The following is a 144,179-nucleotide window of genomic DNA, read 5'->3' as shown; positions in this document are numbered from 1 at the left end:
ACAAGTCAAATTAGTTATGGATCTGGTCTGATTAACTCCAACCTATCAATCTCGATTTGAATCTGGGTTAGCTGATCTAAGCCAATCCTGCTGGATCCCAATTAATTAACTAGGATTGAGCCTTGATCGAGATCAGTTGATCCTTCTGACTATGATCTTAATCCACTAATTAGGTTATGGTTATCCTTTATAAGCGTAATTTCCTTTTATTCTTTTTTAATTCCTAGTAAAATAAATTCTCAAATTACAGATTTATCCCTGAACTGATGTGTATTTGACTTTTTACAAATTTAATAATAATATTTTAGTCCATTTACATGACATCCTTAATTTTCCTCCAAAAATATTCTTTATGCTTTTTTTATGTCACATCAAAGATAATTAATCTCTCACATCCTTAGTTTACTCCAAATGAAAGGTTTTTTTTTCTACATTTTTATGTCATATCAAAGGTAATAATGACACTCTTACTCTAATTTACTAAAAACGAAAGCTTAGTATCGGCCCTGAGGACTTAAATGTTACTAAGTCCGCAAAAAAAAGCTTAGCAGATACACGGACTTCTTTCCAAGAAGAAAAGAATCTTAGTAAAGCTATTGTGGACCTAACTGGGCTTGTACATTTAATTGGGTTTGCGGGTTAAATGTTTCTAAGCCCGCAAATGAAAGCTTAGTAGCATGGATCGCAATATGGGGATCGGCGATAACCGATTCAGATCCTGACCCAAGATGTAGTATGATAGAGAAAGCTTCTCTCTCTTTCTCTCTCAAGCCATCCAAGGCAGATCAGGCCTCGGTCGATATTCGACAAGCTCCTCTAACGAAGATCCGGCTACCACAACCTTCGACGAGTTTGAGTATGTTTTTCTTTCCTTTTATTTTCTGTTTTTTTTTTCTTCTATGTTCTCTCTTTTCATCTGAGTCCTCCACTCCCTCTCTCTCGCTACCATCTCCTCTCTCTGACTCTGTTACTGTAGCAGTCCTTTTGCTACAGTAACAGAGAGCAAGAGGGGGAGAAAGAGAGGGACTGCGTTAAGTGATTGAGAAAGAAAGATGAGAGGAGAGGCTAGAGAAAGAACAAAGAGGGAGCGATTGAAAGAATAAAAAAGATGGGAGGGAGGCGTAGCAATAGGGATAGTCTGATAGTGGGAGAGAATTGTTTCATTAATGATAGAGAGTGAGTGGGAAAGAGTAGTACTTTTTTAATTTTTAAATTTATATGAAAGTTATTATATATATATATATCTATTATTAATTTCTAAAATTTTGAGTATTTTCTGTATTTCAAAATAATTTTGAGAATTTAATATAATTAATAAATAGTCTGATACCGAAATTAGATACTGATTGGCGAAATAACCGGTATGATCAATACGGCCATTACATATCTTTTTTTTGGGCGGTCGATAGTTACGTGCAATTAGGTGCTAGGTGATCCCTGGCTGCTTGCCTACTGCCTACCACCTACCACCTACAGTTTCTTAAAATATTGACCAGCCTTAACTGAAACTGCCTTTTGTTTTTACGAATGTTTCTTTATCCTTGGTCACCTCTTGACATCTATTTTAACTCATTCTGTTTTGGGGAAGTTTCTGAATTGGTTACCAGAACAGCACGTAAAAAGTAAAGGTTCTTCCTTTTCTTGGATCTTGGCACACATGAGTTGTCTGACTATATAACTGTATGCTATGTGTTCTGTTGTTTTCTTTGTAAGAAATGTTTGACAAGATTGGTACAAATAGTCTGCTATTTTAGCTTCAGTATTTAGTCGCGCTGTCATGCTAGTCACAAGTGGGTGCAGCTTTATTCTATAACCACTTAATGATAAGGTGGCTTAATTTTATGATATAGATTCATGAGCTTAAAGTCGCTTCTTGGGAACTAAGTAGCTAATTGTGTTGTTTTAGGACTTGACAGCTATCTGCGATTCTGGGATGCAAAGACTCGGCAACTTCTTTCGGCAGTATGTCAGATTTCCTTTTACTGCTTAGATCAATGAAAATTATTGTATTTCTAAACCAAACAGATATCAGATTTTTCATGTCTATGATTTGTACTTTAGTAGTTTGATGTCTAAAAAATCTTCCTTTTCCATAGATACTGATTACTGAGTCATTGACAACATGAGTAGTTCAACGGACCTTCTTATTTCTTTGGATGTTTTAACAGTGATAGCAAAATCTTTCTTTATCTGTAGACTTCCATGTTCCCCCCCACTTCTGGGCTAGGATTTGCAGGTAGGATTACACTTTGGAAAAATTGCCAGATAGAGAAATTGAGTACTCAATTTCTTTTTAACTTTCTCTTGACTCATATGAAGAGCAACAACATAGCCTCATACTTTGGATCTTCTTAATGAAAATCTTTTCTTTCCCTCCCATAAAATTCTATGTAAATATCTATATTTATGACTCAGATTGCTGCCTGTGTTGATTTGACACAGAGATGCCATTTGTTGATGGAACTCTCTGTCTGTCTGTCATTTCAGTGAGCTTTATCCGTCACTTCTTTTGTAGTATTGTTATTTACTGTTGATGAATGCAGTAAATGCTGCTTGTTGCAGTAATAACCTGATAGATGATTAATATCTTTTCTATCAGAAATTATTCTGTCTTTCCAATTCAAAGAAATCAAGGTTTTTGAGAGGTGTTTATGACAAGTTTTTTTTGCAATACTATATTAAGTATCATCTATTTATTTGGGTATGGAGCTAAAATATAATCTATAATGTTATAAGCTATCTATGAAAATCAAGTAATGGACTGTCATGATTTGAAAGGTTGCATACATCTTGCTCTCCGGTTACCATGAATTAGTGGGACTGTGAGAGTGTCCTGCCCTGGGACGACTGATCTTTCTGGTCTTAATTTCTCTTCTGCATGCTGATCATATATCATGTTCTCGAAGTTAGATTTCTAGTTCATATATCTTGTCTTTGTAGTTAGATTTCTACTTTTCTAGGGCATTCTGAACTTAACTTGCTGGAGTCATGTATAATTGATTCATGATGAAGAATGATAGTTCGTCATGTTTGCAGATTATTCACTTTTAGTTTTCTTTTGTTAATATGTTTCTTCTCCTATACATTAATTTCATTTATGGTTGAGAGCAGGTCTTCCTCAAGCAGAACCTGACAAATGTAGTGATTGATTCACATTTCTCTGGTGAAGGTAAACATTTTCTTTCTTCTTTTTTCGTCCATTCTAGTTTAAGCATTCACAGCCTGATTTTGCTATTTACTCTCAACTGTAACTCGTGCAAGCCAAACTCACATTTCAGTTTAGCTGTCCTTTTTTGAAGCTTTTACTTAGAATTTTAAGAAAGAAGCATGAATAAGTTGATTAACTAGTTCTAATATTCATTGACAATGGAAAAACCCAAGATTATTCTGTGATATTATATCCCAACATTCCGTGCATCTTTTGGTTAAGTAGATTATCCTGGGTGGGTTTTGCTCATTTTGGATCCTGAAATGGCTGAGACAAGCCTGAAACAATATTGGCCGACCACCACAAAGAACAGAAACAAAAACCAGATGATAAGGGGAAATCAAACCTATCAAAAAAACCAATTAAAGTTTATGAGCTACCTATCCTAAGCATATCGTATATTTTTTAAGATTTGTTGTATCAACATATTTGTGTCGTATTATATCTATATTTGTGTACATGCTTTATAGGCTATCAAAATAAATGAGCAGCTCGAGCTCGGCTCGGGCTCAACTCAGACTTAGGCTTGGCTTGGATATAAATGAGTTGAGCCTGAGCCATAGCATATCGTATACTTATTTTTCCTTTTATTTTACATTCATCATGTTAGTTTCACTTTAAGTTATCTCAAACACTTGTGTGGAGGTATCCATTATTCTAAGGTAATGCCTCCTCTAGGAGTATCACTTATGGTGAATCATTGAAAAAGCAGCAGTATTTTTCTTAGGAAGGTTATCAGTAAGGTTCCATGACTTAATATATGATGGGTAGAGACCAATGAAACAAGCTTGTGTAGTATCAATCTAAAATTTCCAACGTCAATTGGAGATGACAAGTTTGAAAGCAGTTGTAAAGGAGCACCACATTTTCATGTTGACTTTCTTTTGTTGTCTCTGTGTTTGAGAGCCTTATATCATCATTTCCAAAGATCTACATTGTACGAGTTGGATTTTTCAGGTTGTTTCTCCTATTTTGTATGTGATCTGCCATTAGAAGAATAGGGTTTCACATGAAGAAAAAGAAAAAAGAGAAGGAAAGAAAGATTTAAAAAAAATAAAAATGAAAAGGTAACTCTTTTCACCACTTAACAGGTCTATTGTTGGTAGTACTCATACCTCAAGGTTGACCACACTTGGTCCTAAGATTTATCACAAACTTTTCTCTTTAATGGAGTTTGATCCTATCAAATATTTTTTCTCCAATAGCTTGTATTAATAGGATGGTTGGGCAGCCCCATCTCACCATGCAATATTCACATAAGCACAATATGAGAGTCTGGAGACCATCATCTGATCATTTGCTATCTTTTCATTTTCTTCAGAATCTGGAGCGATTGATGCTAAGAAGCCAAGTCAGGAAGCAATTGCCCATGATGGTGAAATTGTCAATGAACTAGAACATGAGAAAATCAAGTCCATGAATAAGAGACTAAACCAGGACAGTGCAAAGAAAAAGAAAACCAAGGTCAATGATGATGATCAAGTAAGTGAAGTTGTAGAACCTGAAGATAGCAATGAAATGCCAGCTTCGAAAAAAAGAAAACCAGCAGGAGACCGGAGCAAAAAGAGTAAGCAGAAGAGCAAAAAACAGTCTCTCAGAAAGAGTGGCGCATGATAACTTGTTGATATCTCACTGCTAAAAAGACTAGGTTGACACCAAAATTGAGCAGGAAGCTGTGGATTGTATTATCAGAAGCTGGTATACATGAATATCCAGAAGCATTGGTTGGAAATCTAGACAACTGGGCAGCAATCCTGGAAGTGATTTGAGAGAGCATTTTAATTTTATGTTCTTTTTTTGTTTGAAAATGATAAATGAGTGTATAACCAGAAATGTTTATTCCTTTAAGGGAAGTTTTGATATTTATAGCTTTTCTCTCACAATGTTTACTGAGCATTTGCATTTATAAAGACCCAGATATTTCCCACAATCAGGATCACCTGTTGCAATTGTATCATTATTCTTCCATCCGCAGATACTTTGTATGTGGTAGCGTCGCTGGGCCTCTTCATTATTATCGGACATTTTTTAAATAATGCCCTATTATATTACAAATAAAGTTCTCTTTTAATTATTTATTAATCGAGCCCCTCTTTGTTGCAAAAACAAATCATGAGAAAGTTTTAACTTTGATAAAATAGGAAGTAGAATATTCTGTCTACTATAAATGATGTTCTTATATTTCATAAATTAAACATAATCTTTCCTCCCATAGCTGTAGGTTTCGATTGCTGGACTGAGTTGTCTCTTGGAGTTTTGGTTTGTTTCTCCAGTTGAAAAATTGCGGTTCCGGTTTTGTTTTCAAGCTGCTTTGACTCGGAGGGCCGTTCCAGATATTTTTTTGATTATTGGGTCATTAATTGATTGGCAAGTCAGGTCATAAACAGATTAAATCAAATTATAATGAGCAATTCCACACTAGAACTACCAGTTCTCTCTCTCTGATATTTCTTTCTTATGATCCCCTTTCCATACTTCTGTTTGCATTTGCTAATCAATCAACTCATGGGCCACACTTTTATCCAAAAATAAGGAAAAAGAAAGAAGGAAGATAGTAGAAACTATAAACACTTCTAGAAATCTGGAGTTCTGAGCATTTAGGTTTCATTCTGACGAGGTGATTGATCATGAGTGGATTATTTTGTTTCCATTTACAAGGGAGCACTTAACCTTTGCATAGCAGTAACTATTTTGGTAGCTGGATTCAAACAATCATCAATAAATCGTATACAGTTTCCACAAGAATGCTTACCTTCCTGCATGAGACTCAACTGCTGTAGTCCATGCCTAATCTAGGAAAGAACATATTAGAATCATGAGATTTAGCTTAATGATCCCATGAGCTCAAAACACAACATTCATTTACTGTAGATAAACTACAGAGTCCTGAGAAAATTCTCCTCGAATAACAATTTTGAGTTGAGTACATGTAAAATGGCTATAAGTAGTAAATCTGCATGCATAATGCCAAATTCATCCAATATTAGAATGGTTTAAAGTCGAGCAAAAAGAATGTCAAGCTCTTGATTCCAACACAATGTATGTTTGTACTGCTCTCGACTCACCTGCGTTCAATATTTTTCGTTGATTGCACTGGAAATTCATCGATTACAGCTTAGCAATGGTAACCAGTTAAAAACCACAGGAGATGTTATGTCATTATAAGATAAAGCATGTTTACAAATAACGACCAGCCTTTAGGCAATTCTGACAACAGATTGCTCATAAGATTTATATAGATACTAACAATAATTCTCATGATTAATTGTTGAAAGAACTCGAAACTCAGTTTAGGTGTTTGTTACAAGTACAAAACATGTACTTGTACTTACATTTGTATCTATCTGATATCAGCTGCATATTAAAGCTCAACCAACATACGGAATTAGGCGTACGGCTACCGTCGGTATGTTACGAAATTCATAGCAACTTGTTAGCTAGCAACATATTCACACTGTCCACCTGCTCCATCTCAGCTCTATGTGCTTTCCAGCCTCTCAGCTTCTTCATCTGCAAGAGTGAGATACATGAACAAGTTGATCTAACCCAATAATTTTTTGTTCCTGATATACAAAGTGCTTGACGTTATGTTGCCCTGTGCAGGAAAGAGTACCTTGGGATGGATTCTTCCTGCGAAAACACCGGCTGAAACATTCCAGATAAGGAATATTGGGGACTGGAATATGCTTTCCCGCAAGATCAAGAGGCCAACTGAAATAAGAGAAAATCATTTTGGCTCGTTCCAAATGTGAAGAAGCAGGTTAAAAATGAGAATTTATTTGAGTGGAACTTAAGATTGTTGCTAAATAACCTAAACTTGTGAGGATAATTTCCAGTCAAGAGCTAACATTGCTCCTATGGATGGGCTTCGATACTAACATCGTGGTTCATTTTTTTAATTCCCACTGCTAACAGTTTCAGGTCACAACTGACACAGCTGAAGGTGCAATACATAACCATGAAACTGAGGGAGAATAATAGAACTCCTCCAGGAATGATTATGGTGTTCAACAAATGTTAAACTTCATAGTTTTATTTCAAGACACATAAGGAACAAGATTACTAGTGGCTGAAAGAGAACAATTAAGGTCATACACTCATACCTTACAAGGCCAATGACAATTGAAACCAGCCACAGCTTCCAGTTAAGCCTCACAGTTGAAGTAAATTTCCCAAGAAATTCGATAATCAAGACCTACCAAAAGAGCAGCTTTGTTACTGGAATGACAGATAACAAAGAAACTTTTAGCACCTGTGCAAGATCTACTTACCTGAAATATAAAGGTTATCCCTATTATGCCCATGAAGAACTTGTTGTTTGTGACTCCTCTGAAGACATTCTTTTCATCTGGTTTTCGAGCATTGAACTCATTGAAGATCTAATAATACAAAGAAGTCATGAAAGAATAAAAATCTCATTTTAAGCTTACAAATCTAACTTAAAAAGCACTGCATCCCATGAGAAACAAAAGGATCTTAAAAGTAGAATGAAAAGCTAATACAAAACAATGACTCCCATCAGAACCAACACAAATGGTCAGACATCTCATGGGGTGACATAGCAATGCAACTAAATCCAAGGAACAATTTCGCAAATAAGCAATCTTTTCTAGGTGTTTTCCCTAATTGGATTGAGGGATCGAATCAATTATAAAAAAATGAGTTTATTCTAAAGGGACTTTAAGTGGTATCCGCATGAATACCATTTTTAGGGTACACAATTTCGGGAAGAGGGATATAAACGCAGATAAGGGATTTTTGAAGGGTGTACATAGGCAAAATCGAAATAAATATATTGGGGAAGGGAAAATCTTTCATAACGTGAGTGTCCCAGAAATGCCTCATATAGACTCTCATGGTGGATATGAGGACGAAAGGATCTTCCAGCTAAATTAAGATTCTTTTTGCTCTAAGAAGCTTTTGATCTCAAAGCCAGATGACTTTTTAAATGAAGAATGAATATGCCAAGAAAAGATGTAAATGAATTCTTTGGTGGTGAGATGTTGGTTTAACATTAAGACATGAAGTGCAAATTATTTTACATACTTGGCATAGAACGAATGTATTAAAAATGAAGGTATTCTTCACTTTCTCAGCATGATCTCGACTTTCATGGTTCAAGTGTAGTATGGTCCTGCCTCTGAAGTTAAAAACTTGGAGGATGGTCACCTGATAAACAGCCTGCAGTTACATTCATAAAATCAGATGAGGAAACTGGTTTTAAAAAATGCAGTCTGCAAATATGAAGACTGCATGCATGCTTGTCTTCTACATATAAATTTATATTCACCTGTATGAATAAATTTCGCCACATTATATTTGTTATGAGAGGTTCCCTTCAGAGTAAGTGAATCATTATCAGTATTCAGAAGAAATTGTGCAGGTTAAGCAAAAAGAATCTGCAATAATATAAGAAGAATAACATCTCCTAAGTGCCATGTTTGGACAGGGAAAATGAAAGCTCAACCAAATGTCAACCAACATGTCTGAATCAACATGTAGCTGCTTCCTTCTAGCCTGCTGGGTATAGAAAGATGATTGGAAGGACCAAGCAAGAAGGTAGACATGCTTTTCAAATATTTAAAGTAGGAGAAATCTTGATAGCTGGGGTATGGTTTACAGGATACACAACTACATAGGCTTTTATATTTACACTAAGGCATCGCCGACAAACTGATAGAGTTTCTTTGCTCCATATGACCTAACAGGCTATGTAAAGAGAAATAATTCCTGAAACAAATATCAATGGGATAAGAAGAACCAGAAATTTAATTTAGCAAGAAAATGCACCCATATGCCTGACAAGAATTCTCATAGATCAGCAGAGGAAAAAGGTTTCCCAACCTTCGACCAACAGGGTTTCTTTTCATAAGCTTGTCTGTTGGTGGTTCAGTCGCCAATGCAAGAGCTCCAAGTGTGTCCATAATGAGGTTGATCCAGAGTAGCTGTTACAGGGAATAAATGCTAAATTCATTACACAAAAATAAATGGAAAAAATAGTGAACAGAGAAAAGGAATATAAAGAATGTTCTAACAAATTTTCATGTAGTCAAATTCAGAAATATAAGTAAATCATAAAATTATTTTTTGTACTTTCAAAAGAAAGCAAATGTACTATTCCAATCACAAAATTATGTCATTTAACAGCTGCATTATGTAAAACTCAAAGGACAATTGCATATGTGAAACTATATCTGAGAAACTTATTCTGGGGCATGAAACTTTGCCTCCAGATCCATGAAAAGATTGTATCCAACCTGAACAGCATTTAGAGGTACATCACCAGATGACATAGAAGCAATCACATTAATTACAAGTGCTGCAACATTCACAGTGAGCTGGAACTGGATAAACTTTTGAATATTTGCATACACGGATCGTCCCCAGCGGACAACCTACAATAGGTGAGGAAATCCTAAGTATCTTCATGCTTTTTACCAGTCAGAATGGATCATTAAAATGTAAAACAAACCTTAACAACTGTGGCAAAATTGTCATCCAGTATAATAATATCTGAACTTTCTTTTGCAACTTCTGTCCCTTGAATACCCATGGCAAGGCCTATATCTGCCTAAAGAACAACAAAGAGTTTGAATACATAAGAATATGAAAGACAAAAGTTCACACTAGTACTCAGCATTTCAACAAAACAAACAGGCATGAAACCTCGTGCAGTGCAGGAGCATCATTAGTGCCATCTCCAGTAACAGCAACCACATGACCCTTCCTCCTTAAAGCTTGGACAAGCAGAAGTTTGTCATTAGGAGAGGAGCGTCCCATTACCTGGACATTGAGTAATTGCATCTTATCCAATTGCTACCTAGAATGAGATATGACTGAAGGTAGAACAAAAAGACACTTCTATTCTGATTTTCTTTTGGAAAAGATGAGGCAATTGATTCTTAAAAGTAAGAGGACACCATAAAGTTAGTACCTAGTAGAAACAAGATGTTTAGTAGTTAATAACAAGAAACATTAATTCATTTGAAATTTGGCAGGTCAATACTTGCATAAGGGTGCAATTATTAATCATTTTCTGCAGGGAGGGACGTAAGGGGTGAGGGATAGTTAAAACTTATTAGAAGTTACTTTAAGTTAGTTAAATACTTGATTTGTTCTTAAGATGGATATTCAATAATTTAATTTACTATGCACTAATTTGTTGTCATCTTATTCATTAAGAGTATTATACTGTCAAATTCACATAAGAGACATTATTTAAGTAATATATAGATTGTGAAATTCCTCTTGGCATGGAGAAAGTAAAGATATTCTGTAAATTAAGTACAGATAGACTATATACAACTAGATCTCACCCTTCATTTGAAGAATAGTTTTAGTGCATCAAACTGAACTTATTTTAGTTAAGATTAAAAAGGTTATAAGAAAATGGCCATGATCATGATTGTTAAGTTCTCTTTACATTATAACTTCAAATTTTCTCAAATCAAAATCTCTAAGATCATTTTCAAAGTTTCCCTTGACTTTTCTTCAAATTTTCCATGAGCGACCAATTTGAAAATTGCTCATTAAAGAGGATTCCACAGTTTATCTATTATAGTGCTATTTATTGTCAGTTCATTGAGATGTGCTCTTTGTCTAATTTTAACGTTCCAGTAATTTAATGTGAACCATTACTTCCTCAACTTTCATGTTAGTTGTCTTCAATCTCTGGTTTGAGAAAACTTGTATTGTAACAGTAAAATAGCTAGAGCAATTACAGTACATTACCATTAAACTATTCCTAGTTGTCTTTTAATTTTTAAGTTAAGACTTATTTTAGTCGAAAGAAAGGGAGCTTATTGAATACAAAACAAGGCACAATAAAGAATGTTAGAATATAGATTAAGACTACCAATTTTTAATAGCTTAATCTTTTAGATTAATTGGCAAGAATTTGCATGTAGCTATTTGTCTTTGTTGTTCAATTTTTTCTCTCCTTTCTTTTGAGAAGGTCGGCACTCCCAGGCCTTGATGAAGAGCAGCCCGCAAAAGGGAAAGCGGTGGAGATGACACACTCGCTAGTTGGGCACATCGAGAGGATGACTACAACAGACTGAGCAGTGTCAATCACTGTTCGCTAGTTATTTTAATCTAGTACAGCAAAATTTTGAGTTAATATGTTATCAAAGCAGGAGGTACTTGGTTCAATTCTCCAATAGTTTAGTTTAAATTGACTTCTTGGACTCATTAAAATACCTTAAGATTCTAGAGTAATAGGTGAGCTAACAAGAAAAATAAAAAATTAAAACGATGTATTAAGTGGGGTGAATATCACCTATCCACCATATGCACATTTGGATTGGAGGGTGGGAGAAGCTAGTATGATGATATCTTAGAGAAAGTTCAAAAAGATGACTTTATTACAAATGTCAAAGATGCCCTTAAAATTGTGCGGTGAGTATTAACTCATCAACTGTTCTAAAAACTTAAGCTAATAGAGAATAATAGTTTTATTTTATCATACTTTAACACTCTCCTTCACTTCTGGGTTCAAGAGTCGAGACACTTTTAAGAGGCCCAAGAAGTATACAACATAAATGAATAAATTTTTTATATTTTAAACAATAGATGAGCCTAATAAGATTTAAACTCAGAACCTCTGCTCTAATAACATATTAACTCGTCAGCTACTCTAAAAACTAAAGTTGATAAAGAATGATAGTTTCATTATGTTGTACATTATTAACCGTATGAAAGGTTAAAAAAAATGAATTTACCAATTTACCTTATCAATTTTCCAACCTCTTTATCCTTTATTAGGTTAACTGATTGAAAAGGAATTCCTAATAAGTCAGTGATAATTACACTTTGACCTAGAATAATTGGGGTTTGTTATTGTTAAAAGTATGACATTGTTGGTCCATTATATGATAGCTTATAAATTTTTTTAAGCTAATTGATTATCTAACATGGTATCAAAGCTTAGTTTTCCTGAGGTCTAGAGTTTAAACCTTATTTAATGTCATTTAATCTCTCTTTTCTATTATTTATTCTTGTGCAGTGTGCAAAGCTGCACCTTTTATTTGTCTGCACACAGTATATAGGGACGCATGTGAGGAAGCTTGTTATATTGTTGGTATGTTACTTAACAGTTATCAAAACATTTCAAAAGGTTTTTGGTCTTAATAAGGGTGCTTATGTTCATAAATAAGGCCTCCATATTAGAGAATCAAGACCCAAATTCACATGACCAACGACAATGTCCGATACTTTGTCATTGTTCTAGAGAGACTTTATGAAGAAGTCATTTGGTGACCTAATGTGATGTGAACCGAGTTAGATCGGATCACATTAAAAGGAGATTAAGTTAATGGATTGAGTCTAATTATCTTATTTGGTTATTTGGTTTAGTTAGAGTCTTAGCAGATTACGATTTTATTTAATTAACTAAATTCATCTCTGGGCAGTTTCGGGAAAATATTCGTAGAATATTCTACACATATCCAAATAATATCAAACCAGTTAGATAAGGTCGCCAACCTCGAGATCTACAACTTTGATATTTATAAATTCGGAATCGATCTGCGACGAAACGAAGGGTTAATCTGAGAAGATAAAGAAGATTAGTTTTGTTGGTTTGTTAGGGTTTTAACTTAATTACTGATTTGTTAGAATTTGCTTGGAGTTGTTTAACTTAGTGAGGAGTCCCTAGGCCTCTATATATATGTGGAGGAAATCCTAATTAGAGTTGTATGAAGATGATGATCTTGTTATTAGAATTGGCTTTACCCTTATCTTCTTCTCTCTTGACTCTAGCCATTGGCGTCCTCTCCCACCTCCTTTCTTCCACCGCCCAAGTCTTTGGTCGGCCTCTTCCAGCCTCTAACCTCCCTCTTCCAGCCTCTAACCTCCCTCTTCCACAACAACTTCTCCCTCTTCATACCACGAACTAACCCTAGCATCCATATAGCAATTGGAGAGCTATCAAGCTAGGATCTAAGTTTCGGAACCGTTGCGGATCGCATTAGACCAGTTCGTAACATAATGCAATATTAAGACATAAAAAATACTAAAGTGGTAAGTACTAGAAAAAGGATAAAATTACAAATCAATGTAGAAGATTATCCAGATTCTATGCACTTCATTATATGACCAATAAAAGAAAATGCAAATAACCAATATTGAGAATTTATAAAGTATAGAACCTTTTTGTGGTCTTTTAAAATGAAATGAATCTAGTATTCCCACAAATCCGATGGACAAACCAGACTTTTAGTCTATCTATTAGCCGGTAAACAAAAGGTTCAACTGAAAACAAGAGCAGGTAGCCAGCAATTTTAGAAGTTGCAGAAAAAGAGAATATATGGGCAAGGATGAAAATTTCACAACTTTATATAAATCCATGTATAAAACTCTAACCAAAAATTTTCTGCAAGTAGTATTTTCAGGCAGGTAAAACAAGGATTTCATAGTTTATTGGTAAATAATGTTGTCAGATGTTATAGGGACTCAGTGCTTGAAAGAAATCAATGCATCTAAAGTCTAAACAACTTGTGGTAAGTTTAACATACAGTTATCTTCTCAGCCATTGCAACTCTGGCTTCTTCTGGCATGGCACGGAATGCTTTTCCCTCTATCACGGTTGGTTCTGTGGCAGCAATTCCAGAGTCAAGTATCCCACACTCCAAGGCTATGGCTTTAGCTGTCTGGATATTATCCCCAGTGACCATACGAACCTAAAAGGTAATGGACAATAAGTCTAGCATCAAGGTTGACAGTTTATTCATTATACAGCTGAAATTCTAAATATGAAGAAAGTAAGAAACAAACAGACAAGCATTTCTTCCTGAAACATAATGTGGTAACAATCTCTAAAAACATATCGTGATGCTTCATAAAAGTAGCTATATTCATTCTTATTTGCCTATCATTGTCTTAGTGAGTACCTAAACATCTCTATTTTCTATGATTTACCAAAATGTTGTTTGATCATTAAAAATTGAAATATTTCAAAATTTTCACTTGTGGATATTGTATACCTTCTAAAGGGAATTGATAAGTTAGATTTAATTGTAACCTAGTCAGCTTATATTAGTTTGCGATCAAGAAGAAACAAGATAGAGCAAAGGAGTAGACATTAAAATTGTAATGCTGGGTTGCAATTTCAAGCAGAAGAATGTGAAAAACAAAAGCAAAAGGGAAGGGGAAAAAAATGGAAAGAAATCCAATACATGGTATTAGACAAGAAGTCCTGAATTTGGATCGGGCTTGGATTGGGATAAGAAAAACAATGGCTATATGGTACGGAGAGAAAAAAGAAAGAAAGAGTGAGAGAGAGAGAAAGAGAGAAAGAGAAAGAGAGTTTGGATTGGGCTTGGATTGGGCTTGGATCGGGATTGGGTTTGGCCGATCCGGATCAGGATTAGCCGATCCTGCAAATTATGATAAAAATCACATTTCTCTAACAACTTAAACTTTTAGAGTAATTGGACAAAATAGACTATTACAAAGTCTAAAACAAACATTTTGTAATCCAAATTTTTGGAGATCTAAATTATAAACTGCATGATAGGAAAAAATTCAACCATTTGGTGCTCAAATCTTCATATAGATTCTTTTTACCTCTATTGGAGAAAGTTAACATAAGACATAAGACCTAGTGTCCTAAATTTCTTTTTCAATGACAAAAGAGAAAAGAAAAAGAATAAAGAACAACGAAGATTAACTTCTTTTTTTCAAAAGAAGAAAATACTTTACAAGCTTGAAAACATCACACAACATTCTGTTGATTACTACTGGCAAAAGAGTAACTGCATAGAATATAAACAGACTATTATGATAAAGGCTGAGTACTTAGTGGATGGATATAACATTCAAGCATACAATTTCTATGAGATTAATAGTTTTATGAAAGCAAACTGTGAAAAACTACAGATCTCTGTGAAATGCACTTCCGATCAAAACCATGCACAAAGAGTACATAAGCCTTAAGCAATAAAACAGGAGAAGAAAATCAGGAAGTCATACCACTGAACATGAACAAAAGAATTCAGTGCAGCATGACAGCGGTCAGATTATTAGCAGACTCCTCTTTACAAGCATGTAATGCATTATAGGATATAAAACAAGTCAATGGAGATGATACCTTGACACCTGCAGTAGAGCATAATTTTACAGCATCCTTTACTCCTGGACGACAAGGATCCTACAAGATGACAAAGAAATTTGAGCAAAATAGCTATAGTGAAAAGATTTATTAGGGAATTGTAATTATGACCGTGCCTTCCGGCATGCCCTGTGTTGATGATGTCATGACACTTGAACGGGCTATGCCAATGGCATAGCCTTGTGCTGAACTGTGCTGGTCCGCACGGGTTTCGTACTTTTTATTATTTCACACTACAAAAACAAATTTGGCATCTACAAATGATAGATCTATCTCAATTTGTTCGATTTATTATTCGTAAGGATCTTTCTAAACAGATCAAGCATTTTAGTGCTAGATCTACAAAACTACTCTTTAAAATGTAGGAATGAAAAGGAAAAATGTGATTTCTCCCAAAATTTCACTAAATTTCAAAAACATAAAAAAATTAATACACCAAATTATTCAAATTGAGTCAAAATTAGTATAGGAAGTTATGAACATATTAGATTATCCATATGAGTGGATTTGAAACTAAATTTTATAATTTTTAGCTAAAATTTCAGCATAATTAGGTTTTCCCCAATTTTGTCCCAAATTTCATAAAAATCTGAAATTAATATATCAAATTCATATCAAATTGAGTCAAATTTGATATATGAACGTGTTAGATTAACTATATTCAACAAGGTTTTGATTTAATTATTGTCAATTAATGAATGTATTCAATTATGTTTCTAGTTGACTATTGTTATATTTATAAAATAGGTCACTTACAATATTATCTATGGAGAAAAGATTCTAATGTAGGCTTTGATACATATATTCAAAATAAAAACTAATGATTGTTGTGTCGAAGATACCAAAACATCTTAAATACTCTCAAAAATTCATTAGGGATGTGCCAAAGACGTGCAAGAGGTACACAAGGGTGTGCCGAAGGCATGCCAACCGGAGATTGATGTGTCCCTTCAGCACAACCAACCTTGGAAAAACACAGACAAATAAGCATGCACGCGCACAAATACACCAAGTTTGATTAGAACTTTAAAAAAGTTTTAACTTCTTTTTGTGCATTGAGTCAACCTTGGTGTCTGCAAATGGCAGTATGAAGCAGGACAAATTCCTTACTTCTTACCTCAGGATGTGCATTTGCAAACCCTTGTGTGCATTCAATGGTTAGAAAGGTACTAAACTTTCTTCAAAAGTGCAACAGAGAAAATATATCTTTCCTAAGAGTGGTTATTTGTATCAGTTCACTAGAAAAGAACAATTCTCCGATGGTACAAGTTCTATTGCCAAGTCCTTGAACAATAAAACTAGCTGCTAATTTATTTTTTCTTGTCCCTTAAGAAAGTAATTGGGTCATACATTACACTACTGAACGATGGAAATGCTAATCAACTTTTAGCAACCTCCAAAGAGTTAAAATGAGCAACAATCACTGAAAGGGAAGTATAATGGCAAGTAGATACCAGAATTCAGAAAACATTACCATTTCACAAAGAACTTAATTTTTTTTAGTATTCTCCCTGTGCATTTTATCTTGCTCACATTCATATTTACACAACCCTATAATTTGAAGGACTTTATCATGTCATGTTTCTTCTGTCACATCTTTTTCACAAGTTTCAGTTAAGTGTGAGATGCTCACAAAAATGAAACAAAGATCAAAACCAAGAAATACATATCTAAGCAGGCACCTTTATTCCAACAACCCCAAGCAGAATAAGTTCGTCCTCAGGCAACTCCCACTTTTCTATTTCTTCCTCGTTTGGAACATTTTCCAGATTATAGGGAAGATATGCAAATGCAACACAGCGTAGGCTAGATACTGCCATATCTTCGATTGCTTGCTTATATTCATTCACCTGCAACGTTTAGGAGCTTAGAAACAAAATTACGACTATAGATTTGCAAAACAAAACTAGATAGCCTGTACCTTGTCAGAACTCATTGGTTGAACCAAACCATCCAGAGAAAGCCAGCTATTACAGGAAGCTAGGACAAGTTCAGCAGCACCTTTCCAATGGATATGAACATTCCTGTCTGGCTGCGAGCACAAAATGTCACACCCATAATCTTAAATTTTAATACCGCCAAGATATTCACACAATAGAATGCCAATTGCATTGGGAAGACTAAGTAAAAATGGAGAAAAGTAAGATATTGAACATCAGAGTCCACGAAAGTAAGACATTGAACATCCACAGTGGCTACTAAATTATAGTTTAAAATATGCTATATGGAAGATATTCCTAGAAGCAAGGTTCCCAGTTTCGGCCGATCCCGATCCCAGTTGACTAGTTTCGGCTGCGGTTTCGGCCGTTTCGGCCGAAACCCGACTCGGGGGACATCAATAATTGATGTCCCCACCCCCCCACCTGCCTCTCTCCCTTTTCTCTCTCTCTTTCTCTCTTTTCCTCTCTTTCCTCTCTTTCTCTCTTTTCTTTCTTTCTCTCTTTTCTTTCTTTCTCTCTTTCTCACGGATCTCTTACTCTCTTTCTCACCGGTGACTGAATAGTGAGTAGATCTCCATCTCTCCGGTGATCTCGACCTCCGGCGACGTTATCCGACGACCTCAATCTCCGGCGACCTTCGGTAAGTTTTTTTTTCAGTTTTTTTTTTTTTTCCATTGTGCTGCACCTGCAGCAGGTGCTGCTGCAGCAGCTGCAGCAAGTGCAGCATGCTGCTGCTGTGAGCTGCAGCAGAGACTTCTCTGCTGCTGCTGCTGCAGTAGAGAGTAGAGACTATATTTTATTTTAATTTTTATTTATGTTTTTTAGTTACAGAGCTAAAATATCAATGGCTCCGAAAGAGAAGTCATATGATACCGACATTGGGTGGCAACATTGCAGCACTATTGGGCAAGATAAAAGACGCGTTAAATGCAACTGGTGTGGAAAGGAAATGAGTGGTGGTGTCAGCCGTTTGAAAGAACATTTAGCTGGAAGACAAGGAAATGTAGCAGCTTGCACTCAAGTGTCTTTGGAAGTTAGAAAGCAGATGTTGGCTCATTTAATTGGCAAAAAGAAGGATAAACAATCTGCACAACAAAGAGAGTCAATGATTCGTGAAGAATTGATGCATAATCCTGTACACATTGATGATGATAGCAGTGAGCAAAGTGAGGAGAATGAGGACAGACAGATGAGGAGGACAATGAAAGAGAGCAGAAATATGCATAGAGAAGAGGAAGAGATGAGAAGAAGCACTGGTGGTAATTTTCAGAGATCTAGATCAGTTAATATACGAGGAGAGAGAGAATATGGGGGCAGTAGTTCTACCCATAGGACTCCTGGTGTTACAGCAGAGTCTGAAAATATTGGACCAATGGATACATATCTTCAAAAAAAAAAGGGGTCGTACACAGACTTCAATCAAGACAGCTCTCAAAGGAATTAAAAATGCAAAGAAACACATTGGTAAAGCTATCTCTAAATTTTTCTTCTACAACCATATTCCTTTCAATGTAGCTGATAGCCCTTACTATCACACTATGGTGGATGCTATACAATCAGTAGGGCCTGGTGTTCCCCCTCCTAATTTAAATGATATTGCTACTAAATATCTTGACTCAGAGGTAGATAAACTTCATACTTATATTGAGACATTTAAACGGTATTGGGATGAATTTGGTTGTACACTGATGTGTGATGGGTGGAGTACACAAAACAGAAGAAATATAATTAATTTCTTAGTGTATTCTGGCATGGGGACAATATTTTTGAAGTCTCTGGATGCTACTGCTTATTTCAAAAATGCAGATTATATTTGTCAGTTGATGGATGAGGTGGTACAAGAAATTGGTGAAAAAAGAGTAGTCCAAGTGGTTACTGATAATGGGGCAAATTATAAAGCTGCTGGAAATTTACTGATGATTAAAAGACCTCATTTATATTGGACGCCATGTGCTGCACATTGTATTGATCTGATGTTAGAGGATATTGCAAAAGAGCCTGAAATTGACATGGTCATATGTGAAAGTCAGAGGTTAACAAATTTTATATATAACCATGAGTGGGTTCTTAATTTACTCAGGCAGATAACTGGTGGTAGGGAGATCATCAGACCCGGCGTCACTAGATTTGCCACTCACTTTTTAGCCTTGGAGAGCATCATGCGCTACAAGGATGATATTATGCGGATGTTTACATCACAGGAGTGGTCTATGAAAATTAAGAATATGAAACCTAAAGATAAATCTTTAGGTGAAACTTTGAAAAATATGGCTCTTGAAAATACATTTTGGGATAATATTACAATTGCCACCGCAGTATTTGAGCCTATTGTCAAAGTATTAAGACTTGTAGACAGTGATGACAAGTCTGAGATGGGTTTCTTATATGAGGCAATGGACATAGCTAAAGAATCAATAAAAAAAATGTGGGCCAAAGTTATAGGAAATGGTGGAAGATGATTGATTCTAGATGGAACAAACAACTACATAGAGATATACACGCTGCTGGTAAGCATGCTTTTAAGTTCTAAGTTTTAATTTACTTTTATTTATGAATATTTAAAATTTGAATGCTTACAATTTACAAATTTTAAATTTCTACAGGGTATTTTCTTAATCCAAGATTTCAATTCTCTAAAAATGTCAATAATGATAGTGAAGTCTTGTTGGGGGTTAGAAAGGTGATCAGCAAGCTTGAGCCCGATATTCATAAACAAATCCTGTGCGATCAAGAAGTGAGTTATGATTCAATTAAATAATTTTATTATTATTTGTTTCAAGTTTTAATTTTCAATATAATCAATAAGCTAATAATATATTTCTGATTTCAGATGGAGAGATATAGATTGAGAGCTGGGCAATTCAGTACAGCTAAAGTTGCTGCAGCTATATCTCATAACACTCCAGCTGAATGGTGATCTATTTATGGATGGGAGGAGGCACCAAATTTGACGCCAATAGCAAAGAAGATTTTAAGTCAAACTGTGTCTTCATCACAGTGTGAAAGAAATTGGACTACTTTTTCCTTAATCCACACAAAAACACGCAACCGACTGACGATGGAAAGATTGGATAAGTTAGTTTTTTGTCATTATAATATGAGATTGAGGGAGAGAAATTTAAGAAGAAAGGCAGAAAATGAACAATTGATTGATTTAAATCATGTTTTTGATGAAGAAGACCCCTTGACTCCATGGATCAGAGAAATGGAGGACAGGTTATTAGATGACAGAGATAACCCATGGTTAGATGAAATATTGGGAGAGATCACGACGAGGGCAGAGGCTGGTACGAGTCATAGTCCTGATGATACATATGGTGGTGAGATCGTTCTATCTAAATTTGTTGAGGAAAGTCAAGGAGGCATAAGGAGTGAAGACAAAGAAACTGAGGATATATATACATATCAGCGACGTCGTCATGAGATGCATTTTGGTTCCTATGATTATGGTACATCGAGTATTTATTGTTTGGAGCCATCACAAGATCCATATACTAGTTATTGTCCTCAGTATCCTCAGTATTCTCAGGCACAAGATCCAAATGCTGGTTATTATCCTCCTCAAACGCAAGTCACACAACAAGATCCAAATGCTGGTTTTTATCCTCCTCAAACGCAAGTCACACAACAAGATCCATACAATATGATTAGTATGATGGAATCACTTTTTGGAGCATCAGGTCCCAGACATCAATATTTACAAACTTATGGTGATTATGATGATGAAGACCAAGGTTCCAAAAATCGGTATCGGGATCGGGATCGGCTGTCCGAAAAAACGATACGTATCGGCTGTATCGACCGTATCGGCCGTATCGGCTGCCTGTATCAGATCAGATTATTTTAATTAAATAAAATTTTAAATATTATTAAAAATGTTAGAGAAATTTCTAAAAATTTAGAAAAAATTATAAAAAAATAAGAAATAATAATTACTCACATATAAAGCCTAAAAAGTAAAAATATCTTTTTCTCCTTCTCTTTTTTTCTATTCATTCTCTCCCACATTCTTTTTTTTATCTTTTTCTCTTTCTTTCTCACCTTTTTTTTTTAATCTTTCCCTCTCCCACACTCTCTCTTTCATTTTCTCTCTCTCATGCCCCATTTTTTTTAATCTTTCCTCTCTCTCTCACTCTCTCTCTTGCTCTTTCCCTCTCTCTCTCCTTTTCTCTCCCTTCCTCTCTCTCCCTCACTCTCTCTCTCCCTCTCTCTCTACTGCTGCTGACAGCAGCAGTTGTCAACTGCTGCTGTCAGCAGACAGTTGTCAGCAGACAGCTGTCTGCTGCCTGCTGCAGCCACCTGCAGCAGGCCAGGCCGAATGGTTTCGGCCTGGATCGGGATCGGCTATAGCCGATCCCGATCCGTTTCGGCCGATCCCACTCGGGATCGGCCGAAACTCAAATCCTTGATGAAGACTATAGAAATTTACGAGAACCAGCTCGGTATTCAACAAAGTTTTAAATTTTGAGTAAGTTAATACATTTTTTTAAGTTTTTAGACTTCATATGTGAGTAATTTTTGTTTTCTTATTTTTTGTCATTTTTCTAAATTTTTCTGCATTTTTAAATAATATTTAGAATTTTATATAATTAAAAAATAGTCCGATCCGATACGAACGGCCGATACGGCTGATACGGCCGATACGTATCATTTTTTTGGACAGCCGATACCGATCCCGATCCCGATACTGGGAACCTTGCCTAGAAGGATGATTAGATATTGTCAATTGATAAAGAAGAAAAGTAAATCATGGATGGCCGTGCCGAGCTGTGCCGGCCCGCTTGCCGGTCAATGTGCTATGTGGAGCCCTTTTTTTTATTTTTTTATTTTCATCAATCATTATTAAATCAACTGATTAGTTGATCATTTAGAAGGCCTAGATAAAATTGCTAATAATGAGACTAGAGATAATAATGATGATGGTGATGGTGATAATATTGAGACTTAGTTTGATGGCGGTGATGATAGAGATGAAACATACGGTTATGTTTATGTTACACAATCTTTTTAGAGAAGTATTATTTTTACAAAGAACTTGAGTTTGTAAGTTGCAGAACATTAGGATAGGTGTACCCATAGGATAATATATTCATCAGAATTACCATCATATTAATCACACTCACTAGAGTCAGAACACTCTCATTATATTCTATATCGACAATATGCATATGCGCTTATGGTGTGTCTGTGCCTGTGCAATGCTGATCATTCTCATGCATATTTAATATTTATATCATATCATAGGAGAATTATAAAATTTCTATTTGTATGAAGATTATGTAAGACATTATTACGAGCAATACTATTAGGAATAGGTTTTGAAAAATATCAACATTATTTAATATAACATTCTCGTATTATTCTTATGCCGGCAAATGAAATATTTAATCCTCCTCATCATATTACGTTCAACTAGATAATAATTTTAATTATTAAATTATTATTAATTAATATTATGTTTTCAATTATATTATGGAGTATTCAATTATATTATGAAGTGTTCAATCATTAATATTAGTTCTAATAAATATCCTTAATCATAGTATGTGTTGAATAATATTTATATATAGCTGTTGCTTTATCTTTAATAAAATAAGTCATTTACAAAAATAATCTAAAGATAAAGCATTGTAATGTAGGTTTTAAACTTTTAATACATATATTTAAACCAAAAACTAAATATTGACATATCAAAGACCCAATAACATCTTTAAATATCTTAAAAAGTTTATTAAAAATATTATAAATACATGCTAGTGGCAAGGCAGGGCGTGCTACTCGGCACGTCCCATGCTGACCAGCATGCCCATCCTTGGAATTAATTACATGGACTCCTAAGAACATATATGGATTTTGGGCTGTTAGAATATAAAAAGATAAAACGTCGATTTTGGGTCCCTAACATGATTCAAACACATTATAGCAATGTATCCAAATCATGAATTGAAGTATCAGCTGATTCTAATACATATTGCTGAAATGGATCAGCCAACATGGATGGTCGATATAGCTAATAAGGCTGATATGTATCGTGCTTTTTAACACCCGAACCCCATCCTAAAATTAGTACTTCAAAAATTTATTTAAATAGTTTAATTCTTAGAGTAGTTGGTCATTTAACATGGTATTAGAACAAAAGGTCTTGAGTTCGAATCCCATTGGGCCTATGTCATTTGAAATATAAAATAAAGGTTCTGAAACTCAGTATTGACAACGAGGGAAAAGGCATAACTTCCATGGGAGAGAGGTTTCTGTTCATAATACTTTCTCGATGTGCAAATCAATCTAGTAAATAAACTATCATAATAATGGGTAAGAACTACATTAATGCGTTAAATCTCGAAGCAACATTACAAAGGAATTTTTTTTGTTAAACAAGAAATTATCTCAAGAAATATTTTTGTTGACAAAGGTAAAGGATGATCTGTCAACAATGACATATGTCATTTTGTGAGGTATCCATCAAAAAGTTGAACTAATTTGGTCAGCTGATTTAATTTCAAAAATGCATACCAGCTGAACTGCAACACCACCACGTTTCTTCTCAGAGTTGAAAGGAATGGCATGAAGGATAGAAGATTTTGACCTCACGTCATGGAAATCAATCCCCATCTACAAAAGGAAATGCCAATAATGTTCAATATCTCTAACAAAATGACAAGGAAATGAACAAGAAATACTAATGTGTACCTTGACGCCCCAAGAAAGGATCGCTTTCTCAGTAGGTGGGCCTGTGATCTCAACAGCAGCACCATCCTACCAAAGAGGTGGTTCAATATAAATCAAATATGTACTTTTTGTCAATTTTACTAAATTTTTAAATGATAGATATTCACTAAAAATGTATTCTAGCATTTGTATACAAAAAAAAAAAGTTACTTTACCATCAGTTACATGTCAAGACAATTATTATTGCTAAAAGTTTGACACATTAACTCATATTTCCACATTTGGCTGTTATCCTAAATATTGACTCTTCCAAATTAACAAAGTTTCAGAAGAACTTTATGTAATTTAAGAGTTGAAAGAATATAGTGCAATCTGCAATCACTAGCAAGTCAAAACTGTTCTAAAAAATGTAGCATCCCAAGCTTCTAAGTTTATATGTTTGAGCTCTATCATGCTCAATACTGCATGCTACTCCGTGTATATCCGCACAAGTTCCATGCCTTTGGCGACCAAATCTTCTACATCCTCCTTTCCTTTCTTCCCTATTACCTACCTAAAAATGTTTTTCTTTAAGGTCGATGGTTATTAGTAAAGCTCTAAGAGGTCACTTATGGTGGCGACCTAGGGATAGAGGATGATTATTGTGGCATTCCTTTCTTCCTCCTTACATTATCCTCTGTCACACTCTTTATTTGTTCTCTGTCTCCCAATCTCTCCAATCAGAGCTGTAGTTTCATTTGGCATACTCCCTTCCAAATTGGAAAGAAAATGGAAAACTATAATAAATGAAGTTCCCTAATTCCGCTATCTATGGAATTCCATAATATAAGCTAAGATTTATGATACAAATGTCTTTCCTACTCCCACGATCGTTGCAAGTCCAAATCCATAATTGGAATTGGGTTTTGACTTTCATGGAGAAAGTTCGGGTAAACGCAAATTGTTAGGGTTAAGATGTAACTCTAGATCCAACAGTTAGACGGACACGTGGTTGTGCTTTGATAGATTCGAGATGGAGGAACAAATCTATCAGAGTAGATCATGGAAAGGTGGCTGAAGTAGGGGTGGTGGTGATCGGCCTAGGATTTGCGGTATGAAAGTGGGCAATGGTGAAGGTGGAAAGATGATAGTCGGTAGAGAAAGTGATAGAGAAGAAGTAGGGTCATTCCTTATGGTCAAATGAGTGCTGCTGGACGAGGAGGTAGACAAGGGTAGTCAACCTAGGTGGTGGTAGGGCGACCACGGTTTAGAGCTAGTCGAACAAGGAAGAAAGCCAATGTTGCAAAATTAAACAATAATCCAAGATAGATCTCATTAGGGGCGCACCACATGTTATATAGTGGCTTCCTGATCAACTCGGTCAGCCTAGCTAGGCTAGCTAAGGTCTAATCGACTCAAACAAAATCCCTAACCCATCAAATCCGAGACATATCTACCGTCCGACCTATCCTGGCCAACCATGGGTGGTTCCGATTAGCTAGGGTCAATCGAAGCATCCTCCACTCTTCCTCTGATTATTTCCTAGTTTGCGGCAATCGGATTGCCCTCCATGCATGCTGTTTCTTCTACAGTCCTCCAAGATCTTGTGTAAGAACTGAAAAAAAAAATTTGAGAGAGCAGAGGGCGCACGTGCACTGCACGTGCCGCAAGAGAGGGAAAGAAAAGGTGGAGGGAGACTAGCGACGCTTCACTCTTCGATCTTATCGTTGTCGCTTGCTGCCATCATTCGTTGTCGGAGATGAATGCATTGTTGCATGCCACACAAGGATGCCTTAGCCCTGACCCGCCCAAGGTCTTCTTCCTCCTCAAGTTGGACTGGGGCTAGGGCATCCCCGCATGGGACGCTACGACGCCTTCATCGACGAAGCTCTCCAGCACGATAGGCGATGACAGCAGCAAGGTTGGTAGCGACGGAAGCTCGGCGGCAAGCGGATCACCACTAGGAGGGGTGCGTGCGACACCCCTCGTGCCACGTGCCGGTACAGTAAGTGCCGACTGGCATAGCCATCGTTGACTAAAAGCTAATACAAGGATAAAATAAATAGATAAATAGCCAAGGGCGGAATGTAAAAGCTCCTAACCCTCATGCGTCGAATCCAAGTGATTGGGTTAACCAATCTGGGTCGGTTCATAAGAATTTCATGTGGTCCTAAATTGTTCTCTCTTATAATGCAAGTACAACACCTCCCTCCAATATCGGTCATATAGGTTAAATCTAATTCTAGTTAGAGATTCTGATTTATTTATTAGGGTTGAAATTGGTATATATTCAAATTGACAAATCTTCTTCACAAGAGATAGATTGTGACCAAGTTAATAGCTACCGACAAACAGTTAGGCAAGGCAGAAAGAAATAAACACATTAAATTAACCCATTAAAAGCTTAATCAAAAGAACAGCAACCTACCTCCGGCAAAAATACACTGCCTGTTGTATTTTGTGCAATACCTTCAATTAGTAAAGTTGATGCAGTAGCTGACATCATTTTAACATTGTCTGGAGGATCCAACTTCATTCCGCCTAGATATGCCTCCACAACTGTCATCTGCATCATTTATATAATCATTCTATTCTTTGACAATTGTAAAAGACTACTTTTACATGCTTCAAAAATTCTTAGTCAAATAGTTTTACAGATAAGCAACGTAATCGTTTGAACATAAAAGATATACGCCATTAGAAAGCTGAGTGATGCAAACCTGATTCATGGTCAGAGTTCCAGTCTTGTCACTGCAAATAGTTGTTGCTGACCCCATTGTTTCACAAGATGAAAGCCTCCGGACCTGTGGGGACACCCCTTAAAATTTAGGAGTTGCTTTGTAGTTTAAGAATGTTGTGCAAAATCAGGAATTATATTTACCAAAGCCTTGTCATTCATCATCTTTCGCATTGAATACGCTAGTCTGGGGGTAAAAACAAAGTATCACATAGAGGCCAGAAGTACAGAGGAAGATTCAAGAATATAATTCATAATCAGATAGCAGATGCATACGTCAAGGTCACGGCCAAAGGAAGACCTTCAGGCACCGCAACAACCACGATAGTGACCTAGTGAGAGAGCAGAAAAATTTTAGCACTATAAGCATAATAATATTCTATACTCTAATATGAATATGAAAAAACATACTGCAACAGTCAATAATCTAAGTGCTCCACTGAATGCTTCTTTAAATCCCGTCTGATGGTTTACAAACTGAGGAGTTCCATCATCATTCTTGGTATTTCCAGTAAAGTATCTTTGTAGAATGAGAACGAAAATAGTTAGAATAAATCAAAACTATGACTTCCTTCACCAACAAACCACATACCTAATCCAAAGGACGAGAAGGACCACACCAGCAACTGTAGATCCTAGTATACCAATGAAATTAGTAACACCACTCAAGCGCACCTATTTCAGAGGGAAAAGAGGATGTGTAACAAGCAACAAAGTTTAATCTCTTTTTCTTTACTTAATAAGTATTCAAAGAGTATCATATAACAACACAAACCTGCAAAGGAGTTTCTTCACCATTATCCGTAGATATATTGGCCATTAATAGACCCCATTCAGTATTGATTCCAACAGCAGTTACCTTGATTTAATTCAAGAAAAAAAAAGGAGACTTAACTTTAATAACTTGTAGAAGAAGCACAAAAAAAAATGCGCAATCAACAAGATAATGACTGATCAAAAAGATATGGAATGCAACTGAAATGAATATTGAAGTTAAGAGTAATTTAGGACATGAACAGAAATCCTCAAAGATTGATCATAGAGATGTAATTAAAAGAGAATTATGTTTCATCAAACTTTGGCTTGAAAGTACAGTTCTCTCATGGATTAGTAGCCAGAGATATAGGTGAACCTTTTGAGGGAGATGACTATTTATCTGGAAGAAACTTCTATCAATGAGTATGAGCTGGGTCATGTACCCTAAACATAGTGATTGCCTAATGTGCAAGCAATTTAGAAGCCTATTCATAGATACATGTAAACTGCCAATTAGGAAAAGAGATCTTTTGTAGAATAGGAATTATGTTCAGTTTTAAAGGGCATAAAAGCAAAGAGCAAAATTAAATGAAATATAAATATATCAACATGCATTCCATGATTCAAGTCAAATACTTCAACAAAATACAGATAAGCTGACCATTTGTATAATAGTGGATTTGGTAGTGAAGATAATTAGGAGAGATATCTTACTGGATGTAGTTTTATATCACAGTATTTGCTTGATACTCTCCTAACATGGGATGGAATGACTAAACATCAAGAAATGTCGTGACAGTGGCAGAGGGCATGCCTACCTTGGCTTGGCACAGTACATATCATTGGCACAAGCCACATTGAGCCATTGTGTCATTGGCTAGCACATTGAACAGTCTTGACATGGCACAAAAAACAATCTTTAAATATTTCTAGGGCATTAAAATAGATATTTGGGGCTAAATTAAAATACTTGCAAAAAACAGTTGTAATTAATGTCACAGTTGTAATTAAATTCTAATCTCCTGATTTTTCTCAAATTTTTCTCAAACTCTCTTTGTTGAGGCAGATAACTTGCAAAAAAACAGAAATTTCCCTTGGATTTCTAACAATTTGAAGTATAATTTTATATAGATCACGTATCATAAGGCAAAGAAATATCAGAAGTGATGAAAGAGACCCCAAAATAGATTTGCTTATAAATAAACTCAATTCCTAGTAACACACAATGACATGAGTGGCCATTAAGATGTATCGAGATAATCCTCCTATATCGATGCCGACCGGCACAAGCTTAACAGCATAGAGAATGATAACATTTAAGAATAGGGACTATGTTCATTTTCAAGGAACATATAAGCCAAATGCTGAAAATAAGTGAAATCTAATTACATTTGTAAAAACTGAAAAAAAAAAACTCTGGGAGCACACGTGCGCACCCATCACTCTCTCCTTCACTGTTAAGCAACAATATGGCCGCGAGTTTTTTGACCTAATCCAAACTGAAATAAAAATTCGGTTTCTTCCTATAAAAAACCCTAATTTCACCTTCTCTAACTACAGCCTCTCTCTCCTCCTCCCTCCCCTGTTCTTCTTCTACTTACTATCGAAATCACGTTGTGGGATCGGACCACTAGAGAAATCGAAGACCACCACTCTTCTCACCAGTCGTAATTTGCTGTAATGGGTGGATTAGAGATTTCAGTCATTTGACTTAAACTCAAGTGAGTGGGTTCACTCACATTTTTATCCGTCTTGTACTTTATGATCACATATTTTTTTGTATGCAAATTAAATATCATATTTCTGTGTGCAATTTAATTATTTTATCTCTGTGTGCAAAATATAAAACTCGATGCACGCTATATGCCGTGTAAATAGCAGTTTTTAATCATGAATATTAATGGAAAAATGTTACAGACCCAATTTAGGATTGGTTAGCTAGGAGTCGATTCATGTTAGTTTCTTGGGTCAAGTTCATTGATTGGTTCATGTTAGTTGAGGGTTTATATGTTTAGGGTAATTGGGTTAGTTGGAGTTAGACCAAGTGAGACCATGTGGCCACCTAAGTCATTTGTCAGCCGGGTAGCCTCTAATTAGTGTGGAGGCACCTGAGTTTGGGATTAGCAATTAATTGAGTTTCTTTCCCCTTCCCCTCTTCTTCTTCCTCTCTCCCTCGTGCCCTAACTCCTCCTTCGACCCTAGTCGATGTCGGCTAGTCCTCCCTCTTCGTCCGTCGCCGCCCAACCTCTCTTAGGAGCTACTCCTCTCCCTTCATCCCTCTATCCATCGCCTATTACCACAGCTTCCATCTCCACTGCAGCCCATACCTCCATTACTCCTCATTCCGAGCTTCCTTCAATCCAAAAACAACCCACCCCAAATCTTGCCCTAATCGAAGAACCTAAGATTGGTATCAGAGCTAGCGACCCTCGGACTCATGGCAAACACGAGGTCGATGGCTCAAAGGCATGCGGCGGTGGATGTTGCTAAAGAAACAGAGCCCCGCACCCCTTCCACTACGGCGAGCGCGTTGGAGGCCAGCTCTAGTGTCCCTCCACCAACGCAGGGAGAGCCTTCCATGACTGCCCTCTTCCAACAGGTCATGTCACAACATTGCATGAACGAGGCTCTACTACAAGAGATCCGTGGAATAGTGCATGCGGGATCGGCTCAGGAGTAGCCAGCTGCACCGACATCACCGACAGCGATGGCAAGCCCACTGCTGTGACCAATTCGGTACAGGTCGAAGCCCTTTTGCCCAATCCCGTTAGGGCTTCAGGCACCCTATCAGCTGCACCAAAATTTGAACCATGGAGGAGAGGATCATCGAGCTGAGCAGGGGTTGAACCGGGCGAACGCATGGGTGGCTTGGCCAAATTAGGATCGTGACCACCATGAGCCCTACCGCGAAGAAGATGACCGACGACACCAAGAGCAAGAAGTACACCTGGTGCACCCACCAATAGTCCCCCTAGAGCATCTCTTCGACAATGGTGGACGTGAGCACAGCATGAGAGGGCGACCCACTCGGTTGGAATTTCCAAAGTTTAACGGTGATAATCCTATTGATTTGATTTTTTGTGCCGAACAGTGCTTTGCATGTCATGGCACGATGGAAGAGGCTAAGGTGCCTATTGTGAGCTTTCATATGGAGGATGCAACCTCACATTGGTACCAATTGGTACACGCCCACTAATCGTTCGACAATTGGCCGGCATTCACTTTTACATTAACTCGATGGTTTGGGACTGTTAGATATGAAGATTATGGTGCTACACTCTCCAAATTGACACAAAACACTATGGTGGCAACATATCAAGAAGATTTTGAGCACCTTAGTAGTCATTGCATTCGAAGGTGGCTGCAAGAGGCGTTGAAGAGCACATTTTTGATGGGGCTATGCGAGAGATCAAGGTCGACGTCTATTCCATGCAGCCGCGGACCTTAATGGAGGCTTTTGAGATTGCCATGAGGATGGAGTAGAAGTATACTGCCTTAAAAAGTGCTATGAGGGCTAGTTGGATATCTAAGGACAGCCGGAATACGTCGCGAACGGCTATTCAAGCTCTACACTGAGACCACCGACATCCACCTTTGGGCGATGGGTTACACTGAGACCGACCACCTTTCTCAAAGGTGGGGGCACACAACCCAAGGGCTGAGCCTTGTCACAAGCATAGGCGGATGAAAAATAGGCCAAATGGTTGTTCTTTTGGTGTGACGAGTGCTACACTCCGGAGCATCGATGCGCCAAAGCTACGGGCAGCGTTATCTTGAGGAGTGTCTTATTTTAGATCATTGTAGTGACTTTCTTAGATGACCCTAGTGGGATTAGGGAGCAATTCTAGATTAGATGAAAGACTTTCAGAGATAACTCTAATATCTCTCAATGGTTAGTGGAAGAGACAGGGTGCAATAATCATATAGTAACAATTCTTAGTGGTCCTAACTAGATCAGGTATAAGAAAAAAAGACCTAAGCGCCATCTTGAGGAGACTTCTAGTTGATGTGAATTCATAGGGCATTAACCCAATTGAGACATATGGCATTATTAAATCAAAAAAAATTTAGTATATTGACACAAAGCATATTATAAGATATGATTTACATTATTATTACCTGTGTAGTTATTACTGCTGTTATGAGCATGCTTAGTAAAATTATCATTTTATATTGCTGGACTCGGGTTTAATTAAAATTATGTCTATAGATTTCAAATTTATTTAGCTTTTGAGTGAATTCCACTCACTAAGCTCTAACTATTAGCTCATGGGATCCCTTTTCTAGTATTTCAAGTACTAGTTAGCACGTGACGACTGAGCAAGATGAACTGGGATCCTTATCTCCACTTAGAATTTTACTATTTTATCCCTCTATTATATTAGGCATTATATTCTAAATCATCTATTATTTCAGTTTGATTGGAAACACATTAGTGAGGATATTTGGTTATTATTTTTATTGTTGGATCATAGCTATTGGTGTTAAATATTCATATTAAATTTATGTTATGTTGGACCTAGAAAAATATTAGTTAGAAATTAGAACTTATCTCAAGTATATTGAGGTACATGATCAATCATGATTCTGTAATTAGATTGTGACATATCGGTATTCAATCCAATTAAATAATTAAACAAATTAGCAAACCATTTATATATTACATATGCTTTTGAACTATACAATGCGATAACTAAATTCAACTTTCAGTTAATTAATCATATCTAGTTCTTATTGAAGCAGACCACAACCGCAAGTAGTGAGAAATAAGCAACTAGTGCAGTAAGGTGAGGCACAGCAGTCTACTAATATTCATGCTACAAAAGGGTCAGATAACTATATTAAGCAGTTCCATGATGTATGACTATATACCTCTGGTTCCAATTAGATTTAGGAGAATTACAATGTATATGCTACCTAATGGTACATCAATCAGAGAACAAATTTTGCATGGTAAACAAGGCCATAGTGGACACAGTATTCAAAATATATTCTCAGCTTTTCTACATGCATCTACTAATGACTAACAATAGCATATCTGTAAAAAGAATTGAAAATTTATATACTCACCAACATGGTGCCATAGCCATCGGCAACTTTGCAACCGGACATCAGAAAAGGTGTCCTCTTATCCTTAGGGACCTGAAACATAATATTGACTTAAATATAACACTTCAACTAATTTACAAAATTATGATACAGAAAACAGAAAGTACTAATACAACTCACAATCTTGGTCTCCCCTGTCATACTTGATTCATCAAAAGCAAGAGAATGACCAAAAATCATTAGACCATCAGCAGGGACCTAGAAAAATATAAAACAAGCCAATTCTTTTGAGTATACAAAATGCAAGAGTAGAACTTGGTTCTTAAAATTGTAACATGCCTACTTACTTGATCACCAATTTTAAGGGGAACAATGTCACCAACCACAAGATCAAATATTGAAGCTTTGACTCTTCTACCACCTCTGATTACCTAATTATTACTTCACTAGATCATTAAGCAGTATCACCTACTGAACTCAGCATTTGAAACTTGAAGAGGAATCAAATTTTAGCAAAGCATCTTCATGTGAACATTACATACCTCCAGGTGTATATTTTGCTTCTCCTCATTGAGATGTTGGAATTGAAGAGATTGCCGATAGTCGCTTGTTGCTAAAGAGGGAAAAAAAAGGAAGAAGAACATTGGAGTCCAATGATGTGTATAAATAACATACATCTAACAGACAACAACTTCAGCTCGGGATTCAACCCTAGCACTTCCACCTAGGTCAGTTCTTGCAGAGTCGGATGTGCGACAGCGTGTTAAAAATGAATGTAGATGGCTGGACTACATGCTTGATTATGAATAGAAGGCCTCTTGTTTTCCAGTCTACCCCATTTGTGCAACTCGCTTGATGTGCTATAACACATCTAAGGGCCCACAAGGACTGACCAGGATGGACATGCCTGGACAGAATCCAAGCCTAATAACTCAAAGCAAATCTTACAAGCCTAACATGATTCAAACCCATGATAGCAATTCACTCTAAATGCACATGAAAGGAGACCTTTGACTCATAACAATCACATTGTTGGAAACTTGCAATCTTCAATTTCATACTCATGTAAAATAAACTATTCTACATAATAAATAAAATAATAATGTAGTAGTATTTCTACAAAGGAAGAAATTAGCATTACTATTATAAATCATAAGATAACAGATTCTCATGTACCACTATATGTTAAAACCTACTTCCTAAATTTATTGTGCAGAGCTACTAATTGCAACCTTTCTTCTATCATAGCAATATCTCTTTGTTTGTATTTTCTGAATTATCTTTTCAATTCAATTTGTCTTTCTCATCCTATACCCTTGTAGAATTTTTTGTTTTGTCAAAAATGACATTAAATTTCATAACTCTGTTTTCTTTCTAGGAAGTTCTTAAGACTATTTTGTATTCTATTTATAATATTTTTATAATGGCAAATTCATGAATTCAAGTGTACAGTCAAGTCACATAACTTATGAAAGATTAGATCGTGTAATGAAATCAAGCAAAGAAAACCAAGTTCAGCAATTGTTTCAAATTTGGATTTTCCTTCGATGATATTCCTAGTATGACTTGCAGAGGTTCCGCCACATTTATTTAAGGGATCTAGAGGCAGAACGAAAGATCCATTCATCTAAGGATCCCTCATCTAAAAGAGCTTCACTTTCTATCATTGTATGAGAAATTACTTGTCTAAGTGCTTGTCCTTTTCAGAATATGTCTTAAAGCATTTGGAGAAGCCGAATTGAATCATCAGCAATTATTTACAAGTTGGAGGATCCAACCCAAGAAGAACTTAAGGAAGATCGAGCTTCATACTTTGAAAAGTTCTCGATTTTCCTCAGGGAGCAAATTTCACATTGAGTGTGAGGAAAGCCACCTAAATATCTCTGATTATTGTTGCTACATCAAAGATTGCTCATCGAGCATCGAAAGAGCTAGAAAAAATTGTCTACATCAACATCTACCAAACAGCGATACTTGTGCGAGAGGTTGATCCATAATGCAAGAGCTTACCAAAGAGAGATCTTTGGTAAGCTCTTGCATTACCAAAATATAGTAATTCAAGACCACAAGAACTATTTTGGTAATTCACCAAACTAGTTCATGTTGTCGTGTTCAAGAGGTTACTAAAAAACACGTAAGTATTGGAGCGTCAGGAGGGGTTGTAACTTGTAAGTCTTCTTTCTATCACTTGGTGAAATAGATCGATAGGCTTTGCGCGGATTCGTGGTTTTTGACTTTTCTTCTCACTATGTGAGAGAAGTTTTTCGCACGTGTCATAGTGTTTGTCGTGTTTTACTTTTCCTATTCATTATGGGTTTTTTAGTTATACTTTTATTTAGTTTTTTGCTTGCTGGCTTGAGTTTGATTTTCATAGTTTGAATAGTATTCAGATTTATATCTCCTTCTAGATTTTGGTTTTTAAATTTTGATTCTTGATTGTTTTTCTAAACCTAGTAGGGTTCAATTTTCCTATACCAAATCATTTATTTGGTTTTTGACTAACTTGACTTGAACTTTTATTTTCCATATCTCTAAACCTAGTCAAATTAAGAATCTCTATCTGCCCCAGAATTTTACTATTATTCCAAACTTTAAATTCTAGTACTGAATTGATAGTTCAAGTTGTTATTATTTGACCATTTACTACTATTATGGTATTGTAACAAACAATTAATGACAAGGACAAATCTAATTATGTGTGCAATGTAAGTAGCTATACTTTGTTATTGGCAAAGGTTAACCAAGGATGGCCATACCGGTGGTGGCACAACACCTGACACGGGGTGTGCCAAAGGCACAACCCAATTTCGAGCCGTACCGTTCCAACACGACTAAGTGCCGATGTGGAGCTTTTTTTTAAAAAAAATTCTATTTCCATTAATCATCATAAAATGAAGTCTTTAATCCTCTCCGTTATTCTACGTTCAACTAGATATTAGTTTTAATTATTAAACTATTATCAATTAATATTATGTGTTAAATATTATTATGTGTTCAATTATACTATGGAGTATTCAATCATATTATGGAGTGTTCAATCAATAGTATTAGTTTTAACAAATGTCATATTATGTGTTGAATAAAATTTATTTGACTCTTATTTAATCTTTAATGAAAACAGGCCATCTACAAAAACTAATCTAAAGATAAACACTATAATGTACGTTTTTAATAAATATATTTAAACCAACAATCAAATATTGGCATGCCGAAGACCTAAAAACGTCTCTAAATATCTTAAATTTTTTATTAAAAATGTGTTAAATGTGTGCCAGTCAGCACGCCCCATGCCGACTAGCACGGCCATCATCGGTTACAACAAATAAGTTGGTAGGATAAAAGAAAATATATAATATTAAAATAACCTATTTTTGTTAAAGAAATAGAAATAATCAACTAGAAATATGATTCAATAAATAATATGATTAAGGTGTTCGTTAATTGACAACAGTTCAATAATTTGCAAAAAACAATAATATCAAATAATTTCTAACTGTGCTGAAATTTTAGCTCAAAATCATAAAATCTAGGTTCAAATCAAACTCATGTAGAGATAATCTGACATTTCTACACCAATTTTGACCCAATTTAAATAAATTTGACATAATAATTTTGTTTTTTTTTAAATATGAGCCAGAATTTGGGAGAAATCAAATTACCTCTTAATCCCTATATTTTGAAGAGTCTTTTTATAAATATAGCACCAAAATATTAAATTTATATAGAATGACTCACAATGATAGATCTAGCAAAATTAAGCTAGATCTATTATTTTGAGCCTCTTTGACATAGCACAATAGGTTTTGGGTAGCACATAATGGGTGTTGCCTTATATTGGACTTGTATCAGTACTATGAGTTTGGCATGGACTAGCATGAAGGCATTCTTGTTAGCATGGCACGACACACTAACACAGCAAGTGTCGCTTGACAAAGGGCACATAGACTGGCATGATAATCTTTGCATCCAGTGAAGGTTCCAAGTATCAGGAATGAGATTGTGATCGAAATCGGAATCAAAATTGGCCATCTGAAAAAACGATTCACATCGGCCGTATTGGCTTGTCTTTTAAAATAATTGTAAAATACAAAAAAAAATAAAAGTTTAATAAATAATAATAATATGATATAAATACAATTGATTTATATCTGAATTCTAAAAACTAAAAATACTATTTTCTTAATCTCAATCTTTCTCTCCCCGCATATAAATATTATTTCTTTCTAATTCTCTCCCACTAACTCTCTCCGCCACTAACTCTCTCTCCCACTATCTCTCTCTCATCTCTTCCTTATCTCTATTCTCACTCTCCTCTTTAAAAAAACCTCTAATCTCAACCTCTCCCTCTCCCTCTCCCTCACTCTCCCTCCCCCTCCCCCTCCCCCTTTCTCTCCCTCTCCTTCCCTCCCCCTCTCTCTTTCCCACGCACTCTCATCTTCCTCTCCTACTCCCTCTCTCACCTAAGCGATGCTTTTTTGACGTTGTTCTGACCTCCATCAACTTCCAACGAACTTCTCCAACATAGATCTGGCTCTGTTGACCTCCAACAAACTCTTTTGGCATAGATTTGGCTCTGTCAACCTCTCTCCGATGAGTTCTTCACTCTCTTCTCTTTTTCTTCCTTTCTTTCTTGATATTCTCCCTCTATTTCTCCCTTTCTTTCTCTCGATTCGGTTTGCTTCGATTGAAACGACCGAAACTTGGTTGATACCCCACCAAAACTAGTCAATAGACGTAGATATGGCTCCATTGACCTCTGGCGAACTCTTACGACATAGATTCGGCTCCATCAACCTCTCCCCGATGAGTTCTTCACTCTCTTTTATCTCTCTCTCTCTCTTTCTTGCTATCCTCCCTCTCTTTCTCCCTTTCTCTCTCTTGATTCAGTTTGTTTCAGCCGAAACTAGCCAATCCAATTGATACCCCACCAAAACTAGTCAATAAGAGTAGTTTCGAGGTGGGATCCGGATCAGCCGAAACTGAAAACCATGCATCCAGCAGACCAATTAAAACTACTTAAATAGACATAAATTAAGATTATGAAGGTAACAACACGTCTGACTTTTTTGCCTTCATCTATACTGATCGTCCAATGATAACTCCAGATAATGTAGAATTAATTCAATAAAAATATTAGTCATCACTACTTAAATGAATAATACTTGCAAATGATACTTTTTTTCTAATTCCAGTTATTTCAAAAGAGATTGAGGCCTACATAATCCAAATTAGCAGTCCGCTTCTCCTAGAATTAAAATCCCAGTAATCGCAAAGATAAATCATCACCAGATCTTTAAAATCCAATCAACATAAGAAGAATATAGGGGAAAAAAAAAGTAATTTTAAGGATACATGTTTATTTCAGACAAACTGGGGACACCAAAGGCAGCTAGGTTGTCTTGCTTCCAGGGGAGCCCAATAGCAGTAAGACAGTCCACTATTCTAGATTCTATGCCAAGCGCTTTTTTATAGCAATAGCAAACATCAAACATTTAGTGCTAACTATTTGGGTTGGGAAAGCTAAACTTTTCCTACAAGAAACAAAACTGCAGTCTTTTTATAGGCAATTAGAAAGGTCCTTCCTGTTCTATGAGGAAACTCTGGAATAGATCGAGCATCTTGCTGGTTAGAAAGGTCCTTCCTACTCCAAGATGATCTGGACCTCCCTCATACCATCATACACTCTCAAGTCTCCACCTGAGAACATTGTTGCTCTTGCAGGGGGTGGAGGACTAGCAAAATTCCTAAAGACTGGAGTTTTTGATGGGAAAAATTGGTTTGCATGTTATGGTGGCTTCTCTGAAAGGAACAGCAAAATATTCAAGAAAGAAGCACACATCCAGGTGGGATTAAAGAGGGTTCTCAAGTAGTTTGCAAAATCTTCCATCCACTCACCTACTCTTTTGTAAACTTCATGATTCTCAACAAATTTAATGGCATTAGCACCATTTTTCTCAACGAAAAGAAAATAATGAATACAGAGATATAAATTGAATGATTGGAATTTGAGTATTGGGTCTGAAAAATTACCTGTCACCAATATAACAAGAATAATAGCAAAGGAAATGCTTCCACCATCATACCATCCTTGACTTACACCCTAAATTACAGAAAACACAGGAAAATAAACAAGATATAGACAGGCCATTTTATAATGCACTGATATTCTTAGAAGTTGGTAATAGCAAGAAGAATATAAACATCAGATTACATTGAACAGAGGATGTCAGCCAAACATTTTTTCATCATTTCTAGACCATCTTGGGTCAACAGATTGCCAGTGTAGTTTAGGGACTTTGGTATTGATATGTTATATTCTTAAAGCATTCTTTACTTTGTGAACTTGAAATTGTAAAGGGTCTTAGACAAGACTATGTTATATTATGCCAGTTTTCTTCACTAAGTTTATAACAGAAATACACATGATTCGATCGCGATAGGACACATGTCACTGGCACAGAAACGAAACAGTACAGGAGTTTTATGCACAAGCACCATCAATAAATTTGACATAGTAGGATAGAGGCCTCAATCCCTGAGAAGATAATTCAATTCTACACACAGACCAAAATATTCTGGGGCAGTGTCAATTAATTAATGAAAGTTATGTTACTTGTTTGGAGGTACAAAATTTACAAATCTTGAGAGGTCAAAAGGGTGATTTCTAGAATAAACAAATCATGCTTGCATAAGCACAAGTTTGACTATTTGGATTTGGATAGAAAGGTAAAGAGAAAAAGAAGAGAATAGTTTACCAACCAAATTAAAGAAAACCATGGATAACAAAACAGAAGAGGTATGAAAATATAGCACAAAAGAAGTTTTTAGCAGGATGAAGTAACAGGAAACAGGAGGTTGTCCAGTAAAGCTTACCTCTGTAATCATGCCCAATGTCAATGATAGAACTGCCGCTACCATCAGAATGTTAAGAGTTAGATCGTGTGAAGCTTCCCATAATAAACGCTACATATGACAAAGGGAGAGGACATTATATGTGGGCATAATGAGATCTCAACAACAATATTTATACAACACATGATATAGCATTATAAGACAGAAGCAGAAAAATATACCAAGAAACTTCTTCCTTTCTTTCGAGGATATGTGTTAGCACCAAATACAGCTCTCCGATGCGATAGTTCTGCATCATCCCCACTCACCCCTCTATCTACATCAGTCTTTAGCATAATTGACAGACCTTTAACCTGATCATAATTGTATTTGTGCTGAAACATATTCATATATGTTGGATATCAAATACTAACCATAGGAAGATTTAAATTTTAATAGTACTTGCCCCTCCATATTCCTGAAGAGCAGATATATCATGCTCCCTGGTCAGCGTATTAAGTTGTTCCACTCCAATTAGAAAACCAGCAGCAGGATCCACTGGTCTTACTGCAACAATATCTATTTGAGTGACGCAAAAGACATATTAACACAAGTATTAGGCACAATGTTATGAGCAGAATTATGTCCCCAAAGAATGATAGCAACTCTATACAAGCAATTAAGTAACAGTAGGAGCCAAAGTTGACAATATCAAGAAAAAGGTGTGTAAAAGCAGCTGCAAAAACAAATATATGGGGGAAACTATAATTGCAGGTAATTTTGATTTTAATGAAGAGATTTTAAAGAGCAAACACGTCATACTGATTTTCTAAGATTTCCTACTTGTGTGTTTGGGCACATAGCAAGTTGAAGAGCTTTAAGTTAGCAAGGAATAAGCAGAAGTACTTGACGGTGAACTACCTGGTGCCTCTCTTTTCCCAGCCTCCTTGAAAAGAAATGCTGCCTGGAGAATCCACATTTTAGAATATAAAAAAGCATTCCAATCTCAGTATAAATCGCGCAACTTATCTTAAAACTGATACCCGTATAACTTGGGCATGAGCCCGGATCTTTCTTCTTGTTTTCTCTTTCTCCTCCCCCTTTCTTAAGTCTAGAGTGTATCTAAATCGACGGGACGCATTCAACACAAGAGAAGCTTGCTGAAATGAACAGAAAGGAATCATATTTGCAAGATCTTTTAGTCATTCTGGTATTAAACTTTCATTTTTCTTTAAAAAAACAGAAATAAATGTCGCACTAGAGTGCATCCACATATAAAAACATTTGGTGACCATGTTACTAGGAAAATATGTAGAATGCTAGGTAACATAACAAGAACTAAAAGTGAGTAATAAATTTACAGAGAAAAAGATTTGACAGTCAAAATGTTAATATTTAAAGAAAGCTACATTTTGAGTAAATTCATTGGTATAATAAGAAGAGAAAACTTAGATCATTAAATTTATAAAAATAAAATTGAGGGTAATGCACAAGATAGGAGATCATGTCAGAATAGAGGTTTTTATCTTTTATAATAGCACCCCCAAGTCTCCTGAGACTCGTATTTATGGCTCCTACTTTGATACCATATTAACTTTCCAACTACTTTAAAAACTTAAGTTGTTAAAAAACGGTGATCTCTATCTATTATAATGTAAATTCTAAATATAAAGAATTAAAACTATTGTTCTTTAACTGCTTAAACTTTTATAGTAATTGGTGAGTTAACATAATATCAAAGCAAGAGATCTTAATTTCAAAATTCAATAGGTCAACTTTGCCAATTAGAAATAAGACAAACATCCTCACATTTAAGTCAATTTTACTTCTTAGGTGTATCAAAAATGTCTCAAACTTAGTAGTAAGAAAATGTTAAAACACAAAAGATAAGGAGAATGTTAAAACATAAAGGGCAGCAAGCATGCAACAGAACCATTTCCATATTTATTATAGGATGTAACCATATACTAAATTTTTCTTAAAACAACTCTACATTCCTAGAAAATATTTAAAGTGATTTCAAATTTTGGAGAACCCTAGATATTGGAACAATCCTACTCCTAAACTTTGTCATATTTTGCGGGTGAATAGTGTTAAGGTGTTATTATTATGCTTCAAGTTGATTTATCTAGTAAATCTTAGTTGTTTTTTTTCTTTAATGTTGTGCTATAAATTTATTGTTAAAATTATATTATATATCTTATATCTCCTTTTTATAAATATATTTTTCCATATTTTATGCATTATTATGTGCTTCTTTGTATTCTTGTTATATTTTTAATATATTTTTATTTTTTTAGATTTTAATAATGATATAATGTGATAAATTAAAAATTAAAATAATATTTCAGGCCCCCTTAGAGTATCTCCAACTGGGCTCCAAAACTCCAAATTTGGAGCTCGGTGGAGCTCCAGGGTTTAGGGTTTAGGGTTTAGGGTATTACACGACCAATTAGTGTTTGGACAAAAATTTTTTCCGTCATCCCATTTTGAGGACTCACGGAAATACCTCGGATAGTACCACAATCTCTTCTACGTACAATAATGTGTTGGGCTCCAAATTGGAGCCAACTACAGTGGAGCTCCAAATTTGGAGCCCTATCTAAAAAGTTGGAGCCCAGCTCCAATACTATTTAACTTTTAGAAATGTCAATTTTACCCTACAAAAGCTTAATCTAAAAATTAAAATTCCGTCTGTATCCTTTATTAAATAATCTAATTAATTAAACTGAATATATAGTTAGTTTTGCTAATCAATTTATAATAAAAGTAATACCTTTAGAATGCTCTCATCGAGATCTTTAAAATGAGTCTAATATTAAATTATTTAAATTATTTTATTTTTATTTCGTGTAATATAATTTTAATTTTTTTAATTAGAAAAATAGTAATTTAAAATTATTTTTGAAACTATTGAATGTTAGTCTTATTATAAACATATCAATGAGAGTTTTCTAACCATATATTTTTTATTAAAAAATAATAACATTAAGAGTACTTATTAAATGATTTAAAATATAATATATAAATATATATTATATTAATTAAATAATAAATATAGAGCCCAGTGCATTGGAGTGCACCGGGCTCTTGGCTCTATATTTGGAGCCTTTAGATGCTCGTAACTTGACCCCTTATATTTTTCCTATATTTTCCATCTAAAACCCCACTATTAGTTTGAGTAAGTATCAATTCTATAATTTATACAACTCTAAAGATTAAATTACTAAAATTCCCTTGGAAAAAAAAGGTTGACTACTCTTTCTAAACCATATCCCACCCTAGCCCACCCCACTAAATCATAAACTTTTTATTATATATAATCACCCTATTGATCCTACTCGACCAAATCAAAATTCTCTCCATTATGCTCCAAACAATATCTAGTCTCTTTCCCTAAACAAACTCATACCCACTAAAATGGGAAAGAGGCTATTGATTGTTATATGTTGGATATAAGCCCTTAAAAAAATGGAGAAGAAAGGAATGGATAAGTTAAAGTATTTTAGAAATAATCCTTAGTATTCTAGTAGAATATTCCTTGATTGATTACGTCATGTTCTGTTTGAAAATGGCTAGGTTACGTAGACCTAAAATATACAGAAATATAAGTAGCGGTTGCGTTGGAAAATCCTAAAGACGGGTGTTAATAAAAGAATTATGAAAAATGTAGGATGTTATGTGGAAATTTCCAGAGAAAGAGAGAGTGTGCGTGACTTCCGGACTTCCAGTAAATAGCGGCATGCTTTCCAAAAAAAAAACCAAGTTAAATAATAATAAATGCACGCATGTTTCAATAAGAAATTAGAACTTCGAAATAGAGATCGATCGACAGTTGTTAAACGACAACTTTGCATGTTTGTACAAATAGTGACACAAGGAATCACTTGTCCTAAGAAAAGATTCACGCATTGCATTTTGTCTCGAGTAAATTCAGATTCTAATCAAGAAAGGTCGAAGGCGGAGGAGGAGGAGGAGGAGGGACGTACTCTCCACCGCCGTAGGCGGTCGAGGGAGGCGTTCTTGGCCGGGATGTCGAAGGTGTCGCTGGACGAGCAGATCTCCACGTCCCCGCCGCCGTACTCCTCGTCGTACAACCGCTGGTGACTCTCCATCTCCTTCCCTCCCACCCCGAGCAAATCTGGACCGCCCAATCAGCATCAGACGCTCGGCAACCCACTACAAGAACGGGAAGAGAGAGAGAGAGAGAGAGAGAGAGAGAAGAGAAGCTCTAATTAGTCACCTTTGGTTTTGAGCGGCGAATGAGTTAGAGATGGAGATAGAGCTTGAGAGAGAGAAGCTGATCTCTGGTTTCGTCTGTCTACCTCTCCCTCTCTCCTCTCCTCCTCTTCTCTTCTCTTCTCTTCTCTCGATGGGAGAGGCCGAGCGGGATTAACGAGGAGTAAAAAGTGGGAAATTTCGCGGTACCTTCGCTTCTCGCCTCACCTTTAAATAGCAACGAATCGTTTCCTACGAGCGTACAGAAATATTACTATTCGGGAATAAGTTAGTGGTTTGATTACCCGTAGACAAGACAGTGGTGGCGACGGTCGTACAGGTTCCGCCAATGAGTGCGCCTTCGGTTTCAAATATAGAGTTTTTTACCAAACTACCACCGTCCTAAACTTTTTTTTACCTAAATAGACTGCCCACCAAATAAGACGGTCATTGGGTGAAATATATAAAAATAAGTAGAAGAAGAGTGAGATAAAAGAATTTATAAATTAACTAATAAAAAAAAATAGAGTGATGAGAAGTAAAAAGGGATACTATCCTATTCAAACTCTTGAAGGCATTTTATAATCGATAATATACTTTTAGTAGTTATCAGTACTGGTTTTAATCTGGCATAAATTCTTAAGTGTATATGAGATTTTTTTTCTCAATTAAAAGAGTTAAAATAATCAAATGCTATAATCAACTTTTCAAAAATAGAGAATATTAGTGTTATGAGTATCTAAGAGAAAGGGTGAAACATTTATTTATTGTATGATTTCATATTAGATACATATTTAATTTATAAATTTTGGACTTAATTTACTGATTTTATAGTTAATCTACGAATTTTGTTATTAATTTATAAATTTCGCAATTAATCTACAAATAGTGTTGTTATATTCATTAACTTTGTTTGTTCTTTTTATCCACTTGAAATAATTATATACGAACCTATAATACAACAATTTGCAAATATACGAGCCTATATTACAGATATTTTGAACAATCTTTTCACAGCTATTAATTCCTTGAAAGAAAGAAAACAATTTGCAAATATGCCAATTTGAAGCTAACTCTATGAGAAATTTATAATAAACAAATAAATAAACAAACAAAGACATCTCATTTTGATATGCTATGATATACGAGGGACAATACCTAGAGTGAGGAAGTGGTTTAGAACTTTCCCTAGCATCGACCCTAACTTTGCTAGGTAGCCATCTTTCCCTCTCGAGAGAGGGGCTTTCTCACTGTTGCCAACACTTATTTCCTCTCACATGGCTTTCCCTCTTCCCTTTTCTTTTTCCTCTCTTCTTTCCATGTTGTTTTCCTTTGTCTTCCCTTTTTCTACCATTTCTTCTTCGTTGGCAGTTGAGTTTGTCTGGTCCCTATCATGGGGTTTTTGCGAGGAGTGATAAAGCTTGATCTAACAAGGTCAAGCCCCGTCACCACTTCGATGGGTGGTGGAGCTCAATCCAACATGATCAGACTCCGTCACCATTTTAGACCTAAAGCATCTCTTCCCTCATCCTTCTTTTCCCTTTGTCTGATCTCAACTCTCCTCCTACCTCTACCTATATCTTCCCTTCGCCCACTCGATAATGTTGCCACCACATCAACCATCCTTCCCAATTATCGTGATTGATTGCATATCACCCCAACATGGTCAATCGATTAGCTAATTCTTCACCGCTACCGTCCCTCTATCGCTATGGCTGTCAACTCGTCCGATCTACTCAGACATGAAGTCTACGACCTAGCTTTCTGCCAACAGCTCCACCACCTACCTTGCTCTACCACATCCTTGGGTTTCCCTTACATCCCTACCTCCCCTATTGTGGGGCAGCTATCATGGCAAGGGACATCCGCCACCTCTTAGAGGTCATCCCCTCTAGGGTTCTTAAAGTGGCTTATTCTAAATGGCCTATTGTGATTAGGTTGGTTACTTAGTTAGGTTGATTAGTCATTGTGTTTGGTCTAGTGTGGACAAGAAGAGCCAAATGACCCTTAATTTATTGCTCTTCGAGTTCAAGTCTCTTGCAACTATGTGTTGGCTAAGATGGAGGCTTGTTCTAAGGCTAATACCGTATCCCCTCCATTTTCTATTTTTGCTTGAGTACTTGTATATTTGTTATGTGCTTGATACTCTAGTTTCATTGTTGTTCAATTTACAATTAGTCAAGTATAGTACTTGTTTTAGGATTGCCATCCTATTTCTCCACCTACTATTTTTGTGTATTAAAATATAACCATTATTTTAACTTGATGAATTATCTATCAACGGACTAGGCAAAAGAACAACAAGTTTCCAATTTATATTTATTCACTTAGCTAGCTGGCCAGAGGCACGAACACAATATATTCATATTTTAGCATTTATTTTATTGCAATGGCCATGCATGCAAAGATAGATTTTGTCTAAACATGAAAATTGGCGTTGTTATGCAATCCTCATCTCCATGATTACAGCTATTAACTTCAGTTAAGATCACTACTAAGTAGTAAGTGATCCTCCTCTATTTGTATGCCATTGCTAAGAAGCAAGAAGAGACCCTTGGTTTGGTTTATGTAATGATCCAAGAGAGAGAGAGGAACTAAATGTTAAGACTTCTATCTCTTAGTAGTCTAAATTTAATCATAATCATTAGATTGATTTATCCTATAAAAATAAGATTAAATAAAAATCTAATCCAATGTGATAGATTATGATATCTATTACCTATCCTATAAATATGTGACAGGTCTCTAGTCTTAAATATCTATCTATATCTTAACTCTTTAATCAAACAAGATACTAAGGGGACTAAAATATTGTCTTTATAACTTTCATGCCAGGGGATATCAACCGAGGTCGACGCGAATATCAACGATAGTGACACCAATTAAAAGATTAACCCATGTAAAACCTCTCACGAATGAGATAAAGCTTTTAAGGTACAAGTGCATGAATTCTTTTTCTTTCTTTTTTTGACTAAAACGTAGCTGGAGAAAGAAAAAGAATGCATGCATCATGCATGCATGACTCACGAGGAGAATAATATATTAATGCATTAGACCTCTATGATACAAACTCTTCTTTCTATGGAAGTGCAAGTCACGTAGACATATATATTCTCTGAGTCATTCGACTCTGTCAAGAATGGTACGTATCAGCGATAACGTGTAGTTAGGACAAACATTTGAAAGATATATAACGAGGTAGTAAACTTTTCTGATACATTTCTCGTTAAAGAGCCAAAGTTGTTGGACGATGAATCTTCTGGCTTTTGTATTATATGCTTATTCTCGCAGACTATGACTAGCTCAACACCAAGGCAACGACGGCGCCCGCCTAGGCCCCACTGAGAAAGAGGCCCTTGTTTTTGAAAAGTTACATTTATATTAGTGTAAATGTAGGTCAAGTTCAAACATAGACGCATAGAAATAAGGACCTATTTTTCATATATATATATATGATAGCCATACGTAGATGACTTGTTTTCATAATTCAAAAACAAATATGTTATTGCAATTTGGTGTTATTCTTAGAAAGTTCCTACTCAGAATTGTGTGCCCAGGGTATCAATAAATATTATTTCTAAGGAAACTTTATAAATTACACTTTATATTTTACCTAATTTGTGGTTCACATTCGTCTATGAGAATTTTGTAACCTATAGGGTGTACACTAGCCGAGCCTGAGCGAGCCGGCTCTAGCTTAGGCTCGGCTCGAAATTACTTTCGAGCCTTATAATTCTGCTCAGGCTCAAAGCTTGGGTTTGATTAAAGGATGAGGCGGTGGCGGCATGGACGGACTGCTTGTCAAAGGAGTCAAAGACGGTGGGGGGAGGAGGTGACGATGAGGAGATGATGAATGAAGGAGGAGGAGGAAACCGACGGAGTGGATGAGGAGGAGGCCGATGGAGGAGGAGGAGGAGGAGGACGTGGCACCATGGTGATGGCTTGCCGATGGAGGCTGATAGAGAGAGGTGAGGGACTTGAGCATGATGGCCTGATGGGTGATAGGGGAGGGTGACGTGATTGGTGAGGGTGGGGTAGGTGAGGATGGGTGAGGGTGATAGATGGGTTAGTGAGGGACACGTCGCAATATTTCTTAATGCCACGTCTTTAGTTATAGCTAGTCAAGCAATCGAGCCGAGCTTAAGCGAGTCGGCTCTATTTCAGGCTCGACTCGATATTAATTTTGAGCTTGTTACAACAGCTCTGGCTCGACTCAGCTTTGACCGAGTCGAGCCGGACTCGAGTTTCAGCAAAGCCTCTGTATTATGGAAGAAACATGAAGCTCTCTGCATGAAGAAATCACTCACAAATCGCTTGTACTTGAAGCAGCTATTGTAGACCTTGATGATGTGGAAAGAAATGCCCATTCAAGAGCATTTGGAGGAGTTCAATAAAATCATCATAGACTTGAAGAACATTGACATCAAGCTTAACGATGAAGACCAAGCTCTTAGTGTGTTGTACTCACTACTAGAATCTTTGGAGAACTTCAATAAGTATATGCTTAATGGCATGGAGTTTTTGTCCTTAATAAATGTCAAGTTAGCTTTGTTATTAAAAGAGAATGTTGGTGAAGATGGAGGTTCATATGAAGGATTGCACATTAAAGACTATTTAGAGAACATTTTCAACTCTAAAGGTTGGCCTGGTGAGAGGGATTCGAATAATAGTAAAGGTATATCAAAGGACAATCATAGTGAAGATCGGAAAAGAACATTTAAGAGCTATTATTGCCAATGCTTGTGAAAGAACACCTAGACACACGTATGTATCTAAACCGTAGATAATAATATCACTCATTTGCTTAGGTAAAAAGCGAAAGAAATATTAAAAAACAAAAGCAAAGATGGACGCTAAGATTTTAATGTGGAAAAACATAAACGGAAAAAACTATGGATCTAAACTTGGATCAAAACCAATCACTAGAATAATAGCAATTATAAGACTGACTCACAAAACAACCCGTCGATTCCCTCGACTTTGTTCCTCTTAGTCTTGCTCGCTAGAACCTGCGATTCACCGAACGTCAGTACTCGTGTTTGAACGCGCTATGAACGCGGTGTGAACACGATGTGAACTCGAAAATTTTTCTCGTTTGATTTTGTAATTTTTCAATCCAAATACTTCTTAGACTTGTATAAGTGCTCATGTACATGTATAAAAATACTTAGAATATTTTGTACATAAGTGCCAACACTAAAAACCTAACAGCTTGAACACTATAAGAAATGAATGCCCTAAATTGAAGGATAAGGGAGGGAAAGGTAAGGAAGCTACTTTTTCAACAATTACAGGAGTTGTGGATGGAAGCTTAGATGAAACAGAGATCGATTGATTAAGCGATCAGTTGATCTAAGAGTCATTTGATGAAAGATGGATCAAATTCAGTACAACAGTACATAGGACCAAGACCATACTTGAATACTTCCATTCAGATGTGTGGGGTCCCTCTCTAGTTCCTTGGAAAGGCTGTGTGAGATATTATATCATGATTATTTGAAGAGACTATGGGTACATCCAATGAAATATAAAAGTGATGTCTTCACAGTTTTCAACAGTGAAAAACCTTGACTAAGAAGTAGATAGGAAAGAAGATCAAGCGTCTATAAATAGATAATGACGTAGAAATTTGTAGTGTTGAATTTGATAAATAATACAAAAAATGAAGACGTTGCACATCATCAGACAATTCAACATACTCCATATCAAAAAATGGTCATTGAACAGATGAATCAGACTCTTATAAAAAAGAGGTCAATTTGGGTCAAGTAGTCATGTGTGGCAATTAGCAAACTAAGGGGACAAATTAGAGCATCGTAGTGATACTAATATACAGAATTGGTAGCGTTTCCTCTCACTTTAGCAGAGCAGATTGAGATATAGGAGTCAAACAGGACTAGAGTCTACATAGTGGAATTTTGCTATGAACGAGGAGATTGGGTCTTTATGCAGGAATCAGATATGGCAAGTAGTAAAATTGCCTAAGGTATTGAAGGCAGTTGGCTGCAAATAGGTTTTTAAGTGAAAAAAAGAGGTATCCCTAGAATTGAGGATGCAAAATACAAGGAATGGTTGGTCATAGAGGGCTACAGCCAGAGAGTGGGCATTAAATTTAATGATGTTTTCTTTCCACTCGTGAATCGTAGATCTATAAGTGTCTTCCTCTCCATTATTGCTCGTTTTGATCTGGAGCTGGAGCAACTTGATGTGAACATTACTTTATATAACATGCTAAGTATATCTATATGCAGCAACCAAAAGATTACAAAGTCGAAGGAAAACAGAAGATCATGTCTGTCAGTTGAAGAGGTCGTTATACAGTTTAAGAAGTCACCAAGATAATGGTATGAGAGATTTGACAACTTTATAATTGGATATGACTACTCTTGGAGTAGTTATGATAGTTGTATGTACTATAGGAGATTGCTAGATGATTTGTATATCTACTTGCTTCTTTATCTTGATGACATGATCATAGCCACAGTGGATAAATTAGAGATTGAAAATTAAAGGCCAAGTTGAATGCAAAATTTGAGATAAAAAACTTGGTCACAATGAAAAAGATTTTGGGTATGGAGATTTGCTACGGATCAGATTTGGAACGATTTATTTGTAGGATGATTATAAAATTTTAGGTGGAGATAGCCTCGTTAGTTAGAGTTCTAATGTCTCTAGTTTCACCTAAATCGGAGGTCGGGATGAAAAGATAAAAATAAAATAGTGGAGATAGATCAGGGAGAGCAGAACGGTAATTTTCGATGTTGTGGCAGTCGTCGGAGGGTGGTGGACTGCCAATGGTGGTGGTGGACGGCCGTGTAGTAGGGTGGCTGCTGGAGGTAGGAGGTGGCTAGGGTTTGGATGCTTGAAAGGGATCTACGGTTATGATCTACTCCTATGAAAATAAAGACAATCCAACGGTTAATGTAAAAAGATAAGGACGAAAATAATAACGGGCTAAAAATTCATAGCGGATCGAATCCACATGCGGATTATCCGATTTATTTGAAATTCAAACAATAAGATAAAGCTAGCTAACTAACTAGATCAGCATTCTTTATCTTTCTTGGATTAATCCTTCGTTTCGCCATATATAGATTCCGAATCTAGAGAAGTTATGAATACCAAAGTGGACTCCACCTCCACTTAGGACCTACCTATTTACCTTTTTGCTATTTTGGATTTTATGCTTTAGATTAAATGTTAACTTATTTCGTTTAGAGACTCAAACAATAATATTGTTTTATGTTCATTGCAATTAGTTTAAATCTAATAAAGCAGATCTTCTTCGTTTATTTATTCTTGCCATTGTACACTGAAGAAGTGTTAGTAAGGCTTCGTGTATCTCAAGTATATTGAGGTGCATGGCCGATCATGACTTCGATCTGGATCGTGACATCCCCAACACACACACATTCTCCTCCTCTTTTTCTTCTTCTTATTCTTTGGGGAAAAAAATAGGATAAAGAAAACATGGGTAATTTACATACTTATAAGTTATTTTGTATATTATAATATAATATTTCTTTTCTAGTACCATTTAAGGTAACTCAGGATGTTAAATGAGAATTATAAGGGAAAATGAAGAGTTGGGTTACAAAATCCTTAAAGACAAGGGTGTGAATCATAAAATAGATAAAATGTAAAGTGTGATTTATAAAAAATCTCATATTTTTTATTTTGAATAGCTTCACAAATGAAGTTTAGGACGTGACATTGTAATGCATAAAGAACTTAGAAGCATAGTTATCAGAACTGGACCTGACCCGGTGGTTGAACTAGTAAACCGGTTAACCGATCAGCAAACTGGTTCAGTTTTATTTTTAGACCGGATAAGCAATCAACTCGGTTAAAAACCGGCTGACCCGGTGGTTGAATTAGTGAACCGTGCAACCAAGCTGGTTTTCAACGAACTGATCGTGTCAATTATTTTTACAAAATTACACAATTATCTTTAATATTTACTTATTCTATTCTATATATTAATAGTATTTTAGTTCTAAAATTTCAAAAATATTTAGTTTATGGTATATCTATTATTTTTTAATTAGATTTTTTGCACATAAATCCTTGAAAAATCTTTTATTTGCTTGTATGTATATCTAAATTTCATATTTATATGTATATCTCTCAAAATATAAATTTTTTGTACGTATATCTTTTAAAATCCTTATATTTACGTTTTCAAGTATTTCTCTTTGTCAATAGTATTTTTATCCTTTTATATTAAATAACTTAACTTGAAAGTAACCACAAGGGTATCTATATAAATAACATTTGTTTTGAGGAATATACATACAATTATACTACTTTTATATACAGAGAGAGTTATTTAGATATATTTATAAATTATTTAAATATTTTAAAAAACTAGCAACCTTACTAGTGAACCAATAACCCAGTGATCGGACCCCTAATCGTTCAATGTCCGGGTCAGTTCTGATAACTATGCTTAGAATATGTTGAAACTGACAATTAAGGGGGTGTAAGTGTCACTAATCTTTGAAAGGATATTCCAATGGGGTTATACTTAAAAGTGGCTCTTGTGACTATCTATGATTTCAAATCCGGACGGCCTAATTAACCTTAGGAAGACTGCCAATGAGGTATGCTAAAATGGTTAAAAAGGACTCGAGTACTCATGATTTCAAATTCGAACGCTAATTAGAACACTATTAAATTCTGACTTCTTTAAAACAAAAAATAATAGGAAGAATACGGAATTAAGTGAATTCCTTTCTAACAGCCATACTTCAATTATCTCAAGTGTATAACAGCATCTTCAATTTCATCTAAGTTCTGAAACGCATGCTAGACTGAACTCTTATCTGTTAGATAACACTCACATTGAAGATTGCCTTTTCCATCTTAAAACACAAAAGAAAAAGAAAAGAAAAACGTTTCAACAAAATGTATAAGGTATCAATCAATACAAGACAAGAATTAGGGGATCTTTCATGCATGAATCATGAATAGATTTTTTACCTATGTAAGAATTCTTCTGAAGGAAACAAAGAGAATCGTGCAGATGAACCTAAATTCGAGTAGAGAGATCAACAGCAAGATTCAAGCTGTCATCGAAATAGAAAGATGGCAGGTTTCTTGCAGCAAAATACTCGAACTGACTCTCCTAAAAAGGGTCTCAATACAGCCAGCTTAGAATTGAAGACTAGTGTAAGAAAGATCCTCTAAGTAAGATAGCAGAAGGAGATTTATTATAGTAGCATAATAGCATCATAAGTAAAGAAAAAAAGAACTATGACTGTAAAATGCTTCCAGCCCTGTCAGACTTTCAATAAGATATGAACTCTCAGAAAATTAGACTTGTAAATTGCCCTCTTGACTAAAAGAGAACTTCTAGCCTCGGTAACCAAATAGAGCAGTATCCTCATTTCCAAATAGCTCTTCCGCTGACTAGTATGATGAGAGAAACAACAAGCACTTTGATTTTATCATAAAAGTACAACCAAGATGAAACATATTAATAAGGGGTCTGATTCTGAGAATCAAATGGAACTCATATTGGAGGAAGATAAGGCATCCAAAAGAAATTCAGCATTAAGAGGGCAATCAATGCGGTCCTGGTGGGCGCTGCTGCACTGCAGCTTGCTGGGGCGGATGCGGAGGTGGAGGGGGTGGAGCCACCGCCGACTGATATGGAGGATATTGCTGTCCGTACGTCATAGGAGGAGGGGCCCTGTACCCATACGGGGGATAGTAATGTGGATACTGGGATTGAAAATGTGGTGGTGGTACAGGAGGGTAGCCATGACCGGAACTGCTTGGTGCTTGCAGCTGAACCTGAGGTTGCGGCTGCTTCTCCAATGCCCCTTTGTTACCATCCTCATGAGAGGGTACTAAAGCACCCATTCTCCGAGGATCCGTTGATGGATAGACAGTCCGCTCTGCAGGAGGAAATGTCGGAATGTTGAAATAGTGCAGTGCTGGTTGATGTTGACCCTCTGTGCCTGGTGGCTGTGGCTCCTGGTTAGTCTGCTGCTGCGATATAACAGCTCTAGGAAGCAATCCTCCATGGGACACAAGCCCTTCCCTTGCAGCTGCCCCATCTTCCTCCAGTTTCGGGACTTGTGGCCTACCCCACATCAGTTTCAGACGCAGACCCTTGATGACTAGCTTGTTAGCAAGCTGTTCTGCAGCCTTTTCCGCAGCTTCTCTAGTAGTGTATGTTACAAATGCACAAGCTCGTTGAGGCACCATTCTGATGGACTCAATCTCACCATGAGCATAGAATTGGTCCCTCAGATCCTGCTCAATAATACGGGCATCAAGACCACCAACATATAGGGTCCTAATACTCTCATCATCCGGAGGAGTCAGAGAAGGCATCTCACCTGCCTTACCTAGGAGCTTTAGAGCAACTGGGTCATTCACTCTGCAAGGGGGATATGCTATTACATTGGAAAGAAATCTTTACAAACAGCAAAAGTAACTCATAAAAAAGAAAAACAAACAGAACCCCAATACACTCGAGTTCATGACAAGAATATAATTAAATCAATTGTATGTGCAGAGGTTTGCAGAGACCTTATTTCAGATGCTGATATAGCTCAAAGGTTTAGTTTGGCTTATCAGACTATTAAATTTGCATTAAAGTCACTATATCACAAACGTTTATGAACATTGTTACAGCAAAAAATTGGCTACAGAAGATTTCAAAATAGGCAACCTGATGCTCCACAGGCTTACATTTCCTAACAGAACAAATATGGATAGGTTGCACTAGGTGATTGGCACTTGACTAAACCCAACTGAGTAGATATAGTTTACTATTCATTTGACTCTTAAATTCATAGATTGTATTAACTAAAATGAGAATGATAATTGATATCCAGACTAAATCTGTAATAAAATGTTAATTCTAGCTCTAGCCTCTAAGCTATCATGACATCAATCACTTTTTGCAACTATTTACAGAGCCTAGATATAATGAATAAAAAAGTCAGCAGCATATTATTTTTTTCTATTTCATTTCTAAAAAGAATATCTTTGCGGATGAAAGTTCCATCCATAAAGAATCTGGCTCTCTATGTAGTACTTTCTCCCTACAGGGTTGACGCATCAATGACTGAATATTCACCCATCATTATATGAATGATGGTTCATTCAACTTTCGACATCTTTTGCTATTTTTTCTCGTGTAACATTACCCAATTGCCCATTGATGTGATTCAGATCAAATCGGATCACCTCGAAAGACATTAGGCTCGATGGATAATCTTAATTTTTATATTTATATAATTTAGTCAAGTCTTAGTAGGTTATGGTTTCTAATTTTCTTGAAGAATAAGAATTCTGGATGTCGCGTTCGAATGAGCAGTTCAAATGCTTGCATACATTCGCGTATACAGAGAACGTAAATTGTATGTTCGAACATGCTTGACCCTATTCGAATGCACCCAACGAGAAAGCTTGTATTAGGTTACCCATTCGAATGCTTGCATACATTCACACATACTTAGAATGTAAATTGCCCGTTCGAACGTGCTTGACTCTATTTGAACGCATCCGACGAGAAAGCTTGTATTAGGCCTAGTTTCTCTAATTACTTGGTAGATAGGCAAGCATCTAAATATATGGAAGGCAACCTCATTATGAAATTATGGAATGAATTATTGAGTTAACCTATCTTATCCCCTCTAATCTGGAACTTCTGCCTCCTCGCTCAAACCCTAGCTGCGTGCCACCTCAACGCCGGTTATCCCTAGCCTCCATCACTGTCAAACCTTCCCTCCTTAGGATACCGACCACCTTCTCCCCACTCTTCCCTCATCTAATAGCACCTCCTGCAAACCCTACCTATAACCTATGTCCACCTTCATCATGACCTTGATCACCACTACCCATCATCTTCATCTCCACCATAACTCTACCTATTTTTGTCTAGTTACAGTTCGAATCTGCAAAGGGCGTAAATACAAAAACATAGGTCAGGAAGATACAAAACAAAATCATTTGCTTTTGTAATTTTCTAGCTATGAGAGAATATTTAATGAATATTTTCCTCCGACTGTGCGGACTGCTTCCTCGCATTCGAGCTTGATCGGGTAGCTGAGGTCAATTCATAACACCTATGATATCATTTAAGATGCTAATTAACTTCCCTTGGACAAGGATGTTCAAAGAACATAACATAAAGATGCTACCACGAACACCTATGGGCAAGTTTGGGCTTTGAGAAATGAGAGAACTAAATAATTATTTTCTTTGGATATGCCCCCACTTTTTACTCTTTTGCTGCAGGAAGAGAATTAGAAAGTAACATTTTCAACTTCCCCAGATTATCAAACTTATTTTTGCCCCATCCACTCTCTCCCGAGGTGAGCCACTTCCCAACCCTACTTATTAATCACATGTTTTGCATGTGACCGTTAAGTTTCTAAAAGCCATCTCAACCCATCTCTTCTCTAATAGCAATCATGCAATCCCTTCTCCTTCCTCCTTTGTGCATAAGTAGCACAACGGCATCAAAGAGATTATCAGAGTCTTTGTAAATTCTTTCCAACACTTTATTCTATTGAATATATCATTTTATTGTTGGCATTTGAAGTTGTGATGCTCTATATTTCTCATCATCCTCAACCAAACAAGAAAAACTGCAAAAATATTAGTTCTAATATCACACTCTCTATTCTCACCAAATACTAGGAAGTAACTTCCCTAGAACTTTCACTTCCCAAATCACTTTCTCTACTTTACCTTCCCAACAACCAAACATGCCCTATAATCAAGTCATCAATGTATCTAGCCATATTTTCAACAATTCCTAATTATGCAAGAGCCAATCCTATAGAATTCAGGTCCGTGATTCTTATGTCCTATTGATCAAGGATCCTAGTTTTATTTGCATAAAATGGATAGTTACAACAGCATAATAGAAGAATGCATGCTAATTAACTTGTCTTGGACATGGATGTCCAAAGAAAGTTATATAAAGATGCTACCAAGAACACCTATGGGCCGGTTTGGGCTTTGAGAAATGAGGGAACTAAATAATTATTTTCTGGAATTGCCCCACTTTTTATTATTTGGTTGCAGGAAGTGAATTGGAATAACATCTAACTTCCCCAAATTATCAGACTTATTTTTGGCCAATCCACTCTCTCCGGAGGAGAGACACTTCATAACACTACTTATCACATATAGGGGTGAAAATTAAGTCCGACCCCCGACCCGCTACCCGATCTAGAATTGGATGGGCTTTTAGTTAAATATCCAGATATGTACAGTCTTTTTAGAAAAAAGTCGGATCTAGATAACGGATATCCGTTTAATTGCTTACATAAATACCCCTACCAATAATCAAACCCTGCAACCCACTGCTAACCCTAACCCTAACTTTATCAATCTCTTTCCCAATCGGTAGCTGCCTCCACCAAAATCTCTCAACCTGATCAATGTCTTCAACTCCTCTATCGCCATCACCTCTCTGACCTCTCCGCCTGTATGGTTGCTTTCAATTTAACGTAGTGTTCGTTTTGTAGCTTGATTCTTTCACAATTTCTCTTTCACTATTTCTCTCTTTTTCTCTCTTTCACTATTTCTCTCTTTCTCTCCCTACTATGGTTATTGCTTCTCCAACGCACAAATTCAGCTTTGGTAAACTCCACCGACGCAAATCCAACTCCGATGATCTCAAGTGTGATTTTTTTTTAAAATTTCTTTCTCTCCTCTTATTCTTCGCTGTAGTTTTTTTTTTCCTCTCTCCTCTTCACTCAGAATTTTTCTTTTTGTTTCTTCCACTCTCTCTCTCCTTCGTTGCAGTAGTTTTAAGTATTTCTTTTAGGCTTTTAGACTTCATATGTGAGTAATTATTATTTTCTAATTTTTCTCTTTTTTTATTTTAAATTCTTTGAATTTTTAAAATAATATTTAGAATTTTATGTAATTAAAAATAGCCTGATTCAATCCGAGTGGTCGATACGGCCGATACGTATCGTTTTTTCCCAATTTTTTGAACCTTGGGCCTAGCTTTCATCACAATAGTGAATCCTTTGGTTCAAGATGTTGGTCTAATATTATTTTACTTGTTCATCATCATTTCTCTAGCCTGAAAGATGGTTTTTTCTTACTATTTGTCCTAATGTTTGTCAAAAAATTTGCCTCTTTACTCAATCAAAATAGTTTTCTACTCATAGATCTTGGTCATAAATCTGTATCTCGCTCACTACAGCTCATAATCTCTCTTTCTCAAACTCAATATCTTTCTTTTTGTTTGTTGCCTATAACTTGCTTGGAAAAATGCCAGCTTGATATTTTGACGAGTACATTGCCAAGTTCTCAAAAGCTACAGTGCAGTGGTGTCGATTACTACTCCGTCGACATCTCTTAGAGCGTTGTCATTTACAATGCAAGGAAACCCTCTTGAAAGATGCCCAAGGAGAATAAAAACAATAATAATTTGCAGTAGTCAGTGCATATAAAATTGCTTGTTTTTATGTTAGAAGAACAAATTGCTTGTTTTCTTTTCTATTCTCAGTTTATCCCATTTTATCATATATTTTCCTAATTAACCTTCTAGCTCCTAAATCATAATATTTTCCCGACACTTCTCTCATTAGTGCAACATTCTTTGTTGGATCCAGTATCTATTGTCTCATTTGTTATTATTCCTCAGATGCTGGATCTTTTATTCCTAGTTGTTTCATTATCTTACCTATTAATTTATCTTCCATATGTGATGGATATTATCCTCTAATGAATACATCCTCTTTTGTTCATTCACAGGTTACTAGCTATCTTATTCTACTTTTTAAAGAATTAATATATGTTGTTTCTATCATAGCCATATGCATTTTTATTGTTCCTATCAATGTGTCAAGTCCAGTAAATATTACACCCTTTTCTATGGTTTAGAAAAGGAATGTATCTTTAGGTTCGAAATCGAGTCTAATTGGAACTAAAGTGCGTATTGAAAGACGGCTGTGGTTGGCACTTCACCGCCTAGCACCTAGGAGAAAGGCGGGCGCCAAGACGGACACCAAGGTAGTCTACCAATTTTAATATATAAAAAAATTCTATATGATATAATATATATATATATATACATGCTAATATATCATTTATAAAATTTTAATAGAGCAATTCATAACCATAAAAATAATCAATTACAAATTTATAATTCAGTATGTATAAATAATACTAATAGTTGGTGGTTTGAAATGCATTAATAGTTGATAGTTCCAATGCTCGTGGTACTAGTGGTTTCCAATGTTAGCACGTGGCCTCTTTCCCATTGATTAAAGTTCTTTCCCTCTTTTCCATCGGTTAAAGCACAAAGAAAGAAGAGCTTGGTGGTTTCCAATGTAAAAGAGAAAGAAAAGAAGAAAAAGAAGAGGAGAAGATGAGGCAATCCACAGTTTGGTGGTTTCCCACCGGTTGACATTGCCGCTTACCGTCGCCACTCAACGCATTTGCTTGCCACTGCCATTGGCGCCTTCTAGCCTCTGCTTACCACCTTCGCTTGCCACCGCCGCTCGACACCTTCACTGCCTTCGCTAGCCACCACATGAGAGAGGAGCGATTGAGAGAGTGAGAGTGCTGCGAAAGGGTTTGGTTTTCTTTTATATATAGTAGGCTAGTGGTTAGTTATTAAACCCGATCCACATCTAACTGGCTTCGTTAGCTAGCGGGCCAAAGCGTCAGCCTGCCTTATTAGGCTGCCCTGCCCACCTAGCTCTTTCTAGTGCCTAGGCAGCCTGCATATGAGATGAGCACTATCCGGTCCGTATCTAATCCGTTTTCACTCCTATCACATGCTTTGCATGTGACCACTAAGTTTCTAAAACCCATCTCAACCCATCCCTTCTCTAATAACAATTGTGCAATTCCTTCTCTTTCCTCCTTTATGCACAAGCAGCACAACAACATAACAGAGATTATCAAAGTCTGTAAATTCTTTCCAACACTCTACTCTATTGGATATATAATCTTATTGTTGGCTTTTGAAGTTGTGATGCGCTACATGTCTCACTATCCTCAACCAAACAAGAAAAAGTGTTAAGATATTCGTTCCAATATCACACTCTCTATTCTCACCAAACACTAGGAAATAACTTCCTAGAACTTTCACTCCCCAGATCACTTTCTCTAGTTTTCACTTCCCAGCAACCAAACACGCTTGTAGTCAAGTTATCAATGTATCTAGTCATACTTTCAACCAGTCCTAATTATGCAAGAGCCAATCCTACAGAATTCAGGCCTGTGATTCTTATGTCCTATTGATCAAGGATCCTAGTTGTTATTTGCATATAATGGATAGTTACAACAGCATAAAGGAGATACATGCAGAAGAAACTTGCATGATTTGGTCAATAAGACACCAATGCTCTTATGACATTTATGTATTCAGTACTGATAACATGGATCCCAAATACCAAAAAGATTTAAAGAACAGGGAAAGAACCAGTAGACTGTTCTAATGTTCAATCACCGAAGAATAAAAGTAATAACAGATATAGAGTTCCATAAAAAAATGAGACAAATAACTGATACAAGTAAAGACAGGAACCAACTTATCAAAATGTTGCATACATACCCATAGTAACGATCTTTGATATTCTGCTTGGACAATTCTCCAGTTTCAGGCATCTCATGCCTATAGGGACATTCAGCACCACGTGTGCATTCACCACGCGCATAGAAACTACAAACATGTGCACGGTTCCTCTTGTAATATGGTGTTGTCCGCTGAAGCTTCAAGATGGTATCACTGGGCCGCACCTTTCCATATGAAGACTCATAATCTATTCCAGCTCTGGCCTGTGAAAGAAAGTAATATTTGTCAAAGGTAGTGAGTCAACAATGACCATTCCTTCATAAACACTGGATAAAATAAGAGAAGACAGTGCCACTAGAAATAGATGAACAGTAAGCACCAAGATTGTGATTTGACTATGACAACAGTATTGCAATACTAGATAGATGTGAACAAGAAGAAAAGCCACTAAGAAAATAATAGCAATAGCTCCATCAGATATGTAATCAGGAAATCTCTCTTGGACATTACAGTCGAAAAAGAAATTCTTTTTGAAGGAAAAGAACACCTAAAATCTCCCGGTTCAGAGTGTCCTTTAATCATGATACTTATTAAGGACAATTGCAAGTATAGCTTGTGCTTTGCATACATCTAGCCCTCCCCAAGACCTCATACAAGCAGGAGCCTCTACTGGCACGGCAAGTGCTGGTCGGCACGCCCGTGCCGATCGGTACGGGGGCGTGCCAACCAGCACGCGTGCTGTGCCGATCTGTGCCGGTCTGGCACAGCCACGTGCCGTTCGACACAGCTTTGTATCGGTCATGTGCCAATGTGGAGACTTTTTTTAAAAAAATTTATATTTTCATCAATTTTTATCAAATCAACTTTACTTATTTTCTTAACAAACATGATATAACATGTAAAACCCATCTTTTTAACTTTTTCTTATTTCCATCAATTAAATTTTATCATTTGTCATTTTTAAAATGATAACTTATTTGTCATTTTTAAAATGACAATTTATTTATCATTTTTTAAAATTGGAATGACAATTCATTTGCTAGACCTAGACAACCACAAAGCTAAATTTATCAGAGACAGAAGAAAGGAAAGGGACCATCTCAAGTTCAATATGATTATAGTCAGATGAAGGAAGGACTTGAGTCTATATGTAGTAGGACATTAGAAGAGGTACGCCTACAGAATGATATGAGTTCATCATCATTATCATCATATCAATTACACCCACCAGAGCCACAACACCCTTATTATACTCCATATCTACAATCTGCATATGCTTATGGTGTGTCTGTGCCTGTGCCGGTCGTTCCCGTGTATATTTAATATCCATATCATATCATCGAAGAATTATGAAATTCTCATTTCTATGAGAACTATGTGAGATGTTATAACGAGCAATATTATCAATGGATAAGTTTTAAAGAATATCGACAGTATTTAACGCAACATTCCCATGTTATTCTTGTGCTAGCAAATAAAGTCTTTGATCCTCCTCGTCATTCTACGTTCAACTATATATTAGTTTTAATTATTGAATTATTATCAATTATGTATTGAATGTTATTATGTGTTCAATTATATTATGGAGTGTTTAATCATTAATATTAATTTAATGAATGTATTCAATCATATTATGTGTTGAATAATATTTATACTCAACTGTTGTTTTATCTTTAATAAAATAAGTTATTTACAAAAATAATCTAAAGATAAAACATTGTAATGTAGATTTTAAATTTTAATACATATATTTAGACAAAAAAAAATCAAAAATTGACATATCAACTCAGTGGTAGTCTTATTTAATCACATTAAAAGTGCTAAAATCTTCTAAGCCTATCAAGTGAACTCAAATCAAAAGAACCTAATAGAAACTCTAAAGAAATATCAGGCAACATCTCTTGTACAGACTACAAAAACACAATTAACATTGCAACATGAGACAACTTATCTAGCAAAAGTCATGACAGGAAATAACCATTATATCCACAAGGCCCAAGAGAACTGCAAATATACGACAAAGACAGACACACTTGAAGTTGCTTAGTAATGCATTTCTCTAATGTATATGATGAAAAAAATCCATTCTAATCATACAGGATAGAACAAAAAAAATACATTCTAATCATGATACACACTTCAAGTATTTAGTAATGCATTTCTCTACTGTTGTGAATTATGTGCTCGCCCTCCGATTACGGTGGATGATGTCATCAAAAGGATGGTTGTGCCAATCAACACATGGCACGAGAGGTGCCATAACACCCTTCTCTCGCCTTGTAGCAGTGTTCCGCTCGCTGTTATCTTGCCATCGCCCTTTGCATCCTCTAGCCCAAGAAGGAAGAAGACTACATGGAAGTGGGTTGAATTAAAACGATCCGCTTTGTGAATCAAACTTAAGTTGTGGATCATCCGCTACTTAGGTTATATCCGCAAAGCGGATCTTTTTTATTTTGACCCATTTGGGTCATCTTCTTCATTCGTCTTTTCCTCCCAATGCTAGGGCACGACGAAACGAAAACGAGCGAGGGCAGGGGATAGGGGGACAACAGCATTGTAAGTAGTCTCCATCTCTCCTTTCTCTTTATTCTCCTCTCTTCTTTCTCTTTTTTCTCCTCTATCCTTTCCTTTTCTTCTCTTTCTTTTTAGCCGTGCCAACTGGCATGGCATGTACTAGCGGCAAGGCAATCTTAGTTGTCAACTTTATTTTCTTATTTTTGACCCATAAATAGACTAACACAAAAGTCTCTTTTGCTTTAACAACAAGCCAGCCATCACTAGTAGCAGCTGAAAAGACTCATTGGTCTTTCTTTCTCCATCTTTTCTGCTTTTATAATTTGACTATCATGTGATTGCATGTGCACCGCTATGTGAAGGTGACAGCAAAGCTAGGAGCAAAATTGTCTATAGCAGAAACTAATAGAATAGAATGAGATGTATAACAACAATGTGTAGAGTACATGAGTAAAAGATAAAGGTAAGTAATGCCAACATACCCTCCGATCATGCTCTTCAGCAAAGAATTCCCTGTTCACATCACTCTTTGGGATAGCATCATTGGAATTGATAGCTAGAGCAGTGTCTCGAACCTGAACTGGCAACCCATATTCAAGATCCAAGAGACAGACCTGGCACACATTCTTCAGCTTACTGCATGTCTGGCAGACCTCTGACTTTTTGTACCTTGCATCACGACCAGGTCTCCAGCGGAAGACTGTAAATGGACGGGTGCAGATTTTACACTCCTTGTCATAATCTGCCCTGGTCTGAGAAATCAAGGAAAAGATCGAAATTTAAAAACCATTCCCAAATCACATACTTAATGATCAAATCAACTTACTAAAAACTATAAGATCACTACACAAGTGTTAGACTCCCAATTACAGATCATGCTAGGACAAATCCCCAAAACTTCAAGCTTTAGAAAAGACAATGAAATGCAGGAGCATTATAATTATGACCACTTAGAAATTATGACCAGTGGTCCAAACCATGTGCAGAACATGAGACAACATACTAAAGCAGTAGAAATTATAATTGTGACCATTTACAACAAATTGGAATAATCTCAACTAGAGAAGGAAACACAAAAGAAGTATTAACTATCAACTGGATAAAAAGGCACCTTTCAGCTAGGTATTATGGGGCAAGTGTGCAATCTATGCCGTTGGGGAAACTACTAATGTTGTCAACTGGTTCTAGATTTCATCAGAACGAATGCAACCAGTTCTTGCAGACAAATGTTTCCGTACTTGAGGACAAATTATTATTTGCCCCTAAAAAGCAAGGATATATGGGTTTACTAAAACAAAGAATGCATGAATCTCCTAGATTATCTTCTGCCTGAACAATAACCTGCTTGAAGAGGCAAAGTCTCTCGAATAAGGATGTCATGTCATCTAGACTGCAGAACCAATGTCACTGATAGAAGTTTTCAAATCACCACGTTAACACTAACATGTCTCTAATGGTCAAAAGTAACATTGAGTGACGCAATTGTAATAACTTACTAGAAGCCATTCAAGCATTTTCAGTAAATAGCTGCTAAGTCATAAGGCTGGCTTAATCACTGCAGAATAATTTTAAGTACATGGAAACTCAAATCTCATCTTAGTTTGGCTATCCATGCGAAGACTCTTTTCTTCAACATCTTCAGAGAAAGGAAGTTAATATGTGATCCATTTGAAGCTGTCAGGTAATGGCATAATACAAATTATCTCCGCACTGGAGTAGCTTCTGACCACTTTTGATGCTTGATTTGTGGATTCTTAAATGATAGAATTTGGGAAAACCACCAGAATAACAGTTGGACATTCTCCCATATTCTTTTCAACAAGTCCAAGATCATTTGGGTCAGAATTATGGTTAAAATGCTATACGAATTTGAAAAAGTATGTACATTTGGCTATCCAGCTTCCCCAAAAAATCCTTAGTATAGGTTTAACCATTCAGCCATGGATGCTTAACAAGCTATACAAACCAAGGGCAGCTCTCCTTTTCCATGTTTTCAAAACAAACCTTTTAATATATGAACAATATTTATGATTGAAGAGTGTCCCAAGCTATCTTAAGTAAGTGTGGATTGATCACATAAATGAATCTTAAGTTTTATCTAAATAATTCAAGTTCTATCATCTTAGTTCAGGGGTTTTCTCTTATCTATTGTCTTCACTTCCGTTAGGTTTGTTGATCATTCTTAGCGGCATCATAAGTAATCAAGCAATGCTCCCTTAGCACGGAGAATAGCACGGAGAAAAGCACGAAATCCCCCTATTTTGATTCGCAAAGAACAAATTACTCAGAAACAAAGCTTGAAATCCCAGTGACGCAGAAACCAATCAAAAAGTCTCCTTTCGCCTCATAAAGGACATATCAAAGCAAATTAAGGGTAGGGTTTGATTCCCCTGAGGAAGTGAGTAAGATTTCGACTCTTAGACTTCGATTCGCTAATCGAGAGAGAGATACTAGAAAGGGGAAAGAGAGATAACGTACCATCCGGACGTAGGGGTTGTCGCCGAGGCAGGACTCGCAGATTAGGGGAAAATCCGACCGTTCCCAACCTTCCGCTTGCGCATCTCTCAGCAGCCGATGAGCCATCGAACGAGAGAGAAACACGAGAGGGTTAAAACTCTGAAACTTGGAGTCTTCTCTATTTGAACCAAGGGCGTGGTCAGGTACCCGCGTGATCACTGCTCAGCCGGCTACGCGAACGATCCTATCCATCTTTTGTTGAGTTTTTGACCTAGACCTATTTTTATTTTTAGTTTTTTCAAAAATAGACTATCTCTTAAATTTATTAAGAAATAGAATTTAATTCACTATAGCTGCTAAACTAATCAGCACTTTTATCATTTGTTAATTTTTTTTATTAACTACTAAAAAATTAAGTTAAAAAAATTTATATAGATAAAACGCTGATCAGCTGAACTGATCAGTATTTCAGGACCAAACACAAATGTTAAACTGATTAGCATTTTAGTTAGAGATAAAATGCTGATTAGTTCAGCATTTTTATTAGGGCTATAGTAAATTAAACCCCAGTCGATAATAAGTTTGAGAAATTATTTATTTTGATAAAAATAAATTAGAATAAGTCTAGTTTGGTCAAAACTCTCTTTTATTCTTTTATGTTTTATAAAAGTTTCGGGGGTAGGAAGGATAGGGGGTGTAGCAGGGTGGGGGGATCCATACATAATTGTCCCTTAAAAAAATTTAAATATCATAATTGCCACTGTATTTCTTTCAAAAATATCTTCCAATTACTTAAATCTAATTAATCATAATTAAATATATATTTAAATAAAAAGCATATTTTGCTTTTGCATAAATTTCTTAAAGGTAGGGTAGCCACAAATAGCATAAGCGAGAAAGGATGAGGAAAGGAATGGTCGATCTCTTCTCTGTCATAACGAAAAAGAGGAGAAGTAGCAACAATGACAACAGCATAATAGTGGTGGCAAGGTGCTATAAGACACATGGAAGAAAGTCGACAATGAGGACGAATGGTGGAGTCAAAGGACCCGCTCTTCATTGTAGCACGCGAACAAGCCAAAGAAAGAGAAGAAAAGAGAAAGACTCTCTCATCTCTTTAGCGAAAGTGGGGCTCTAGGGGAGGGAAGGGTAAAGTCCCTGGACAAAATGGTTAGAGAGTGAGGAGAGAGAAAGTCGGCATGCGGCAACGGGCGATGATGTAGAGAAATAAAAAGGAAGAATATCTAATAAAAAGCTTACTTGAAATGCTCGTAACTGCTCTCCACGTAATTCTTATGCTGACATGTTAGTCAACTTTTCCACACAGCATCTAAAATAAAAAGATAAATCTCCATGGTTGGCTATCATGTAGAGATCAAACAAAGGGTATCAAAAGCTTTGCTTCATGGAATGAAATGTGCTTGGATTGTAACGATGTGGGAACGATACGATGATGGCCGGTAATGAAGCTGGGAATGACGGTAAAAAGATCACCAACAAAACTAAATGAGAGGCCTAGGGAGTTAGTGAAAAGTATCGATATGACGCAGATGATAAGATAAAGCTATTTCAATAAGCGCGAGATTGCATGAAGGTCCTCAGCGGCTAATTCACCCGACGAAGATGAATATAAAAAGTAATGGTGAAACACACGACAATAAAATTAAATTGAAGTAGCAAGGATGAAGAGCTTATATCAACGAGTCTAATGGTGGCGTCATCTAATAATGATCTGAGGATAAGTAACTATCATCAAAAACTATGGATAAGAGAGAGTAAACAGAAGATTGACAGATAAGAGATAATATAAAATAAAAAATGAGTGGAAGTCAGTCACTAAGATAATAACTTTTGTATCTATACAGGAGGTTAGCATTTGTTTGGCTTAAGACGACGTTAGAAGAGTGAGGAAAAAAAAAAGACTGCAGAGCACCAGATTGGCTTGTGCTTTTTATTTTTATTTATTTATATGTGTTACGCTGCTGGGGCAAAAAAAAAAAGAGCTTACAAAGTACCGTATGTGACTAATTATATGTATCAAAGCATCTCAAAATAGGCTCAGAGTTCAGCTCGAATTAAATTTAATCAATTCAAGGCTCGAAACTAATTCCAAGCAGCTTGAATAGAGCTCGGGTCGATCCTGTTCGGTTCGATAACACTAACAAGTAAACACCCCCCTAGCTTTTAACACGTCCGTGAGGCAATCCCAATTGTCAGGCACGTGTCTTATGGCGAGTAAAGCTATCCTAGAAAGAATCCAACCATGGTTACGTACGTATACCAACTTTCCTTTCTTTTTCTTTTTTGTTTGGTTATAGAGGGGATGAAATAGAACAGTGGATCTATCATGGAGCAAGAGAAGCAATTGAAGCAGAGGCCAACAGTAAGAGGTACGAGAACGGTGGCCACGGCTGTGATGCTTGTTGCTCCATGAGGCCATCTCAAAAGGAGGAGGAGGCCAGAGGCCAGAGCCCAGAGGAGGAGTCTCTTGCCGATGTTCTTTGTACTCCTCCTTTCTTCTCTTTCTTTTGGGCTTTCAAGAACAAATTAAGTGATGAGTTGATCCTTGAAGCAAATTATTTCACGCCCATGCCCAATCAAACAGAAACAAAGGAGGGGATCCAAAATTAAAGAAAAGCAAGAAGAGAACATATATAACAAGAGCTATTTAATTAAGATTGATCAAGGATAAGTGACCAAACGGCGAGAACAGAGGGTGCAGTGGAACCTCCTCTTCGCCTTGAAACAGAGCGGCACGAAGCAGAGCCGGCAGGAGCTCTCCACGTCGGTGGCCACCACCGTCCCCCCGCAGTATGGGCACCGCCCCGGTGCTTCTTGCCTCCCCAGCACCCTCTCCTCCTCGTCGCACAACACCACCAAGCACATGTTTCCAGTATTATTCCCTTCTTCTCTCGCGCCTCTCGCTCGCTCGGTGATCTCACCTCGGCGGAAGTTTATATAGGAAAGGAAAGTTCTGGGATCCTATGCATGGCTCCTTCTACTATATTCGATAACTAATTAATTAAGAAAAATTAAACAGAGCTAATTAATTTAAAAAGTTAAAACTGAAATTTTGCAGTTCTTAACGCATAGATTTATATATATTTTTTCAATTTAAATCATGATAGTCTTATCTAACTCGTCGCCGTATTACTATTTTTACAGATTTTTTTTTCCTTTTCATGCCAAGTGGCCAACGTTGACCCATGAGCAAATCGTGTTTGATGGGCAAACCCCCGGTTTGGGTAGTTATTGGGATAGTCGATTGTCTGTAGAGTATAGGATCCCTTTCTATCCCACGAGTTTCTAGAACTAGATATTTTCGCCGTTAAGTCAAGCCGTCTAGTGCATTCTAGAAAGCGACTTCTCCGACTCGGACTATCGACTTTGCTAAATCCTCAAAAAGAGATAACAAAATCGTCTTGGTGCAAAAATAGTCGCAATCAAGACTGTTAACTGCTTGATAGCTTCTGGAAAGATCTCTTTGGATGAGTGAAAACGGGTCGAATAATATCCGACTCGATCCGATATATATCTGAGCTTCGTACGACATAAATCTTATTTCTCTATCGGTCCTTAGTATATATGTATATGGATTAGCAGCAGAATTCGAGTTTTTAGTCAAAATAGATCTTCTCAAAAATTTATTTATCAATATAATTCACCTACCAAACTCAAAACCTTAATCTTTTTTTTTAAGCCATAAGCTGCTAAGATAAACGCTAAACTAGTTAGCGGAAAATTAAAGGTAGTAAGCGCTGAACGTTTCCACTACACTTTCTTATATTTAAACTAGGTGAAGCTCAACCTGGCCAAAATCCTCATGGTCCAGATGCAAGCCAATGGCCGCCTCCTTTAGTGATGGCATGGCGGTGGCATAGATTATTTGGGGGACTGTCATTTTTTTTAATCCTTTGAGAACTCTTTCTTTGCTGCATTCTTTGAAAAGATAGTGAGAATTTCTTCATGATCATATATGGTGAACCGACAAAGGAACTAAATAAAGGATGTTGGAATAGAGAGGAGAGCTTTGGATCCGCCATTTATAAGTTGCAAGTTGCAGATGGCACAAGAGCCTTTCAAGGCCTTCCTATTACTGAGTATATTGTTACAAATATTCCTTTGAAGGACATTGTGATCAAAATGCTTGAACTAGCTCCCAGCTTTGGCACGCATATGCCAGTGGAATGGTTGTGAACTTCTACTTTCCTTGGGGCCAGTAAAGTTAGGGATTGCCAACTTCGTCAACTTCGCCAAGATCTTGGTATGGTGGCTGCTGTAAAGTTCATGGTCGATCTGAGGACTGATGAAGTCTTCGCCAAGATCTGGTTAGTGTCTGACGAAGCAAACATGGCAGGGATGACGAGTAGATCCCAGTTGTAATGGGGTTGATGTACATGCAAAGGTTAATTGCTTGTTTCTGCAAAGAGTGTGACGCAACCTGATGCTGAACGGTTCAAAATTTACCAAAAAGAGCAAATCAATGACTATTTCAAAATTTCACTTCTATCTAAAAATGATGAACAGTTCAAACAATTTTCTAGACAGCTTATGACATGTTATATAAAGTGGTTAAAAAGAGACCCTTCTAGGTTATTAAGTTTCGTTGATAAATGAGATCAGTAGATAAGTTTTTAAGGAGGCCCAATATAGTAAAAACTTGATGACATGGTCTTATTTAGACATATGTTGAAATATAACACAAGTCCATCAGCCGCATGCACCTGCCAGCTTATGATAGGATAGAGAGGTTGGTCGTATAAAAATAAATCTATACCCAAAATAATTTGTTCTATAAGTAAATCATTCTAAAATCCTAATAGACCTTTTTGCACAAGAGTCAATTTATATATATATATATATATATCAATGATACTAATTATTATAAAATCTGACATGACACACATTTTAGCTATTTTTAGAATTTTTTTACTATTAGCTTTTTAAAAAAAAATATTTATGTTCCTCCATTTAAAAAATAACAATAATAAATCAAAAAAATTTAAAGGTGTGCTTAAAAAAAATGTAAAACGGTACAGTACTAAAATTTCTGTTGGTTTTTACTATAGCAGAACGGGCAAATTACTGTAACAGAATGGGCGAGCCTAGTTGCGGGCCAAATAGGTGGGCTTCTAGGCCAGGTCGGGCGGGCAAAGGGTTGGCCTGTGTCGCCCATGGGTAGTTCGGGCTTGGGCCGGGCCGCCCATGGGTAGTTCGGGCTTGAGACGGGCTGAGCCAAAACCTGGTCCAGGCCGGGCTTAGCCCGGTCCAAACCGGGACAGGCATGGGCGTGTTGGGCCGTTTGATCAAGTCTAGTGAGATATAATGATGTAGCAGCAATACACCTCAATTCCTATGTAACTATTACCTACATCACTAACTTTTAGCTCACTTCATTTTGTTATACAATGTTTATTCATGATTTCTCAATTTGCCATCAAGTATCACTTTTCTGAGGTTTAAAAAAATAAAAAAAGTTATAAGCTTAGATTTAGTGAATAGACATTACTCTAAATCAGGATAAATATGAAATAAATTATATACTTAATAATATAATATAAGTAAGAAAGAAACATATGTTATGAATGAGTATGTAAATGTATCATCAATAATGTATAAATATATAAGAAACATCATGCTATGATGAGCATGTAAATATCTCATCAATAGTACATATTTCATGTGATACAATTATATTATAACATTCTCAAATAAAATAATATATGATGCATGATAACAATGACCATATTATAATAGTACTAGATGCAAACACATATGATGTATGATAACTACTCGATAATTATATATTTTTTTATCAACAGGTCGCAGCCCTTGTTTCAATCGATAATCATATATGATATAGTATGATAGGTTCAATGCATTTCTCTACACTTTAATTATCAATGTCAATTCTAAATATCACAATCTTACTAGACCACTATGCATGATCTATACATAGTATTTGGTCTCACACTCCTACCAAAGGCTCAAACCATATGCTACAATATGCTAAGGGTATCTCAGTTATAATTTTACTTTACCATGTACTAAGGGTATATCAACATCCATTCAAACTGAATATCCTTCTAGCTGATGGAAATTATATGATAATAATTCACTACATATGTCCTAGTGAATAGCGTATTGTTAGGACCGTTTTGTTCACAATGTCGGTCCTATTGTATTTTTCGCTTTTTGAGTATGTAAATGGGATGCCAACCCCATGTCTTTTGCATGTTTTTGAGTGTCTTTTGGTTTCCTTCAAGAGCTCCTTGCGAAGCAACCTTGGGATCGCAATATTAGTGTCGTCGCAACACTAGTTTGGGTTTTTCCCCGCACGTGCCTATAAAACTCATAAGTCAAAACCCAAAAGGGGCTTACTTTCAAAACGTAACGCCCCACAAGACCTTTGAACCCCCCAGGTTGCAGAATAGGGGATGCTCATACTTAGTAGTATAGGAGAACTATCGAGAAGAATTAAGTGAGCCAGCTTCGCAACCGAAGTGCCACTGGTTCAATGGTGTTCATTTTGCCCTCGATGGCTATCCTGCCCCTTTAAATTTCTTGTCGTTGGCATGTCTTGTAACTTCTTTTCCAATTAATAGAGAATCGCAAACTTGTTTGCCAAACATTGTATTTTGCTTGTCTTTGCTTTGTCGCAATCCAAAAACAGGTGCATCGCTTGTGAAGTGAACGGCTGACCTAACTTTGCTACTTGAAAGTTGAGTATCGCGCGGTCTTTGTCTATCTCAAAGAGTTAGTCCGTGACAAGTGGTATCAGAGCGGGTCGACAAGAGCAACATCCTTGCGAAATGGGGCACCACAAGCAAGGCGGAGAGACAAGTCAAGCGGCAAATACAACAGATTTGGGCAAAGGACCAGCAATGCCAGTGCTGATTACAGAACCACATCTGAGCGATTCTGAAAGGCATCAAAGTAACAGGTAGCGGATTGACGACATGGAGGGACACATCTCGCAACTGAGTGCTAGTGTTGCTCAAATATACACTCTCGGCGATAGGGTGGATCGCTTGTAGGCGTATCAGCAACACATCGACGACGAGGTCGAGATGTTGCGAGACAACACCAAAGAAGCTGTCCAACATCTCAAAGAGCAGCTAGTGGACCTCTCCGCAAGGGTGACGGTACTCACGAGAGCCATGAGCACCGTGCAACCCGCCGGACACGCAGAGGGACATTCTGGAAGGGTCAGAGTGTCGGAACTGTGCTGCTACAAGGGCGTAAGGGATGCCAAAGAGTTGGAGAACTTTCTTTTCGATGTTGAGCAATACTTTCGGGTGGTGCGACCGGACTCGAAAGAAACCAAAGTCACATTTGCAACGATGTACCTTGACGGGGATGCCAAGCTATGGTGGCGGACTCATTATGAGGACATCCAAGGAGGCCGCTGCAACATCAATACTTGGGAGGATTTGAAAAGGGAGCTGAAGGTGCAGTTCCTTCCTGAAAATGTGGAGTTCATCGCAAGACGGAGTTTACGACATCTCACACAGACGGGGTCGATTCGAGAATACGTCAAACAATTCTCAACACTCATGTTAGACATTCGGGATATGTCGGAGAAGGACAAGCCTTTTCACTTCTTGGAAGGCTTGAAGCCTTGGGCACAAACAGAGTTGCGACGTCGAGACATTCCTGACTTAGCGGCGGCCCAAGCTGTGGCGGAGCTCTTGACGGATTATTCAGCCCCTGAAAACCTAAAGAAGAAGCCTTCGATGAGTAATGCAAAGCCCCAGAGGCCGAAAGGCAAAGGGGTGATGCAAAGCGAGAAGAATGGGTCTTGGCAAAAGGGTGTGAAACCGAGCAAGAGTCCCAAGGAGGGGTGTTTCCTATGCGGAGGGCCACATTTTGTGAAGAATTGCCCGCAAAGGAAGTCGCTCAATGCAGTGCAAGTCCAAAAGCAAAGTTCGGAGAGCGACGATGAGAAGTCGACGGAGGGCCCTCACATGGGGGTATTGCGGCTTCTAAATGTACTAAAGGCTCAAGTGGGGGAGAAGCGGAAGTCTTTGCCTTCAAAGAATCGAAAGCCAAATGAGCTAATGTTCGTCGACATTGAGCTCAATGGAAAGTCGACGAAGGCGTTGGTTAACGCTGGCGCCACTCACAACTTCATAGCGGACCATGAAGCACAACGACTTGGGTTGCTCCTTTCAAAGGACTCAAGTCGAATGAAGGCGGTGAATTCGAAGTCTCAACCAATCGCCGGACAAGCGAAGGACATACATGTTGCGGTTGGGTCTTGGAGGGGCAAGGCCAACTTCATGGCGGTTCCTTTGGATGACTTCCAAGTCATTCTTGGGATGGAATTTCTACAAACGGCGAGAGGAGTGCCTATGCCGTTTCTTAATGCTCTTTGCATGATGGGGGATGAGTCCCCTTGTGTCGTCCCGGTGGCGAAGACGACGACAAAGGAGACAAAGCAACTTTCAGCACTTCAGCTGAAGAAGGGTGTCAAGAAGGGTGAGCAAACATTCTTGGCGGCCTTGAAGCTAGAGGCAGATCCTTTGGAGAATGGCCCAATTCCTCTTGGGGTCGCAAGGGTTTTGAAGGAGTTTGGGGATGTCATGCCGCCCGAATTGCCAAAGACCTTGTCTCCTCGGCAAGCAGTGGATCACAAGATCGAGTTGGAGCCAGGGAAAAAGCCTCCAGCCCGTGCACCATATCGCATGTCTCTTCCGAAGTTGGCGGAACTTCGGAAGCAACTTGATGAGTTGCTTAAAGGCGGGTTGATCCGTAGCTCAAAGACACCGTTTGGGGTGCCGGTGCTATTTCAAAAGAAGCATGATGGGAGAGTCTACGACTATGTGTAGACTATCGCGCCTTGAACAAAGTGACGATAAAAAACAAGTACCCAATCCCTCTCATTGCGGACTTGTTTGATCAACTTGGAGGAGCGCGGTACTTCTCCAAATTGGACTTGCGGTCGGGGTATTGGCAAGTCAGAGTTGCGGAAGGCGATGAAGCAAAGACAACGTGTGTGACACGTTATGGCGCATTCGAATTCTTGGTGATGCCATTCGGTTTGACGAATGCCCCTGCAACCTTCTGTACACTCATGAACCAGCTGTTCCATGAGTATCTTGACAAGTTCATGGTGGTCTACCTCGACGACATCGTGGTGTACAGCAAGACGTTGGAAGAGCACATCCAACATCTCAAAGCCATCTTCAAAGTGCTAAGGGAACACTCCCTCTTTGTGAAGAAGGAGAAGTGCTATTTTGCACAAGAGGAAATCATGTTCCTTGGACACCAAGTTGGCGGAGGACACATTCGCATGGACAAGGAGAAAGTTCGTGCCATTCATGATTGGCAAGCCCCTTCGAAGGTGACAGAACTTCGTTTATTCTTGGGGCTTGTCAACTATTATCGGCGGTTCATTGCAAGCTACTCGCGGAGGGCTGTGCCGCTGACTGATTTGCTGAAGAAGGACCGCTCATGGGAGTGGTCTAGCAAATGTCAAGAGGCCTTTGCTGATTTGAAGAGAGCGGTGATGGAGGAACCTGTATTGCAGTTGCCAAACTACTCCTTTCCGTTTGAAGTTCACATGGATGCTTTAGATTATGCCATCAGAGGAGTTCTTATGCAAGAAGGACATCCGGTTGCCTATGAAAGCCGCAAGTTGAATAATACGAAGCGGAGGTATATGGTGCATGAAAAGGAGATGACGGCAGTCATACATTGCCTTCGTGTTTGGAGGCATTATCTCCTTAGGTCTCGCTTTGTTGTGAAGACCGACAATGTGGCATTGAGTTACTTTCAGACTCAAAAGAAGCTCTCTCCAAAGCAAGCAAGATGGCAAGACTTCTTGGCGGAATTCGACATGGTTTTGGAATACAAACCAGGTCAAACAAATCAAGTTGCGGATGCCTTAAGCCGCAAGGCGGAATTGGCTACTCTCAAAGCGGTGGTAAACGAGAGTATAAGTCAAGTGCAAGCATCGCTTTTGAAGAAGATTCGTGAGGGGATGCAAAGTGATTCGATGGCAGAGACTCTCAAGAAGCTTATAGATGAAGGCAAGACGCGACGGTTTTGGGTCCAGGAGGGACTCATCATGACAAAAGGAAACCGCGTGTACATGCCACGGGCAAACAACTTGCGAAGAGAACTGCTCAAAGAGTGTCAGTGGGTCCTATTGTTAGGACCGTTTTGTTCGCAATGTCGGTCCTATTGTATTTTTCGCTTTTTGAGTATGTAAATGGGATGCCAACCCCATGTCTTTTGCATGTTTTTGAGTGTCTTTTGGTTTCCTTCAAGAGCTCCTTGCGAAGCAACCTTGGGATCGCAATATTAGTGTCGTCGCAACACTAGTTTGGGTTTTTCCCCGCACGTGCCTATAAAACTCATGGGCCAAAACCCAAATGGAGCTTACTTTCAAAATGTAATGCCCGACAAGACCTTTGAACCCCCCAGGTTTAGGGCTGTCAGGCTTGACGAGCAGCTCGGGCTCGGCTGGGGCTCGGCTCGGGTGAAGCTCGAGTCCGGCTCGGCTCGATCAGAGCTGAGCCGAGCCCGAGCCATCATAATAGGCTCGAAATTAATATCGAGCCGAGCCTGAGCTGGAGGCGGCTCGCTCAGGCTCGACTCGATAGGCTCGATAGCCTGACTCCCTATAACTAAGGACACGTGGCATAAAGAAATATTGCCATGTGTCCCTCACTAACCCATCCTCACCCGTAACATATTCAACATTCATCACCCTCACCTACCCCATCCTCACACCTACCCTCACCTACCCCACCCTCATTAATCACTTCACCTTGCCCATCACATCACCTTCCCCATCCTCAATTCCCCCACCCACCCCACCCTCGCCTTCACCCTCACTCTCACCCTCACCCTCACCCTCACCCTCACCCACCCGATCACCACTCCTAACCTCACCCTACGCGCCGCCACCTCCTCCCTCCCCGTCAGCCTCCATCGGCAACGACGGCAAGCCACCACCACGGCGCCACGCCTTCCTCTCCGTCGGCCTCCTCCTCCTCCGCCGTTGGCCTCCTCCTCGTCCACTCCATCGGCTTCCTCCTCCTCCTTTATTCACCATCTCCTCGTCATCGCCTCCTCCTCCATCCATCTCCGACTCCTTCAGCAAGCCGCTGTCCATGTCGCCACCGCCTCATCCTCTAATCGAGCCCGAGCTTTGCTCGAGTTAGGCTCAGCTCGAGCTTTGCTCGAGTTGAGCTAAGCCGAGCCTGAGCAACATTATGAGGCTCGAAAGTAATTTCGAGCCGAGCCTGAGCCAGAGCCGGCTCACTCAGGCTCGGCTCATTTACACCCCTACCCGGGTTGCAGAATTGGGGATGCTCATACTTAGTAGTATAGGAGAACTATCGAGAAGTATTAAGTGAGCTAGCTTCGCAACCGAAGTGCCATTGGTTCAATGATGTTCATTTTGCCCTCGATGGCTATCCTGCCCCTTTAAATTTCTTGTCGTTGGCATGTCTTGTAACTTCTTTTCTAATTAATAGAGAATCGCAAACTTGTTTGCCAAACATTGTATTTTGCTTGTCTTTGCTTTGTCGCAATCCAAAAACAGGTGCATCGCTTATGAAGTGAACGACTGACCTAACTTTGCTACTTGAAAGTTGAGTATCGCGCGGTCTTTGTCTATCTCAAAGACTTAATCCGTGACAGTATGCTCGAAAGTCTATTGCGCACGCAGACTATTTTGGCCTTGGATGTAGGCTATAAGATTGCATCTCTAGCGATCAACACCCCTAACTCTAGCGCCCACTTGAATATCTTAATGCTTTCTATCAACTACATACTAATATGACTTTATGAACTTCTTCTAAATAATAGATTATATGCATTTATCTAGCATTATAATAAATTATGTGTATCAAGAATTTATGTAGTAAAGAAGTCCAAAAAAAAATGATACAATGCATTATCTAATCATATGTTTATCACATGCACACTTCTGCTAGAAATCAACTTTATAATTATATATAATAATATATTTATATTTAATCAAATCTATATACGATTATATAATCATACTGAAAGCAGAAGAATGATGCATACATATATTATATAATAATATATTCTAATTTGGAAATGGTATATAGAGGGTAAGAGTACTCACTGTATGATCATAGAATACTCAAAAGACGTATTCCTTATATTCGTTAATCAAAAATCAACTTATCGCCATTAGAATTCATAAGATCTCAAATAAGGGGTGAAAATATTTAGATAGTAAGAAGCTAGTCGTTTATCCAATTAAAATATATTTATATAAAATATGGTAACTTATTATGTTTCTAGTTACTCCTTTTATTTTTCTTAAGTAATTAGATTTATAGTATACATTTAATCCCGATAACATTAATATACTACTACTATAAACTATGCTTATTTATTAGTAAAGCTAGTTTTGCTAAATACAGATTAAGTAGATAATGGTTATTCTTTTCTTCTTCTTTTTTGTACAAAACATACAATAGCTAAATATGTATATTTATAAATAAGAACATAAGTATATATAAAACCTAATTATAATTATGTTGTGATTCTTACTTTTGCTTGACTAATAAAGAATTACACATAAACAAGTCTTTATTTAATCATATAAAATAATAAATATATAATTCTACTATTTCATTCTATACATAATAGTATATATTAAATTGCTAATAATAAAATATAAATACATATAACACTAAATATGAATATGAGTATATATGAATTTGATTATAATTAATAAAGCAATGTGTATTAATCTAATAAAAGTATATAGGCCATAGATATATTTATTGTAAATTATACCTATTATAATTATATAAGCCATAATATAAATGCTTATAATAAATAATTGTACCTATTGCATTTAGCTAATGATCGTATTACTTGATATATTATATGTATAATCATCTACATATGTATAACACATTATGTTACGATCTAACCATATGGGTTAAGTTAAGTCAAGTCGAGTCGAGTCAAGTTAGTTACTTAACTTTATCTTATTGTTTTAAATTTTAAATAAATCAAATAATTCGCATGTGGATCTAATTCGCTAGAAATTTTTACTTCTATAAATAGGAGTAGACATGTGTTTGATAAAATTATGGGATGAATCTAGGTTTAGCCAAATATTCCTTATCGTCTTTATCTTTTACTTTAGTCGTTAGATTGCCTTTAACTTTCTAGTAGTAGATCCTAGCCATAGAAGCATCCTAACTTTCCAAACCCTAGTCACCTTCCTCCACCAGCAACCACCCTACCTTACGGTCGTCCACAACCCTCCGACGACCGCCGCAACAATGGTTAATTACTATTCTGCCCTACTTCGACCTTATTCTACTATTTCAATCATAACTTTTCATCCAAATCTTCGATTGACTTCATTTCAAAGCCAATATATCCGAAACTTTTGAGATTATTACCTTCAAAATCTCAGGATCATCCTATTAACGGATCATTCCAAATCTGGTTCATAACACATTACTGAATAATACTGTTAAAAATTCTAATTTAAATTATGTAAGGAAAGTAAAAGGAATAATTAATAGAGAAGACTAGAAAGAAAAAGAAAAAAAAGGAAAAAAAACTATTGCTATAATGCTGGATTCAAACTAGCACTATTGCACTAGAAGGGACGAAAAATCAAAGAAGTAGAAGAAAAAGAAGAAGGATGAATGGTCGATACGGAGAGATCTGGTTGCTACTAGCGAGCTAGCGACTAGCCTCTTGCTAATGGCTTAGTTCCTAGCAAGCTTGAACCCTAGAGAGAAATAAAGAGAGAAGCTACAAGAGAAAAGAATATGGGGGAAGAGCTCATCAGTAGGACTGCTTGATGGCGGCGTACCAACGGTCGTCGAAGGTGGTTGAAGTCGGCAGAGGGCAAAGAAAGAGAGTTTGAGAGTGAGGTGGAGGAGGACACTTTATATATATAGAGAGAGAGAGTTTGTGTTGGTAGTCCCACTACGACCAACGGTTGGTCGAGTCGGTTGCTGGGGGCACGTGGCACCTCCACATGCCTTGCTTCACTATTGAAACAATTAAATTATTCAATAATTCACTTTAGAAATAGTGAAAGCTCTAACTATTCAATAGTTTATGAAAAAAATTCAACATTTTCTCTAGAGTATGTAAATTTATGTTAAACACTTAAGGCTAAAGAGCTTTGAGTTTTTCTAAAAGCATTAAATTGTCTAGTGTTTTTTTCTTGATATAAAACACTAACTAATTCAATATTTTTTATGTTAAATTATGACATGGTAACTTAGCTAGCCAAATAGTCCTTTTTAGCGACAAATTTGCTCGGTGATTGTCTACAATATTTGATTAAAAAATATTAAAATGATAAATAATATTTTCAGGAATCCATATTGGTAAAGGAAAGTTCCGATTACACCCCACGAGATTTTAACACGGGAGGCAATCTCAATTGTCCGATTCCTCGACACGTGTCCCTGGTGAGTACACGTGCCTTGTTTGGAAGAGGCTAACCATGGTTACATATACGAACTCTCCTTCTTCGTTTGGCGAGAGAGAGAGAGAGAGAGAGCAGCGAATCGATCATGGAACAAGAGAAGCAAATGAAGCAGGCCAACGGTAGTATGCACGAGAACGGTGGCGATACTCCTTCTTCTCTTAATCCGACGGCTGTGATGTTGATCCATGAGGCCATCTCAAAGGCAGGGCCAGTATTAACACCAAGAGAGGAGGAGGAGGAGGAGGAGGAGGAGGAGGAGGAGGAGAAGGCGAGGTCTCTTCCCGACGTTCTTGCCTTCACCCGCTCTACTGATCAAGTCGACTCCTTCTTGGAATAATAATTCTCTTTCTTTTCTCTTTTCTTTTCTTTTTTCTTCTTCTGGGGTTACAGAAAAATTAAGTTGGTGTATGATGTGTTGATCCTTGAAGTAAATTTATTAAAGAAAAAGTAAGAAGAGCAACATATATAAGAAGAGTTATTGAGAAGCACAAATTAAGATTGATCAAGGATAAGTGATTTGATCCTTGAATGGGCCGCTTATGTTTACATTCCAATTGCTATGGGTGACATGAAAAGTACCCCCAATTCATTTGTTGATCTTTTATCGTTGCAATTGCATATATTTGGAAATTTAATAGGTTACACTATGCATCGGCGATTTGGCACCTTATCATAATGGGAATTTACCATTTAACTTTTATTGTTTTAAAATAAAGAAAATTTATATAGAATATTTTATCTTGTAGTTTATATTGTAAATTGAGTCTTATAAGAGGTACGAACTAATAAAATATTTCGGTTTATATTTATGGGTATTTTTTTGTACATTTTTTTAAATTGTTGGATTTTATTTATAAATAGTGAAAACATAGAGCATAAATTATAATTTAATTAAAAACAAATTTTTTTAATTTTATTATACTTAAATATTTTTAGATCTAGTTTGTAATACTAGTATTTTTCAGCTGTGCCTATTTATATTATACACACATTATTATTTTATATAGAGTAAGAGCTTATAATTTTGTATTATCTTATAGTGTTTATTTATATTCTCTAGCTATTTTATATAGAATATGAGTTTATAATCCTATATTATTTTATAGTGTTTTTTTTATATCTTTTAGTGTTTTTTTTATATCTTTTAGTACATAATTATTTTATATAAAATGTAAGTAATTCTATATTACCTATAATATTTTCTTATATTTTTTAGTGCATTGTTATTTCATATAATGTATGCTTATAATTTCGTATTATTTTATAATGTCTTTTTTTTTTTGCATGATTATTTTATATAGAATGGTGGCTAATAATTAATCTTGTATTATCTCGCGGTGTCTATTTATAATTTTTAGTATATAATTATTTTATATAACTGCACACTTATAATTATATATTTTTATATTTTCTAATATATAATTATTTTATATAAACAGTTTAAGTTTTTTCCGCTGTAACAACGTAGTAGATGATTATTTTTTATAGTGCAAGTATATAGAGATTTTAGATTTGCAATTTTAATAAAAATTAATATAATTTTAAAAAAAATACTATTCGCTATTATTACTTTAAATATACTTAAGGATATTTTCGTTATATGTTTTAAACATCATTAATTTCTAATATAATTTCATTATTATTTAATACTTTAATATTAATTTTATATTACATTAAATATACTAATTATTATTTATATTAGTATTAAACTAAATACTAGACTAGTTTGACTTATGCCAATTTCACGGGGCTTAAGTTGTAAACGAATTCTTAATAAAATTAGCTTCAGTAATGGTACTATATTAGATGACTAATTAAATTAGAAATTTAAACTTAACAATAAAATATATTATACCTTAAACTGAGCAATAAAAGATAGTGAAATAAAAAAATAATAATAATAAAATAATAAATATTTTATTATATTTTTTTGGTAATACTTTGGGACTTTTTTGTGTCCACCAAAATGCATTTGAATCCTTTCCTACAACTATGAGCACTCAGTGATATAAAATGTGTCAATTTTGCATTTTGCCCCCTTCTAGTATCTAAAATGTATCAATTTGGCTTCCGAGAGATTTTTGACATTATATCACATTACACGATTGGAGTAGGATATTACATTATTTTAGAAACTTAATGAAAAACCTAAATTAATTAAATTAATTATAGATGAAAAATAAGTTTAATAAAATTCAGTAAAATTATTAAGATTAAAATAAATAAGAGAGAGAAAAATCTTTTTGTCAAATGTGGAGTGTTCGGAGCATTGTGATATAATGTTATTCTTCAGGGGTGTAAATGTAATTTAGGTTTTCTTCAAAAATGAGCTCGGAAAATCCAGTTATCTTTCGGTTGTTAGGGAGGAAAAGAAAGGGCGGGAAGCGGAAGTCGGCGAAGCTGGAAAGGGAAATCTTCTGATTTGAATCCAATGAGACCGTTGAGATACCCAACTATAAACTCTTCCCTCCTCCTCATCTTCTCCAACCTCAAGAAAACCAAATCCCTCCCAAAAATCCCCTGTTCTTCTTTCCCAAGATCCGAGCTGCACCAAGATTGTGATCTTAGCAATTCTCTGCTTCGACTACCGATCGATTCCCCTCGATCGGATTCGTATGGGGTACGAGATGAACTCGCCTTTGATGAGGCTTCGAGAGCGCGAGTGGTACTCCCCGACCTCGACGAAATTCCACTGCCCGGTAAGCCAAATCGGATCTACCTCCTCCCTCGTCCTCCTCTAGTTCCGCTCTTGAAACCCTTTTCCTGAATGGGTTCGTGGCTTCGCAGGGTGATCGGTTCATACCCACGAGGAGTCTCATGGATCTCGATTTCGCCGGCGCTGCTCTGTGTGAGAGGGGACTCAAGAAACAACCAGACAATTCTGTGGTATCAACACCTAAGGTGTTTGATCTTATTCGTCTTTGGTAATTTGCGTTATCTTTACGTGGCTGTTCTTTTTCTTAATTGGGTTTCGTTCTCCCCCCTTGTTCAGGGGGAGTATAAGAGGCAGATAGAGGAGAACTTGACACTGGATTCGGAAGGGAAGCCAAAAAAGATGTTGCCTTTCAAGAGCCCAAGCGGTTGCAGGAGGAGTCTGCTGCTTGTGGATGAGATGATGGAAGATCGAGAGAAAACTAGAACCATCAAACCAATTCGTCATCTTCCAACTGTGAGTAAAACACATTCCTTTTTGCTAATTCAGTAACTGGAAGCAACAAACATTCATTTTTGCCAATTCAGAAAAGATCAAAAATTTGATTCTCTGGGTGAATTCTGGTTAATCTAGTTTGGATATGTAATATTAATGAGGTCTTTTTGCATATTAGAAACCTACATTTTAACTTTGCTACTAAAGAACTCATCCTTTTTGACATATTTGCAAATAGACTCCCTTTTTTTTCCAGATACATTTGCAAAGAGCACCTCTTAAGAGATAATGTCCTTCTCTCTCATTTTCCCATCTTTGCATGGAAAACCATATGAAGGGCAGTAATAACAATAATGAAATATATCTAGGATATTCCATTTGACTGAATAGTTCTTTTGGAAATAGACCAGAAAATGAGGAGTCATTTTGTGCATTTAGCAAAAGAGAAAAATGTAGCTAGTGATATGAGTAAATAAAAAATGAGTGGGAAGCCTTTCTAGATGGATATTATTCAATATAATGAAGGATTGAAAACTATATATTTGGTACATTCAAATAGGCAGAGTAGTTCCTTTTTGTGGTTCAATAAATGGTTTTTGCTTATGCTAGCTGTGGAGTGTAAACAACTCTTCAGAAGTCAAATACAGAATGTCCGTCATGAATTAATTTGCTTCTAAACCTTTAGGTTCTCATATGCTAGTGGCTGAGGCAGTGACTTGATGAGTCTGAATATCATAAATACTACAGGAGTTTGTAATGAGGAATTCTTTATGTAGAAGAACTATCTGAATGAGAATGTTTTTATATGCATTTCGCAATGAATACTACAAGAGTTTGAATTCTTTATGTAGAAGAACTATCTAAATGAGAATGTTCTTATATGCATTCCTCAATGAATACTGCAAGAGTTTGTAATGAGGAATTCTTTATGTAGAGGAACTATCTGAATGAGAATGTTTCTGTATGCATTCCTCAATGATTATAGACATAATATTTTTGAATGAATCTAAATTCAATTATTTTATAATCTAGTTCATTGTTTATTTATTTTCTTTTCTGAACATTAAAACAGTCTGCAGATCAGATACTGCATGGGCCAAAACTGATCGATGACTACTATCTGAACCTAATTGACTGGGGAAAGGAGAATATTCTGGCTATTGCACTAGGCCGTTCATTGTACTTATGGAAAGCTGAGACTCGTGAGGTGCAATTGCTGCTAATGTCGGAGAATGATAATGACTACCCAACTAGTGTTGCCTGGACTGGTGATGGGAGGACACTGGCTGTCGGATTTGCAACATCTCAAATTGAGCTCTGGGATGCAATGTCGTTGCAGTTGGTATGACACTTTTCCCTGAGGGTTCATTCTTATCTTTGTAAGCTTTCTTTGTAGTATTAAGGAACTAACATCGTTGCAGTTGGTATGGTACACTTTTCCCTGAGGATTCATTCTTATCCTTATAAGTTTTCTTTCTAGTATTAGAACTAACTTTATAAAAGTTGTACCTAGCTGTTTGCAGTTGCAGTTTGGATTTATTGTAATCTAAGTGTAAATAGTAATATCTTCAGCTCTTAGATTTCTTGGCCTTTGCAACAGGTGAGAACTATTGAAGGGCATTCATTGAGGGTCGGAAGCCTTTCTTGGAACCATCACATTTTGACATCTGGGAGCCGTGATGCCTCGATCATTAATCATGATGGTGTGTTGATTCATTCTATTTCATACAGTTTATCTTCTAAGATTTTTAAGGGGAAAATATCATGTCAGATGTTTTCTTTTTCTTACTATAATCGCTTCTCTAGTGAGATCGGCAGGTGGATCTACATCACATCTTCGTGCGCATTCTGATGAAGTTTGTGGCCTGAAATGGTCTGAAGGAGGAGAGAAACTTGCCAGTGGTGGCAATGACAACCTTGTACATGTGTGGGATTCCTCTGCCATGAGATCCTCAAGGTACCTTCACAGGTTTAATGACCACTCTGCAGCAGTAAGGGCCCTAGCTTGGTGTCCATTTAAATCAAATACTCTGGCCTCTGGTGGTGGAACTACTGATCGTTGTATTAAGATATGGAATGTCCAGAACGGCAAGTGTACCAAAAGTATAGACACTGGTTCTCAGGTAAATCTCATATCTTTTAATGGATAACATTATCCTTTATGGAATCATTCTAACAGTAATCTAATATAAGATTGATGTTATTAAACAGGTCTGTGCACTAGAATGGAACAGGTACCAGAAGGAAATTTTGAGTGCCCATGGTTACAACCAGAATCAGCTAAGTTTATGGTCATACCCTTTGATGTCGAAAATTGGTGATCTAACAGGCCACACAGCCAGAGTTCTACACCTTTGCCAGGTTCGGAAGCAATATGAACACTCTTCTACAAAAAAAGTTGCATTAGAAAATCCCCTGTTGCTTTTGTTACAATGTTCTAGGTATTCTCTTCAACATTGATAGTTATAGTCATCATCCCTTAATGCAGAGCCCAGATGGTTCAACCGTAGTGTCAGCTGCAGCTGATGAAATGATTTGTTTCTGGAAGGCATTTGAACCACCTCCTTCTTCCTCGAAGATGGTTGATCATGATAGAGATAGCATCTTTTCATTGAAGAGAATGCACATTAGGTGATACAGACCATTACTATTGGAGCACACAATTTTGTAAGTTCTAGTATAGTGTATATATGAAGGCTTAGCATAGCAAGGGTTGATGTTCTGTTCTCCAATTTATATTTATTCCCTTGTATATTAGAAGCTAGAAGAAGGGTCTTTCTGCTAGTTCCTATTTTCTTTTTGCGGAATTGTAAAAAGTGTACTGCCGCCTCCTTGGAAATAAAAACTTTTAATTTTCTTCTTACCTTGCCAAGAGTCTTCTGTGTCTGATTTTTCATTAGAAGAAACTTTGAGGAAATAAAGTTATACATAAGCTATTTGAGTACTTTCCTGTGAGCCAATTGCATTTGATTCTATATGTTCATATGATCATGATGATGCTAACTTACAGTTGTATCTTTAAAACTAATTTCATCTTGTAGAATAACTATTTACTCTTGATTCCACATTAATGTTGATCATATTTCTAGATAACCCACTGTTATGAATGAGATATTAAAATTGCCATATATACTACATAGAATCAATCCTCTTCACAATTTGTTTATTAAATAAACTTTAATAAACCTTTCAGAAATGCATCTTGCTGATATGGTTTATTTCTGTGGCACCTCAGTTTTTGGACTCTGATGCAGTATAGTGAACCCCTTGCAGAGTAAAAATCTGATTATGGAATACATTTTCAGTAGTATCATTTGTATTTGGCTTCTCTCACTAGCTTCTGTTCTAGAAATTTTCTCTCATATGCAGCTATCTGCCCTTGAGTTCATCAGACACCATGTCTATATAATTTTTGCTTTTACCGTAAGTTGCAGAGGCACATCGAACTATTTCAGTGCTGTGAACATTAGTCCAATTGAACCTTGAATCTGTAGGAAACTAAGAACAATAGAACAATAGCCAGCTCCTAGTAGCGTCTGATCTCCAGCATTATAATGGTAGATGGATAGAGAGAAAAACTGAAGGGTTTCATCCAATAGATATGCTTCTCCTACTAGCCAGGGGTGCAGAACGTTTACAGTTCATCTTAAACATGTAGTGCTGAACACACAGCCTAATTCTTGAAATAAAGCTCACTCCACTTACCGTTCTGATGTTGATACGAGCAGTTGGTCATTAAATCACTATGAAATAGCTCTACGAAGGGAGATATTATCAATTCATTTCACTTTCACTTTGAAAGAGCATTAAATTGAGTTGAGTTCATTATCATATGCTCCAAGTAACAGTTCAAATATTAATAATCTCAATGATTAGTTTCATAGACCTTTGAACACGTCAAAATATATATGAATATAAAAGGAATCTCTTCCTTGTTACTTCTAGCATTCAATTCTGTGGAACTCTGGAAATTGGAAGAGAATAAAAGGAATCTCTCAGAACTTCTAGTATTAAATTCCTTGGGACTTTCTTGATGAACAATAAGAACATCTTCTGTAGCAAATCTCTCTTTCTCTCTCTGCTCCAAGGTTCCCTAAAGGGCCTAAACAACAAACGGTGGACTCTTCATCTTTTATTACTGATTCTTCTATTTAAAATTTAAACTACACTTAAAGTGAATTATAACACTACAACTTGAAAACACTGATGTACATAATACTGAGACTTGTAATATAACCATACATGAAAGATCAAGATAGCATTATCAAACCGATATAATGTCGACGTACAAATTGGAACATCATTACGACAAATACAGCATTCCGATAGAAATCTTATTGCAGAATATTAAATTTCAGATTTAAACAAATATCATGATCTAGCTTTTTCGACAGGTATGCAGGCAACCTCCAATTAATGTCAATGGACAACAAAACATAAAGTCATGAATTTTTCCATAAGATCTAAATTGAATTTTCCAACTTGAGTTTTTCGGAATTTTCATATATATAATCTTGATTTCTCTTTCTCTCTCTCGATTTCATCTTCTCTGTCGGGCTAGGGCACCCGACGCGCTTGGGCGACGACGACGGCAGGTGAGTGGCTAGCGGTGGTCGGCGACGACGAAAGTGAGTATCTTATTTTTTTTTTCTTCTCCTCTTACCGCACTGTCGACAAGGGCCGGCATGGTCCGTGCCCATGGCACGGCCATTGTTGGTTGTAAGTACATTAATATAAAGCAAAAAAAAGCATATCCAACACAAGTAGAGCAGAGTATCTAGTAAGGCAAAGTGTCAAACACCTTGCATGCAGACTTTGATCCAAGAGTTGTGTCAAGAGAGCCTGTCTATATAAGCAAACCATTTATTAGAGTTATTGTGATAAAGGAGAAACACCGACGACTCTCTACAAGCCTTAAAACAAAGGAAACACTGATCAGACCGGCTAATGATATTCTATCTACACTACGCGAAATTAGACATTAGAAAAGGTTAAAAAAAATTAAACAGGAACGCTAGGCTTAAAACAATTTCTTTTTAAAAAAATCGAGCCGAATATGCAATTGTTCACGAACAAGAACGAGCTAGATTGACGTCCTAACTCGAGGCGACCTGACGTAATTTGAGACGGTGGCATTCGATGAGGAATGACGCGATCACAACCACGAGCAAGATATGTGGTTGGTTGTCAGATTCGATCTTACGACCTGACCTGTCTGACGACGTGCTCGGAGAAAAATAAAAATACGACGACGTGCTTTGGATGGAAGACGTGGCCTCAAAAAAGAAAATAAAAAAAAGGACACAACCTTTTGCGCACCTGGATTTTTCGAGGAAATTTAATTCTCTTTGGGTGAGCGATCGATTGCATATATTTATTGGAGGAATTTGAGGTATCTATACAAATTAACGAGGAAAGGAAGAACACCAGGTCATTGGGATTTGGATTCTTGTTTGTTTCTAGCTTCTAACATTGTGAAAGTACATGTAAAGTTTCGTCTTTATAATTTTCTCCCAGCATGCATATTAACTCTAAGATCTGCTCACTGTTTTGATTATGACCAGAAAATACATGGACTCTTCGAGATTCTTTGGAGCTGGCCGGAGTTCCAGTGTGGACGACGACAGTACTACTTCCAACTCGCTGAACTCTCCAATGGAGCGGCTGGCTCTTGGGGCTTCCAACGAGATATCTACCTTAATGAATGTGTTGAACTCTCTAATGGAGCAGCTGCCTCCCGAGGCTTTCAACGACAGTGGGGCTTCCACCGATATATCTGGCCTTATTCACGTCTTGGAACCTTGGATGGAACGATCAACAGCAGGCACTACGAGGAGCGCCGCTCGCCCCAGTAGCAGTGGAGCTGGACTGAGAAGCACGTCACCTCCCACGCTAATGATCGAGTACAGCAACAATAGGCAGAGGAGGAGCGTCATCAGCCATGGTGATGATGAGCAGCCTCTTCAATTTGAGGGTGGGCCCATCCAAATGATCGGACCAGAGGGAACCTTCGATCAAACAACGGTGCAAAACTTCATCGAAGAATCCGAGACGCTGACCGCCCCCGGCGCTCCTTACGCTGTGGTCTCCATTATAGGAGCTCAGAGCAGCTGTCAAAACCAGAATAAAAATATATATATATATATATATATAATAATAATAATAATAATAATAATAATAATAATAATGATAATAATAATAATAATAATAATAGGGGTTGAGAGAGGAGGGTGCACGTGCTCTGCACGTGCAGCCCCTCCCCTCTCCCTCTCCGGTCTAATCCAAATCGGATTAGATGAAATCCTCATCTAATCTATAAATTAAACCCTAATCCTCTCTCTCTCAAAATCCCCCAGCCCTCTTCTCTCTCTCCTTCCTCCCTTCTTTCGCTTCTTCCTCACCGTCGGAGTCGTCGCCGTGGAATCGGCCAGTCGGAGCGTCGTCGGAGGAAATTGGAACCACCACACTCCTCCCCGGTGAGCCCTCTCTCATCCCTCTAGTTTAATTTAAAATTAAATAAGTAAATCTGAAATACCTAATTTGCGGAATTCGGCCTCGTCGGCAAATCTGGCCGACTGGCGGCTTCGAGTCGCAACTGCATCATCACCGGAGGCTTCGTGCTCCGAGCCTGGTGTCGGAGATGTCTTCTACGAGGCCCTTGTGGCTCTGATCGGCGTTGGATTCCGCGTCGGCCGTCGGTGATGAGTCCTCCTCCACCTCGTGAGGACGACAGAGGAAGGGTGAGAGGGAGAGGAGAGGTTGAAGGTGGTCGTGAAGGGATCGCCGGCGAGAGGTCGCCGGCGGTCACCCTCTCCCTCAGTCATCTTCTCGCGTCGGTCGCGAGGGGGGGAAGAAAAGGGTTGGCTGGGCTCGGGTGAAACCCGAGCCAACCACCTTTTCCTTTTTAAGTCGGGTTCGGTTCGGGTTTGGATTTCGGATCCACAAACCCGAACCGAACCACTTAAGCTGGTGGGCTGAAGGTTAGCCCGAGCCCAATTCGATTAATTCGGCTGGGCCTCGACCCAATCCGATTTAGTTGATTTCTTTTGGATTGGGCCGGACCAGCAGCCCAGCCCAATCCAATGGGTATTTTTTAAACCCATTTTAGTATTTTTTTGGTTTTTTTTAAATTTTAAAAATATTGTTATTATTCAAATTAAAAATTTGAATATTATTTATTATTTAAGATGGTGAATTCTAGTATGTGAGCTAGAGATTTGAGGTTTCGGTTGTCTTGTCTAGACTCAGGTGAGTGGGTTCACTCACATGTTTATTTTATTGTATTTCGTATTTTTGTCAGAACATGTAAATTTTCTCTGTGCAAATCTATTTATTTCATCAGTACGTGCGAAAATTTAATTATTTTATTTTCTGTGTGTATTTAATTATTATATTCAGTACATCACTATACTTCGTGCAAATATTGAAATTTGTGAAAACAAAAATAAGACTAGTATTGATACGACCTAGAGAACAGTCCCGGTATAAATCGTTTGCGATTTTCCGTGGTGACTCAAGTCTATTTGGAAGTCCAGGGGAAAATCCTAAATTAGATCACTGCGGTGACTTTCTTAGGTGACTCTGGCGGGGTTAGAGAACAGTCCTAGGAAGTATGAGAAAATTTCCTAGGTGACTCTAACTTCTCTCAACGGTTAGAGGAAAAGACAGAGTGTGTTGATCACAGGGTGATACCCTCTGATGATCCTAACCGGATCAGCTATGAAGAAAAGTCCCGAGCGTCATCTCGAGGTGACTTCTAGTTGATGTGGATCCACAGGGTTTAGACCCGTTGAGACATATGACAGTATAAATATCAAAAAGATGTTAATATGTTGAAAACGTGCAAGGTTACAAGTTGTGACATTTCTCTATTGTTATCATTATTATTATGTAGAGAGCATGCATATTGCATATTATGATGGATATTATTGCTTTTAGTATAATTTATTCAGCATTTATATGAATTAAAATTTATTTGGTTAGTGAGTGGATTCCACTCACTGAGCTATAGTTGTTGCCTTACGGGTTTTTTTTTTTGTATTTGTTTATTTATTTCAGGTAATAGTCAGCGGGGCGACTGAGCGTGATGTACTCGGATTCCACCTCCACTTAGGATTCACCTATTTACCTTTCCGCTCTTTTAGATTTTGTGCTTTAGATTAGAAGATTTTATTTTATTTATTTTATTTTAGAGACTCAAAAACATTAACATTGTTTTTATTTTAATTGCATTTAGTAATAAAATTTTAATAAAGCACATTCTCATTTTAGTTATTCATCTTGTCATCGTATACGTAGAGAGTATTATTAAGGCTTCGTGCATCTCAAGCATATTGAGATGCATGGCCGGTCATGATTCCTATTTTGGGTCGTGACAGCAGCGGTGAGGATTCCGATCTTCCTTCTCCATCTAAGATTACGTCCCTCAATAATCGTTGTTTGCTATCTTACTCTGATCAGGAAAAAGTTTCCTGCTCAACCGTCTCTTCGGGACCAACTTTGACGAGATGAATGCGGAGAACGGAAGGTAACTTCCTTCCTTTCACCATTCGCGCAGCTCGGAGGGTTTTATGCATGGATTTTGTTCTAACATCATGCATTCGCATTAGCTTCTCTAGCAAAAAAACTATACATTTATCTGAATGACAGCTAAAATAATTGTAGCCGCTTTAATTCTTATCCTTTTCTTTTAAGTTTATTCTCGTGCGCACAAAACAAAACGATAGCACGCATGATAATTTGGTTTAACGAGGATTGTGACTAGTCATCTTCTTAGATTATTTTTACTTTTTATCTTTTACTTTATTTTGCCTATATAAAGATTTATAATTATATTTTATAGGTTAATAAATATTTTAAGAGCTTTTATATATTAAGTGTTTATCGGTGGATTCCTCCCGACACCTCTATTGGTAGATTTCACGAATTTAATTATTTTTTTTCTATTTCTTTTTTTCAACTCTACAATCGAGATCCTACATCAATACTTTATATTTTACATATAAATAAAAAATATTTATTATTATTTTTGTTATATTTTATTAAATTGAAAAGTAGAGTTGTCAGAAAACTTTTAAAAGATAAGATGAACACAAAACGATTAGAAAATAGTGAAATAGAAAGGAAAGGATTTATAATAAAAATATAAAATAGGAAAAAAGTGAAATATTATATCTCAGATTTTTGAAATAAAATCTCAACTAATTTTCTTAGCAGTTTTAAATTTCCATACTTTATTTGAAGTGGCGTCAAAGTCAATGGCTTTGTAATTCACAAAAATTTGTATTTAAGTTTTAAACAAAAAAAAAAAACTCCGATATTTCAAAAGGTGGTTCATTAGGAACAAAGCTACTTCTTCGAGTATTTATTCTTTTCACTTAGCACAACTGTTGGGAAGGTTTCCACCCTTTTTTCTATTTTGTCTTCCGCTAAACAAGACGAGGATTTTCTCTTGTAAGAGTTGTTTTCTTTCAAGATGAGACTTGGAAATGTCCATGAACTGCAAAACTTCCTGGTTGTTCAACCCTTTAAATTCGATAGCTAGTAAATCCCCTGTGTTGCAATGGATCTTCTTCCTAATATGTGCCTTAGTTTTGCTATACTTCGAGTTTATCGTCTCTTGAATTTATTCTAACAACAAAAAGTATCAAGACCAATTATTAAAGATCCTTAGAACGTGTGTTGAATGCTCTGATTTCATCTCGTCCTTAGGCTATTAATTTGTACGTCTACTGAATAGTCCTTTCCTTTTCTTCCCCATTTTCTACCCTTTAGGTTGCTCTCTTTTAGTAGGTATCTTAGCATATTCGTTCTTGGTAATTGCAAGTGTTTTACGTTCATCAAAAGCCAGCAAATATAGATGGGATAACTTCGAAATTCAGGATGCGAATTACCGAGGGAATATGGTTAGCACGATGCATCAGACCGTGCATGTTGGTTATGGATGTAGAGGGTTATGATGGGAGAGAAAGAGCAGAGGTATTTCTTTTTTTTCCCAGGTCTCTTTACATGTTTTGGTATTCAGGCTCTTTTATCAAATGAATTTTAACAATTATGTTTGATTAGTCAATGATTAACAGTGAAAGTTTGGTCAATTCATTTTAAAATCTTGGTCAGTAGTATTTCAGACTATATTGATTGTGGCAAATAATAAGAATTACTAATTTATCATATTTGTCTTTCAATATCAGGACAATAGAGCATTCGAAAGGCAAATTGCTCTTTTGGCATTGACAATTTCAGACCTTATGATGGTGAACATGTTAGTCCTCTGACTTGCTTCTCACTCTCTCCCTCTTTCAAACACATGCATACAAGCATACACACATGACATTCTTTTTGTCTTTAGGTGGCTACATGACATTGGTCGAGTAGAGGGTGGCAGTGTTCCACTTCTTAGGACATTATTTCAGGTACTTCCTGTACATTAACCTTAAGCTTGAACAAGTGATGCTTTAAGTGTAGCTTTTCATTTCCAATTTGGAATGCATAAATTGGCATTGTCAGATTCGGGACGTGAAAGTTCCTGTACATTAGATTTTTCTTGTTTTTTCATCTCCTTTTATGCACAATTATAAAGGATGGTGGTAGAGGTGTCATGGAGAAGATAGTATAGCGGAATGGAAGAAAGGGATGAAAATTCCTGCCCAAGAAGGGTAGCCAGTCAGGTTGCTTGCCAATCACATGATCTTTTCTTTAGCCATATAATGGATTGACAAATTAATGGATTAGGGACATTATCAAAATTTAAAAGTTTGGAGATATAATTAGAATGAAAAGAATTTAAGACCAAACAATGATAATACACTCTATAGTTTAGGAGATATAAACATAGTCTATCATGGACCACAATGTTGGTATGAGAGAATTATTTCATAATACCTAGATTGAAAACCTCATCTAACCGAATATACACCTTTTGCAGGAAAGAGCAAAACTTGGCCCTGGCCGGACAAAAGTGCTGGTTGTTATACGAGGCTATGATTACAAGGTTTGCATCTCTTTTAATATTAAATGGGTAATGCTTTACTGCCCTGACAAATCTCACTACCTACCTGAAATGTCATTCCTGTCTACCTTTGAGTTAATTTTCTGATTCATGGATGAGGCAGGTTTTGTGATAAGATTGGTAGGAGAGAATTGTTGAGGCATTTGTTTGGATACTCTTATCGGAACCATTTCCTCGTCATGGGGTTGACGGCCCATTGCTCATTTCCTTTCCAAGTACTTAGCATTCCACAATATTTTTCAGAATTTCAGGTTAATTTGCTTTCTATTTTGCTATTGTAGACTCCATTTGAGATATTAGAGAAAGACGTTGTTAGAAGCATGGAACAGGTAGCTCTTCGTTGTCTTCTTATTCTTCGTCTTATATCTAGGCATATTGGGAATCATGACATGTACCAACCATTTTCTGCAGCTATGGGAGTCTATACACTATCAATCTGGTCAACAGATAGTGCAATTCAGTGCCTATATTGAGGTTATATGCTCGATATCTTGCTAATTTAATTCTTTTTCTCTATTTAAACTTTCACTTTTGACGATTACTGTGGCTTGAAGGTATTGGTTGTAGCTTTGCCGGACGCAGTTCTTCAAGAAACAAGATTCGAAGAAGAGGTATATTTATTTTTATATAATTGTTCTATGTTTTATTTCTATTTTATTTCAACAAAATGTACATACCATCATTTCAATTTCAATTTCATTATTTTATAAACAATAATATTTATTTTAATTTTCCATTATTTTTAAACAGTGAAATCCATTTTGAAATCAAATCGATTGAACGATATTCAAATGAAACCGGTCTAGGATTGGCTCCAAATGTAACAATAAACTAGAGGATGGGGAAGGGTCCTCTTATATTATACTTTTATCCACTTCGAATCCTTTTCCCCTTATGAGTTAAGGGTCCTCTTCCTATTTTTCACGGTTAATTACATGGAGTCATATGCCAGAGGGAGGCAAGTGCATAGAGATGAATACATGCTGTTGCTGAGTTAGGCATGGTTGGTGTCCTTGGCTGCCGGCATCATTTTCGGTAGGAAATCCTGCACTCCCAGCTGTGTAGTCTTCCCTGTAATATGAACATTTGTTTGGGTCAAAAATGCGTAGTCAAAGAATATTCCCTGTAATATGAACTTTTGTTTGGGTCAAAAATGCGTAGTCAAAGAATAATTCCTTGAAGGAGTGAATCCAGTTAGTTCTCTTGCACTCTAGGCTGTCAATGGAAATTCTCTGCGAGGATTGTAGGTTGATAATACTGAGTTCTACCACTTGAAGCAGAGATCCATCTAGAATTAGTTTGTTTTCTAAAAGCATAAATCAATCATCAAATAGATGAGGGAAATTATGATCTAATAGACTATTCAACTTTAAATGAAAAGAACTAAGCAATTGGATTTGTCTATAGTAACATAATGAATTAAGACTGTAAAGGTCAAGTTCTCTTAGATCATAGGAAATATTGGCTGAAATTATAGCACATTATTTATTTATTTTTCTTAAGAAGTTAAGCCAAATAGGCTACAATTTACGGCCTAGCTTTTAACTTAGCATTACATCAAGCACGCATCAAGCACCCACTATAAAAGTTAGTACATCCAGCCTTAGCTAAAGCATCAGCTATCTCATTGTAGTCTTCTGTATATAAACAAAACTGACACTGCCTAATTGCAATGCTATCTCATTGTAGTCTCACTATATATAAACACAAATAACATCACCTAATTGCAATGCCTTTGACCACACATCTCGCGCAAGTTTTTCCCATGTTGTTGGCCACAACATCTCATTGGCTTCACCCCAAAAAGGAGAGGTCTCGTGCCCTCATGGGCTATAAATGTAAAACTAATCTTATGCAACCTTGGAGGTCGCCGCTCTCGCTTGCCGCTCCCGCTCGCCGTCACTGTCGCCGTAGCCTGAGCTCGCGTCGGGTGCCCTAGCCCGAGGGAGGGGAAGAGAGAGAGAGAGAGAGAGAGAGAGAGAGAGAGAGAGAGAGAGAGAGAGAGGGTTTATCGGTTAGAACTTGAGTTGTGGATCCGGATTCGGGCGACGGCGAAGGCCAACGGCGACAGCGAGCTCGACGACGAGGTCGATGACGAAGCTACTAGGAGGAGTGTCGTGTGGCACCCCCTCGTGCCACGTGTCGGTAGGCTGCCAGCACGGCTATCCATGCAAAGAATATGACCACTAGCACTTCTGCTGAATTGCATCCAACTTTTATGAGATTATAGATTCTTGCTCCAAATGAGTGATGACATTGCCCTCACACTAGAAACTCATTTGGCCTCTTAGTTATCTATCGACAAATTATAGGATATATTTACGCAGAAAAGAGGGTTAGAGAATCTAAAGAACCATGTCAGACCTATAGGTTCAAAATGAGGGCATTCTATGGACGGTTGTCTTGTTGCTGTTGGGCTCATAATGAAGGCACTTTTTAAGGCAACATACCTTATTTCTTCTAATGTGCATCCTCATACTCGCTCACTTGTATACATACTATGCTTATGCTTAAGTGACTGTTGGCATCAACAGTTATTGAAGAATTTACTGAAAGAACATTTACGTTCTGTTTTGCTAAGAGTGATCTTGCAGGGTACCGACAAGATAAGGTTTCTGCCCGCGGATTTTCATTCAGTGTGAAGAAGATATGGCAGACTATCCGAAATAATAGGCGACTTGATATTCCTACTCATAGGGTATTAATAATTGTCCCACCAACCATTATAGAAAATGTTTTCATTGGAAACTTGTGTGCATGATTTTAATTCATTTGCTACACCCCAGATGATGGTTTCAATAGTCTTCTGTGAAAGGTCTGCAGAAGATAGTCTTAATCTTTTAGAATCTCATGAGGTACTATACTTTATGTTTATTTTGTTTGTTTGAAACTTGAAAGTCTTTTTTGCTTGTACAACTTAACCTTTTCTCCTTTTTATTACTTTAGGATTATTTGTCACTAAAAAGTGATACGGAAATTACTCCAATGGAGTTTAGCAAAAAGCTGGAGAACCTTATGGACTGCATCTTGTTTAGGTGAGATACTCTAACTATATACCTCTTGGAACAAATTTTTGGGGCAAATTACAGTTTTACTTCTCTGTGGCAAAAAATAGTTAGTTTGAGAGGTAAAACTGTAATTTATGGTATAATATCTTACTTTACCTTAAAAATGGCTAGTTTTAAGATATAATAGTAATTTTAGAATCTGGATCTTATTTTATTTCTAATAAATTTTTAAATCAATTGAAGCTTAGCCCTTCCATTTGCTTGGCTCATTCGTTTTGCCTGTAATTTGGCACACACAACAGCATGGGCATAAACTGAATTTGGTCAGAAAACTTGAACCCAGCTTGAACCCGAACCCAAACCCGGTCTGAAATTAGTCTGGGACTCGACTGTGCCAGGCCTTGTGTAGACTTGAGCCGGACTCCACTTTTAGAGGGGCCCAAATAATATATCTAATAATTTTTTTAAAAAATTCTATAGGGTTTTAATTGAAAAAATAGCACTATAGTTTAAAATTTGTGGGAGCCGGGGGATGGGACCATGGTCCCTTTCTCTTGTATGTGGCCCATGGTTTCAATCATAGTAAATTTCAAGTGGAAATGTTTGTGTACTCTTTTGCATATTTGTGAGCATACGAAATGCATGTCGGTCTTTTCAAGAACTCGTAAATTTCTTCCTGGTTACTTGTTCCTCTACTGCAACTAGTTGGGTAGATCTGTTGCCTTACTTTCCATGTTAGGAATCTGGCAGGAATTCTTATAGTGTGGATGTCTAGTTGAACATGTAACTACATTAATCTGCTCAATTATGCAATGGATCATTCTTCACTTTAGAATAATATTTAATTATTTTATTGCTAATCACCCAATTTGGCTCTTAAGACCTCTTAAGTACTATCATTCATATCGAGAGCTCGACTAATGGAGCATCCTTTTCTTTATCATAATATTTATGACTGTTGCCCTCTATTTTTATTATTCTCAATCACAATTTATGGTGTTTCTGTTCCATAATCTTGTTTACATGCCTTTGTGTGTGTTTGGAAGATATGATCAAGAAACTCTCCTATATGAAGCACATGTGAGGAACTTAAAACGCCAAGTGTTGGAGGCTGATATACTGAATGTGAGTTACTCTTTTGTGTCACTTTTACATGTCAAACATTTTTTTTTCCTTTATTTTTTTGTCAGGAGGTAACTAGTTCTTGCTAAAAGGCTACTTGGGCAATACTTTTTTTTTTTTTTTCTTTTATATCTGATTACCATTGTTTTTATCTTGGTCTATTAGTTGAAGTGGAGATCATCTTTACTTTTTTTTTTAACCAAATTCAGGGGAATTCTGAAATATTCACAAGTGATTTAAGCTTAATTTGATTATTTGGCTTGAATAAATCTAATGCAAGCTTTATTTACCGAAATTTAAGTGAGAATCATTCCAATCTTGATATATCAAAATTGAATTGAATGAAGCGACTTGATTGAAATTCACAGTGGAGCTTGATAAATTCTTAAACCACGTAAGAGATAAGTTATATCAATTTATAGTTGCACTATGGTCAAATTGAAAAGAAAAATGTGGAACATGATAACAGCAAATCTTGCCTAACATAGTAGAAAACAATGACTAGTGGATAGTGAATGGTAATCATATTCTTATCATTAAGACTATTCTCTTACGAAAATAATGACTAGTGGGGCATGTCGGTCCTTGCTTGCCACACAGCACATGCCGAGGCGCATGTCTTGCCAAGTGGGAGCATGGCACCCTAAAATAACTTTTTAGGCATTTTTCTTAATTTTGCTGATTAGTTCAATACCTAACAGCACGCGGGTATCTTTAGGATGCCCTTATGCCACATGCTGATACTATCATGACCTCAATTCAGAATTATGATTGGTCGTGCATGCGCACCCCAATAGAACTTGAGAAGTTAAGATACTGGAAGCCTTAACATTTAATTCCCAAAATCCAAAATATAAAAGAACTAAATATATGTCAATAACTCCTAAGTCAATTAATAATGAAAACACCCAAGGGTAAGAAAGAAGTCCAGTACTAGGCAACCAATGTCTTCCAAAATAAAACTAAAACAATTAATGCAACTAAAAGGAAAAAATCAAAGTCCTAAGTGGATGTCAAAAAATCCTGGTGCGGTATGTTCACTTGTCATCCCGATCATCTTTTGGAAATGTTAAAGAGAGTTTTATGAGCTAACAACTTTAGCTCTGCGTGAATGCACTCCATATAGATATAATATTAAATAAAAATTATAATTTGTAAAACATGATTTTAAAATTGAAAGTTTAACAATTTGTAATACACGGATAATATGTGACATAAAACCAATCATGCTCATTATATGAATAATAACAGTACGAGTAACAACCGATAACATGCTCAAATTTAATTATGTAGAACTCTCAATCTCTACAAAATACCATATTTCTCATCTTGGATCTATGCCTTTGTGTCCATGTCAACTAAAGATCACCCTCGAGATGGCGCTTGAGTTCTTTTCCTCGTAGCCAATCTGATTAGAATTACCAGAGGGTGTCACAAAGTGATAAATGTACCTTGTCTTTTCCTCTAATCATTGAAAGAGATTAAAGTCACCGTAAGGAGTCTTTCGATTTAGTCAACAACTGTTTTCTAATCTTGTCAGAGTCACGTATATAGGTAACTATATTTATATAGAATGTCTGTTTTCTGGACTTCAAGATAGACTCGAGTCACTATGGGGTGTGAAAATCATATTCTTTTTTTGCAAAATATGAAGCTGAAAATTAACACTCATTGGTAGGTCCACGTGGAATATCTTAACCTATTCTAGATCACTATTATTACTTGTTTTGGAGAATTTAGCGAGGTTAGGGAACAGTCCTAAGTTAGATCAGAAAGCTACTTGTGGTGACTACCTCTCTTAACGGTTAGAAGAAAAGACAGAGGACACCTCTCTATTGACCCTAGTTAGATCGGATATGAGGTAAAGACCTGCACGCTATCTCAATGGTGACCTTTGGTTGACATGTTATAAGTATGAGAAAAGACACGAGCACAAACCTAAGATGGGAAATATGACATTCTGTGGAAGTTGATATTTGAGAGGTTTCGCATAATGAAATTTGAGCATATTATCATTTGTTACTCGCACTGTTATTACTCATGTTATGAACATGCTTGATATAATGTTAGATATTATTCGTGTTTCACAAATTGTTGAACTTTGGATTTAAAATCATACTTTACAAATTATAGTTTTCGCTAGCTATTATATTTATACCAAGTGGGTTCGTCACGATCCGAAATTAAAATCATAACCCACCATGTACCTCAATACGCTTGAGATAAATGAAGCCTTACTAATACTTTCTAAGTACACAATAACAAGAATTAATGAGAAAATCTAACTTCGATAATCTAATCCAATAATAATAAAAATAACCAACGTCATCACTAATGTATCTCTAAGTAAATTGAATTAACAGATAGTCTAAAACATAAAGACTAAAAGAATTGAAAGGTAAAAATAGTGTATCCAAAGTGGAGGTGGGGTCCCGATATATCTCGTTCAGTCGTCACGCTGACCATTACCTGAAATATTAGAAGGAGAAATCCCATGAGTCAACAACTATAGCTCAGTGAGTGGCTTCCATTCAAAAGTCAAATAAATTCAAAATTTATAACTTTAAATAAAATCTAAATCCAGCGATATAAAATAATAATTCCACTAAGCATTATCTTAAAGTAACAATAATAACAACAATAATAATAGCAGAGAGTCATATCTCATAACATGCTTAGTTCCAATCTATACCTTGTGGATTCACATCATCTAGAGGTCACTTCGAAAAGACGCTCAGTTTTTTTCTCATAGCTAATCCGGTTACGGTCACCAGGAGATGTTACTATATGATAAATACATCCTGTCTCTTCCACTAACCGTTGGAAAAAATTAGAGTTATCTTAGGAAGTCTTTCGATCTAACCTGGGATTATTCTCTAACCTCGCTAGAATCACCTAAGAAAGTTACCACGGTGATCTAAAATAGAATTTTCTCTTGAACTTCCAGCTAGACTTGAGTCATCACGGAAAATCGCAAGCGATCTATCCTGGAACTATGAACTATTATCTAAATCATACCAAATATCAGTTATGATTTTCCTCATTGAAAATTTTCTATTTGCACGAAGTATAGCGATGCACTGAAATATATATTTTACACACAAAATTACAAAAATTAAATTACACATAGAAAATATAATAAAAAAAATTGCATAGAGAAATATGTGGTCTGATAAAAAGTACGAAATATAATATGAATAAATATGTGAGTAAACCCACTCACATGAGTCTAGGTAAAACAACTGAAATCTCTAATCTCTAGTTCACGTATTAAAAATCACCACCTTTAATAATAAATAACAATACAATTTTAAATTAAATAATATCATTATTTCTAAAATTTAAAGCTAAATAAATTGTTCAAATGGGCCAAATCAACCCCCATAGCCCACGATTTTGTTTCTTTTTACAATAATCGGGTTGAGCCAAAGCCCAACCCAATAATTAAAAAGGATTGGGTTGTGGGCTAACCCGTAGCCCACTACCCAATACTAAGGATTGGGTCAAGTCTTCGAGTTCGAGAGCCAGACCCGAACCCGTCTCTCCCTCGATGAGAACAACGAGGGAGAAAAGAGAAAGAGAGGGAGGAGGGAGGGAAAAAGAAGATCGCCGGCGATCACGGTCGCCGATAGTTTGCCTACCTCGCCATCAACCTCTTCACGACCACGCCGAACACGGCCTTAGGTGGAAGCCACCGCGACGACCCACGGCTTTAACCCTTGGCCGGTGGCGATTCGAGCCACGAAGGCTCTCTCAGAAGGCAACCATGGCACGAGGCTAACGATGTGGAGCTCCTAAGCACAAGCTGCAGCGACCCGAAGCTGCCGGTCAACCTGATTTGTCGACGAAACTGCGAGCACCAAATTTTGGTATTTCTAATCTATCCTATTAAACATTTAAACTTAAATAAATTTGAGAGGTGGGAGAGGGCTTACTGACGAGTCGCATGGTGGTCTTTGATTGCTCCGGTGGCGCTTCGGCGATCCGATTCCACAGCGACGAATTTGATGGTAAAGAAAGAAGAAGAAGAAGATGATGAAAAGAGGAAAGAAGGGGTTTGCGGTGGGTGGATAAGAGAGGATTTAGGTTTTTATAGATTAGGTTTTAAATTCTAACCTGAATTTGATTCAGAGTGGTCGAAAATCTTGCAACCACTCCTCCCGTTGCGTGACGGAGAAGGAGAGGGGAGGGAGGTTGCACGTGCAGTGAACATGCGCCCTTTTCTCTCTCAATTTAATTTTTAAGTTTTTATAGAGTTCACTCAATGAGCTAAAGTTGTTAGCTTATAAAACTCTTTTTAACATTTTCAAATGATGATTGGGGTGCGAGTGAATGTGATGCACTGAGACTCTTTTTTAACTCTCGTTCTGACTTTGATTTTTTCCTTTTGATCGCATTAGGTATTTTAATTTCATTCCCGAAGGCATTGATTGCCTAGTACTAGACTTCTTTCTTAGCCTTGAGAACTTTTAGTATTAATTGACTCAGAGGAGAGCCCCTTCTCTCTTTTTGTCCCTCTCCCAATTTCTCTCCTTGCCCTCTTTTTCTTTCCCTTTGTTTGCAATTTTTATGTCGGCACGATGCTTCCGACAGGCGGCCGGCATGGCGCGTGCCATTGACATTGCCATCCTTAGTTGATATATATTTAGTTCTTTTACATTCTAATAGTCTTGTTAAAAGGTAATTTTGTTCGCAATGTAATTTGACAATATAATCTTTTTAATTGCCTCACTTGGAATTGACTTCTGGGTGAAATTCTCAGTATTTCATGTAATTTTTATGAAGTTGACCTGAAATTTATCAGAAAATAAATTTGAATATAATGTTGTCAACACTTTGTGGTTTTGTTCCTGCAAGTATGGTTAGTGTCTAGATACTCCTACTAAACAAAGTTTCTTCCTTGAAAGTTGCAATACTTTTAATTGGCACTATTATTATGTTCTTCAGAATCTTTGTTTCTAGTACAGTGCTTATTCTAGCCAGTGCTTGACAAGAAAAAAAAATGTTTATGATAAAAATTAGAGATAAATTTTCTACTTTTCATCTAATGTAATATGGTTGAATTATCATATGCCTCTGAAGTTGCAATTAAGCAACTAGGCAAAATGAATAATCTGGCTAGGTAGATAGTTCATTTTTGTAAGTAGTTTTATATATTTACTCTAATGACTACATTTTGATTGAGTATAGTAAAGGCGTGAAATCTTCAAGTACCTCTGATATGTGCTCAGTAGTTATATGGTGGTCATGATAATATACTTATGGATTGTCTTGCTTATATATTGCTCTTCTTTTTGTAGAAAATGAGGCCCATTTGTTGGGGTTTGTTGCAAAAACTATATTCTGCCGCATCAACTGAAAGTAGGGCTGAAATCACTTATCAATTAAGCAATGCAGCTGATCCAGCCATGCTAGTTGATGAGCTTGTTGAGGAACGCTTGCAAATGTTTGTTGAATCATGTGAAGGTGATATATGTTTTTCTATGAATCTATAAAATGTCAATTTAAGTTGAGTTAGAACCAACTTTCTGCTATTTAAATTTATCTCTCTCAAGAAAATTGCTTTGACCATTTATCTATCTCCTAATGTAGGATCTTCAATATCATACATGCATAGGTTTGGCCCCTCTATCGCTATATAAAGCTGTTGTAATGATTTTATCATGTGAAATTTTCCGTCATTCTTGTAGTAGCATCTCATTTCTATTGCTGAAACATTTTTTCACTGCTATAATACAAAACCTCCCTTTGGACCATCAAAGACTTGACTATCTCCATTCCTGAAGATCAATTTGTTAACCTATCTATTCTGTCCCAATAGTCTACGAGTAAAGCCTCAGACTCAGGTAATGGATCTAAATCTTGTTTATCTCCCTGATATTGAAACAAACTCTTCGTTTTTAAGCTTTCGTTTGGTTATAGAATTATAAGTATTTTGGATGAGCCGAGGGCCGAAGTTTTTTTTTTTTTTTTTTTTCTGAAAAAGATTCTCCTTTCCCTATCTTTATTTAATTCATTCCTGCTCTTAGATCTCATGTGCATGATAATAGGTTCCATCTGGTATCTTTTGTCACAATAGATTTTCTTCATTTCTAGATGTTTGCCAGGATCTAGACCATTTGGTGCCTTTTGTGGTTCATCATTGTGTGTTTAAGCTCAGGGAGAAGAACTAGAAGTTGAAGTATTTGTGGAGCCAAGAAAGGAAACAACAATTGTATCTCCCCTACCGACACCTTGTCTAGTAAATAAGGGTAATGTGGTAATTGGTCATATCTTGTTAACTTAATCCAACATCTATAGTTGAAGGTTTAGAGAAATGATAGATGTTTGAGTTACAAGTGCTAATATGGTAGGGAGTTATATGCAAATTCTCCTAATATTTTGTACGTAAAGTTGTGAGGTTAAAAACTTAATTAGTGTTGAAAAGGAGGGGAAACATGCCTGATCTTAAGGAGAAAATATATTTTACACTCTTGTGGTTGGCCTAATTCTACTTTAGCCTCCTATACTTTGATTTATAGCTTTGTGTAACTAAACCCCTTACGGTTCCGGTAGAAATGGATTTGTTAGCCACATGCTACTCCTGTTGCCAAAAGACTAAAATCCCTCTTTCTTTGTATAATAGGGAAGTTTCAGCTTTGCCTTCTCCAAATCTGATGTTAATTCTGAGGAATCAAAGTTATGACCCAAAATCAAAATCATAATTGGCCATATACCTCAATACACTTGAGATACACGAAGCTTTAATAAATAATTTTATAAGTCCATCATGACAAGAATTTAATATAAATATTTGACTCCAATAAATATAATCCAACAATAATGAAAATGACCAATGTCACCACCAATGTGTGTCCAATCAAACTGAATTAACTAAATTTTAGAACATAAAGACTAATAGAACTAAAAGATAAAAGAGGTAGATTCTAAATGGAGGTGAGGTCTTAGTGCATATCACTCAGTTGACACGTTAACTAGTACCTGAAATGTTAGAAGAGGGATCCGAAGAACTATAGTTCAGTGAGCGAATCCACTTAAAAACTAGAAAATTATTCTTTATCTAATATGATATTAGCCAAAATTTAATAATTAAAACTGTAGCTCAGTGAGCGAATCCACTCAAATGATTGCGATCGGCTAGGATCAGCTGATCTCGATTCGGATCGGGATTGGCCGGTTTTGATTAAACAGGGCCAGATTCATTATGGATCTGATTCGAATCCGACCCGGGGACATTAATTATTGATGTCCCCAAGCTCTTTCTCTTTCTTTCTTTACTCTTTTCTTCTCAGTCTCTCTTTCTCTCTTTCACTCCTTTCTCCTTTTCTTCTCACTCACTTTCTAACGGAGAAATCTAGCTCCAACGAACTATGGTTCATTAAGTCTTCATTGTTTGGAACTATCACATGATCCATATGCTTGTTATTATCCTTCTCAGTATCCTCAAACACAAGATTCATATATTGATTATTATCCTCTTTAGAGACAATAAGATCCATTTGATATCATTTATATCAAACTTATAATGATTATGTGACGACGATCATAGGGATTTATGAGAGCTAGCTTGGTATTCATCGAAGTTTTGATTTTTGAGTAAGTTAATACTTTTATTTAATTTTTAGGGCTCATATGTGAATAATTATTATTTTCTTATTTTTCTTTATGTTTTCTAAATTTTTAGAAAATTTTCTACATTTTTAAATAATATTTAGAATTTTATGTAATTAAAAAAAGTTCGATCCAATTCGGGCGACCAATACAGCTGATCCGGCTGATACCTATCATCTTTTCGGAAGACCGATCCTGATCCTAATTCTGAATTTTCAAATCTTGATAGAGAGATTAAGTTCATCTTAGAGAGACTCCTAGTCTAGTTTGAGATTGTTCCTTAATTGCGCTAGAGTCACCTAAACGAATCATATGCTGATCATGTATAGGTCTGTGCCCTGGACTTCAAAAGTTCCTTAATCGCGCCAGAATTACCTAAATAGATTATATGCTGATTAGTTATAGGTTTGTTCCCTAAACTTTAAGGTAGACTTAATCGCACTAAAGTCACCTAAACGAATCATATACTAACTATGTATAAGTTTGTTCCCTAGACTTTAAGGTAGACTTAATCGTACCAGAGTCACCTAAACAAATCATATACTAATCATGTATAAGTCTGTTCCCTGAACTTCAAGGTAGACTTAATCGCGCTACAGTCACCTAAACGGATCATATGCTAATGAAATATAGGTCTGTTCTCGGGACTTTAAGGTAGACTTGAGTCTCCCTAGGGAGATGTACAAAAAGAAAATATCTAGTCGGGATATGTTCTCATGTCCCACCTACTATAACTCATGTCAAGCAAGTTACTCATGACCAATATATTAGCTACTTGTGCGAAGAATAATATTTTATACATTAATGTATGGCATGAAGTATAATACATCATAAAAACAATAATGATACACAAAGTACGAAGACAATATAATAAAATTGTAATACAAAACATGAGAGGGTAAACACATGAGTAAATTCCCTCACCTATTGTCAGCAATCTAGATGTGAGTGCAACTCTTCACCTTCATCTATAACTGAACTCTTATTTTAATTTAATAATAACCAAAGTTGCTGAATTCAAAACTAATTAAATAATTAAAGTGGGCTAATTCAAGCCCAGAAGGTTGGGCTGGGCTGTGGGCCAGCCGCAGCCCACACATACTCATTAATCGGCTGGGCCCAGGTCCAAACTGAACAAAAAAAATGAGTTGGGCTGCTAAGCTGCAGTCTAACTAGCCTTCAATTAGTTGGGTCAAGTTGTCCGGACCCGAACCCGAACCCGAACTTGAACTCGAACCCGAAATCCAAAAGGGTTGGGTCAGGCCAAACCCAACTCAGGTTGGGATGAATTAATCCCAACTGAGCTCTCTTTTCACCTAGCAGAGAAAAAGGAGAAGATGTGGAAGAGGAGGAAGAAAAAGAGATGGAGATGTTACCGACGGTCGCAGCACTGGCGGATACCGCCGATTACCCAAGAATGAGGGAAGTCGCCAACGACGATCCGACCCACGAGGGCTCCATAGAAACTCCTAGAGTAGGTTCGACAACAACTCGAAGCCGTCGGCCAGCGAACTTCGCCGAAATCGCAAACGCCCAAATAATTAGGTATTTATATTCTACCCTGTAAGACTTAATTTAATTTGCATGGGGTGGGAGAGCACTCACTAGCGAGTCGAGTTGCAATCTCTGATTGCTCCAGCGCACTGATGACGCGACTCCGATGAGAAAGAAAGAAGAAGAGGAGAGAAAGAGGAAGAAGGGGGAGTTTTAGTGTGTAAAAACCTCCAATTTTAGTATTAGGGTTTTGTTTTATAAGGGCAAATTCTGATTTCGATTAGGATTAGAAATTTGTCGCCACCTCTTCATTGTCGCAAAACGGGCGAGAGAAGAAGGTGTCGCACATGCAGTGCACGTGAATTTTTTTTTTCCGGTTCTTACAATTAGGTCCAAAATCCTATTTGAAGGAGATTGATGTAGTATGCAAAGTGGAATTGACTTGAATGGGTGAAGGTTTTTTATATTTTAAATATAGATTAGCTTGGTGAGATTCAAATTCAAGAGCTACTTTAATATTATGTTAACTCACCAACTAGTTTAAAAGCTTAGGCTGTTGGAGAATAGTTGTTGCTATATTTGATATTTGAACACTTTGAAAGACACAGTATGTCACAACCCAAAATTAGAATCATGACTGGCCATGTATTTCAATACGCTTGAAATACACAAAGTCTTACTAATACTTCCTAAGTATATAATGACAAGAATAAATAAAAGAAGAAAATTTGCTTTATTTGATTTAAACTAATTGTAATGAAAATAAAGCAATGCCATTATTACGGAGTCTCTAAACGAATTTAAATTAATAATTAATCTAAAATATAAGACTAAAAGAATGAAAAGATAAATGGGTAGGTCCTAAGTGGAGGTAGGGTCCCAGCGCATCTCGCTTAGTCGCTACGTTGACCAATACCTGAAATATTAGAAGAGAAAAAAAAATAATCTATAAGCCAACTACTATAGCTTAGTGAGTGGAATCCACTTGAAACCAAATAATTCTAACATTTTATAGTGTTAAATAAAACTCAAATTTAGCTACATAAAATAACAATTTAACTGAGCATGCTCTTAAAATAACGACAATAATAATAGTAGTTGGGATCCTAACTCTTCTCCCTCCTAGTTCAAGCCCTAGCCGTGTGTCATCTCAACACTGGTTACCTCTAATCCCCCTTGACTGTCGAGTCCTCCCTCCTCCTTGAGATCTCGACCAACTTCTCCTCCCTCATCCTTATTACTTTAACACCATGTGCCACCAAATCCATCACCATTATTACCACCTTTTTCATCATCATCACCATCACCCGTCATCTCCACCTTTACCGCAATACTACGTATTTTCGCCTCAGGTGCAGTCAGAATCTGCGAAGGGCGTGAATATAAAAAACGTGCCACATTTTTCACTAAATCCATCACCATTATCACCACCTTTTTCACCATCATCACCATCATCCGTCATCTCCACCTTCACCGCAATATTGCATATTTTCGCCCCAGGTGCAGTTAGAATCTGCGAAGGGTGTTAATATTAAAAACGTAGATCAGGAAGATACGGAATAATCTTCGTTGGTTTCCTAATTTTCTGACAACGGGAGAATATTTTGAGAATATTCTCCTCCGACTGCGTTGACTGTTTCTCTACATCCGAGCTTGATTGGGAACGGATGTACGATCCATATCAGATTTTGATTTGGAGTGGCCAGAAAACCCGCAACCACTCCTGTCGCATGACTAAGAAGGAGAGGGGAGGGGGTTGCACGTACGCCCTCTTCTTTCTCAAACTTTCTTTTTTTTAGTTCTCACACAATAGTTCAAGCCCATGCCCAAATGCTCAAGGAGAGGAAGCCTAGGAAGAAAGTTGAGAATTGTTTGACAAAATAAGATATAAATACCCATCGATTTTGTGCACTTACGTGGTGCAGACTCAAGTATTTAGTGGAGAGAAGCAATTTGATTGAGTGTTTCCTTGCTTGAGAGGCTCTACAAGGGTTTATTGACCTCACACTAGTTGTTGCAAGGAGAGAGCTACTTAAATAGTTCTCTCATTATATAAGGAGTTGAGAGGCAGATTTGTCAAGCAAGTTGTGATAATGGTGGGAAAAAAATGGCACCAAAGCATAGTCTAAACAAAAGCATGGAGGCACGAACGAATATTTGTAGCTCATGGCCATTTATAGTAAGAATTGCGGTGCCAATGGCATGGGGTGTGCCGATCATAGCTTGGCGTGATATGTATCCTTGGGACTTGCCATGTTGAGCCAATATATATTTGTCATGCCGAATAGTCTTCACATACTGAAAAATAATTTGTAAACCTTTCTAGGCCTTGAATTAAGTTTTAGGGGCCATATTAAAGTCCATGAACACTAGATTATTGTAATATATATAGTTAGATTCTAATCTCATGATCTCCCTATTTTTTCTCGGATCTTCTAATTTGGGAAAAATAACATAGGGAAAACCGAAATTTCATTGAGTTCTAAACTTTGAAGTATAATTTATAATATAAAGATGTAACAAAGGAGATGAAAAATATCCCAAATTAGATTTGTTTAAAGTAAGATATGCTAAATTTCTAGTGGCATGCACCGGTATGTATGACTATGAGGGAGTATAAAGATGCTCCCTTGTATCAATATTGATCTAGCATGAAATGTATCTAGTCGTGCCGACCAGCACAACAATCCATGATTTACAACATAACTAGAAGGGGCATTAAAACTCTAAACAAATAGAATAAAAATGCTTTGCTGCATCCCAAGATCAGTTAAGGAGGAGTAGATATAGAGACAGTGAAGGTGAAGAGGAAAAGTGGCAAATGGTATCTTGATGTTATTCTCATAAGAATATCTACTTGGAGTTTGAGACTCTGTTGTCAAGGGGTTCTTGAGCACAGTAGGGGCATAAAGTTCTTCCTAATATGTCTACGACTCACTTACCACTCTCGACAAAAGCATTCATTTTTTATGATTGGAGCTTTGATGATCTACAGATGGAACAACATTACCAATATGCTAACTCAAGGAGCAGCTTGGGGGTCAGTATGGAGAAACTTTTCGTTGCCATGTACTCTTGCTAAGGGTCATGATGGACTTATAGGTTGTTGGAAAATCATGTATTTGAACATGAATTTATATAAACTTTGAGCTCAAATTTGAGTGGGGTCCCACATATTATTAATGATAAATTAATGGTGGATTTAAAAGAGCTCAAAGAAGTATTTCGATGTCATATATTCACTTGTTCAAATTTATGAGAGTAAGTGAATGAAATTTGATTTTAAAGTAGCGGTTGAGCCTAAAGAGATGTGACCTTTTAGATGAGCTAAAGAAGTGCGTCCTTTCATATGAAAGGATGCTACATTCCAACCAAATGAACACACCCTTTCATCGAAGAGGTGTGTCATTTCATATAAAAAGATACGTCCTTTTGTTCCAATCGAATGGACACACCCCTTCGTTGTGGCCGTTTATTTCTATAAATAGGAAAGAAGTCTACATTTAGGCATATAGAAAAATTTAATCCATCCATACATTTTTGAGTTTTTTGCATTTAAGAAAAAGTACTGCACTGTCATAGTTAGACAAATAGCTCGAATTGCAGCTTCTTTTTGTGTGCAAGACTGTCGTTATATTCTGAGAGGATGACGTCTGCTGTTCTAGAAGCAAACGATGGAGAGCGGATTGATCTTAAGGAAATAGTGTCAAATAGTAGACTCGACTTATATAGAATATTACATTCTATAATCTCTATAATCTGTATGTTTATTTATTTAATTTCATTACCATTATTGGATCAGATTTTGTGACTGTTTGAATTAAATTATTACCGCCAATGTAGATTAGTTCTCATGAAAGATCAGTACTGGGGAATTCAGATTTTGTGACTGTTTGAATCAGATTCTTGAATATTAATGGACCATCGATTGAACCTAATGCTTTCTTGGTTGGTTAGTAAGTCTTCCGATTTAGAAAGATTTCAGCTTTTATCGCAGCTTATGTCCTAACGATAGTTAAGATACTTAATGTTTATGTCCCTTTTTAGCGTTCTTGTTGCTATTTGGAGTTTCTAATTCAGACAGAGCTAGAAAACTACAAACTGTATGTTGCTTTACTTCTGGTCTTTAGGAAACTTCAGTTGACAGCTGTCTTTTAATTTTTAATTTTGTTTTTTTTACTCCACTATGTTTTCAGATTTATTTTCCTGCATGTTTGCTAAATAGCATTGTGATTATTGTCCTATATAAGTTTCATGTCCACAGTTCTTCCATTTTGTGGGGTTTTGTATTCCAGGTTTGAGCGTAATATACCAAGATCTATGTGATAAGACTTGCGAGATGCTTAGAGAAGTGCTGACAACATTTGCCCGAGCCCAGAGCATGAAGGTCTGCCATTGCTTTTCTTATTGTTTCTTAAATAATTCCTTAGGAGAAAGAATATTCAACTCAATTAATTTGATTATCGTTCATTATGAATGATTCCTGGTTCTCCAAAGTCCTAACCATTGCTTACTCTTACATGTCATTCTACTTGGATTGCAACCAGATAAGTTTCAGCATAGACAGTTGGGTATAGCTTTTGTGCATGCATAAAAGGGACTATTTGTTGGTAGATCAATTGCCACATAGAGTACAGACAAGAATGTTATAACATTTCATATTACATTTGTAGCATGTTTGTGAAAATGATTCTCTATCATGATGTAGAACAGATTCAGATGATTAAGGACTTTCTATGAACTTAGATCAAGTCTTTTCCTTCAAGATAGCTACTGATTTGAAACCACTATTTCTGTTGTATTATTGTTTCTCAGATTTTACTAGAGAATGTCCTTTCCTAAGCTAAGAAGCAAATGTAATTCCTGAATTTCTTCTCTCTGTCATCCAATTTCCTATGAGTTATTATTGACCTTTAAATTATATCTTTTGAATATACCCTCATTTCTGTCATTCTGTCTGTGATTAAGTAATATTCTTTATCTTATGAGTAATTAATATTTTGACTATTCCATACAAGTTAATAAGTATTGGCTTAAAATTCATGGTGGTAATTTCCAGTTAGTTCATAATATTTCATGCCAGCGTGTTACTCTTCTGAAGTAAATTGTTGATCTAACGCCATTTGATTCTTGTATGCCTATATTCAAGAATGTATTAGGAGTTATTTCTGTTGCATCATATCTATATTTACACGCATGCCCCATTAGACTAATTTAGGGCTCAAGATTTATCATTTAGTGTTCTTTATCATTGTGACATCCCAAATTCCATCAAGAATTCATTTTGGTTCCATTGCCAGCATTTTGGTTCATTAGTCTAGTCATACATCTGAAACTACAAAGTGATATATGCTAGCCTTGGACCTAATTCTGTTTTTATAGTTGGCTCTTCAAATAGAATTTCTTTTGATGTTTAGGAAGTTAGTGGTCAAGGGTTCAGACTTCGACACCTACTTTTCTTTAGGAGACCAACTAAACCTGCTTTGAATATATCCTATATCTCTATTGACTTAGGGCATTGAGCTCATTGTTGTGAGGAACTACCCACAGTATGTGGGCGGTATTGTGACCGTATAGTGCCTATGCGGTGTATGGGTGTATATGCGGGCTCATATGCAGTCTAGCAATAAAAAATATTAAAAATTACATGTATAATTGACCTATCGAGTTTTTAGCATAATAAGCTAATAAATAGGTAAAAATTGTAAAAGCAACATACTGAGAATCATCGTTTCTCCTTCAGGAGACCTTCAGCTTCTTTTCTTACTGATATAACTGAATAGTAGAACTATTACTAAATGAGTAATCTAAGTAAAACAAAAGACTCACTTACAATTTTCTTCTGTGATATTTGCCCTACTTAGTCCTAACATAGAAAAGGAAAGAAGTCTAATCAAGCATCCAGATGTATGAGGAAGGTACTTGAATATTTGGCACTAAAAATAAAGGTTGTGTGCTGAAACTTTTATCTTAAACAACTACGGAAATGGACTTTCAAGGAGGAAAAAAATATATTTAGTCATTTCCAGATTGTTGGTATTAATGACTTAGTTGCCAGAAATGATAGATATATCAAGTTTCTGAAGGTTGTCCTTAGAACTCAAGGCTTCTAATTTAAAGTAAGTTACTTGCAGATCAGGTCTGTTTCCTGTTATATCATCGAGTGATTGTCAACAGCTTAGGCTATCTAGTTTTTCATGCACCATAAGTCAAAATATCCACAAGTCACTTAAAGTTCCTTGCTGTGTATTTCCATTTCTTTTAAGCAGGATCTACGCATAATAAAGAAAGATGTGAAGGAAAGTGATGAAGATCAGCGTAGGGATGCCATGCATAGATTTCAGAACCTGAGAGAAGAATTTGAGCAAGAAAATGAAGCCAGAGCTCAAGATAGTCGAGGTTACATGTATATACTTTCTGCGGTGGCACCTGTCCTCCTTCCGGCGTTAATTGCTATTATTTCCGCGGTGATTCGTAGAAGAACAAGGTAGAAGCATAATCTCACGTTGTTCTATACTTTACCACCATCTCTTTGGCATATCTGTGAATAAGCTTCGGTAAAGCATTCGTGCAGAATTGTTATCGTTAATGTTGCTCGAACTGATCTTAGAGTTTGGAAATTTCAACTATTTGATGGGGGAAAACAGTGTGTACAAGTTCTTCTGGATGGACTTTGTTGTTTACGTAATAATGAAAGCTTATATATATGCAGTTTGCTCCAGAAGTTTGTACTACTAAACATTCTTTCTTTTCACGTCATCTGTTGATCCTCATTTCTCTGTTCTGTTCTTAGTTCTTGAATCACTGTTCGACAACTGCTTAGACCGGCTTGTCACTAACACCTATTCTTGTAATAAAATTAAGAGGATGAATTATTTTTTCAAAAAAGATTCAAAATGATTATCTGATAAGGAAGACACTTGTTAGGGGGGAATGTTTGTGTCTGCTGTATTGGAAGTAGGTACTAGATGCATCTTTCTGGGAGGTGCCATGATCTTAAAGACACATATCGTTGGTGCATTGCATGGTATAATGCCTTAAAAAGAGTTTCTGCTATTATTAATTACTTATAGCTAATTTTTTTAGTGAGCTTATGTTTTTGAGAGTAAGTGGCCCAGTTAGATGAATTAAAAAAAGGATGAAAATCTGGGTAAAAGCCCTAGGATTCATAGAGAGAAGAGGGAGAAGGAGTAATAGGTAAGGCCGAGGAAAGTGCTGAGATTCATTGACTCTAGTTCTTAGAGAGAGATCATAACGTCAGAGAGTTAACCATAACTCGGAGAGAATTAACGTCTAGCACCCTGTAACATAATGTGGTCAATTGATTCTAGGTCCTTGTTGCACAAGGGGCAAACAGGGGGCATATGTATATATTCCCTTGATGGCAAGGGGATCCTTAGTATGAAGACATCTCATGGTCGCCAAGCAAAGAAATATCCTAACCTTGTTAGGGAGGGAGATTCACCATTTGGATTCGAGGCCGTGGGACAGGGATGCTTCCGAAGTCTATATTTTTGTAGAAGTATTTAGAAGATAAAGTGTTGGCATTACTGAACTTCTGTAGAATTGAGAAGGGGCTCAGGGTGGGAGAATCAAGCATGGCAGAAGATCTTCAAGTGCCTGAATGTCTGAGGAAGTGACTTGGTCAATTCTTCTGGGATAGCAAATCGATCCTTTGCCCCTGAAATAGATGCCCTATTGGGAAGACACGAGGAATGCCTTAAGGTACAAGGTCAAAAGAGGCAAGTCATTTGCCCATTTATCCATCTAGAATTTGCTCCAGTTCCCTTCAATCAGAGAGAAAATGAGTCCAATGGAAAAAACCTTGGAAGATTTGATAATGCCTCTCAAAGTGAGAGAACATCTCTGTGAGTCTTGGGACATTAACTTCCACATTTATTTGCCTTTGATTGTAAGAGCGATACTAAAGAGGCAAAGATTGAATATTCCTAGCCCACCAAATAACTTTGGTTTGGCCAATTTCTCTTAGTTGACAAAATAATGAAAGCTAAAAATCTTGTTATCCCTCTCTAGAGGAAGCTCGCCTGAGAACATAGATTTTGTTTAGGATCCATTTGAGAACCTCAAAACCTAAGAGGAAGTAGGCGGGGATAAACAAAAGCACCTATTTGACAAGGGCCAAATGTCCTCAATTGATAAGGTCTTTTACTTGCCAGGCTGACATCCTCTTCTAACATTTGTCAATGATCGAGAATGAGTTTGTGGCTGTCAGCTATCCAAGTTTAAGGGGGAGGTCAAGATGTTTAACCAGAAAGGAACTTAGCACGCAACCAAATATAGAGGTCTAGAATAAAGCACTAGATAAAGGGTTAAGAATGGTGCAAGTTTTATTTATGTTGATGAAAATAAAAAAAATGACACCAAAGAGGAGAGCAAGATATTTTAGGTTGAGGATCAATTTGACATGGTGTTGGAAAGGAGCTTTCTTTCTCACCCAAGAGATCTATGACAATGAAAGCTAAAATTGATGCCAATTAAGAAATATATGTAATTAACAACACCAAGCATCAAAGAAAGCTAGAACACTATGTTTATATGTAAAACTCTTCTCAAAGGGAAAACTCACGGAGTATGAATTTGAATCCATTATCAAGAGAATTGGTACAAAGAAGATCACCACAACAAGTCTCTCAAAGTCACAAGAATGCCATCCACAAGAAACCAATAATCTTAGCTTCAAATTAACAAGTTTAAATAACATCTCCAATAGAGAAACCCAAACCTTCTTGAAGTAAGGAAATCCTTGTAGATGTGAAGAAGAAAATCCTTGTGCCTTTGATCCCAACCAAGAAATCTTCTAGTTGCAAACTCTTGTTGTATGTAGAAAAAAAAATCTCCTTTTCTCTTATCTTCTTTTTCACTAAGTGATATGAGTAAAATACTCACTTAACAAAAATCTCACTCAACCAATTATTAGCCAAGTAAGTCACCTCATGGGGCTAGCCAAAACCAACTTGGCTAAATAAACCCAACAATCTCCCCCTTTAGACCCATGAGGGGAGTCTTCATTCTCTTAGTGAATTTCATGCCAAATGCCAATACTCACCAAACATCAATATACACCAAGTCTCTATAAAGTTCTTACTTCACCTTTGTAAGAGCTTTGGTCATCATATCCGATGGATTATAGTCTGTGGATATTTTCACAAGCCTCAACCATTGCTTCTCCAAAACATTCTAGATCAAATGGTAGCGGACATCAATGTGTTTGGTTCTAGCATGATAAGTTGCATTCTTGCTAAGATCTATAGCACTTTGACTATCACAATAGATGGCATATCCATCTTGCTCCAAACGCAATTTTTGCAAAAAGTTTTCAACCATAACATTTCTTTGCAAGCTTCTGATAGCGGCTATATATTCCGCTTCGGTGCTAGAAAGAGCAACACACTTTTGAAGCCTTGATTGCCATGATACAGCTCCACCTCCAAAAGTAAATATACATCCTGAAGTAGACCGTCTAGTGTCGACATCATCGGCCATATCGGAATCCGTGTAGCCCACTAAGTGAGATTTTTCACCTCCAAAATATAGACATAAATTAGAAGTGCCTCTTAAATATCTCATTATCCACTTCATGGCTACCCAATGCTTTTTTCCCGGGTTAGAGAGAAATTTACTAACCATACCAACCGCATATGCTATATCCGGTCTTGTGCAAACCATTACATAATCAAACTCCTATAGCGGAGGAGTAGGAAAAACTTTTTATTTCATTTTTCTCCTTCTCATTTGAAGGACATTGCTTTGAGCTCAATTTGAAATAACCCGCAAATGGTGTTCCAACCAGCTTGGCATTATTCATATTGAATCTCTTTAGAATTTGCTCAATATATTTCTTTTGTGATAGCCACAACTTCTTTGCTTTCCTATCACGTTTAATTTCCATGCCCAAAATTTTTTTTGCCGGTCCCAAATTCTTCATATCAAAAGATTTACCCAAATCTTTCTTCAATTTCTTGATCTTCTCTACATCCTTACCAATTAGAAGCATATCATCTACATAGAGTAAAAGAATGATAAAATCATCATCCGCAAACCTCTTAACATAAACACAATAATCCACATTTGTTCTTTTATATTTGTGGCTCATTATAAAACCATCAAACTTCTTATACCATTGCCGAGGTGCTTGCTTCAATCCATACAAACTCTTCTTTAGCTTGCAAACCAAGTTTTGTTTGCTCTTATGAACAAAACCTTGGGGTTGCTCCATGTAGATCTCCTCCTTCAAATCACCATGAAGGAAAGCGGTTTTGACATCTAATTGCTCCAATTATAAGTCTAGGCATGCAACAAGACTTAGAATAATCCGGATAGAAGACATTTTAACAACCGGTGAAAAAATTTCATCAAAGTCAATACCTTTCCGTTGCTCAAAGCCTTTAACAACTAGTCGTGCCTTGTACTTGACTTGATTATCACCTTCATTCTTCAATCGGAACACCCATTTATTCTTCAAAGCTTTTCGGCACTTTGGTAGCTTCACCAAATCATATGTCTCATTTTTAAGCAAATAATCAATCTCCTCTTGCATAGCCCTTTGCCATTTGTCCTTTTGTTCATGCATATTTGCTTCTTGAAATATTTTTGGCTCTTCAATATCATTAAGCATCACATACTCATTAGAAGAGTATTTTCTTGATGGTTGTGAGACCCTTATAGATCTTCTAATTTGTGATACCGGTGGAATTGATCTTGAGAAGATTGCTCATGTGTAGGTTCTCCTTGTTGGCTAGAATCTTCAAGAGGATTTTTACAATCATTTCATGTTCATCTTCTTAAATATCTCCCCATTCATCATAAATCATCGGAGCAGAAATAGGCCTCAAATCAATAGGTTCACCTTCACTAGCTTGTGGCTTCTCAACCTTGTCAACATCTTCAATAGTTTGGTCTTCAAAGAACACAACATCTCGGCTTCTAACTAACTTCTTAGTTTTTGGATCCCAAGTCGATAACCAAACTCTTCACCTCCATAACCCAAGAAGATACATGGCCTTGACTTGTCATCAAGTTTACTTCTTTGACCTTTTGGAACATGAACAAAAGCTTTGCACCCAAATACCTTCAAGTGCTTGAAAGAGGCATCTTTACCGGTCCACACCTTCTCCGGATAATCACCATTCAAAGGCTTTAAAGAAGACCGGTTAATAAAATAGCATGTGGTCCGCATTGCCTCTCCCCAAAATGATCTTGATAATTTGGCATGTGACAACATACATCTCATTTTTTCACAAATAGTACGATTGATCCGCTCCGCCACACCATTATGTTGAGGAGTATCGCTTTCCGTCTTCTCACATCGGATACCATGCTCCTTGCAATAGATTTCAAATGGACCTCTATATTCTCCACCATTGTCCGTCCGAATACATTTCAAAGGCTTTCTAATTTCCATTTCAACTTTTGCATGAAAGTGCTTAAAAATGCCAAATACTTCATTCTTGTGCTTCATTGTATATGCCCACACCTTTCTAGAAGCATTATCTACAAAAGTGACAAAGTAAAATGCACCACCCATAGATTATTTTCTCATAGGTCCACATACATCGGAATACTCCAATAAATTATGCTTTCTACTAGAAGTATGTGAAAATGAAATTCTACTTTGCTTTCCAATAATACAATGAGAACACCGATTTAATGGCATATCTTTGACATTGGAAATGAGTACTTTCTTTGCAAGTACTTGGAGGCCTCGCTCGCTCATATGACCAAGCCGTTTATGCCATAGATTCATAGATGTCTCTTTCTCTATGATATTAATTTGCCCATTGTACACATTAGCTTGAGTCTGATAAAGTGAACATCATTTTCTCCCTCTTGCTAAGATAAGTGCACCTTTGAGTAGCTTCCAATTTCTATTAACAAACCGATTTTCAAAATCATCATCGTCCAATTTGTCGGTGGAGATTAAATTCAAACGAAGATCTATATGCTTTACATCCTTGAGTACTAGCTTATTGCCTAAACTAGTCTAAAGATGTATATCACCCAAGCCCATAACTTTTGCAACTCCATTGTTGCCCATCTTCACAAAACCAAAGTCTCCCGCCTTGTAAGAAGTGAAGAAATCCAACCTTGGGATAGCATGACATGAGGCTCCACTATCAATAATCCAATCCAAGTCTTGGTTTGCAACGACAACATAAGTTTCGTCACAAGCAGATAATATCATCAATTCTTCATCCGAAACCACGGTGATATCATTATCCTCTTGTTTGCTTTCACTTTTTTTTTTCATTCTTCTTTCTTGGAAACTTGCAATCTCTCTTCATGTAGCCGGGTCTACCACAATTGTAACAATATATACCTTTTGTTGACTTGGATCTACCTTTAGATTTATCACGATTGTGAGAAAAACGACTTTTGCTCATCTTTCTATTTTTTGAAACAAGAACTTGTGAGTGTGAAGAATCTATATTCTTCTTTATTGTTTCTTTCTCAAGCAAACTATCTTTCACCATGTTCATTGTCACTACTCCGTTCAATGCCGTTGTTGTGAGAGTAATCACCAATGTTTCATAAATTTCCGGAAGAGAACTTAAGAGTAGAAGTGCTTGGAATTCATCATCCAATACCATCTTTATGGTTGCAAACTCATTTACTAAACTTTGCATTTCATTCAAGTGATCCGCCATTGGTGTGCCCTCCTTGTACTTCAAATTAACAAACTTCTTAAAGACATAAAGTTTGTTATTTGCACTTTTCCTCTCATACAAGTCTTCTAGCTTCTTCCATAATGTGCTAGCCGATGTCTCATTCTCCACATGATGGTAGACATTATCTTCCAACCACTGCCGAATGAAACCAACACATTGCCGGTTCAAGAGCTTCCATTTATCTTCCGACATATCCTTTGGCTTAGCATCATCACCTTCCAATGTAGCATGGATTTCTTTACAATAAAGTAAGTCTAGCATCTTGCCTTTCCATGTCCTCCAATTGGCACCATTTAAGCTCATCATTCTATTTGTATTCACTTTCATAGCTCTCTAGGAAATTTTATCAAACACCTTATGTGCACCAACCAAAGCTCTGATACCACTTGTTGGAAAGGAGCTCTCTTTCTCACCCAAGAGATCTATGACAATGAAAGCTAAAATTGATGCCAATTAAGAAACATATGTAATTAACAACACCAAGCACCAAAGAAAGCTAGAGCACCATGTTTATGTGTAAAACCCTTCTCAAAGGAAAAACTCACGGAGCATGAATTTGAATCCACTATCAAGAGAATTGGTACAAAGAAAATCACCACAATAAGTCTCTCAAAATCACAAGAATGCCATTCACAAGAAAATGGTCCAACTTGAATCTATCACTAAAAATGGTCCAACTTGGGCTTAGCCACTAAAGCTAATTTATTAATACAACCAACTTAACCCAACACTCATCCATTCAAGTCAAGTTGGAAAGAAAATTTTCTCTTTCCTTTCATTCTAAAATATAGTTCTTTCTCAGCAATGGCAGCAGCATATGGGATCTCTATTAACATATTTCCTACGAGATCTTCACCAACAAGTTTCAAATTTTCAGCAAGATCTCTTCAGTAAATACAGTAATAAATCTCTAATAATTACAGCAGTAGATTTCTGATTTTAGCAAGCATATTTCCAGTAGTAATCATAGTAGATTTTCAGCATATATCATATAGAATTCATACACACTTTTAGTAGATTTCAACTATAATCACAATAGATTTCAAACAGATTTAAAACATATTTTCATGATCTGAAAAGTTTATAAATAGAGAGATTTTGAGATAGAGAGGCAAGCAGTTTTTGAGACTTTTCAGCTTTTGGACCTTTATAGTTTAATTTTTACCCTAGTTTCTCTTCTATTCTTCAGTTCAAATCCTGAAATTGTTCAAGTTTGTTACCCACTTTTTTGCTAGATTTGCTTTGTAAGTCCAACTTTTCAAATGAATTTATATTACAATTTTAGCATTTGTTCAATAATTGTTTTAGCATTTACAACTTTTCTCTTTCTTTTTATTTGAGAGTTGGTTTGAGAATTCACTTTGATTTTAAGTTATAAAATTATTTATAATCTGAAATTTTATTCTGAATTTTTATTTTCAGATTTTTTTAATTTTATTTTCAAATTCTGAAATTTCATTTTCTGCAATAGTTCTAACTTCGGATACCATATTCAACAATTGTGTAGAATTTTCTAGTTTAATATCACTTCACCTAGTTAATGTTCATTAGTCAAAAGTTCATTTTTTACTCTTATTAGATTTACAGTGTTAACTACTATGATGGATTGCTAATCTCATTAAGGTTAAGAATGAAGCTTGTAATTGATATTTTTCTATTAATCTAAACCTTCGAGTTGACCTCATTGCTAAATAGGTTCTTTTTTCTTCTATTATAAATTGGTTGATAGATATTGGATATTGGTTGTCTTTTCTCAAAAGGATATATCTAATGATTTAAAATTCTTACTCCATACTTTCTTAAAGGAAAGAAAAACTTAATTTTGTTAAAAAATTAAATTGTTTATTCAAAGATAATCTTCCGATTCACTAGTGATCGATTTCTTGGTGAACCGTAGAAAGAGGAGATTTAGATTAACTAGTAGAAATGTATTATCCATAAAGTGGATTCCAAAACTTTATTTCTCTCACACTTAATTATAAAAATCTGCATAAAATTTTTCTTTTCTATAAATCTTCTAAACCCTTTTTCAACGAGATTAAAATTTATTTTAAGATTTTTAACCATTTCAAGTTTTCAAACGAGTCTTTGTGGAATCAATACTTTAGAGTAATACTTTGTTTGTCCATCTACTCCATAGATTAGTGTACTTGCGAATGATACTTAATTTGTTACAAATATGTTCATAAAATAATATGTATTATCGTATAAAGGTATTTTTATTTATACTTTGTTATGATCCAACCACATGGGTCGAGTAAATTAGGTCTAGTTTGTCTAGTTTACTTATTGCTTTCGGCTTTTGAACTAAAGTGGATTATACATATGTGGATTCAATTCTCTAGGACTCTACTCCTATAAATATGGTCATATTTATTTTAAATTAAATTATCATTATTTTCTTTTAATCCGAGCTGTTTATTTTCTTAGGAATAGATCTAATTAGAGGGTGGGATGCTATAGACCTAGAGATACCCGATGCGTAAGGTTAAGATGCAGTTGTGAGATGAAGACTCATGTGGAAAGCATCAATGTGCAATGTTTACTGAAGGTGTATTCCGCTTAGGAGGTTCCATGATGATGAACCAAAAGCTTGTATAGGTAGCATCAAGATGTGATAATAACTCAAGGTGATGATGACAATGATGGGCTTATGCTTGAGGTTCTTAGCCTGATAAAGTAAATTATCAATCAATTGTTCATTGGGCGATAAGCATGATGATTCTATTGTTAGAGTCTAATCCTCCTCTAGGGGGATGGCTAAGAAAGAAAGAGTATGAGTGATGATAGATGGGCCTAGCCACTAGTTGAGTGTTAGGCTTATCCATTTTGATATATGTTGCAGAAGACTATAATTGTGATAGAAGCCGATTTAACAGTCCACTTAAAGAGGCATTAAGCCCACTTTTGTTGTTTATCATGTAGTAGTGTTGTAAGGAGAGGTATGTCTTTTCTCTCTTATTTTATCTTATATTTCAGCATGTATATTTGTATTAAAAAAACTCTACCCACTTCATATGTAGGACACATGGAGAGCTTGAGTGTTTCATATTAACCACTTATTATATATGATATTAGACACTAAATTTTTAAAAAAATTTCCTATCAGGCGCTAATATATAAACATAGGTTAACATTAGATATGCAATGGTGGTTTACACATTTATAAGACTTATAAGATAAGATAACACTTTTCTTAAATCTTTTTAAAATATGATTTGTATAAATCAAAATATTTTTCTATTCTTGCACTCTTTTTTTTTAGTAAATTATTCACTTTATGAAACCAATGAGTCAAGATTTTTTTTTTTTTTTTTGAATACTCATGTCATAGGTTACTTTTCCACTTCTCCTTCAAGATAGACATTTTTGATGCAATATGTCATTGCAACAAAATATTGATCAATTCATGGACATTATGGAACCTATTAGATCTTAACGATAACATAAATGAACTTTTGACTTACTATGCATGCACTCTAGGTCATGTGTTTTCAATCCAGAATGCATCATCAAACATGGGAATCTATCCATCAGAAAATATATAACTTATTTGAATAAAGTGCAATGATCAAATAAGTAAATAATCAATGGGACTCAAAAAAGGGAATTTCTGTCTCAAAGTGATTTTAGTATTTTACAAAATAAAAAACAGATTTTTAAAATAAGAAGAAAAAAAAAGCACATAAAAAGGTAAACTAACCTAAAGAAAGAAAAACAATCTTGATCAAAATATATATTCTTTCGAATCAAAAAGAAAAATACAATCAACAAAACTCAAGGGCCAAAAGATAAAATTAATAAGATCCACCCAAAAATCAAATCTAGGTATAAATAATTTAAAAGGCTTAATTACACAATGCCCCTCTGTAGTAAAAAAATATATAAAAACTCTTAGACTTTTGAAAAGCTATAACCCTTAGACGTCGTTAACAGATGCCCTAAAATTATCTTTCTCTCCCTATATTGTTAGAGAAAAATATTAGGTTTTATTAGTTAATAATTTAATATTAGCTATCTACCCTTACTTGCTACCTATTGCTATATTTTAAAAGTTAGGAGATATTTGTATGCTTTTATAGTACAGGAGGGTAAAGTGATATCAAGTCAAAGTATATGAGAACCAAGTGTAATTATGTTTTTAAAATAAAACCTCTAACAACGTAATCTAAGAGTGGATCACTCAAGTGCATCACCTTGAAGGGGTGTGGCGAGATAACTTTTTCTCACCCAAATGGCTCACATTTTAATCTTTTGATTATGCGCAATAATATTTATAGAAATATTCAACATAGGAACAATAAATCTACTCTTGTATAAAGTCCTCATCATGAAAGCTTTGCATGTGGAAAGAAACATCTACATCTAGTGTGACTTTTTATGCCACATCTGACAAATAGCAAGATGTGTTGTATGTGCTAGGTAGAAGGAAATATCTAGATTTAATGTGACTTTTATTTGCATCTATGACAAGTAAGAATAAAACATCTGTAACAAATATTTTCTTAATCATAATGCCTATCATCATGGTCATGCATGGGTCTCACAAATATAGTGTAATTGCAGCATTTTTATAGTAGCAAATTCATTGACAATCATATATGTTTGAGTTGTACAAACTAGATTTAAGTGTATGGTAAAGTTATATACTTACAAAAGATCAGATGATGCGCTACGCATTAAGTTATTTGAAGCAGAAATCATATTTCAATAGTGGAGTTTAGAATCTCATCCAGACGGGGTCAATGGCGTCCGGATAGCTAGAACAGTACAGATCATGACAATACGCGTAGGATAGCAAATGAAAGTTTAGATTCAGAAACAGATTTGAAGATTCCTTTGGAGGATTATCCTAGTACAAGTCACATATTTTTCTCACCTATATTAAGGGACTTAGAGCTATCGGGTGAGGTATTCATCCAAAGAAGAACTCTATAGAACTACAAGTAAATTATCTATGAGTTCTAAGATTCCTCATGGTGCATATTTCTTATCAATTATAAGGAGAGTCATCTACATATATTTGAGTGCTTGTGCTTTAATAAAAGATGATCCAAAAGTATTAGAAGAGTTGAACCAATGTTGTCTACATTGACATTTACCACCACAACGACATAAGGTTGAGGGTTGATCTGTAGCTCGAGTGCTTTCCAAAGAGAGACTCTCTACTTCACAAAAGAAGTTAATTAGGCAATTCATGTTCAAATTACATAAACATTCAAGCATAGAATGTTGAGAGAAGTCATAGTCATATTTCTATTGGTTGGTAAAATAGATTGATTGGCTTTGAGCGGGTTTGTGATTTTTTTTCTTCTATGTGAGAGATTTTCCATGTTAAAAAATATGTCATAGTGTGTTTGTTGTGTTTATTTGTCCTATTCATTATCAACTTTTAATTTCCTATTTGTACTTAGTTTTTCACTCATGTTTATAGTTTGAGTAGAAAATTTTATTCTCTTACTTGGTTTTGGTTTTCAAAGTACAATTCTAAATCAATTTTGCTAAACCTAATAAGATTTGATAATCTAGCTAAAATAGGAATCCTATCTCCCCGAAATTTAAAAATCATTTTGCTTTCTTAAATTTGGTAGTATATCGAAGGTGCTATTTCTCATGTACCCTAGCCATTCTTCTTGTTGTTTTTCTTTTGCACTCAAAGAAGATTGTTCAATTCATGTGCGCCATTTTAAAAATTTTAAATAAGTGAGTCAGTTTTTAAAATTTCAGATTCTAACCTTTTAATATTTTTTAATAATCATTCTTTTGTACTAGCTTATTCATATGCATTCACTTCTAGAAAATAAATTGTCGAAAAGAGACAAACTTTCAAATTTGAGAGAATGAGAAAGAGAGAAATTTTTTAGATATTTGTGAAGAGTCTTCTTCTACTCTTATGTCTTCTTCGGCTTCTCATTAAGACCTGCATTTTGATTTGTGAGTTATATTAGTTCGTCATTTGCCACTATAAGCTTTTTAATGCTCTTGATGTTTGATTTGTATAGCTCATAGAAGTGCATATAGTAAGCCATTTGAATATCAGTAATGGTGTCCTGGTCATCATGTTTGTCCTTCGCCTGCTCACCTAAAACAATCTCACAAAGACATATCAAGTTAGTAAAGGCAACATATTTTTTCAAGTTGAATTCAGATTCTTCTTCATTAGAATTATTTGCTTTATTCCATGTCAATTTCATTGCCTTTCCGATCTACTTTTGATTTGGACATTATCTAGAGACATGTCCATAACCTTAAAACTTGTAGCATTGTATCTCATCACTTTGAAACTGTTTCGCCTTACCAATTTTGTAGCCTAAATCAGAGTAGCAAAAGTAGCTTATGGCTTTCCTTTCTCAAAATGATTTCCATTTGAGTCCCTTACAATATTATTAGTATTTATGGTAAATTTTTTAAATTTCTTAACAAAGAAAGCCATAAGTTCAAGATTGATGTCATTTTCAAAATTAGAATTTTTTTTTTCAAAGATGCTAAAGCAATACTATTTACGTTTTTAGGAAGACGAAGTGAAAATTTATGAATTTGTAAATTTTCTACCAAATCTTCAATTTTGATTGCATCAACATCTTTATTTTCCTCGATCGCAGTTACCTTCGCTTAAAATCTTTTAGATAATAATTGAAGGATCTTGATGATGATTTTTCTTACATGGAATTTTTGGTCGAGATTATTACTAGTGTTCACAATGTCACATAGGTTGCTATAGAACTTGTCTAAGATATTTGATTCTTTAAGCCTGAGAGTCTCAAAAGAAGTGGTTATAAATTATAATTGATAATATATACTTACCTTCATGCGTAGTCTCTAGTATGTTCTATGCATCTTTTAAATTTCATAAGTATTAATTCATTCTTCTGAACTCATCTTGAGTGACACTGCTAAATATGATATTGATTGCTTCGTTATTTCATCCCATGACTTCATATTGTTGTTATTCCACTTTTTAATTGGTTTCAGCACCCTATTAACTCCTAATATTTTATTAGGAGAAAAATAACTATGTACAATAAAAATTCAAATAAGCACATCAATATATTTTTAAAAAACACATATCCTAGTTTTTCCATCAGAATAGTTATTAAAGGAGTAGAGGCTTAATGATTGATATGCCTTCTCTAGAAAAATCTATATCTTAAGGATCTCTTTAAGATAAGAGAACCCACTCTGATATCAATTAAAAATTCGGGAGAGATCAAATTCAGGTTTAGAAATATAGAATGTAAAAGTTCAAGTCAAAGACAAACGTTAAATTTGATTTAGACTAGAAAAGTCAAAATCCTGCTAGATTTAAAAAAAGTTCAACTACAAATCATACTTTAAAAATCAATACCAAGTAGGAGATAGAAATCTAAATGCTACCAAAATTATGAAAACTAAACTTCAATCAAAAAGTAAAAACCAAGTAAGTGAAAAAATATAAAGGCGAAAAAGAATGGGAAAAATAAACACGACGAACACATGACCGTGATTTTTCTATATTATATCACTCATAGAAATAAGTACTAACAATCATCTAGATAGTCTACTATCTAAGTGTTGAAGTTCATGTATCTTCCTTAACATCCGTCTTGATTAACTACTTCATGATTAGGTTGACTCCGTGTTTGGTTTGCAGTACGATGCCATGGATCACCTGTCAAACGACTCAATTCAGCTGCTCCAGTACTTTTGATTGATCTCCAATGAAGAAACAATACTCAAACATATGTAGCAACTCTTTAATTTTTTTGCAAGTTATGCTCGTGAGAGAACAAAAATTCTTTAAAGTGAAACTAGATTTGTACATCTTAGGTTCTCTATTAGATGGATGTTCACCTTTTGCCCCTTGAGTCCTTTAAATAAGTGAGGAACATCATGGTGTTATATTAAGAAAAATTACCAAAGGAAACATTAAAGTCTGATTCTAAATTTGAATTTTCTTTCTCTTATCTGTGAGTCTTTCGAATACTCTTAGATGCCAATCAAATGCCACTTCTAAGTTTCCTTAAGTGTTACATTCCAACAGTTCAAATGCCCTGATCTCGTCTAGATAAGGTTTTGACAACTGTATTGTTGAACTTGAATTATACTTCTTTCATCTTGATTTCTTTGCACAAGATCTTTCATAACCTATGTGACTCAAACTATACAAAATTTATAGACCGGACATTATAAATATTTAATATTTTGCGTCTTTGAATTTGCCAATGCAAAATTTGCACCATGTAAAAAACCAAGACCTAAAAAATAATAGTAGTAGTAATTATATTATTATAAAATAATAATAATAATAATAATAATAATAATAATAATAATAATAATAATAATAAAACTAAAATAAAAAGAAGAAAAATGTAATAATAATAATAATAATTTGCTGCATGGCACGACCACATGCCATGCATGGTTATAGGTCACGTGAGGGCGCCACGCGCCCCAGCCGCCAACTCGGCCAACTGGAGCCTTTCTTGCTTTCTTTTTCTTCCTTTCTTCTTCTCCTCCTCAGTTCATCTCTCCTAGCTGTAATAGTGCTGGGCTCGGCCCAACACTGATTCTTTTTTTTTTCTTCTTTCTTATCTTTCTTTCTTTTTCCTTTTAATTAAGTATTTTATGTTAATTAAATTGATATATATATATATATATTCACTAATATAATTATTAGCTAATTATAATTAGTATAATTAAATGATTAATTATATTATAAACACTTAAATATACCGATTACTTACATCTTACATATAATATTACTTGCATATGAGAGATTAATACTTAGTATCATTAATTATAGTTATAAGATTTATAAATATACCCTAATATTCATTATATAATATATATATATATATATATAGTATGTAATTCCATCGGTTTATTTATACTATTTTGTCTAGAATGAGATAATAGGATTATTTAGTTATTTGTTTATTTCTTATGTTATATAATTAAGTAAAAAATATGTAGTTTCTAATTAGTTAAGATAAGAATCATAAATTAGTTATAATTACATTTTTGTCAACACTTATATTTTTATTTATGATTAGATATATTTAGCCTTTTATTTTATAATTACATATTTAGACTATTTTTATAAAAATAAATGAGTAACCATTTTCAATCTTATTTCATCAGTAGCATTTTGATAATAATAGTACATTTATAATATTAAAAGTTTATCTATATTATAAATCTAACTAGTTAATAAAGATAAGTACTACCTCTAAAATCTAATAAACCATCATATTTTACACGAACAGATTCTAATCGGATAAATAACTAACTTCATGCTATCTAAATATTTTCAGATCTCGAAACCCTTATTTGAGGACCCATGGAATCTGTTATGATGCGTTGACGTTTGATTAACAAATGGGAGAAATATGTGGTGTGTATCTTCTGATCAGATGGTGAGTAGTCATACCTCCTAGTGAGCTTTCTTATTAGGATATATTATATTTATATATGTATACATTCTGTTTTGGCTTCTAGTATGATTATATGATCTTATATAGAGATGATTTCAGTTAATCATATTTTATCATTTATATGATTAGAATGATCTGGATATGAATATGTTGTTGATATATAGAGATGATTGGAGATGACTATACTGTTTTGACTTTATGTCTTCATATACTTTGTATGAGTCCACAATCACTATATGAGATAAACCTGGGTTGGGTGAATGGAAGTTGGCCTTAGGTTTAATAGGACTCCCAGTTACAACGCATGATCGTATACCAGCTCCCCAACGGTTGTTAGAATGACGCGAGCTAGGCCGAGCCTCGATTCAACTCCTCTGTTCATCTGACCACCGCCCATGCTTCAAGATTTAAGTTTGAACCTATAAAAAAAAGAACGTTGTAATGAGATCCCCTAAGAGCTTTGATCTTTAGCATGAGTATGCATATGATATATGTATGATTAGAGATTGCATTGCATCATATATTTATGTTGATTTCCTTACTACCTAAATTCTATATATGTATGAATTGTTATTATACTAAATAAAATACATATAATCTGCTATTTAGAAAGAAAGCATAAAATCTGATTGATATGATAGTTGATAGAGCGTAAGGATAGCCGTGTGGGTGTGAGGGTTAGGACACTCTTAGTGGATGATTAATCGTTCGATTTATTCACGATCTTGTGGCATTACGTCCAAGGTCGTTAGTTTGTATGCATAGTAGACATTTAGACACATGACATTCGCTAGGGCATATATGGTAAGTTATCGTCACGTAGTTTCTATTAGCTTAAAGGGTGCCTGGTTTGGATGGATATTAATACCCTTAGCGACAAGGTATGATTATGATTGAGATACTCTTTACGGATGATAAGATATGCTTTGAGCCTTCAGACATGATGATGAGACCAGATACCGAGTGTTGATCATGTACGATAATTTAGCATGATGATATTATCAGAGTCAATATAGATGAGTGAAATGTTGAGAAATATATATAATTTTATTATCATTTAATATACATGATTATCAAATAGTTATTATGGATTATAGTGGTTGCATTTAATATCACAGCATGGTCATAGTCGGTATATATCATATGTGTCATATTTGAGAAAGTTATAATGATGATATGACTAAAAATTTATTTATACATTGTCAAGAATTATATACTTAATCAGTTACGACATAATATCTATCATATATCTATACATTATTAAGGATATATTTATATACTTATTTATGACACGATGCTCATATCTGCTTCATATTATCCAGTATATGATTTACTCTCCGTTTGACATCATTGATTTGAGATAAGATATATTCACTGAGCATTTAAATCATGACTCTGTTTATTTCTTTTCTAACCCTCCAGATATATGGTACTTGATAGCGACTTGAAACATTTTAAAGAGATATTTTAAAACGAAGACGGGGTGAGTTAGATGTAAGATGGTATAGAAGATAGTTTATCTAAATATCAAGTTGTATCATTATTGGTTATTTGTACTCCACTGTATTAGACAATAAATTATATAATACATGTCGGATATATATTATACTCGTGTATCAGTAATTTTAGTTGTATCTTAATAGTTTGTCGTAGTCTGTGTGAGCTCTACTAGATTATGTAGAGGTATAGTATAGTTGTTGTGGATAATGTGAGTACATGTGTATCTATGTATGGCGGCCCCACTTATCATGTCATATATGCTGCGCGTGCCATGTAGGTGCATAGTTACATGCTTGTGCCGTGTGGGTACATAATGTGAGTACACGTGCTCGTGCCGAGATGAGGTGTTACATGCTGATACGTCAAATTAAGAGTATTACTTAGTGTGATGATAAAACATACCATTCAAAACCTCATTGAAGCTTTTTGAGTCTCAGAAAATTGGAAACACCTCTGATAATAATATAAAAATTGCCTACTAAACCTAGCACTGTTAGGAGCCTCCTGCACTAGAAAAATCTTGTGATTTTCATACTATCATATTTTAAGTTGTCAAAGCAATACAAAAATTCAGGACAAAATCCTCCGAAATTTAAACTCCATATTTCCCAAAGAAACTCAAACTGTCAAAATTGGCAAATTCTTACTTAATTTTCTCAAATTTCTTCTACATACTTTCAGTGGCTTCTTCAATTATTGTAATTTATGTTTGGACTCTCTAAATCAATCATCTGCAATCAACATAAACATAGATAAATCTCTAGAGATCTTAGCACCACTAGAGTGAACAATCATTAATCTAACCTAATCCAATATCCTATTGCTTTATCCTTATACTTCATGCCTTTTAAGATCATGCAAAAGGCTCTCTTTATGCAACATAAGAGAATTAGGCACCATCCTCACTCATTAGGGAGCTAGTGGCATTTTACACATTAGGTGGGAAGCTTTTTTCCCTCCCTTTTCCATTCTTTCTAGGTGTTGGGCAGATGTCAAAAGTGGAAGAACATTATTTATGTAAAAGTCTCTCAAGTGTAAGGTGGTCTGCACTCTCAAGCCCTAATCCTACTTCAGGAGTTGGGTTTAAGTTATTCAGTTTGTCTTTAATACTTTCTGCAAAAGGAGGTAGGCCATAATCTTCAAGGTTGGGATACATTGGCATGTTTATTTGGCTGGCCATAATCTATATTTTATATTTGCGTATATATTTTTTAAAATCTATATTTTTCTTTACGTGAATGCCCTTGCGGTTGTTTCTTTTTATTCGTATAAGTTAATTTGATGAAATTTTAATGGCGTAAGATTTGTAAGGAATATGTATGCAAAAACCAAAATGTTTTGAGGAATATATATATGTATATATATATAAATTTTTGGAGGGATATACATGCATTAAGAAAAACAAATTTAAAAGTAAGAGGACCCAATAATTGAAGAAATGCTAAGATTTAAACAGTCAAAAATATATAGTTGGATACCATATCTGAGTCAAAGGCTTCCTCAGCCTGAATCTATCAAGAAGCTTGTATTATTTCTTTTCTCTATCATGGGCTACACAATGATGGGTTGGTTAGGATTTTGTTCAATGTAGTCCTTAGAAAAGGCCTAAATGGTGTTGTCAGTTGTGGATCAAAAGATTGTTACTCAAGTACAATATGGTTGATTAAATTTTTTGTTCTTTTATCAGTAGAGCAGAAAGTATTGTTCCCTGGAATGAGGAGAGCCCTTGGGTTGGAAATGATGGTGATCAGGGTAACAACTTTAGCTTTCAATATTTACTCCTTTGAGGAATAGAAAAGCTGGAATGAAGACATGAGTGCCCATATTTTAAGGCATGAAATTATCATCATGAATGCTTTTCTTTTTCTTTTTAGCCAAAAACCTTAATAAAGATGAGGGCCCACATCTTCCATTGGATCCAATGTTGTTCTCCTCTGTGCTTGTGGTTGATCAAGCAAAAGTTAATTCATTTGAATGCTCCTTTACATTGTTTGGTCAAAAGGAATGATATGGAGCATAAAAGCTTTTTCTTTTCGATGAATAAAGATGAAATGATCCATGGTTTTGAACTAGTGGAGGACGACTCCTTTCCTTTTGAACCATAATGGGACTGCTATTGGGTGTGATGACATAGATGGGAAAAGTTAAGAGAGATATGAAGTTCTTGGGCTACTCATTTTGAGTGAGTTCCATGTCTTCTCCATTATGTCAAGATCTTCTTCTTTCTCAGCTAATTATATACTCTCATCTTGATAGTTAAGTCTTCACTCAGCTACCATGCATTGATTGATGGTAAGGCCCTACTATCAAATACCGTGGGGGTGTGAGTTTAAAAAGGCACAAAAATCACTTCTTTAGTAACCAATTTTGTTAAAAGTTTAAACTGTTTTATAATGATAATTTTTTATATTTCATATTCCAAAGGCATCATTGGCATAGATAAAGTAGTGATAATTCTCTCCTGTGATTGCATACACACACTTACTATAGGTACATCACTCATTTCACTTCCTTGTAAACTATATATATAAAGATTATTATCCTAACTCACTAGAGCTAATATCATCTCAGCAAGCATACATGATATATCCTTCAAATAACTTAAAACAAAAGTGATAGTTTTGTCTTGTTGCAAAACGAGAAAGTAGATGGCTCTCTCATTTCTTTCTTGGAGAATTAACCATCATGCATTACCCATCCATCTAATGGTCAGTGGGATGCAACTTGGTGCTTCTCCAAAGTAGCAATAGATTGATTCAAAGGTTTCAAGGTGTGGAAAGTTTTATATATTGGGAATTCTTGTCATCCTAGCCCTTGCACATAGGAAGCAGCAAGCATGTCTTTTTAGCTTGCTGCCACTGACTTTTCCAGCGTGCATGCAAAGTGAATCCAAACAAACAAAAGGGAAGCAATAGAAAAGCCAGGAATTTGTCCTCTGTCATGCCTACTTTCTTGCAGACAAAAAGTTTTAGCAATTTAATACTGCTGTAATACTACTAACAATAATCACACCTTGCATTATGTGTTTTATTTCAGTTTAAAAAGTATTGGTTGAATGAAGAAAACAAGTGCAATATAGGACTTGAAATGAAATAATAATAATATATATATATATATATATATAGACCTAATAATAGTTATAGTCCTGAGTGAATGCAATAAAATGCCAAGGAAAGGTACAAGATGGCATTTTAGACATTTAAATATCTTACAAAGCTGAAACAGTGACAAATAAATAGGTAGCTATTCAGTCCACATGAATCCTATTGGGTAGAACAGAACCCTGGAACCCAAACTCCATCAAATTTCCCTCTATACCCTCCAATCCCAACCTAACCCTCTTCCCGCCCTTTTCGACCGTTAGCAAACAAGTTTGGAAAACCTCTCTCACCCACCTCTCAAACAAGCTCTCAAGAAAGGAGCCATATGCTCCCGAGAAATTCCGCAGCACCGCCTCGTCGACGGAGAGATTACCCTTTTGATCGTCGCCGGAGAGATGACGACCCGCAATCTCCTCAAAAGCCCGGTTGAGCTTTGACAAGATGCCATTGGACATCAGGCGAGAGGAGTAGGGGCTGGCATCTAAGGTGAAGCACGAAGTGACTAATTCGAGAAGCGCATTCGGGAGATCATCGCCATCATCATTATAATGGCTTTCATGGGTTATATCACTGGGGAGAGCTTCCTCTTCCTCCTCGGCACAAAGGTTCAGGTCTAGACCGTTCTCGCCTGTCCGTAGTTTCTTGGATTTGTTTGGTGAGTCAATTTGGGGCTTCCTTTTGAGATCATTAGAGGATGTCTCTTCGAACCACATCCTCATCTTCGTGACCATATCGGCATTGTCATCTGCATCCTTGAGCTTGTCAGATCCTGAGGTAGTAAGAATTATGATTGCGTTTGAGAGAACCAGCTCCCCACCAAATGGATCGAGAAAAGACCCAATCTTTAGGCCATCTACTAGTGAATGGAGGAACTTTGTGTCTGCTTGATCTATGTCCTCGATCAAGATCACACATTTCTGGTCCTTCATCAAGATTCCTCTCAGGATCTCAGAGCATGAACTACCTCTGTTTGCCGATTTCCTCATGTTTACGCGAGCTAACGTACTGGTTGATCCGCAATACATCTGTGCAGTCACCAGCGCCACTCTTCTCTTGGCGATGCGATCGCTCCCTCGTATCAATAGCCATGTACCTTTCTTCTCACTTGTCGTACAATCAGGGAAAGCTTCCATGATGGAAGCAATGGCATTTGATTGCCAAGGGATGTTCTCCTGCAATTGCCGCTCCAGTTCTCCCATGTTTACAGTGCTGCCCTTCTTGTTCTTATCATGCGATGTTGCGGAATCTGAAAATAGAGGACTACCCAAAGCCAGAGTAGTTTTAACATCTTGGTTTTCAGGATCCTTAAGGGAATGTAAGATGTCCTCAGATGACCACTGTTTTGGGGCATCTCTCTCCTGCCAGTTCCTATTAGCATTCTCTACTTGGTTTGGAAAGCTTAGGATTCCATTCTTATGTTTTGGAGTGGTCTCAGTGAAAGACAGCGAATGTGGTTCGATGAATAGCTTCTTCTGATTCTGTTGTAAGCTACTAGACCACCACGGAATTGATGAGGAATAGGTGAAGGTTTTTCCTCCTAGGCTCTGATTGAACAAGGAATGATATGGATTAACCTGGCTGTTCTGGCCATGATGAAGTCTTTGGCATAGTCTGTTCCATTTTCTCCTCAATTCGATCAAGTAATCCTGAATAGAGACGAGTGCATGGGCTAGAGTAATTACAAGGTGTTTAAGAATCAGAACCAAGATAGAATTAATTTGTTTTCTTTACCTTGTGAAGATTGTCTGGCCTGTGTAGCTGCAACCAAACTGGCAGCTGGGTTGAGCCATTGTTAGCCCCTTTGGTTTCTGACTTGTAAACTGATGCCTCTTTCTCATAGTTGGTGCTACATTCACTACAGCAGATGAGCTTTTCTTCTTCCTCCTCAGAGCTGAAAGCCTTTGGAGTGAGCACTTGGAAGGGATACTGAGCAAGTCTTGTCACCCTTGAGTCTAGACCACTGCAGAACATGAACACAAAATGGAAACCCTGGTAAGTTGATCAGTTGAATGTTACCTACAGTGTTTTGTTTTCATTCAAAGAGTAAAGGTTGCCATGACCCATGTTCACTAACTCAGGATCAGGATAGAGAAACAGACATACAGAACTAGTTCCAGCCTATCTGGGTTTCTAACATTAGAAGTTACAATATTGACTAGGGTTGGTATCCAAAAGGAGGAAAGAGAAAGAAAACGACCCTCTTCTCTTGTGTGCGCACCAACCTCTTCCAAGGTGGTCCTAGTTCCAGAGACATTAATTCTATAACAGTTAAAAGGCAAACAAATGACATCCCTTGTGTAGGAACAACAGAATTGGCATTTGAAGAAGATCATCATCATACACACGGAAAGAGACAAAGGGGAGTTTGGCTTGTTGGACTCACCGTGAAGGAGCTTGAAGGCTCAATGCCAGCCCGCCTGAAGGCACCATCACTGGTTGCAGAGCCCATTGCGACTCCAATGATGGTTGCCTCATCTGGCATCTCATGTATGTCTGGTAGCTTGCAGTTGCCAATAGCCATGCCTTGCTAGTAGTGTTCCTGATCTCAGATACCAACCTTCCTAACTCTGAGATCATGTGCTCCACTGGGTTGAAGCCATGCCCATCTTTGGCATCCTCATCAGCTGCCCATCTCAAGTCCCCCACATAGATGATCACACCCTCCTCATTTGCTCTCTCTGATGCCAAACAGCACACCTTTCTCCTGAGGTCAGACACCTTCATGTCCACATCTCCCCTGCTCATGAGCCTGAGATGAATATAGGAGAGCTGGAGCTTGATGAAGTGGGCAGACCTTAGCTCATCAGGGACCTCTCCTCTTTCCACTCTCCCCATCAGCTCAGCCATGAGCCCCTCTGTTATGGAGACAGAGTCACCCACCACTACAATGCTGCTCCTCTTCCCCTGCTTCCTTAGCATCACCTCCAAGAGAACCCTCATGTCTTCCTTACAAGAAGAAGCTAGGCCGAGAGGGTTCCTCTCAGGAGGTGGTTTCAAGAACTGGGTCTGCCAAAAACTGCCATGGCTAATGAGATCACTGTGAGATTCAAAACAAAATGGGGAGGATTGGGTGAGAACAAAGCTCTCCTCTTCCAAGTTGTTCTTGACGGATGTGCTGGAGAAGCCAGCCTCCCTCATCACCCTGCTCACACTTGGGTCATCCAAGATGGAGATGATGAGCTGCTCCAGCTCCACCTTGATAGCCAAAAGAGGCTGCTGCTGCTGCTGTTGTTGTGACTGCTGTGACTGCTGCTGCTGCTGCTGTTGTTGGAGCTCAATGCAGCCTCTCCTCTGATGGGCTTGAGCCCTCTTGAGAGCTGCAATGAGGGCATTGGAGAGGGAGGGGTACGAGTTGGTGAGAGAAGCAGAGGAGGGTGGAGGAGTGGTAGGAAGCCTATTGAGGGCCACATTGAAGCAGAGCTCAAGAGCTCTGCATTGGAGAGGGTGGGAGGCAGGGTGGTGAGGGTGGGATTTGAGGCAGGCTCTTCTGAGGAGGTTGGAGGTGTCTCTGGTGGAGGGGGAGAAGGGAGAGTAGGAGAGAGGAGAGGAAGAAGAAGAAGAAGACGAAGAAGAAGAAGAAGTGGAAGTTAGGAGAGTGGCAGCAACATGGAGAGGGGTGACTTGGGCATGGCCTCTCCTCCTGGCTAAGTTCAGGGAGAGCTTTAGCACCGTGGCAGCCTCTGCTGTGAGGGCCTGATGAACTGTTACAGCTCCTGCGCGCATTACTTAGAAACCCAAACACCAACCCCCAACCCACCTAAAGAAATGGATGTTTCCTATCTCTCTGTCTCTCTCTCTCTCTCTCTGTGTGTGTGTGTCTGTCTCTATATTTGGTTCTCCTCTCTTCTCTACAAACACACTCCTTGTGTCTCAACTAAGGGTGCTTGAAAGGAGCTTGCTTTATTTCGCTAACTCTTTCTCCTCCTTTGAGTTTAGTGCTTACTACCCACTTGGGAGATTGAGAGTTTGGATGAAAAGCTTGTAGGGGATGGAGAAGTGGGTGGTATGGGAGCTTTACACAGCCATGCTAGCTTCTTTACTCTTTATATAAATAAACTATCTCTCTCTCTCTCTCTCTCTCTCTCTCTCTCTGGGTCTGTCACTATTCTACTCTGTGTTTTGCTGTTGCCTTATATTACCACTTCAGGTATTTCTAACATTCTCTTTCTGTAAGGCTTCTTTATTCTCTTCTTAATACCACTAATCTCTCACTCCTATGAAACCTTTCTCCTTAATGATGGTGGAGCTAAGAATAGATATGGTTGTAATTTTTTGAATGGAGGTGACGCGAAGTGAGCTGAAGCCTATGCAAATTGTCAGGATCATGCTACATCCAAATTACCTAGAGCAAAATTTGATCCAAGTTCTTGGAAATAATTGGTCTAGAAATAATTCACACTTGCCTGGTTATTTCACAAGGCTTGTTCCAAAAGAGAAGCTTTATGAACTACTTTAGGCTCATGATTGCTAACACTCATAAGGATCTGGCTTGATAAAAGAAGAAGCACTCCTCCTCCTCCAAGTAGATCACAAAAATTAGGCTAAATCCTAAGTTGCTGCCCATATAATTACACAGAAACTTTTTTTCTGATAGGCATGCCTTCAGAAAGGTGGCAAAGAAGGAGAGGGGCCCCACTTGTCATATGAGCCCAGAGGCCTCCCCTCCTTTTTCACATCATTCTTTGAATGGACAGACAAAGCCATCAGAAATGCCAAGGGGATTAAACAAAACAACAAAAGGGGAAGAGAAGGGGGTGGCTAAAGCACCAGAGAATGCTAACATTATACACTCATTCACTGTTTGTGTTTTCTTTTTTCGCTTTGGGACAAGCCATATGAGTGTTATCTCATTGTCTCAAAAGATTAATCAAAATAAACAAATAGTAGCCATCCCACACAAATCCTTATTCTCTCTCCCTTTCTCTCTCTCTCTCTCTCTCTCTCTCTCTCTCTCTCTCTCTCTCTCTCTCCAAGTATCCAAAAAGCAAACCCATGTCTGCTCCTCTACCACACTGCATTGGGTTGGGCTCTTTCAGGCCTCCGAAAAGGTTCATCTATATTTTAAATCCTTTCTGTCCTATAACACCTTCTTCTCTTACCCTCCTGTGCTCCTGCTCTTGTTTTCTTCTTCTTCTTCTTCTTCTTCTTCTTCTTCTTCTTTTTATTATTTAAAAAAAGGGTAAATTCATCATGCTACAATTAAAATGTTTGAAAAGAAGCATTTGGTGGATTAATGGAATCGAATCATTTGGCTTTAATAAGGGCAGCACGCAAGAGAGCACCTTCTCCTGACAATGCATTCCTATTCCTGATCTTGGAGGAACCTACAAATAAAACCGACCCATTACGAGAGCGAGACGATCCCAAGGGAAGGGTATCCCATCGGCCATCGCTACCACAAGGACAAGAGGTGATGGTATAATAACAAAATACACAGCATCTACCTCAAAGGAAGTGATCGTCTCTACTTTTAACAAGTTACGGAATTAATTTGTGTAATAACAAAAACAATGGTATGGCATAAAGTAGGAATACTAAGAAGGAAGAGAAGCGACAAGGAGAGTATTTCTTAAGGCTTAACAATAAGATGTGACAAAGGAGTTTTTTCTTTCTTTTTTTTTTTCTAGGCTTAACAATAAGATGATAGATAAGGAGACCCCAAAAAATTCTTTATTATGAGTATGATACGCTGACTCACCGACTATTTTAAAAGCTTAATCTTTTAAAAAAACGATAAATTTTATATTCTAATATTTTCTGTCATTTTTAGACTGAAATATTTTGATGGATATAAAGTGAATTTCATTTAAATGGGAAGAGTTTTATAATTTTTAAGTAGAGATAATGTTAACTTACTAACTACTCTAAGATAATGATATGATTTGAATTGATAATCTTTTGCTCTAATATAATGTTAATTCATCAACTACTCTAAAAGCTTAAGTTATTAGAATATGATGATTTATATATTTTATATTCTAACATGGTATAATCATCATATTAGACTGAGCTGGATTATGCTCAATTCTTTCGACAGTGTGCACCCGAGGCTTGTACATTTTCTTGCACACAAGTTGCATGTCTTCTTAAGCGGTTTAATGCAACAAATTTGGTGGCTTTTGTTGACATACAACTATAATCAAGCCAAGATTTGTTTAAACTTAGATTGAAATTAATTTCAAGCTTAACCTAAAATATTAAGTTTGAATTAATTAGATTTAGTTTACAGCTTAATTAGAGCTTGTTAGATTAAGCCTCCCCATGAAGAGTTCTAGTCTAATCGGTAATATAAGTTTAATTATGTCTTTGATTTTATTGATAAGGTAGGAGACGGCAAGAACATTTTAGTAAAATTATGAGATTATGAGAGGTCTCGTTATAGGGTTATAGTATACCGTAATTTAATTAGGAGAAGAATAGTGGCTTTGGATACCATGTAAAGACATAAAGAATTAAACTTTCATATGGCGAATAAGACTAATGACGGATGCACTAGGGGTCCGTAGTTGAGCGAGTTTCTCTCACTTATATAGTTGTTTTATGTGAGATATTTTAGAATTTATATATTTTGTATGTTACATATTGGATTTATTATTGCCCAGTAAATTATTATTCTTATTAAAAGAGTTTCTCAAATATATCATTTATGTAAGATTACTCTAATTACTTTGTTCTCTTTTGGTGCAAAAGTATGCTCGATCATTGTCAATTTAAATGCTTCATTTTTGAGAAAATTACAAAAATCAATCCCCATAGTTTTCGAATTTATAGAATCTGTCCCTCTAGTTTCATTTTATAAAAATGATCCATAGGGTAAATATAGTCCAATGGTTTTGTATTCTTACATTTGATCCTTGTGGTTTGCTAACTTTTTAAAATTACTCCATTAATTTCAATTTAACAGGCAATCATAAAAATAAAATAAAATATAAAAATTCACCATAAAAATATTAGAAATGAATGAACATTCGTGACAACTCAGATTATTCGATTCGAAATCCTCACCACTTTGGGCACGCAACTTGCAAAACTGCTTATCGTTTGATGCGCTCTCCTAGTGATCCCATGCTGCATTGGGATGGGTGGGCCAAAATTTGAGCTCTCATTGTTCCGCCAAAGATTAAATTTTTTTTGTGGAAGCTGGCTTAGGGTAGGCTGCTGACCCATGCTTTCCTTTCTACCTTTGGCCTCACCTAGGACACCGTTTGCCCGGTCTGCTCTTTGGAGCAAGAGACCACCAACCATATGTTCTTTTATTGCCATGTGGTAGTCACTTTTTGGGATTTTGTGAGATCTACCTTTCCGAGTAATCTCAGTTTTGAGAATAGATGGGCGAAAGGTCTCTAGCTCTGTGATGGTAAGGGGATGCCTAATAAAGAAAAAACTTGGCTCCACAGGTGCATGGTTGTTCTCCTTTGGAGTATCTGAAAATATTGAAATCATGTTCATTTTAATAATGACTATGAAGATATCAATAAGGTATGACTCTGTATTCTATCCCTAATTAATACTTATCATGACCATTTATATATCGGACGTATGAAACCAACCCCTCCTCCTAAAGTAGCTATGCACTGGGTACCTCCTCTCATTGGGTGGATAAAGATTAACTGTAGCGGTTCATTTGTGAACAATACGAAAGCAAGAGGGACTGGTTTAATCGCCCAACGCCCTGATGGAAATGTATCTCTTGTAGGGTGCAAATGCGGACAATACACAATTCGTCAAGTAGTGCAAAGGCTTTGGTAATTAGGGAGGCATTGATTGGGATTCAATAAAAGAATTACACCAACATATGAATTGAGATTGACTCTTCCACTCTTGTCGGCATTTTGCAAGATGGCTAGAAGCCACACTGGTCCTTAACATCCATTATCGATAATATTATTTACCTAACTAACAATTATGAAAATTGTAAAATTAGTCATACTTATCGGGAAGCCAACCGAGCTACGAATTGACTTGCTAACCATGATAGAAACTTAGGCTTCCGGTGTACTTGGGATAGAGATATCCTCTAGAGCTTAAGCATATTTTGGTCTCCGATACTTTAGGAGACGTTTGTAACCGATTAGTTAATCTATAAAATCTCTTTTTCTTTAAAAGAAAAACTGCAAGAAGTAATTAGATAAAGTTAAAAACCACACTGATAATATTTATAAGAATCATATCTTGAGGAGGTTTTCTATAAATATATAGTAGTTTAATAATATGAAAAGGGAAATAGTTATGAATATTAAAGCCTCGTTCACTCATGGAACAAGGGTAATACTAATATAATTATAATAATAAAAAAGCTTATATTAGTATAAGCTATTCTATTATTTAATATAGTATATAATAATTATACTTGATGTAATATATAGTTAAAATAATAGTTTGACAAATAATTAAAATTATCCTTTATAATGAATACATGAGGATAGAAGATAGAAGAGGAAGATAAAAAATAATAGCGAGTGTGATTGATATAATAGTTGATTAAAATAATAGTTTTTTAAAAATAAAATAATAAGTCTAAGTAGTTATTTACTTATTATTCGACTTATACTAAATATACTTATTCTTATCTTAACAGTGAACGTTTATCTCAATACAAGGGTTACTTAGTAATAAAAAGGTGTACTAATAAAAGGCTCCACCTCTGCTTAGGATACATCTCACTTCCAACATAGTAAACCTTCCTTCCTAAAGGAAGAGGAAAAGAGAAGGAAATCTCACTTCTTTTTGGGTTTAAAAAGAAAAGCAATCACATTTATTACTCCAAAGCCTTTTAACTTTGTGTGAAGGTGTGAAGGTGTGAAGGGGGAAAAAAGCTTCAGGCCATGATGGCATATGGTATTGGGGAAGTAGTTAAGCATTTTGTGCAGTAGTTTTCCCAATGAAAAGGTGAGAGAACTTAGGAATGTACCCAAAGTACCAGCTTCACCGGTGACTGCCCTAAATTTTATATAATAAAATTATAATTTACACTCTATATTTTATTATTTACAAATCGAATCTATAATTTATTAAATATATATAAAAACTTTTTTGTCGGTTCTCTGAGTTAAGTTAACTATACTAGAAAAAATTACAAAAATATTCTATAGAGATAAGGGCATTTTAGTCATTTTAAAAATAAAATATTTTTATTTAATAGAATATTGTCATGTTCAAATCTAACCCAGATATTTTTGACTCGATTTATAAATAATAAATATATAAAAAAAAGGGTGTTATTTGTAAATTTCTATAAATTTTAACTGTGGATACAGAGAAAGAGAGGTTTTAAACTTGTTAAAATGCTTTCTTAGGTCTCTTTTTGATTGGTATCTTTATTGACCAGTCTTTTAACCTGCAGACTCTTGGGAACTGTGAAAGAGGCACTCTGCTTTTTTTACTTTCTTATCCTTGTAGTTTCTTTTACCATATAACCACCTACTTTCTAACTTTATTGTGGAAAGCTTCTTTTGTTTTAGGGGGCACTCTTTTTTTTTCTTTTTTTCTTTTTAATTTATATTCGGAGCCCTGACTTATATGGTTATTATAGCTTAAACCCTGCCTTTTTCTCTTTCGACACCTTGAAATGTTTCACTTAGCACCAAAAACATCATTATTAATCCTCATTATATTTTCAAAATGTACTCCTATAAGTGCACCTTTGTATTTTCTGCTTATATGGGTAGTTTTTTTATCCTGAAATGGGTACATGTGCATTACTAAGTATTTCCATTTCAAAGTCAGGCCTATTTAAAGCTTGAACCAGATCCTTCTTGAATCCAGTTTGAATGAATCATATATTTGATCAGTAGAAAATACATCAATTTATAAATCTTGATCTAATACTTCTAATATATATATATATATATATATATAGAGAGAGAGAGAGAGAGAGAGAGAGAGAGAGAGAGAGAGCCTTCTTTAATTAATTTGGGTTTATGTATGGATCAATTCAAACTAATTTATCATTTCTTTTAATTGCTCTTAGCCGAGTCAGTTAGTCGGACTAGTTGGGTTAGCCTCCATATAATATATGTAGTGCAATCTAATCGAGTATGTGTTGAATTTATTCTGATTAGTCTCTCCTTTCTCACTCCCTCTTCTTCCTCCCCCCTCGAATAATCCCTAATCCTTCTCCCTTCCTTTCCATATTGAACCTTCACGTGCCTCACCACCATCTCCATGGCCAAGACCAGCCATCTCGAGAGCAACCATAGCCTCCTTGACCTCCCTCCCTTGTGCACAAGCCTTACCCAAGGGCACTTCATTGCAATCGCCCTTATTTTACCTAAGATTGGTTACTTACTAATATAGGATTGTAACATTAGTGCCAGAGCCAATATTCCTCAGCCATACATGATCAATGGTAGTAAGAAAAAGCACTATCGATTTGATTTAGTCAAAGCCAACTATGGATTTACTCGGTTTATTAACAAAATATGAGATCAGGGGCGCACAAGATGGTACACTATTGATTCCAGTCCCATAAGAGGATCTCACATCACTAATGGTCATGCTCTTCTCTCACTAAATTTAAATCAGTCATTAGAGAGAACATCAACGTCCTCCTCAAGATAAAGAACGTCATTGTTGTACACACTAGATCTGCAGACTTGTGCCAGCCTATACACGATCCGTAGGCTAATCACTATGAGAGCAACC

General features: G+C 36.4%; 8 protein-coding genes across 12 annotated transcripts in view; 4 read left to right on the top strand and 4 right to left on the bottom strand.

Annotated features, from left to right (window-relative positions):
- The window catches only part of LOC140777834 (uncharacterized), an 18,338-nt gene extending 13,056 nt beyond the window's left edge, over positions 1–5,282 (top strand). For both annotated transcript variants that reach the window (XM_073122215.1, XM_073122216.1), the window contains 3 exons: positions 1,907–1,962; positions 3,112–3,169; positions 4,530–5,282. In XM_073122215.1, coding sequence (XP_072978316.1) covers positions 1,907–1,962; positions 3,112–3,169; positions 4,530–4,822 — 407 coding nt within the window. In that variant the 3' untranslated portion in view covers positions 4,823–5,282. The remainder of the gene's footprint in view (positions 1–1,906; positions 1,963–3,111; positions 3,170–4,529) is intronic.
- Positions 5,283–6,340: 1,058 nt separating this feature from the next.
- On the bottom strand, positions 6,341–43,682 carry LOC140779695 (calcium-transporting ATPase 5, plasma membrane-type-like). 4 transcript variants are annotated; one of them, XM_073124910.1, is made up of 35 exons: positions 43,522–43,682; positions 43,268–43,419; positions 40,322–40,438; positions 40,200–40,242; positions 39,745–39,857; positions 39,521–39,652; positions 39,321–39,410; positions 38,478–38,547; positions 32,990–33,060; positions 32,795–32,878; positions 32,628–32,705; positions 32,469–32,540; positions 27,418–27,501; positions 27,235–27,317; positions 27,054–27,162; positions 26,919–26,974; positions 26,787–26,829; positions 26,626–26,709; positions 26,334–26,471; positions 23,948–24,013; positions 23,771–23,869; positions 17,239–17,349; positions 17,000–17,167; positions 15,297–15,356; positions 13,723–13,887; positions 9,875–9,991; positions 9,681–9,779; positions 9,466–9,603; positions 9,053–9,153; positions 8,499–8,544; positions 8,255–8,389; positions 7,480–7,587; positions 7,312–7,403; positions 6,822–6,919; positions 6,341–6,718 (listed from the first exon to the last, which is right to left on the bottom strand). In XM_073124910.1, the coding sequence occupies exons 2-35, from the start codon at positions 43,391–43,393 to the stop codon at positions 6,687–6,689; spliced, it is 3,228 nt and encodes a 1,075-aa protein (XP_072981011.1). In that variant the 5' UTR covers positions 43,394–43,419; positions 43,522–43,682; the 3' UTR covers positions 6,341–6,686. The 4 variants fall into 4 exon arrangements, 3 of the variants coding, with proteins under 3 accessions (XP_072981011.1, XP_072981012.1, XP_072981013.1); XM_073124911.1 differs by having other exon boundaries at positions 43,268–43,457; positions 43,604–43,621; XM_073124912.1 differs by having other exon boundaries at positions 39,745–39,845; positions 43,268–43,682.
- A 9,114-nt stretch (positions 43,683–52,796) lies between these two features.
- Positions 52,797–67,363, bottom strand: LOC140777641 (zinc finger CCCH domain-containing protein 40-like). The gene is made up of 4 exons (XM_073121892.1): positions 65,002–67,363; positions 63,006–63,275; positions 60,049–60,272; positions 52,797–53,886 (listed from the first exon to the last, which is right to left on the bottom strand). The coding sequence occupies exons 1-4, from the start codon at positions 65,104–65,106 to the stop codon at positions 53,064–53,066; spliced, it is 1,422 nt and encodes a 473-aa protein (XP_072977993.1). The 5' UTR covers positions 65,107–67,363; the 3' UTR covers positions 52,797–53,063.
- A 151-nt stretch (positions 67,364–67,514) lies between these two features.
- Positions 67,515–67,977, bottom strand: LOC140777642 (uncharacterized). The gene has a single exon (XM_073121893.1). The coding sequence runs from the start codon at positions 67,864–67,866 to the stop codon at positions 67,663–67,665; it is 204 nt and encodes a 67-aa protein (XP_072977994.1). The 5' UTR covers positions 67,867–67,977; the 3' UTR covers positions 67,515–67,662.
- Positions 67,978–72,050: 4,073 nt separating this feature from the next.
- On the top strand, positions 72,051–73,811 carry LOC140779475 (uncharacterized). The gene has a single exon (XM_073124552.1). It carries the CDS (start codon positions 72,051–72,053, stop codon positions 73,809–73,811), a length of 1,761 nt encoding a protein of 586 aa, XP_072980653.1.
- Positions 73,812–81,822: 8,011 nt separating this feature from the next.
- On the top strand, positions 81,823–85,380 carry LOC140779353 (cell division cycle 20.2, cofactor of APC complex-like). The gene is made up of 8 exons (XM_073124378.1): positions 81,823–82,143; positions 82,232–82,345; positions 82,437–82,613; positions 83,665–83,934; positions 84,193–84,295; positions 84,399–84,715; positions 84,804–84,953; positions 85,081–85,380. Exons 1-8 carry the CDS (start codon positions 82,060–82,062, stop codon positions 85,225–85,227), a joined length of 1,362 nt encoding a protein of 453 aa, XP_072980479.1. The 5' UTR covers positions 81,823–82,059; the 3' UTR covers positions 85,228–85,380.
- Positions 85,381–87,921: 2,541 nt separating this feature from the next.
- On the top strand, positions 87,922–113,553 carry LOC140778789 (protein ROOT HAIR DEFECTIVE 3 homolog 1-like). The gene is made up of 16 exons (XM_073123656.1): positions 87,922–88,704; positions 91,053–91,119; positions 92,474–92,570; positions 92,783–92,853; positions 92,941–93,004; positions 93,517–93,582; positions 93,882–93,929; positions 94,012–94,074; positions 94,155–94,211; positions 96,182–96,298; positions 96,387–96,455; positions 96,547–96,635; positions 97,655–97,733; positions 103,031–103,196; positions 111,131–111,222; positions 113,105–113,553. The coding sequence occupies exons 2-16, from the start codon at positions 91,100–91,102 to the stop codon at positions 113,324–113,326; spliced, it is 1,320 nt and encodes a 439-aa protein (XP_072979757.1). The 5' UTR covers positions 87,922–88,704; positions 91,053–91,099; the 3' UTR covers positions 113,327–113,553.
- A 20,044-nt stretch (positions 113,554–133,597) lies between these two features.
- LOC140778773 (protein SMAX1-LIKE 4) lies at positions 133,598–137,534 on the bottom strand. Its single transcript, XM_073123635.1, has 3 exons — positions 135,919–137,534; positions 135,267–135,495; positions 133,598–135,181 (listed from the first exon to the last, which is right to left on the bottom strand). The coding sequence occupies exons 1-3, from the start codon at positions 137,256–137,258 to the stop codon at positions 133,682–133,684; spliced, it is 3,069 nt and encodes a 1,022-aa protein (XP_072979736.1). The 5' UTR covers positions 137,259–137,534; the 3' UTR covers positions 133,598–133,681.
- Between the last annotated feature and the right edge of the window lie 6,645 nt (positions 137,535–144,179).

Source organism: Typha angustifolia, chromosome 15 (genome assembly GCF_048772165.1).
Source record: "Typha angustifolia cultivar Huaian chromosome 15, ASM4877216v1, whole genome shotgun sequence".
NCBI classification, from domain to species: Eukaryota; Viridiplantae; Streptophyta; class Magnoliopsida; order Poales; family Typhaceae; genus Typha; species Typha angustifolia.
Note: the sequence above shows the minus strand (reverse complement) of the source record. Positions and strands in the feature narration are given on the sequence as shown.

Coding starts and splice junctions, on each gene's coding strand:
- LOC140777642 (XM_073121893.1), bottom strand. CDS start 67,866: ATGTGCTTGGTGGTGTTGTGCGACGAGGAGGAGAGGGTGCTGGGGAGG.
- LOC140779475 (XM_073124552.1), top strand. CDS start 72,051: ATGTTGCGAGACAACACCAAAGAAGCTGTCCAACATCTCAAAGAGCAG.
- LOC140778789 (XM_073123656.1), top strand. CDS start 91,100: ATGAATGCGGAGAACGGAAG. Junction 92,571..92,782: donor ATGGGAGAGAAAGAGCAGAG/GTATTTCTTTTT, acceptor TTTCAATATCAG/GACAATAGAGCATTCGAAAG. Junction 93,583..93,881: donor TACGAGGCTATGATTACAAG/GTTTGCATCTCT, acceptor TTGCTATTGTAG/ACTCCATTTGAGATATTAGA.
- LOC140778773 (XM_073123635.1), bottom strand. CDS start 137,258: ATGCGCGCAGGAGCTGTAACAGTTCATCAGGCCCTCACAGCAGAGGCT. Junction 135,496..135,918: donor AGCCTTCAAGCTCCTTCACG/GTGAGTCCAACA, acceptor CATGTTCTGCAG/TGGTCTAGACTCAAGGGTGA. Junction 135,182..135,266: donor GGCCAGACAATCTTCACAAG/GTAAAGAAAACA, acceptor GTCTCTATTCAG/GATTACTTGATCGAATTGAG.
- LOC140779695 (XM_073124910.1), bottom strand. CDS start 43,393: ATGGAGAGTCACCAGCGGTTGTACGACGAGGAGTACGGCGGCGGGGAC. Junction 13,888..15,296: donor GCTCTACTGCAGGTGTCAAG/GTATCATCTCCA, acceptor ATTACCTTTTAG/GTTCGTATGGTCACTGGGGA. Junction 8,545..9,052: donor AGAAACCCTGTTGGTCGAAG/GTTGGGAAACCT, acceptor CTTACTCTGAAG/GGAACCTCTCATAACAAATA.
- LOC140779353 (XM_073124378.1), top strand. CDS start 82,060: ATGGGGTACGAGATGAACTCGCCTTTGATGAGGCTTCGAGAGCGCGAG. Junction 84,716..84,803: donor GTATAGACACTGGTTCTCAG/GTAAATCTCATA, acceptor GTTATTAAACAG/GTCTGTGCACTAGAATGGAA. Junction 84,954..85,080: donor GAGTTCTACACCTTTGCCAG/GTTCGGAAGCAA, acceptor CCCTTAATGCAG/AGCCCAGATGGTTCAACCGT.
- LOC140777641 (XM_073121892.1), bottom strand. CDS start 65,106: ATGGCTCATCGGCTGCTGAGAGATGCGCAAGCGGAAGGTTGGGAACGG. Junction 63,276..65,001: donor ACAACCCCTACGTCCGGATG/GTACGTTATCTC, acceptor TTGATTTCTCAG/ACCAGGGCAGATTATGACAA. Junction 53,887..60,048: donor ATCAAAGATCGTTACTATGG/GTATGTATGCAA, acceptor TCCCCCTTGCAG/AGTGAATGACCCAGTTGCTC.